This window comes from Ovis canadensis, chromosome 20, assembly GCF_042477335.2.
Source record: "Ovis canadensis isolate MfBH-ARS-UI-01 breed Bighorn chromosome 20, ARS-UI_OviCan_v2, whole genome shotgun sequence".
NCBI classification, from domain to species: domain Eukaryota; kingdom Metazoa; phylum Chordata; class Mammalia; order Artiodactyla; family Bovidae; genus Ovis; species Ovis canadensis.
In genome coordinates, this window is record NC_091264.1 from 40,513,228 (window position 1) to 40,656,801 (window position 143,574).

The window sequence follows — 143,574 nt, forward strand, 5'->3', positions numbered from 1 at the left end:
CTGTCTGCCATGCAGGAGACAAGAGTTTGATTCCTGTGTCAGGAAGATCCCCTGGAGAATAAAATAGCAACCCTCTCCAGTATTCTCACCTGGGAAAACCCATGGACAGAGGACCAATTGCGGGCTACAGTCCATGGGGTCACAAAAGAGTCAGACACGACTTACTGGCTAATCCACATATTGAAATTGTTAAATGTTTTCATTTATTCATCTTAATTGCAGGGTTATTCTTTAAATCTGTTTTGATATTTTCATAGTTCAATTAAACAGAAAGATAAAACAAAATATATACATATATATGATTTAAAGGTATACTTATGCATGTGTGTGTGTTAGTCATTCAGTTGGGTCCAACTCTTTGTGACCCCATGGACTGCAGCCTGCCAGGCTCCTCTGCCCATGGAATTATCCAAGCAGGAATACTGGAGTGGGTAGCTTTTTGCTTCTCCAGGGGATCTTTTCAACCCAGGGGTTGAACCTGTGTCTCCTGTATTGCAGGCAGATTCTTTACTGTCTGAGCCATCAGGGAAATCCTGAATATATCCACACATATATGTATGATATTTAAAATATTGAAATATAGAAGCACATATGATGATAAGAACTGAGAGACATCTAACCTTCTCAGGTCAGATCTTCCAAATGGATTTTTGCACCAATTTTTGAAAAAAATCTGATATTCTGAGTTTTTTGGATTTAGAAAAGCTGTTGTGGGATTGTGGACCTGTATGATGATGTTGCTTTTAATATCCTCAAAACTCTTCAGCAGTTTCCCTTTACATTTATTGTTACTGTAAAGCCAAGATCCTAACACACCCAGCTCCCTGCGATTTCTCATCTTTACTCTCCTTCCTCTCACTCAGTGCTCCAGTGAACTGTTTTCTTGTCATTTCTTGAACTGATGAAGAAATTCATCAATTCTTTCATATTTTGGTCCATTGTATTATTTTATCTAAAATGTGACTCCTTTTCCCCCAAGCTGAGATTCATAGCTGCTTTTCCTCTAGCTCATATCCACTTAACCTTTCATATCACATCATCGCCATCTTCCTTTAGAGATGACTTCTTTGGCACCCTAATGTAATTTAGATCATCCTGTAACTCTCTGTTATAGATTTGCACATTTCTCTTTTGACATTTCTCACTCTCATATAAATCCTTATATGGTTGAATTTTTTCCATCACTTTTACTAAATATTAAGCTTCTTTGGCCCTGGAGAAGGAAATGGCAACCCACTCCAGTATTCTTGCCTGGAGAATCCCATGGACAGAGGAGCCTGGCGGGCTACAGTCCACGGGGTCGCAAAGAGTCGGACACGACTGAGCGACTTCACTTCACAAGCTTCTTTGGATTCCTAGCGGGCAGCACAGGCCTGAAGCTCACCAGTAAAGAAGTGCTCTGGAGGAAGAGCTAAAGAACTTGTAAAGGTGAGAGGATGGAGTCACGAGTGTCTTTCTGGTTGGGGCTTCAGGGAAGAGTGGTGATGGGGAAAATCCTGGGCCAGCTCAGGCTTGAAGGGCTCCAGTCAACCACTGAAGCCACTTGGAGACCAGAGGGGTCTCCTCTGCCCACCTTCGCCTCCCTCCACTGTAGGCAGATGAAAGAAGGGCCCGTGGTGGTTGAGGGGTGCCTGTGGAGCCATGAGAGAGCCCTAGTGGCCCTCCTGCGCTTGGGCAGCCCTCATTCGTGGCCGTCACACCAGTTCCTTCCTGGAAGCCCACCAGGGCGACTGAATCCTGCTGTTCCCACAGCACATTTCATGGTGCAGGGCAAGTCCGAGTGTCATTTCTCCATCCTGACTGAGCAGGTGCGGTTCTTGGCAGATAGTTCTATAACCAGAAGGAATCGGTGCATTTTGACAGCGACGACGTGGGTGAGTTCAGGGCAGTGACTGAGCTGGGTAGGCTCTTAGCTGAGAGTTGGAATCACCAGAAGGACTTCGTGGAGTGGACATGGGCTGTGGTGGACACGTTCTGCAGACACAACTACTGGGTTGGTGAGAGCGTCATGGTGCAGCAGCAAGGTGAGCACGAGGGTGGGCGGCCAGGGGACTGGGGACAGTGTGTGTGTGTGTGTGTGTGTGTGTGTGTGTGAAAGAGAGAGAGCGACAAAGAGACAGAGAGACTGAGTCCCAGTGAATGTGTTGTATTACGAGCAAGTATGCTTAAGGAGGGTTCCTGTGAGAGCATGTTGCCTGGAGAAATGACACTCGGACTTGCCCTGCACCATGAAATGTGCTGTGGGAACAGCAGGATTCGGTCACCCTGGTGGGCTCCCAGGAAGGAACTGATGTGAAGGCCACCAATGAGGGCTGCCCAAGCGCAGGAGGGCCACTAGGGCTCGCTCATGGCTCCACAGGCACCCCTCAACTGCCACGGGCTCTTCTTTCATCTGCCTGTGCGACTTTGTCAGTTATTGCGAAAGGAAAGAGACAGTGTGTGTGGCGGGGGGAGTACCCTGGAATCTGGGAGGAACAGGAGGGAGGGTGTGTGGGGGGGAAGGGGGAGGGATGCAGAAGGGAGACTCCAGGCACCCCTGATAGTCCTTGTGGGAGAAAAGAGGTGGGGGAGGAGAGTCAACACTGGTGGGTGCTTAGAGAGGCGGGAGGGGACTTCAAGGTGTCTGTGGTTGGGGGGAGGGTTTGGGGGAGGAGAGGTGAGGCATGTTCAAGGATTGGGAGCATGTGAGAAGAGTCACAACTTGCTCTAGGTACACACCCTCTTAATACTGACCCCCCAGAAATAAGTGTGCAGGTGTCTGCATGCAGAAACATTTCATTGACAAACAGCTAGCAGACTAATTCTTGAGAGATGAGGAACTTCTGAAGCACTTCTGATTATTCTAAGGCTTTGTTTATGTCTAAATTTCTTGCTTTTTTGGTATTCTTTATATGTACTTTTACATAGTTGAAATGCTTGTGAAACCAGCTTTCTGAATTATATTGATAGCTTTGCCGCTTAACACACCGTTACTATTTTTATAATGAATGTCAATAGTATTTGTGTGGTTACATACTATTTATTTTATAGTTGTAAAATATACATTTTCAGTTCAGTCACTCAGTCCTCTCCGACTCTTTGCAACCCTGTGAATCGCAGCACGCCAGGCCTCCCTGTCCATCACCAACTCCCGGAGTTCACTCAGACTCATGTCCATCGAGTCAGTGATGCCATCCAGCCATCTCATCCTCTGTTGTCCCCTTCTCCTCCTGCCCCCAATCCCCAGCATCAGAGTCTTTTCCAGTGAGTTAACTCTTCGTATGAGGCGGCCAAAGTATTGCAGTTTCAGCGTTAGCATCAGTGCTTCCAATGAACACCCAGGACTGATGTCCTTTAGAATAGGCTGGTTGTATCTCCTTGCAGTCCAAGGGACTCTCAAGAATCTTCTCCAACACCACAGTTCAAAAGCATCAGTTCTTTGGTGCTCAGCTTTCTTCACAGTCCAACTCTACATCCATACATGACCACTGGAAAAACCATAGCCTTGACTAGACAGACCTTTGTTGGCGAAGTAATGTCTCTGCTTTTGAATATGCTCTCTAGGTTGGTCATAACTTTTCTTCCAAGGAATAAGCGTCTTTTAATTTCATGGCTGCAATCACCATCTGCAGTGATTTTGGAGCCCCCCAAAATAAAGTCTGACACTGTTTCCACTGTTTCCCCATTTATTTCCCATGAAGTGATGGGACCAGATGCCATGATCTTCGTTTTCTGAATGTTGAGTTTTAAGCCAACTTTTTCACTCTCCACTTTCACTTTCATCAAGAGGCTTTTTAGTTCCTCTTCACTTTCTGCCATAAGGGTGGTGTCATCTGCATATCTGAGGTTCCTGATATTTCTCCTGGCAATCTTGATTCCAGCTTGTGGTTCCTCCAGCCCAACGTTTCTCATGATGTACTCTGCATATAAGTTAAATAAGCAGGGTGACAATATACAGCCTTGACACACTCCTTTTCCTATTTGGAACCAGTCCGTTGTTCCATGTCCAGTTCTAACTATTGCTTCCTGACCTGCATAGAGGTTTCTCAAGAGGCAGGTCAGGTGGTCTGGTATTCCCATCTCTTTCAGAATTTTCCACAGTTTATTGTGGTCCACACAGTCAAAGGCTTTGGCATAGTCAATAAAGGAGAAATATATTTTTCTGGAAGTCTCTTACTTTTTCGATGATCCAGCAGATGTTGGCAATTTGATCTCTGGTTCCTCTGCCTTTTCTAAAACCAACTTGAACATCTAGAAGTTCATGGTTCATGTATTGCTGAAGCCTGGCTTGGAGAATTTTGAGTACTACGTTATTAGCGTGTGAGATGAGTGCAATTGTGCAGTAGTTTGAGCATTCTTTGGCATTGCCTTTCTCTGGGATTGGAATGAAAACTGACCTTTTCCAGTCCTGTGGCCACTGCTGAGTTCTCCAAATTTACTGGCATAATGAGTGTAGCACTTTCACAGCATCATCTTTCAGGATTTCCCTCCTTTTGTTAGATATTTCTTTCATTATTGCCAAATACTTAGTTTAAAATTTACTTTTTAAAATTTTTAATTAAAATTTTTTTGTTTCCAAAGTTCTTGAACATTTCTCACATATTTATTAGCTAATTGTTATTAGTGCCTCAAGAATTATCTATTCTCTCTTATCTCTATGGTCCTAGTATTTTCCTCTGTGATTTTATGGGTTCTCTATGTGTTAAGATTAACACATTGATTATTTTCACCAGTTTGTGGTTTATATTTTGATTCAGTTATTTTTCCATTTTAGAAATTTAAATATTTTAATTTAATGTAATAGACTGAGAAAATGTTAGTAATGGTTTGCTGCTACTGCTGCTAAGTCTCTTCAGTCATGTCCGACTCTGTGCGACTCCATAGACGGCAGCCCACCAGGCTCCCCCGTCCCTGTGATTCTCCAGGCAAGAACACTGGAGTGGGTTGCCATTTCCTTCTCCAATGCGTGAAAGTGAAAAGTGAAGGTGAAGTCGTTCAGTCGTGCCCAACTCTTAGCGACCCCGTGGACTGCAGCCTACCAGGCTCCTCTGTCCATGGGATTTTTCAGGCAAGAGTACTGGAGTGGGTGCCATTGCCTTCTCTGAGTAATGGTTTACCACTGATCTTAAATCTACTATTTTGTGCAATTGTAAAAATGTTTTTCCCCAGGTTTCTCTTTCTTCTGTTTTTTTTTTGTTTGTTTGTTTGTTTGTTTGTTTTAAACTGTGTTTATTATGGCTGATGGAGTTAAGAATGAGGCATTAAGGGCATGTATCAGTGAATTCCAAACCCTGCCCCAAACTGAGGTGTTCTAAAATGTGAGTGCCTGGACACAGGTTTCCCAGGATTTCATATTCTATCTCTACACTTACCCCGCTACTCTTTCCTAACTTATCCACATTACTTTGAACCATATTTTCTCTCTAATGAAACAAAAATAATATGTAGCTAACACATATTGAAGGCTAAATTCCAGTTGTGGCTTAACATAATTTAGGTGCAATCATCCTCAGATAACCTTCAGAGATCACTTCGTATTATTATCCTCCTTGCTTGGTCATAAAGCTGAGGCACAGAGAACGTGCATATTATACTAGGATCCATCAGTAGGAGAGAGAGCTCGGAACTGAACCCAGGCAGCATGGTTACAGAAGTTGTGCTATTCATGAATACACAATTGCATTGGAAAAATTGTAAACACTTCCATTGAATAATGAATAAATTGTTCATTGGATAAAGAAACCCACAAATTTCCTCCACATCTCTCAAATCTAACATGTTCACGCCGTAAGTATTAAAGACAAGGCTCATGGCACTAACTGCTATTTAGCCACATGGCCGGTTCTAGAGGGGCCTGTCCAAGGCTGCAGTCTGGAACAGCAGACTAAATGAAGAAAGGCAGCCAGTCAGGGAGACTTACTGTCTCCTTCACTTAGTCCCGCTGCTTTTTCCCTCCTAGTGGAGCCTACAGTGACTGTGTATTCTGCAAAGACCCAGCCCCTGCAGCACCACAACCTCCTGGTCTGTTCTGTGAATGGTTTCTACCCAGGACACGTTGAAGTCAGGTGGTTCTGGAATGGCCATGAAGAGGAGGCTGGGGTGATCTCCACAGGCCTGATCCAGAATGGAAACTGGCCCTTCCAGACCGTGGTGATGCTTGAAACAGTTCCTCAGAGTGGAGAGGTCTACACCTGCTAAGTGGATCACCCCAGCCGGACGAGCCCTCTCACAGTGGAATGGAGTGAGAAGCTTTCCGATCTCATAATTTCCTCACCTACCAAGGATGGGGCTTGCTTACCTCTGAGTGTCAGGTTTCTCCTAGCTCCACACCATATTTTTTATTTGCTTCATGCTCTTTCTTTCTTAGCACAAATTGTTGGGGAGTAGCCATGATATCCTGTGATAGAAATCTTCTGATAGTTTACAGATATGCTTTGATAGTTTCTATCAATACCTATACCTGCTGGTGAGACAGTTCTTCCTGGCAGGCAGAGAAGAGGTGTCCCTGCTCTGAGTCTCCATGATATCACAGTTCATCAGTCCCCTTTGTTGGGCTGGACTTGTACATCTAATGCTGTCGCTCTGGGTTCACTGTTATTTGAGAAGGAGCACATCCTCTACAATGTAGGGACCTTCTTAATATGAGAGGAGTCCAGTCTCAGCGCTGCCTTTTATTAGCTCTGTCATACTAGACAAGCTACTTAGCATCTTTGAGTCTCAGGCCCCACAACCATGAGATGGAGAAGTCATAGCTTTATGTCAGGGTTGTGATGTTTAAATAAGTTCGATGCCTTAATCTCGTAGCTACTCGGTATGATTTTTAATCCCTTTTTTTGTAATGACCAGGTATTCTAATTCTTCCAGGCAACCTTCTTCTCCCATCCTCAAAGCTTAGGGAAGTTGGATTGGGATAAAGATCACTGAAACTGACTTCTTTTCTAGGGGCATGATCTGACTCTGCTCAGAGCAAGATGATGAGTGGAGTCAGGGACTTTGTTCTGGGTCTGCTCTTCCTTGGAATCAGGTTGTTCATCTACTTTGGGAATCAGAAAGGTAAGGAACCTGTTGGCAGCTGATACTCACTTTTGAGTGAAGAAATATGGCTTTGCTCAGTTAGTTCTCTGTATATCAATGAACTCATCTAAAGCCTTTCCTTCCCTTGCGTGCATGCCTGATAAATCACTTCAGTCATATTCAACCCTGTGATCCCATGGACTGTAGCCTGCCAGGCTCCTCTGTTCATAGGATTCTCCAGGCAAGAATACTGGAGTGGGTCGCCATGCCCTCATGTAGGGGATTTTCCCCACCCAAGGATCGAACCCACTTCTCTTATGTCTCCTGCATTGGCAGGCAGGTTCTTTACCACTAGACCTACCTGGGAAGCCCCTATTGACCTCAATTTCCTGAAAGTCTAGGATTCAATAGGCCTTGGAAACTTAGAAACTTATGTTTGAAACATAAGAGATTATGGCATTTAGAGATAAGAAAAAGGTTAGCATGCATGGTGATTTAGGGTGGAGACTCTGGGACAAATGGACACCAAGGCTGATGAAATTACATTCCATTTGTGAGAGGAAAGCTTCATGCTCTTGATGCCTGCTCTCCTGTCTGGCCTTGCAGGCTGGCCTCATGTGATGTGGGCTGTGGTATTTGAGAAATCTTAGAAGACTGATCTGGGCCTGGGGATACTGTGTTTTAGAGACTGACTTTCTTCCATTTATTATAAGTATATTTCTTCCCTTCTCTTTCCCCAAACACTCTGGACTTCAGCCAGCAGGTAATGCTCTTTAATTCTCTTTTAAACTAATATTTACTCTCTCCATAACAGATGGTAGGGGTAACAAGACTGGAAAGAGAAATAATGGAAAAGATTTTGAATCAGATTGAATCAAATAATTGAATAATAATAAATTGAATAATTCAAATAATTGAATAATCATATTGAATCAAATAATGGAAAAGATTTTGATCAGGCAGTTGATATTAAAGCTTCTTCTCTCCACTAAACAGGAAGGACTGTGCTCTAAGGTAGCTTTGGCTCAGGAAGACATAAGAATTTGCTCTCCTTCTCAATATAATGCTTTAACATGATGCCCTGAAAGAGCACGCGTGCACACACACACGCAGACAAAGCCTGCTTGCTGAGTTAGATCTGGAAACAACCCTCTCCACTGTCTTTTGCAGGACTCCTAAGCTGAAGTGAAGATGGTAACGCTCAAGCAGAAACTCCCTACCAGCTTCTTTGCATCATGGAAAGGTTTCTAGATTAGCTCTTACTCTTCTTCAGAGAGTGCTTTCTTGGGATCTGGTTTGCTCTTAGTCCAGTGACCCTGTTGAAAATGTTCTCCTTGATGGCTTCTTCAGTCCCCAATCTTAACCTGGAAGTTCTTAAATTGAAGGCAACACCATATCTTCATTTTTCCTAGCTGCTTTTTGTTTTCAGCTTTTACTGCCTTCTGTGTATCTGAACTCTTCTTCTGCCAACATTGCTTTATAATGCCTTTATCAAATAAATATGGAGTGAAAATCTTCTGCTTCACATAGTATCAGGGAGTAAAATGTAAAAGGAAAAATGTAAAGAAAGAGTCCATTGCAATCTAATGATGTTTTTATTTATCTTCCTGTAGTTTGGTTACATTTGAAAGGTTCTTTGCTTTGTGTCCTGTTTTAACTTGAGTTTTCTACATTCTGCCATTAGGTATGTTTTCCTGAGCTAAGAGAAAGTCCTTAATGAACCCATTTCATTGTGGTCTCCTACATCTTTGTGTTCTCAAAGACAAACACAGACATTCATTTATGCTGTGGAATGCAGAAAGTGTCGTGTCTCTTTGCAACCCCATGGACTGTAGCCTGCCAGGCTCCTCTGTCCCTGGAATTCTCCAGGCAAGAATACTGGAGTAGGTTGCCATTTCCTTCTCCAGGGGATCTTCCTGACCTAGGGATAGCCACGCCTCCTGGCTTGCAGGCTGATTCTTAACCACATAAATCATTGTGAAACTATAATTGTAAGTCAGTATATAGTTCTAAATTCCATATATTTTAATAATATTAAGGAGTTGGATAGATTTCAGAGAAAGATAACTTAATTGGTTAAAGTGAAAGTGTTAGTCACTCAGTTGTGGCCAACTCTTTGTGACCCCATGGTCTGTCCCTGGAAGTCTCCAGGCGAGAATACTGGAGTGGGTTGCCTTTCCCTTTTCCAGTGGATCTTCCTGACCTAGGGATCACACCTGGGTCTCCTGTATTGTAGGCAGATTCTTTATTGTCTGAGCTACCAGGGAATTGTTTGAGAAGATGATTCAGTTCAGTTCAGTTCATTTAAGTCGCTCAGTCATGTCCGACACTTTGGGACCCCATGGACTGCAGCACACCAGGCTTCCCTGTCCATCACCAACTTGCGGAGTTTACTCAAACTCTTATTCATTGAGCGGGTGATGCCATCCAGCCTTCTCATCCTCTGTTGTCCCCTTCTCCTCTGGCCTTCAATCTTTCCCAGCATTAGGATCTTTTCCAATGAGTCAGTTCTTCCCATCAGGTGGCCAAAGGATTGGAGTTTCAGCTTCAACATCAATCCTTCCAATGAATATTCAGGACTGATTTCCATTAGCATAGACTGGTTGGATCTCCTTGCAGTCCAAGGAACTCTCAAGAGTCTTCAACACCACAGTTCAAAAGCATCAAACTTCAGTGCTCAGCTTTCGTTGTAGTCCAACTCTCACATCCATACATGACTACTGGAAAAACCATAGCTTTGACTAGACAGACCTTTGTTGGCAAAGCAATGTCTCTGCTTTTTAATATGCTGTCTAGGTTGGTCATAGCTTTTCTTCCAAGGAGCAAGCATCTTTTAATTTCATGGTTGCAGTCACCATCTGCAGTGATTTTGGAGCCCAAGAAAATAAAGTCTGACACTGTTTCCCCATCTATATGCCATAAAGTGATGGGACCGGATGCCATGATGTTAGTTTTCTGAATGTTGAGTTTTAAGTTAACTTTTTCACTGTCCGCTGTCACTTTTATCAAGAGGCTCTTTGGTTCTTCTTTGCTTTCTGCTGTAAGAGTGGTGTCATCTGCATATCTGTGGTTATTGATATTTCTCCTGGCAATCTTGATTCCAGTTTGTGCTTCATCCAGCCCAGTGTTTCTCATGATGTACTCTGCATATAAGTTAAATAATCAGGGTGACAATATACAGCACTGACATACTCCTTTCCCGATTTGGAACCAGCCTGTTGTTCCATGTCCATTTCTAATTGTTGCTTCTTGACCTACATACGGATTTCTGAGAAGGCAGTTCAGGTGATCTGGTATTCCCATCTCTTGAAGAATTTTCCACAGTTTGTTGTGATTCACACAGTCAAAGGCTTTGGCATAGTCAATAAGCAGAAATAGATGTTTTTCTGGAACTCTCTTGCTTTTTCAAGATCCAGTGGATGTTGGCAATTTGATCTCTGGTTCCTCTGCCTTTTCTAAATCCAGCTTGAACATCTGGAAGTTCACGGTTCATGTACTGTTGAAGCCTAGATTGGAGAATTTTGAACATTACTTTACAAGTGCGTGAGATGAGTGCAATTGTGCAGTAGTTTGAACATTTTTGGCATTGCCTTTCTCTGGGATTGGAATGAAAACTGACCTTTTTCCAGTCCTATGGCCACTGTTGAGCTTTCCATATTTGCTGGCATATTGAATGCAACACTTTCACAGCATCATCTTTTAGGATTTGAAATGGCTCCACTGGAATTCCATCACCTCCACTGGCTTTGTTCGTAGTGATGTTCCTAAAGCCTACTTGACTTTGCTTTCAAGGATGTCTGGCTCTAGCTGAGTGATCACACCATCGTGATTATCTGGGTCATGAAGATATTTTTTGTATAGATCATCTGTGTATTCTTGCCACCTCTTCTTAATATTTTCTGCTTCTGTTAGGTCCAGACCATTTCTGTCCTTTATCGAGCCCATCTTTGCATGAAATGTTCCCTTGGTATCTCTAATTTTCCTGAAGAGATCTCTAGCCTTTCCCATTCTATTGTTTTCCTCTATTTCTTTGCACTGATTACTGAGGAAGGCTTTCTTATCTCTCCTTGCTGTTCTTTGAAACTCTGCATTCAGATGCTTATATCTTTTCATTTCTCCTTTGCTTTTCGCTTCTCTTCTTTGCACAGCTATTTGTAAGGCCTCCCCAGGCAGCCATTTTGCTTTTTTGCATTTCTTTTCCATGGGAATGGTCTTGATCCCTGTCTCCTGTACAATGTCACGAACCTCATTCCATAGTTCATCAGGCACTCTATCTATCGGATCTAAGCCCTTAATTCTATTTCTCACTTCTACTGTATAATCATAAGGGATTTGATTGAGGTCATACCTGAATGATCTATTGGTTTTCCCTGCTTTCTTCAATTTAAGTCTGAATTTGTCAATAAGAAGTTCATGATCTGAGCCACAGTCAGCTCCCAATCTTGTTTTTGCTGACTGTATGGAACTTCTCCATCTTTGGCTGCAAAGAATATAATCAATCTGATTTCAGTATTGACTGTCTAGTGATGTCCATGTGTAGAGTCTTCTTTTGTGCTGTCAGAAGAGGGTGTTTGCTATGACCATTGTGTTCTCTCGGTAAAACTCTATTAGCCTTTGCCCTGCTTCATTCTGTGCTCCAAGGCCAAATTTGCCTGTTACTCCTGGTGTTTCTTGACTTCCTACTTTTGCATTCCAGTCCCCTATAATGAAAAGGACATCTTTTTAGGGTGTTAATTCTAGAAGGTTTTGTATGTCTTCATAGGATCATTCAACTTCAGCTTCTTCAGCATTAGTTATCAGGGCATAAACTTGGATTACTCTGATGTTGAATGGTGGGAAATGAACAGAGAAGATGGTTAAGTTCTGCTATTGTATTCCATCTAAGGAGTCATTTCCAAATGTAAATCAAATCTATATACTAGATAATAGATTGAGTAGTTCATTTAAATGTCATTTAAATAGACATTTAAAGCAATTTCTCCACAGTCAGGGATAACTGTTATTTTATTTTCAAGCAAATTCAAAGGTTATTTTATGCACATATTAATTATACAGTTTTTATGTGAAATAGTATATCATTCTGTAAGAGTTTGATAAGCTGATAATAACATCTCCAATATACATTCAGTTAAGATAAACTCTGTTTCATCTTGAGGTTACAACTTTATTCTCACATTGTTCTCTGAGAAGAAATGAGATGTTATTTTATTTAATACCTTTGCTATGAAATTATAAGGTAGAATTAAAGTATATGATATGAACATATCACTTAAGATGATTTTTGCCACTAGCAAAAGAAAATCCAATCGACTTTATTTTTCTTTATTATCTCACATAACAGAGTTGAGGTAAGGAATCTCCAGAGATGGTTAATTTATCACCAACAATCTTAAAGCTGGAAAAGAGAATTGCATCTTCTCCTGTGCTTTTAAAGGGAGCAACTGAGCTTTTCCTAGAGTGTTCCCAGTAGACCCACTTCCTCATGTACTGGGAGGACCCTGGATCACAATGGCAGCTCAGACAAACTGTGCTTTACCATTTGTCATGTGACCCTATCTCCCCTGATACCTATGGGAAGAGCAGGAGCAAAGCCACTTGTGCTAGAAAGAAAAGAATGGTAGATGGGGTAGGGGAAAATTATTTTAGGGTAAGAAAACTCTAGTATCTGGTCTTTTTAGAGTGTATTTTTAATTCTTTCCTCATGAAAGATGATAGATTCTTTTTTCTAATTTTCATTTTAATTTATTTAACATGATAGATTCTTGATAGACCACATCAATTCAAAGTTTTTTTTTTAACACTCAGCATTAAATTCCAGCCATACTCAAACCCCTAACTTCAAAAGCAAAAGGGTTATTATTTGTTTGTTTTAGAACTTAATATACTGACCCTAACCCTAACCCTGCTTATTTAACTTATTTGCAGACTACATCATGAGAAACACTGGGCTGGATAAAGCACAGGCTGGAATCAAGATTGCCGGGAGAAACATCAATTACCTCAGATATGCAGATGACACCACCCTTATAGCAGAAAGTGAAGAAGAACTAAAGAGCCTCTTGATGAAAGTGAAAGAGGAGAGTGAAAAAGTTGGCTTAAAGCTCAACATTCAGAAAATGAAGATCATGACATCCGGTCCCATCACTTCATGGGGAATAGATGGGGAAACAGTGTCAGACTTTATTTTCTTGGGCTCCAAAATCACTGCAGATGGTGACTGCAGCCATGAAATTAAAAGACACTTACTCCTTGGAGGAAAATTATGACCAAACTAGATAGCATATTCAACAGCAGAGACATTGCTTTGCCAACAAAGGTCTGTCTAGTCAAGGCTATGGTTTTTCCAGTGGTCATATATGGATGTGAGAGATGGACTGTGAAGAAAGCTGAATGCCGAAGAATTGATGCTTTTGAACTGTGGTGTTGGAGAAGACTTTTGAGCGTCCCTTGGACTGCAAGGAGATCCAACCAGTCCATTCTAAAGGAGATCAGTCTTGGGTGTTCTTTGGAAGGAATGATGCTAACGCTGAAATTCCAGTACTTTGGCCACCTCATATGAAGAGTTGACTCGTTGGAAAAGAGTCAACTGGGAGGGACTGGGGGCAGGAGGAGAAGGGGACAACAGAGGATGAGATGGCTGGATGGCATCACTGACTTGATGGACGTGAGTCTGAGTGAACTCCAGGAATTGATGATAGACAGGGAGGCCTGGCCTGATGCAGTTCACAGGGTTGCAAAGAGTTGGACACGACTGAGCGACTGAACCGAACTGAACTGAAAATCACTGCAGCCATGAAATTAAAAGGCCCTTGCTCCTTGGAAGGAAAGTTATGACCAACCTAGACAGCATATTAAAAAGCAGAGACAGTACTTTGCCAACAAAGATCCGTCTAGTCCAGTCTATGGTTTTTCCAGTTGTCATGTATGGATGTGAGAGTTGGACTATAAAGAAAGCTGAGTGCCAAAGAATTGATGCTTTTGAGCTGTGGTATTGGAGAAGACTTTTGAGAGTCCCTTGGACTGTGAGGAGATCCAACCAGTCCATCCTAAAGGAGATCAGTCCTGAGTGTTCATTGGGAGGACTGATGTTGAAGCTGAAACTCCAATACTCTGGCTACCTGATTCGAAGAACTGACTCATTTGAAAAGGCGCTGATGCGGAGAAAGATTAAAGGCAGGAGGAGAAGGGGACAACAGAGGATGAGATGGTTGGATGGCATCATTGATTCAATGGACACGAGTTTGGATGAATTCTGTGAGTTGGTGATGAACAGGGAGGCCTGGCGTGCTGCAGTCCATGGGGTCACAAAGTGTCGGACATGACTGAGCAACTGAACTGAACTGAACTAAATCTTTATGAAGAAAGATGTATTTCCCAGAGAAATTTTTGAAAAAAGACACATAATGAGAAGTGACTAGCTTTGTTGTTGTTGTTTAGTTGCTAAGTCGTGTCTGACTGTTTTGCAACCTCATGGGACAGTAGCCTGCCAGGCTCCTCTGTCCATGAGATCTCCCAGGTAAGAATACTCGAGTGGGTTGCCATTTCCTCTTCCAGGGTTCTTCCCTACCCAGGGATCAAGTCCACATCTCTTGCATTGGCAGGTGGATTTTTTTTTACTACAGAGCCACCTGGGAAGCATGATTAGCTTTACGAGATGCTAAAACTTACTATATATCTATAGTAAGATGTATTTTCTTTTGCACTGATTCATTATTCATTATAAACACCAGTAATAGAAAGTCCAGATTATACCGCTGACCAACTGAGGTTTAGTTTAGTACAGAGAGCTTCAAGTTGTTGGTAATATATATTCCAAGCTCATTTCTTTCAACAAAATGGTTCCCTGATAAATAAAAATTGAGAAAGCAAAGAAAAAAAAAGAAAAATGACAAAGAAAAAATTAATAAAATAATGGTTATTATTATTTCCATTACTTTCATTGTCATAATTCCATTTGAAGCAGCAAAGTCTTTATAATTTCTGATGAGTAGCTGCTGAGAATGTATAATATTGCAACTATTTTGAAAGACACTTTGACAGTTTCTTGAAAAGTTAAAAGTTATATTTACCATATGATTGAGCAGTTCTTCTCCTTGGAATATCATCAAGAGATATGAAAATATATGTCCTCACAGATAGATGTATGCAAAAATTCATAGCCATATTACTCATAATCATCGAAACTGAAAACAATCCAAATATCCATCAGTTAGTGAGTGGATAAGCAAAATGTGCCACATTCATTCGATGGAATAAATCAGCAGTGAAGGAGAATAAATTATGTGAAATGACAATATTTGGAACAAATGATGATACATGTTACAAAATGAACGAGCTTAAAGAATACTGTACTAAGTGAAATAAGCCAGACGCAAAAATCTATATGTCACATAATTCCATTTACATGAAGCATCTAGAAAAATGTAAATTTATAGGCAGTGAAGTCGGATGAGGGAGGTATAGGGCTTTAAATACTTACTCTTACAATCTCCAAATGTGTATTCTCATCATTTATATAAGACCCTTGATTTTTCCCAATAATGTGTTCCAGTTTTCAGTATAGAAGCCTTATTTATATTTTTGGTGTATTCAATACTAGATACCCGCTATTCTTGGTTATTATTGTGAATGGTACCATCATCTTGACTTTGATTTTGATTTGTTTCTGGTAAAGCAGAATATAATTGGTTTTATGTATCCAGATATATTGGTAGTTATTAATCTATAAAATTACCTATTATTTTTACAATCAAGGTAATGATAATTTTAATTCCTTTGCCACATCCTTGTATCTTTTTTTTTTTTTTTGCATTTTTTATTGTCAAATGATTCCCTGGTGGCTCACACGGTAAAGCATCTACCTGCAATGCAGGATACTTGGGTTCAATCCCTAGGTCGGGAAGATCCCCTGGAGAAGGAAATGGCAACCCACTCTAGTACTCTTGCCTAGAAAATTCCATGGATGGAGGAGCCTGGTGGGCTACAGTCCATGGGGTAACAAAGAGTCAGACACGACTGAGCGACTTCACTTTCTAACATCTCAAGTACTCTAGATATCATGGGGAAATTTTACGGTATTTCCCCATTGAGTCTGATATGTGCAGTGGGGTAGCTATCCTTCCTTAGACTGAAAAAAAAAATCACTCTTTGTTTTAGTTTTTAATAGAGTTAAAAATTAAATGCAAGTGTTGAATTCTGTCGATTGATATTTTATAATTTAATCAAGATGGTCATATGACTTTTTTCCTTCTTTCAGTTAATATAGTGAATTACATTGTTAAAGCAACCTTCATTCCTGGAATAGGCTCCATATGACATTGATGCATTTTGCTTTTTATAAAGCACCTGATTTAATTTGCTAATATTATCTTAAAGTTTGACATCTATGTTTATAAGAATGACGAGTCTATAAATTTCTTTTTGTTTAGGGTCTTTGCCAGTTTTTGACATAAAGACTATATAGGTTTCATAAAAGTATTTGAAGTGTCTTTTCTTTAGACGTTTGCATTAAATTAGTATGGTTTCTTCCTTAAATATTTAAAAAAGTTTGCTGAAGAACAGGCGATTTAAAAAATTATACACCAGCCCCAAGCATCTTGTATCCTGCATCAAACCTAGACTGGCGATTTGTTTCTTATATGATATTATACATGTTTCAATGCCATTCTCCCAAATCATCCCACCCTCTCCCTCTCCCACAGAGTCTAAAAGACTGTTCTCTACATCTGTGTCTCTTTTGCTGTCTTGCATACAGGGTTATAGTTACCATCTTTCTAAATTCCATATATATGCTTTAGTATACTGTATTGGTGTTTTTCTTTCTGGCTTACTTTACTCTGTATAATCAGCTCCAGTTTCATCCACCTCATTAGAACTGGATGACCCAGAGGGATGGTATGGGGAGGGAGGTGGGTGGGGGGCTCAGGATTGGGAACATGTGTGTACCCATGGTGGATTCATATTGATGTGTGGCAAAACCAATACAATATTGTAAAGTAATTAGCCTCCAATTAAAAGAAATAAATTAAATTTAAAAAATATACAAACAGACACCCAAGAGCACTATAAATAAATATTCTACAAAACATTCTAGTAACTCATAGGAGGCAGAGAAAAGAAAAAATACATATAAAATATAGAAAGAATAAGTAGAAAACAATGATAAAATGGCAGATTTAAACCTCAACTAACAACTACAATAAATGTAAATGTTTACCACAGTAGAGATAGTCCCTACCATTTAATGATGGTTCAGATTATGATTTTTTGACTTTTACAATGGTGCAAAATTGATATACATTCATAGAAATTGTGTATTGAATTTTGATCTTTTTCTGGGTCATCAATATGCAGTATGATACTCTCTCAAAATGCTGGGCAGTGGCAGTGAGCTCCAGCTCCCAGTCAGCCACACTATCTTAAGGATAAACAGTCAATACATTTACAACCATTCTGCACCCATAAAACCATTCTGTTTCCACATTCAGTACAGGGCTCAATATATTACAAGAGATATTAAACAATTGGTATAAAACTGGTTGTATGTTAGATGATTTTACACAACTGTGGGCTAATATAACTGTCACATTTAAGTTCAGCTCAGTCGTTCAGTCATGTCCAACTCTTTGCTACCCAATGGACTATAGCACACCAGGCCTCCCTGTCCATCACCAACTCCCAGAGCTTGCTGAAACTCATGTCCGTTGAGCTGGTGATGCCATCCAACCATCTCATCCTCTGTCGTCCCCTTCTCCTGCCTTCAATCTTTCCCAGCATCAGGGTCTTTTCCAATGAGTCGGTTCTTCACATCAGGTGGCCAAACTATTAGAGTTTCTGCTTCAGCTTAACATTTAACATTTAAGTTAGTTTAGGGTAAGCTATGATGTTCAGTCGGTTAGGTGTATTAAACACGTTTTTGACGTTTTCAACTTTTTTAAAATTGTTTTTGGTGTTTCGATATTTTCAACTAATCAGTAAATAACCCTATCATAAGTAGAGGAAGATCTGTAATCAAACTGCTAGATGGATAAGATAATGACCCACTAATTAATGTTTATGAGAAGTTCACTTCAATTACAGCAATGTAAGTGGGTTGAATGCAAAAAAAAGAAAAAAGAAAAATGAAAAGGGGACAATGTGCAAATATTATCAAAACAGAGCAGAAGAGTCTGTATTAACATAAGATAAAGTAGATTTTAGAACAAATAAAATTACCAGGAACAGAGGAGGAACATTACATAAAGATAAAAATATTCTCCACCAAGTAAACAAGGCAATTCTGAATGTGTTGTACCCAACAATGGAGCTGAAAAATAGGAGAAGAAAAAACTGATTGAACTAAAATGAGAAAAAAACATATTCACAATTATAGCTGGAGATTTCAGTATTCCTCTAAAAACAACTAAACAGAAACTCAAGAAGGATGGAAAAGAACTCGATGCTATGAACAAACAGGATCTAATCAGTATTTAGAGAACAATATTTACGGACCAATGTTTATAAATAATCCAAAGATCCAAGTGGAGGTTTTATACTCCCAATAAAAATGAAAAGACAACATGTCAAAATTTGTGAGATACAGCTAAAACAGTGTTTAGCAAGACATTAACAGCACTAAATGTTGACTGCAGAGAAGCTGAGAAATCTCGTATTAATAAAGTAAGTTCCCACCTAAAGGAACTGAAAAAAGAAAAGCAAAAATTTCAAGGCAGGCAGAAGGAAGGATTGAGATTCAGACATGAGCAGAAATTAGCAATATTGAAAACAGAACAATATAAAATATCAATAAAATGAAAACTGACTTTTTAAAAAGATCAGTAAAAATGACAAGCTTTTAGCAAGACTGGTAATGAAAATAGTATTTACAAATGTCAGGAAGACAAGAGATACCCACAGACCCTACAGATACCAAAAAATAATAAAGTGATACTGCAAACAACTTTATACACACAAATTTGATAACTTCTGCAAAATGAGCCAACTCCTCAAGAAGTATAAATATAAAAATTCTCACAAGATGAACTGGATAATCTGAATACCTCTATAACTATTTTAAAATTTTAATTCTTTATATTTAAACTCAAGAAAAAGAAATCTCCAGAGCCAGGTGGTTTCATAAAATGGATAGTTCTATAAAATGTTTAAAGACTTAAAGTTATTTCTAAAATAACAACTGAGTTTAGCAGGGTCTCAGGATGCAAAATAAACCTACGCACATCAACTCTATTTCTATATACTTGCAGTGAATACATGGAGTCAAATTTAATAGTAAAATATTATGACCAATCATTCAAAAATGAGATAAATGCATACAAACCTAACAAACATGTATAGAACTTGTATGCTGAAAGTGTTTTAAACACTTGCTTAAATAATCAAAAGTTGTAAATATTTGAAGAGACATACTATGTTCTTGTATTGGTAGGTTCAACATAGTAAACACACTAATTCTCCCCCTTCCCCAATGATCTTTAGGTTTAATGCAATTCCTATGGGTTTGCTTGACAACATTAGAAAGAGATGTCAAGACAAGGGGAGTAGCTCCTTTTCCTACCTGGTGAGAATGACTAGTAAATTTGTGTTTTGAAGGTAGAAACTTGTTTGTCTACCTATGATAATGAACTAATGGCAAAAGAACTGCCAAAACAATCCATTATTTATTTTGAAATAGACAACATTTCAGATGCACACCTGGGATCACTGGACAGTTGCTAGTGGAAAACCAAGGTGGAGTTTTGAAAAATAATGTGGCAGTAATTATAATAGATAAAGAGGTGTATATTTTGCTCTAGCACAATGAACACAAGATCTAGATCAAAGGGGAAAAAAAAATCTCTTTGTACATACGATATTAATGGGCAAGTCTATGAGAATTCTAGCTGATCTCTCTGTGACTACTTAACAGAAAATGTTTTGGTTCTACGGCTTCCCTGGTGGCTCAGACAGTAAAGAATCCACTTGCAATGTGGGAGGCCTGGGTTTGATCCCTGGGTTGGGAAGATCCCCTGGAGAAGGGAATGGCTACCCACTCCAGCATTCTGGCCTGGAGAATTCTGTGGACAGAGGAGCCTAGCAGCTTATATATAGTTCATGGGGTCATAAAGAGTCAGACACAACTGAGCAACTTTCACTTCACTTCACTCATGATCCAATATTTGAGCTTGTGTTATTTGGAGTCACATATATCTTGGTTCAGTCTGAAATGTACCATTTTCTACTCCTGTATCCTTGCAAAGCTTATTTAACCTCCAAGCATAATTTTCCTCTTTTGCAAGATTAGAAGGAATACTAAAATCCCTGAAACGATGTGAGAATTATATTTCAAAAAGATGTATAAAAAGGTCCTTGCTAATTCCGGGTACAAGGTAAAGAGAGCAAAAATTGCTCAATTAATTATAGTCATTTTATTGCCAAATGGTGAGTACTATCGCTAGAACTATTAATGTGCATAAAGGATAAATGCTTATTAGAACTGGGGTGGAGTGTAAATTAATGCTGAACTTTAGATAGTTGGCCTCTAAAGTCCATTCTAAATCTGAAATATTACATTTATTCTAAAATAATGTGCAATAATTATCTAATATAGATTTATATGCTTAAAATTATGTGATTATGTCAAAAGATATAATTCATAGTTTTCCCATAGTTTTCCCATAGTGTTCTCTTTTCTAAACACTCTGTAATGTATTCATTAGCAGTCTTCTTTTCTTAGGATAAAGTAAGAGAAGTTGATAAATAAGGGACATATCCCCAGTAAAATGAGGAAATCCTAATGGGAAACAGGAATAAGGAACTCAACACTTTTTTAAGGTAAGATCACCTTTTAAAGCTGAGTTATCATGCCAACAGCTGACTTGAAGTCCTTTGTCCATCTCTCAGTCTCCTGCATACTATGATGTGGGCAGTTGGTTTTATTACCTTGTTAGATAACATGCTATAAAAAATACCTTTAAGACCCTCCATTCCACATAGGTCACATGATATAAGTCCCCCTTTATCTCTGTGTTTTCTGGAGGTGCCATTAAAGTCAATCATAATATCAGGGACAAACCTGAAGACATTTTCATTTGCATTGAATTATTGACTAATATTTAATTTCCTGCAGTTTATTGGAGACAATCTTATCTGTAAGGAGGTACAGTCTATACTCTCCATGCAACAGTTATAATTCTGTTACCAGGGACACTGTTCTTTCAGTTGTCCACAGAATCACAGCATTTTTCAGAATTGAAATACTTGAAAAGTCAAAGTGCTTTATTTTCAACAAGTTCAGTAATTTCCCCAAATCTACAACACTAAATTATGACGCAAAAAGGATGAGATCATAGGACTCTTAAAATGCAACAATTTTTTCTCCACTTCCTCAGTTCCTCATACACTCACACCTACATTTGTCAAAGTATTTCGAGTAAGAGGAAAGATTTCCTAAAAGGCTCAAACGAGTGACACACCAGTGGCCAGCACAGAACTGGCACACGAGAGGGCCCCAATTGAGATATCTCAGATACAACAGATCAAACCTTTAAAGTACTAAGTTAAAATAATCTTTTTAATGGAGAAAATTCTAAGCTTCAGAAGAGGACCTTCCTCCTGAATCTCTGACCAGCAAATGATGATGCTTTCCATCTCTGATGCTGATTGGTTTTTCTAACACTGAGATCATCCAGCCCAGGAAGAAAGAGTTCATTGGCTAGCATTGTTTGGCCACGTGGGTTGAAGAGGGTCCTAGTCCTCCCTGAGTGACTCTCAGCTGCTCCCTCACACTCTGTTCTCCTGTATGATGGTCTGTGGTTCACTGGATGGCAGCTTTGGCAGTGCTACTGATGGTGCTCAGCCCTCCCTTCTCTTGGGCCAGGGAAACCCAATGTAAGTGCACACCTTTGAGGGGAGGGTGAGCTATTATGGGTGGGAGAAGAAAGGGAGTTACAATTGTCTATGTGTCCAGACTACATCTCTTAAAAACTGTGACATTCTCTTCAGTCATCACCAGTCCTTAGCACATGGAGCCTTCATTCCTTCCACAAGAAAAGGGCCTTGGATGCCTGCCTTCTGAGTGCTGCTTAAGGTAACTCCATATACATGGGATAAGTCTTCTCAATTCTCCTCCAATAAAACCTCTCTAGTCTTACAACCCATTCCTCTAAGGATCTTAAGAGGATTTACAAGTAAGAAAGTCAGAATAACTGCCTTTATTATGTTGAGTTGCAAAGATCCCCTGGAGGAGGAAATGGCAATCCACTCCAGTATTTTTGCCTGGAGAATTCCATGGACAGAGGACCCTGGTGAACTACAGTCCATGGTATCACAAAGAGTTGGACACAAAAGAGCACACACTCAACACACATATCAGAAAAAAGAAAAGTTTCTCTGAAAATTTACAGGGACTCTCATGGAATTAGAACGGTCCCTGGTGGCTCAGATGGTAAAGCATCTGCCTGTAATGCGGGAGACCCGGGTTCGATCCCTGGGTTGGGAAGATCTCCTGGAGAAGGAAATGGCAACCCACTCCAGTACTCTTGCCTGGAGAATCCCACAGATGGAGGAGCCTGGTAGGCTACAGTCCATGGGGTCCCAAAGAGTCAGACAGGACTGAGTGACTTCACTTTCACTTTCTTTCTCCGAGGAAGATACTATGTATGTCCTTAACAGAGTCTATGATGTTGCTGTCTCTTCCTAATATGTGAGAATGTAGCAAAGGACATCCCTCACTATATCTTTTCCTATCTTCCTGAACCACAATGTTTAAAATGCCTATATCCCTGCCCTGGAGCTTCTCTGACAGAAGTTGGCATTAATTTTCTCTCTTTCTCCTGGGTAAAGCATCTTGGAGCTAAACCAGGGATCTTTAGCTACTTGGAATTACTCTGTAGATAAGGAGCACCCATAGGATGTTCTGAAGTGCCTTAAAGAATTTATGGCATCTTCTGAAAACCTGATACAGGTTAGTGCTCTTTATAAATCTCTTTTGAATCTTTCTACATGATTAGTTTATCCTCTCTCTCCCCATTCTCTGGACTGAGAACATGCAAAGGGATTCAGCTAGTAGAGGATAAATTATAGGAAATTCTGTTTTTGTAAGTTACAAGTAGTCAAATATCAGCATTTTCATATGGCAAGCCATAAACCCTGAGAAGGGTCCTGAGAATGTGAGGTTGTTTCCATCCTACTGGGTTGAAAGTCAAGAAGCAAGTCAAGGGAACTCATTGGCTTATCAGATATTGGCCCCAAACCTCGTAGGTTCACTAATAATGCCATTTAATTTCCTTAATTAGTCATGTTTGGTGTCCTCTTCTTTCTGGTTCTTCCCTATTCTTTCCTCAAACTATGCCATGACCATTAGAAAAAAATCCCCATTAGAGAAAAAAATTTGCACAAACCGTCAGCACTATAACAGATCAATTGGATGAGTTGAAACTTAATGAATGTTTCCCTGAATCTTAAAATTACCTTTTCCTCTCTTTTGAATGTTTCTTCCAACTAGTAGAAGGAGCAAAAGGAAATTTGCCTGAATTCCCCACAGGAAACGGAAAGGATATCATATGCCTACAGAAAAAAAAAAAAAAAAGGAGTTTTGGAGCTGAGCTCTTTCTTGCCTTCCAGGAGTCACACAAAGACCCATTTCCAGAACACTGGGTTTGTTCATTTTGAACTCAAATGTCTTTTTCTGAGCAACTATTATATACTGGGTTCTGTTCTTGGCTCAGAGAATTCTATTTCAGTAACTTAGGAAAGTCCCCTGCAGTCATGAGCTTACCTAATGGCGGGAGAGGAAGACAACAACTCAATAAACACTTAGCAGGGAAAATCATTTCAGAGAGCAATAAATGTGCTGAAAGAACACTTCAGGGTTGTAGAGCAGAGAGACCTGCATTCACCTGACTTCAGTTCAAGCGTCTAGGAAGCTCTCCCTGAGACAGCGACAGTCAACTGAGATGTAAACGATGAGAAGCCAGACTCGTGAAGGATCTTAGGGACAAGTGTCCCAGGGAGATGGAGCAGAGGAGAGGCCGAAATGTGAGAAGATGTTTGCTGTGTTTAAGGGGCAGAATGAAGATTAGAGTGGCTGAAGCAGAGCAAGCTGGTTGGACAGTGAAATAAGATGAGATTGGAGAGGAAAGTAGGAGCCAAATCATATTAGGCTCTGGTGGCTGTGATGAGAACTTTTAAAATCTTTGGCTCTGCTGGGTCTTTGTTGCTGAGCACGCTTTTCTCTGGCTGTGGTGCACAGGCTGCTCATTGTGGTGGGTTTTCCTGTTGCCGAGTGCAGGCTCTAGGGCACACAGGTTTCAGTAGATGCGGCTCCTGGGCTGTGGAGCACAGGCTCAATAGTTGTGGCTCACGGGCTTCATTGTTCCACAACACGTGGGATCCTCCCTGATCAGGGATTGAACCCATGTCTCCTGATTTGGTAGGCAAATTCTTCACCACTGAGCCACTAGGAAAGCCCGCATGACCCAAACTTGACTTTTATTTATAGAGATATGTGAAATTACTGAGAGATTATAAGGAGAGTCAGTGTGTTTATTTTAAAAAATAATCTAGCTACCACGTGGAGACTGGACTCCAGAGGTTCACAAGTGGAGTGGAGACACCATTTAAGAACATGGCAGAATTCTACAGGGCAGGTATCCTGTGGCTTCACTTACAGTGGTGATGACAGAGACAGCAGTAAAGATAAGTGAACAGATTTGGGGAGATTGTTGTGTGACTGGCTCTTTTCAAACTTTGTCATGTGACAAGAAGGTGTTAGAGAATTCCTAAATAGTTAGTGGACCTAGTCTCACCCAGAAAACACTCCTCTCTGCTGTCATCTAAGTGAAGGCCTGTATTCAAAGTCTGAGGTCCTGTTCTTTTTCTATAAGCTGTCTGTATAAGAATGTTATTTTTTCTAACCTTCTCATTTTCTAAGGGTTCAGTTCAGTTCAGTCGCTCAACTGTGTCCGACTCTTTGCAACCTCATGAACCGCAGCATGCCAGGCCTCCCTGTCCATAACCAACTCCCAGAGTCTACCCAAACCCATGTCCATCAGTTGGTGATACCATCCAACCATCTCATCCTCTGTCGTCTGTTTCTCCTCCTGCCCTCAATCTTTTCCCAGCATTAGGATCTTTTCCAATGAGTCAGCTCTTCGAATCAGGTGGCCAAAGTATTGGAGTTTCAGCTTCAACATCAGTCCTTCCAATGAACACCCAGGACTGATCTCCTTTAGGATGGACTGGTTGTATCTCCTTGCAGTCCATGGGACTCTCAAGAGTCTTCTCCAACACCACAGTTCAAAAGCATCAATTCTCGGACTCTCAGCTTTCTTTATAGTCCAACTCTCACATCCATACATGACCACTGGAAAAACCATAGCCTTGACTAGACAGACCTTTGTTGACAAAGTAATGTCTCTGCTTTTGAATATACTATCTAGGTTGGTCATAACTTTCCTTCCAAGGAGTAAGCATCTTTTAATTTCATGGCTGCAATATCCATCTGCAGTGATTTTGGAGCCCAGAAAAATAAAGTCAGCCATTGTTTCCACTGTTTCCCCATCTATTTCCCATGAAGTGATGGGACCGGATGCCATGATCTTCGTTTTCTGAATGTTGAGCTTTAAGCCAACTTCTTCACTTTCCTCTTTCACTTTCATCAAGAGGTTTTTTACTTCCTCTTCACTTTCTGCCATAAGAGTGGTGTCATCTGCATACCTGAGGTTCTTGATATTTCTCTCAGCAATCTTGATTCCAGCTTGTGCTTCCTCCAGCCCAGCATTTCTCATGATGTATTCTGCATATAAGTTCAATAAGTAGGGTGACAATATACAGCCTTGACATACTCCTTTCCTGATTTGGAACCAGTCTGTTGTTCCATGTCTAGTTCTAACTGTTGCTTCCTGACCTGCATACAGGTTTCTCAGAGGCAGGTCAGGTGGTTTGGTATTCCCATCTCTTTCAGAATTTTCCACAGTTTATTGTGATCCACACAGTCAGAGGCTTTGACATAGTCAACAAAGCAGAAATAGATGTTTTTCTGGAACTCTCTTGCTTTTTCCATGATCCAGTGGTTGTTGACAATTTGATTTCTGGTTCCTCTGCCTTTTCTAAAACCAACTTGAACATCTGGAATTTCACAGTTCATGTATTACTGAAGCCTGGCTTGGAGAATTTTAAGCATTACCTTGCTAGCATGTGAGATGAGTACTTTCTAAGGTTATTTGACTGCAGAAATGAGAGTCTTACATCTGGCCAAGGCTAGTAATTCAGTATTATTAATACCAATAACACTGGTATTATTGGGTGTAGGAGGCAAAGTTAGAAATGAGTTAACTGGCGCTTTGAATAGGACTGAAATATCTATAGTTGTAGCTTACTAATATAGATAAGTAGTGGACAAGTGGCAGGGAAATTAAGAAGGAAGATGATGTGAAAAATACATTGTATGTCTTTTTAATTGTCTGGTGAGGCAAAGAAATAAGTAAGTCATACTCAAATTTATTTTGCTGGGAAAATAGCTCTTCATTGGGAGTGGATTCTTGAAAAATAGAAATTTCATATAGGAACGACATTTTCGACAGATAAAATATTGGCAAAACTTTTAATGTAATTCTCAGTATACTATAATTAGCAGTGGCTTTTGACCACATATTTTCAGATGATTTATACTAGTTGAACTCATCCAGTGACAGATCACCAACACTTCCCCCAACTCCTTGACCCTGAATATTTGGCAATATCTAGAGCCAGAAGCAGAAGCAGAAGATATTAAGAAGAGGTGGCGAGAATACACAAAATATACAAAAAAGATCTTCATGACCCAGATAACCATGATGGTATGATCACTACCTAGAGCCCAACATCCTGGAATGCGAAGTCAAGTAGGCCTTAGGAAGCATCACTACGAACAAAGCTAGTGGAGGTGATGGAATTCCAGTTGAGCTATTTCAAATCCTAAAAGATAATGCTATGAAAGTGCTGCACTCAATATGCCAGCATATTAGGAAAACTCAGCAGTGGCTATAGGACTGGAAAAGGTCAGTTTTCATTCCAATCCCAAAGAAAGGTAATACCAAAGAATGTTCAAACTACTGCACAATTGCACTCATCTCACACGCCAGCAAAGTAATGCTCACAATTCTCCAAGCCAGGCTTCAACAGTACATGAATTGTGTAGTTCCAGATGTTTAAGCTGGGTTTAGAAAAGGCAGAGGAACCAGAGATCAAATTTCCAACATTCATTGGATCATTGAAAAAACAAGAGAGTTCCAGAAAAACACCTGCTTTATTGACTATGCCAAAGCCTTTGACTGTGTGGATTGCAATAAACTGTGGAAAATTCTGAAAGAGATGGGAATACCAGACCACCTGACCTGCATCCTGAGAAATCTGTATACAGGTCAAGAAGCCACAGTTAGAAGTGGACATGGAACAACAGACTGGTTCCAAATCAGGAAAGGAGTATGTCAAGGCTGTATATTGTCACTCTACTTACTTAACTTATATGCAGCATACATCATGCGAAATGCTGGGCTGGATGAAGCACAAGCTGAAATCAAGATTGCCGGGAGGAATATCAATAACCTCAGTTATGCAGATGACACCACCCTTATGGCAGAAAGCGAAGAAAAACTAAAGAACCTCTTGATGAAAGTGAAAGAGGAGAGTGAAAAAGTTAGCTTAAAACTCAACATTCAGAGAAGGAAATGGCAATTCACTCCAGTATTCTTGCCTGGAGAATCCCAGGGATGGGGGAGCCTCGTGGGCTGCCATCTATGGGGTCCCGCAGAGTCGAACATGACTGAAGCGACTTAGCAGCAGCAGCAACAGTCAGAAAATGAAGATCATGGTATCTGATCCCATCACTTCATGGCAAATAGATGGGGAAACAGTGGCAGACTTTATTTTTTGGGGCTCCAAAATCACTGCAGATGTTAACTGCAGCCATGAAATTACAAGATGCTTGCTCCTTGGAAGAAAAGCTCTGACCAACATAGACAACATATTAAATTACAGAGGCATTACTCTGACGACAAAGGTCTGTTTAGTCAAAGCTATGGTTTTTCCATTAGTTGTGTATGGATGTGAGAGTTGGACTATAAAGAAAGCTGAGTGCCTGAGAATTAATGCTTTTGAACTGTGTTGTTGGAGAAGACTCTTGAGAGTCCCTTGGACTGCAGGGAGATCCAACCAGTCCATCCTAATGGAAATCAGTCCTGAATATTCATTGGAAGGACTGATGCTGAAGCTGAAACTCCAATCCTTTGGCCACCTAATTGGAAGAACTGACTCATTTGAAAAGATCCTAATGCTGGGAAAGATTGAAGGCAGAAGAAGGGGATGACAAAGGATGAGAGAGTTGGATGGCATCACCGACTTGATGGACATGAGTTTGAGCAAGCTCTGGAAGATGGTGATGGACAGGGAGGCCTGGCATGGGGCAGTCCATGGGATCACAAAGAGTCAGACCTGACTGAGTGACTGAATTGAACTGAGAGCCATTTTTGGTTGTTACACTGAGGGTTTCTTCTGACATCAAGTGAGTAGAGGCCAGAGATGCTGGTAGACAGCCTACAATGTGCAGAATAGCCACCCTCACCTAAGAGACATATTTGATCTCTTACCTAATCAGGTCAGATTTGAAAAGAGAGTTCTGTCACCAAATTTAAAAAATAAATTGGTTTTTTGAGCTGTCTGGATTTGGAAATGCCAAAAAGGAAAGGTAGAAGTATACTGGGATCATGGTTTTAATTTCCTTAAAATTCTTCAAAAGTTTCCCATTTACCATAAATTCAAAACTCCAACATCAACTATAAGACTTTTAAGAACCTGGCTTCTGTGATTTTTCCAGTGAAAACTTTCACCGTGCTTCCTCACTCTCTGTGCTTTTAGTGAGAAGTTTTCCTCTGGATTGCTGCAGAAATCATCATCTCTTTCAAGCCTTTACAAATGCTACTACCTTTACCTGAAATATGCCTCCTTTTTCTCCCAGACATACACACACTTCTTGCCTTCAGTCCATCTAAAGCTAACCTTTCATGTCACATCTTTTTAAACAACAAAAACAAAAACTGAAGTGTAGTTGATTATGAACTTCCCTGGTGGTTCAGCTGGTGAAGAATCTGCCTGCAATGTGGGAGATCTGGGTTTGATGCCTAGGTTGGGAAGATCCCCTGGAGAAGGGAACGACTACCCCTTCCAGTATTCTTGCCTAGAGAATTCCATGGACAGAGGAGCCTGGCGAGCTACCGTCCATAGAATCGCAAAGAATAGGATAAGACTGAAATGACTGAGCTCACACACATTGTATCAAATGTTTGTTTTTCTATTCCGAATGAGGTTAGGCTACAGTCCTTGGGGTTGCAAAGAGTTGGACACGACTGAGTGACTTTCACTTTCATTGTTGATTTATAAATTTGTGTCATGTCATGTCTTAAATATCATTTGAGACAAATTCTCTGCCCCCCTAATGTAATTATTCTCTCTTCTAGAACGCCTCACTTTTCTTCTGACAATTCTGACTCTTGTGTAATTAACTCTTATGTGGTTGGGTTTCGCCCATCACTCTCACTAAATGTTATGCTCCTAGATGAGGTAGGGAAGAGGTCTGTTTTTCCTTCTTTGGATTCCCAGGGCAGCAGCACAGGCCTGGCACAAGGTCAGCACCAGGTAAGGAAGTGTTTCAGGAACTGCTGAAGGTCTGTGGGATGAGAGGAAGGAGCAGTGAGTGTTTTTCTGGCGAAAGCATTCAGGAGGCGGAAGTGATGGGGTAAATCCTGGCCCAGTTCAGGCTTGGAGGTCTCCAGCCAAGTGCAGAGCTGACTGCATCCCACATGGCTTAGGATCAGAGGGGCCTTCCCCGACCACCATGGTCTGGCTTGACCCTGCAGATGAAAGATGAACCATGAGTGCTGGTAGTTAGCAGCACCGGTGGAGCCAGTGAAGGAGTTCCTAGCGCTCCCTCCTCGCCTAGCGACCCGCTTCTCCCCCGCCCATTGGTGGGCGTTGCAGTCAGTCATTTCCAGGAGCCCGCCCAGTGATGAGATCTTTCACTTCTTCACAGCCCTTTTCATGCATCAGTTTAAGGGTGAGTGTCGTTTCTCCAACGGGTTGGAGCGGATGCGGTTCTTTGCCAGATACATCTACAACACGAAGGAGGATGTGCACTTCGACAGCGATGTAGGGGAGTTCACGGCCCTGACGGAGCTGGGGAGGCCAGACGCCGAGTACTGGAACCAGCAAAAGGACTTCATGGAGCAGATGCGGGCCAAGGTGGACACGGTGTGCAGATCCAACTATCAGGGCATTGGTAGCTTCCTGAGGCAGCGCCGAGGTGAGCGAGGCCGGTGAGTGGCCTCGGGGAGGTTGTGTGTGTGTGCGTGCGTGTGTGCAGGAGTGTGTGTGTGAGAGAGAGACGGAGAGAAGGACAGAGACAGAGGCTGAGTCCAGGTGAGTGCTGGATTGTGAGCAAGTTCAAGTTAGGAAAGTTGCTGTGAGAGGATGAGACTGGGAGTCTCACATGCTGTCGGGGAGACAGTGTGTGATTTTGTCAGTGTGTGATTGTGAGAGGGGCGAGAGCATGTGGTGGGGGAAGGGGCCGGGGGTCTGAGAGAACCAGAAAGGGTATGAGGGGTGGGGGAGATGCTGGAAGGAAAGATGGTAGCAGGCTGTGGGAGAGGTGAGGTGGCAGAAAGGGGAAGGGGATATGGAGGAATACTGACTGGGATAGGGGGTTAGGCTTTCCTGGTGGCTCAGACATTAAGAATCTGCCTGCAATGCAGGAGACCTGAGTTTGATCCCTGGCTGGGGAAGATCCTCTGGAGAAGAGAATGGCTACCCACTCAAGTATTCTTGCGTGTAGAATTCCATGGACAGAGAAGCCTGGCGGGCTACAGAGGGTCGCAAAAAGTTGGACGCGACTGAGTGACTAACCCTCTAGTTGGTTAGAGAGGAGGAGAGGGCATTGAGGTGTCTGTGATTGTGCTACCCAACAAAGGGCTCTGGAACTTGGACGTTCATGGTCAGCTGTGGTACAGGAGCTTCAGCACCTCATCTTCCTGGATGATGGACCCTTTGCTTCATATCTGAGTCTTTTGCTTCTGTGGTCAGGGAGAAACTTTGCTTCTGGGTCCATATTTTCTCCTTTGCTCATGCTTCAGCTGCACGACTCATGGTTTTGTTCTTTCATCTCTGAAAAGCAACCCAGTATCTTGCTTGAAACAGAATAGGGCGGGTTTGGAGCTGGTTCTGGGGTTATACAATTATAAGAAATTTTAAGTTTTGTACTCTTTTAAGATTAATTAATTTTTGACTGTGCTGGCTTTTCCTTACTGTGTGTAGGCTTTCTCTAGTTGCAGTGAACAAAGACTACTTTCTAGTTGCAGAGCATGGGCTTCTCATTGCAGAGGGCTCTCTTGTTGCAGAGCATGGGCTCTAGGATGTGGGAGCCTCAGTAGTTGCAGCACGTGGGCTCAGTAGTTGTGGGACGGGTTTAGTTTCCTTGAAGCACGTGAGATCTTCCCAGATCAGAAATTGAACTTGTGTCCCCTGCACAATGGGTGGATTGGCGGGTGGATTCTTAACCGCTGGACCACCAGGAAAGTCAAAGAATTTCTTTTTTTTAATTAGTGACTTTCCTTCCTGCTTTACCTCTCCTTCAGGACTCAAGTTTTTCTTGGGATTCAACTCATAGACTTAAAGAATCACCTGTGTCTTTCCTTCTTCCCAGGGTGGAACCATTCTGAGGTCTTCTAAGGTGTGACTGCTGGGAGACAGCTTTCCCAGGGCTTCATGTTCTATATCCACACCTACCCCACTGCTATTCCCTAATTTATCGATACTTTGATTCATATTTTCTCTTCAATTAAACAAGGATAACAATAGCTAACATATATTGAAGACTCAGTTCAGTTCAGTCACTCAGTCGTGTCCGACTCTTTGCGACCCCATGAATCGTAGCACGCCAGGTCTCCCTGTCCTTCACCATCTCCCGGAGTTCACTCAAATTCATGTCCATTGAGTCGGTGATGCCATCCAGCCATCTCATCCTCTGTCGTCCTCTTCTCCTCCTGCCCCCAATCCCTCCCAGCATCAGAGTCTTTTCCAGTGAGTCAACTCTTTGCATGAGGTGTCCAAAGTACTGAAGTTTCAGCTTTAGCATCATTCTTTCTAAAGAACACCCAGGGCTGATCTCCTTTAGAATGGACTGGTTGGATCTCCTTGCAGTCCAAGGGACTCTCAAGAGTCTTCTCCAACACCACAGTTAAAAAGCATCAATTCTTTGGCACTCAGCTTTCTTCACAGTCCAACTCTCACATCCATACATGACCACTGGAAAAACCATAGCCTTGACTAAACAGACCTTTGTTGGCAAAGTAATGTCTCTGCTTTTGAATATGCTATCTAGGTTGGTCATAACTTTTCTTCCAAGGAGTAAGCGTCTTTTAATTTCATGGCCAAGTTCCAGTTATTGTTTTACATATCTTACATGCAATAATCCTCACATAGCACTGAGAGGTAAATTAGGATAATAATCCGCTTTTATAGATAGAAAGCTGAGGCACATGGAAATGTAAAAATTCTCCCAGTCACTAAGAGGAAGAGCCTGGATGTTAATCCAGGCTGTCTGGCTTCAGAAATCATGCTTTTAATCAATACACTATATGCCTTGAAAGATTTGTCAATGCTTCAGTTCAACAATGAATTATTTTTCATACTATGAAACACACACACATATTTTGTCAACATCTTTCAAATCTAATGGGCCAGTGCTGTAAGAATTAAAGTCAAGGCTCACAGTACTAGCTCCTAAAGTTGGGCCGAATGGCCTGTCTAGCCTACCTGAGACTGCAGTTTGCTCTGGTGATTGGTTTAGAAAGGCAACCAATCAAGGAGACTCACTTCATCTTGCTTGCTGATTCCCTCCACCTTTTCCCTCCTAGTGGAGCCTATAGTGACTGTGTATCCTGCAAAGACCCAGCCCCTGCAGCACCACAGCCTCCTGGTCTGCTCTGTGAATGGTTTCTACCCAGGACACGTTGAAGTCAGGTGGTTCCGGAACGGCCACGAAGAGGAGGCTGGGGTGATCTCCACAGGCCTGATCCAGAATGGAGACTGGACCTTCCAGACCGTGGTGATGCTTGAAACAGTTCCTCAGGGTGGAGAGGTCTACACTTGCCAAGTGGAGCACCCCAGCCGGACGAACCCTCTCACAGTGGAATGGAGTGAGAAGCTCTCTGTCTGCTAAGTTCCTCACCCACCGTGGAGGGGGCTTGTTTTCCCCTAAGTGTCAGGTGTCTCCTCTCCCTACACCATGTGTTCATTTGCTCATGTTCTCCTGTCCTTCAGCTGAGGTTACTGGGGGAGCCCTTTATCCCGTGATAGAAATCCTCTGATACTTTACGGATATCTTGGCATAGTTTCTCCAAATACCTACACCCCCCTGGGGAGGCATTTCTTCCTGACAAGGAGAAAAGAGGTGTCCCCAGTCTGAGCCTCCCTGAAATCTCAAGTCCTGGTCACCCTGTGACCCGGGCACTAGTCCCCTGCCTCAGGCTGGGCTTGTACTTCCGACACTGTTGCTCTGAGTTGTTCACTGTAATCTGAGAAAAGGTGAATCCTTTACAGTGTAGAAACCTTCCTGACACGGGTGGAGTTCAACCTCAGCTGTGCCCTTTATTAGTTCTGTCACCACAATTTAACCTCATTCAGTCCCAGGTTCCTCATCTATCCAGTATTGAAGTCCTGTGGCCTTATATCAGGACTGCAATGTTTAATGAGTTCAGTGCCTGAATCTTGAAGCTACTCTGTGTGTTTTTTAAGACAATTTTTTGTAGGAATTGCCAGTTATTCTAGTTCTTCCAGGGCAGCCTTCTTTCCCCCTTCTCGAAACTCTCAGTCTTATGATAGGTCTGCTCAATGTTATGTAGCAGCCTGGATGGGAGGGGAGTTTAGGGGAGAATTGTTATTGTTTAGTCGCTAACTCATGTCCAGCTCTTTGTTACCCCATGGACTGTAGCCCACCAGGCTCCTCTATCCATGGGATTTCCCAGATAAGAATACTGGAATGGGATGTCATTTCCTTTTCCCTTGGGGGAGAATGGATACATGTATATGTCTGGCTTAGTTCCTTTGCTGTCTGCCTGAAACTGTCACAATATTGTTAATTAGCCATACTGCAATACAAAATAAAAAGCTTAATAAAAAATTCTCAATCTTATGCAGCCACTTTGGAAGGTGGTATGGAGATTCCTTAAAAAACTAGGAATAAAATCACCATATGACCCAGCAATCCCACTACTAGGCATATACCCTGAAGAAACCAAAATTAAAAAGACACATGGACCTCAATGTTCATTGCAGCACTATTTACAATAGCTAGAACATGGAAGCAACCTAGATGTCCACCGACAGATGAATGAATAAAAAACCTGTGGTACATATATACAGTGTACGTATATACAAATTGACATTTGGCAGAAACTCAACCATATAAAGGAACGCATTTGAGTCAGTTCTAAAGAGGTGGATGAACCTAGACCCTAGTATACAGAGTGAAGTAGGTCAGAAAGAGAAAGAGAAATATCACGCACTAACATATATGTATGGAATCTAGGCAGATGGTACTGATGAAAGTTTCTGCAGGGCAGCAATAGAGACATATACATAGAGAACAGACTTATATGGACACGGGATGGGGAAAGGAAGGAGAGAGTGAGATGTATGGAGAGTGTAACATGGAAACTTACATCACCATATGTAAAATAGATAGCTGTATGACTCAGGGCACTCAAACAGGGGATCTGTAACCTAGAGGGGTGGGATGGGAGGGAGATGGGCTGGAGGTTCAAGGGGGAGGGGACATATATATACTTATGGCTGATTCATGTTGACATTTGGCAGAAACCATCACAATTCTGTAAAGCAATTATGCTTCAACTAAAACAAAAAAATAAATACATTAAAAAATTCTCAGTCTTAAAGATTGAAGTTGTATTGAAGTTAGAGAAGTTGTATTTGGGATAAAAATGACTAAAATTAGCTTCATTTCTTAGGAGCACAGTCTGACTCTGCTCAGAGGAAGCTGATAAGTGGAGTTGGAGGCTTTGTTCTGGGTCTGCTCTTCCTTGGTGTGGGGCTGTTCATCCATTTCAGGAGTAAGAAAGGTGAGTAACCAGTTGGCAGATGATACTCCTCACAGGCTTTTGGGAGAAGAAACATGACTTTGCTCGCGTAGTTCAGTGACCCTGTACAAAGTCTCTCATTACCTAGTTGACCTCAGATTTCCTGAAAATCCAGAAATTGACAGCCCATGATTAGCCATGCTTGAAACATAAAAGGTGATGGCCTATAAAGATCAGAAAATGGTTAACACTCATGAAATTTGGGGTGGAGATCCTGGGGCAAATGCAGGAAGAGACACTAAGGCTGATGAAATTACACTGGGTTTGTGTGAGAGAAGCTTCATGTTCTTCGTGTCGGTTCTCCTCTCTATCCTGGCATCCTGTGATGTGGGCTGTGCTGTGAGAGAAATCTTAGGAGAGTGCTCTGGGTCTGGGAACATTGTGTTTGGGGATGGATTTACCTCCATATTTTAAGTATATGTCTTTCTTCCTCTTTTCCAGGACAGCCTGCACTTCAGCCTATAGGTAATGCTCTTTAACTCTCTTTTAGAATCATATTTAGCCTCCTAGAGCAGATGATAGAGGTGACAAGACAGGAGACAGAAATAATGAGAAAGACTGTGGATCTGACTTCTCGACTTCAGTTTACACTGAAGCTTCTTCTGTCCACTAAACAGAAGGTTTGAACTGTAAAGTGGCTTTGGCCCAAGAAGACTTAAGAAAATTTCCCCTTCTTACTGCAATGCTTTAACAGAAGGCTCTGAGAGGCAGAGACAAGGGGAAATGCTGCTTGGAAAGTAAGACTGGAAATGACACTGTCCTCTGCTTCCTGAAGGACCCCTGAGCTGAAGTGAAGATGGTAACACTCAAAGAAGAACCTTCTGTCCCAGCTTCTTCACGGCCTGAAAAGGTCTCCTGTTTGGCTCCTATTCCTCCACAACACGAGTGCTTCTCAGGATCTCGTTTGCTCCTGGTTGAGTGACCCTGCAGAAAGTGTCCTTCTTGCTGGTTTCCTTGGCCCCCAAGTTTGACCTGGACGTTCTCAGTATTGATCACCATACCTTATCTTCATTCTTTCCTGGTCCCCTTTGTTTTCAACCTTTAGTGCCTCCTGTGCCTTGGATCTCATCTTCTGTCCATATTATTATATAACTTTTTATCACAAATAAATATGGACTGGCAATCATCTGCTTTATACAGTTTCAAGGAAAGAAGTAGAAAGAAAACAGAAGTGGCGGGTGACATCACAAAACAATGATAGTTATTATTTCTCATATATTCCTAAATTTGGTCATTTGTGGATCTGGAGGTTTCCTTGCTCCCTTCCCTGTTTTTTCCTTGAGTTTTCTGCATTCTGTCCTCAGGTATATTTTCCTGAGCTAGAAGAAAGTCCTTAATTCCCTCTATCGTGGTGGTTTCCTACATCTTTGCAACCTCAAAGATAAACACACTGTATAGTAATCTGCTATTATTTAAAAGTTACAAAATGTATATTGCTGTTTATTTTCTCCTTTGCCATGATTTTTAAACAAAGTATCGAATCCTGGGTTAGTTCACTCCTGAACTCCTCTTTAATTAGACTAATAGTGGGCTTCAATATTTAAATCTTTTTCTCTCTAAGATAAACATCAGTGACGTGCATGCTTTGGCTGGGGTGTATTCCTCCCCGTAAGTAGGTTTCAGAAGGCCACTAAGACAAAGCCACAACTCTAGTGGAAAAGATGCATTTCTGAGTCCCCCTAGAGTGTGTGATAAACTATTGTCTGTTACAAGAAAATCCAGTATGGATCTTATCTTAGAAATCAGAGACAATTCTGAAAAACAAAGGAAAATTTATGAATACAGGGATGTTCATCCAAACAAAAAAAATATCCTACAACTGGAAGAAAAATCAGGCTCTCTACTTTAGAATAATCTCCAAATTGTACTTTCAGTAGGTTTAGAAGATTTGTACAGTATATAACATTTTAAAAACTAAGATAAAAAAATAAAAATAAATAAAAATAAAAACTAAGATAGAGGGAGAGAATATCTACCTATCATCTACTTATATTTGTAAATAGAAACAATGGCAGAACTTTAAAAAATTGTTATCTTTTGGGCAAATGAGAGAATAGATTAAAGGGGGCAAATATGAAAGTCAGACTTTATTGAATTTATTTCATTTAATAGTTTCAACTAGAGGAACGTTCAAATATTCTATGTAATAAAAATAACTTTAAAAGATTAACCAAGTGATGCTTAAAAACTAAAAGCAAACTGGAATGATTCAAACAAATTTGACCAAAAGTATATGATAGATAACAAGCTGGAAAAGTAAATCAAATTTTTTTGACCCTTGCATTAAAGATTGTTGAACTATAATTGTAAGTAAGAATATAGTTTTAAGTTCCAAAGACTTTAATAATAGAAAAGAGTTGGATAGGCTCAGAAACCATGGTGGTTCTTCTAGCTCAAGAAACCACCATGATAGAAGGAATTAAGGCCTTTCTCCTAGCTCAGGCTTAGGCAATTAAATTGCTTACGAAGACGGTGGGTTCTGCTGTTGTATTCCATCTGAAGTCAATGTGCATGGTCACTCGTATCCAACTCTTTGTGACCCCATGGACTGTAGCCTGCCAGGGTCCTCTGTCCATGTTTTCCAGGCAAGAATACTGGAGTGGGTTGCCATTTCCTCCTCCAGCGGATCTTCCCGATCCAGGGATTAAACCCAGTCTCCTGCGTCTCCTGCCTTGCAGGTGGGTTCTTTACCCATTGAGCCATCAGGGAAGCCTACTCCATCTGAAGAGTCAATTTCAAATGCAAATTAAATCAAAACAGTAGGCAATAGATTCAGAAGTTTATTACAAAGTAATTGTTGAATTCTTCACAGTCCTGCACATCTATTATTTTCAAGCAAATTCAAAGTTTGTTTTTGCGTATCATTCAGAAAACAATGATCATGGCATCCGGTCCCATCACTTCATGGGAAATAGATGGGGAAACAGTGGAAACAGTGTCAGACTTTATTTTTGAGGCTCCAAAATCACTGCAGATGGTGACTGCAGCCATGAAATTAAAAGATGCTTACTCCTTGGAAGGAAAGTTATGACCAACCTAGATAGTATATTCAAAAGCAGAGACATTACTTTGCCGACTAAGGTCCGTCTAGTCAAGGCAATGGTTTTTTCAGTAGTCATGTATGGATGTGAGAGTTGGACTGTGAAGAAAGCTGAGTGCTGAAGAATTGATGCTTTTCAACTGTGGTGTTGGAGAAGACTCTTGAGAGTCCCTTGGACTGCAAGGAGACCCAACCAGTCCATTCTGAAGGAGATCATCCCTGAGATTTCTTTGGAAGGAATGATGCTAAAGCTGAAACTCCAGTACTTTGGCCACCTCATGTGAAGAGTTAACTCATTGGAAAAGACTCTGATGCTGGGAGGGATTGGGGGCAGGAGGAGAAGGGGATGACAGAGGATGAGATGGCTGGATGGCATCACAGACTCGATGGACATGAGTCTGAGTGAACTCCGGGAGATGGTTATGGACAGGGAGGCCTGGCGTGCTGCGATTCATGGGGTCGCAAAGAGTCAGACACAACTGAGCGACTGAACTGAACTGAACTGAATTATACTATGTGTTATTTGTGTGAAACAGGTTATCATCCTGTAGAGATTTGATAAATCATGTCTGCCATGTGCATACAGTTGGGATAAGTTTTATTTGATCCCAAGGTTGCAGCTGTACTGTCATAATGTTCTCTGATTGGAATAAATGTTTCATTTTGTTTGAGGCCTGTAGTGTGAAATTACATGGTAGCACTAAAGTCTATTGTATGAATATATCTATGAAGACACTTTCTGCTGCCAGTAGCAGAAGAATCCAATCTAATCAGCTTTACTTTCCTTTAACTTATTATCTCACATAACGGATAGACCAAGGTAGGGAATTTCCAGAGTTGGTCGATTTACCAGGCCAATGGCATCACCAATGATGTGAAAGGCAGGAAAAGAGAACTGTCGCTTCCCATGTGGTTTTGTAAGAAGCAACCAAACTCTTCCCTTAGTGTTCCCGGCAGAGCCACTTCCTCACACATTAGGAGGATCATGGATGACGATGGAGGCTCACATAAATGACGTTTCACCTTTGTGACATGGGCCTGCCTCCTCTGATGCACAAAGGGAAGGAGAGATTTAAAATCATCTTTCTCTTTTAAGAGAAAGAAATGGTCCATGAGGTAAGGAGGATGATTTTACAGTATGGAAATGCAGTGTCTGGTACTATTCGATTGTATTTTTTGTAACTGCCTCATGAAGGATGATAGGTATTTAAATAACAGTGTTATTTCAGGGATTTTTTTTTTTTTTTTTAGCACTGAGACTTAAGTACCAGCCATAAGCCACTTCCTTCCACCCCAAAAGCAAATAAGCAGCAGGATTGCTTTTTGATTTTAGAATATATGCTGGCTCTTAATTTTATGAGGAAAACTATATTTTTCAAGGAATTTTTTAAAAGGACACATAATGAGGAATTATTCACTTTTAAAAATGCTAAAGTCTATTATACATCTATTTTATTAAGCACTTTTTTGCATTGACTTATTATTTGTTATGTGTCTGTGCTCAGTTGCTCAGTCATGTCTGACTCCTTGTGACCCCAGGGACTCTAGCCCACCAGGCTCCTCTGTACATGGAATTTTCCAAGAGAGTACTGGAGTGGGTTGCCATTTCCTACTAGAGGGGATCTTCTTGAGGAGGATTCAGAGATCAAACACCCATCTCTTGCATCTCCTGCATTGGCAGGCAGATTCTTTACCACTGTGCCACCTTGGAAGCCCTATTATTTTCTATATGAGTCCAGAATTAGCTCCCTGGACATTTGAGGTTTAGATTAATACAGAGAGTTTCAAGTTGTTTGTCAAGAATAACCCAAACTCATTCCTTTAAACAAAATGGATACTTCACACACACACACACACACACACACACACACACACATGAAAATGTTCTTAGCAACATTAGTCGTTATAACACAAAACTGGAAACAATCTTAATATCCATCAGTTAGCGAATGGAAAAGCAAAATGCATTGTATCTATGCAATGGAAAACTATTTAGCAATAAAAAAAGAACAAGTGAAAAACACCTAAAAATTTGTGATACATGCTGCAAAATGGATGACCTTCAAAAATATCCTAAGGGAAATAAGTGAACCTTGCTCAGTTGTGTCCAACTCTTTGTGACCCCATGGACTGTATAGTCCATGGAATTCTCCAGGCCAGGATACTAGAGTGGGTCGCCTTTCCTTTCTCCAGGGGAACTTCCTGACCCAGGAATCAAACCAGGGTTTGCTGCACTGCAGGAGAATTCTTTACCAACTGAGCTATTATCAGGGAAATAAGTCAAACACGAAAGACTACTTGTCAGAGGATTCCACGTACAAGAACCATCTATATAAGGCAAATTTACAGACTGAAAGCAAGATCTCTAGAGCTTGGAATGGAGTGAAAACTGACTATAAACAGGAAACCTTTGGGGGTGTTAGAAATGTTCTGAAACTGGATTGTGGTGGCATTTGCACATATTTGTAAAATTACTAGAAATTTTCCAGTTGAGTATGACGTAAACTGGAGGTGCCGTATATACAGCCTCTATCATGCGCATCTCCATTCCTTCTTGATCCATCACAAATCAGCGTTGAGTCTTGTCAAGAGCTTTTCATGCAGTTCTTTAAATGACCATGTAAGTTTTATCCCTCAGTTTTTAATGTGGTGTATAGCGTTGATTGATCTGCAAATGTTGAAACATTCTTGCATCCCTGCAATGAATCCTGCATCACAGTGTATGATCCTTTTAATGTATTGTTGTATTTGGTTTAATATTTTGTGGAGGATTTTTGCTCGTATGCTCATCACAGAAACTGGCATAAATTTTGTTTGTGTGTGTGTGTTTTGTGTGTATCATATCTGGTTTTTCTCTCAGAGTAGTGTTGGGTCATATAATGAGTTGGAAGCATTCCTTCCTCTTCAATGTTTTGGAATAATTTGAGAAGAATAGGTATTAAATCATTGAATGTTTGGTAGAGTTCACCTATGTAGCCATCTGCTCTTAGATATTTGTTTTCTGAGAGGTTTTTAATTACTCTTTCAATCTCTATACTAGTAGTTGGTCTATCAGGTTTTCTACTTCTCTGTGATTCAATCTTGGAATGTCGTATGAGTCTAGGAATTTGTTTATTTTCGAGGTTGTCCAATTTGTTGGCATACAGTGTTCATAGTATTCTGTTATAATCCTTTGTATTTCTGTGGTATCTGATGTCATTTCTCTTCCTTCATTTTGGATTTTACTTATAAAATCCTTTTCTCTTTTTTCTTAGTAAGTCTAGCTAAAGATTTGTCAATTACCAAAAAAAAATTGTCAGTTTTAATTTATCTTTTCAGTGAACCAGATCTCAGTTTCATTAATCCTTTCTACTGCCTTTTTAGTCTCTATTTCATTCATTTCCACTCAGATCTTTAGTATTTGCTTCCTACTGTCTTTGGGATTCATTTACTCTTTTTTCTAGTTCCTTTTTTAAAAAAAATAAAAGAATATATTTATTTGACTGCACAGGGTCTTAGTTGTGGCATGTGGAATCTAGTCCCATGACCGAGAACTGAACCTTGGCCTCCTGGATTGGGAGCACAGAGTCTTAGCCACTGGACCACCAGGGAAGTCCTTTTTCTAGTTCCTTTAAGTGTAATGTTAGATGGTTTAGTTGAGATTTTTCTTGTTTCTTGAGTTAGGCCTGTATTATTATAAGTGTCCCTCAGTATTTCTTTAACTGCATCCAAAGATTTTGGTGTTTCATTTTAAAATTTTCATTTATTTTTAGGTACTTTTAAAATTTCTTCTTTGGTTTCTTCATTGACCTATCTGCTGTTCTTAGGATGTTGTTCAGTCTCTGCATATTGGTGACTTCTCTAGATTTCTTCTGGTAATTGATTTCTATTTTCATACCATCGTTAAGTCACTTCAGTCATGTCTGACTCTGTGCCCCACTATGGACTGTATAGCTCTCCAGGCTCCTCTGTCCATGGGGTTCTCCAGGCAAGAATCCTGGAGTGGGTTGCCATGCTTTCCTCCAGGGAATCTTCCTGACCCAGGGATAGAACCAGTGTCTCTTACCTCTTCTGAATTGGCAGGGGGGTTCTTTACCACTAGTGTCACCTGGAAAGCCCCATATTTGCTATAATTTGAATCTTCTTAAATTTATTGAGACTTTTTTTGGTCTCAACATATGGTCTATTCTTGAAAATTTTCCATGTGCACTTGAGAAGAATGTGTATTCTACTGCATTTGGATGGAATGTCTTTATATCTAGCCTAATATTTTATTTAAAGCCACTCTTTCTTTGTTGACTTTCTGTCTAGATGATCTATCCATTGATATAAGTGGGGTGTTAAAGTCCCCTACCGTTATTGTATTGCTGCCCATCCCTTCCTTTAGATAGCTTAATATTTGGTTTGTGCATTTTGGTACTTCTGTGTTATTGTGTGGCCTTCCCTGGTGGCTCAGTGGTAAAGAATCCAGTTGCCAATGCAGAAGACGTGGGTTCAGTCCCTGGGTCGGGAAGATTCCCTGGAGAAGGAAATGGAGCCAACTTCAGTACTCTTGCCTGGGAAAGCCCGTGGACAGAGGAGCCTGGTGGGCTACAAACCATGGGGTCACAAAAGAGTCAGATGCGACTTAGTGACTAATAACAACAATGATAGGTGCATATGTATCATTAACTGTTGTGTCTTCCTAGTGAACTGTTCCCCTTACCATTCTGAAATGTCCATCTTTGTCTCTTGCCATCTTTCTGACATGAAGTCTATTTTATCTGATATGAATGAGGCTACACCACTCACTGTCTTCTGGCTGACATTGAGCATCACCTTCCGTCCCTGCACTTTGAGCCTATGTTTGTCCTCAGAGCTGAGGTGCATCTCCTAGAGGATCTTGTACCCATCATTGGGTCTTGTTTGTTACTCCATCCAACCATCATGTGTGTTTGGCGAATTCCTATCATTGACATTTAGTGTGATTATTGAGAAATGGAAAATGGTAATGCACTCCAGTATTCTTTCCTGGAGAATCCCTTTGACAGAGGAGCCTGGTGGGCTCCAGTCCGTGGGGCCGCACAGCCGGGCACGGCTGGGCGGCTGAGCACAGGGCCAGCGTTCTCTCTTTTCTGGCTGCACTATCCTTCCTTTCCCTTGTGCTTCTGTCTGCCGTGTTAGCTTGTTGGTTTTGCATAACGCTTTTCTCAGTTTCCTCTTTTTTGTTTCATATCTCTGCCCTAGACTTACATCATATGGTTACCATGAGGTTTGTATAAAATGTCTTACAGATAAAAGAGTCCTTTTTCTGCTGGCATCATCGTGTCTCCATTTGTCCATGCAGGTTCCATCCTTCTCCTCATCCTCTCTTGGGTTTCTGTTATCTCACAATGTCCCTTTCCACGTTGTGAACTTGTTACCAAATTGAGGCAGCGATAGCTATTTTTACTGCTCTTTTTCTCCATTTCCCCTTCATACTATAACTGTTTAAACATCTGCTGTGATAGAGAGTTGCAGTTGTCTGATTCTGTCTGTCAATATATCACTTCCTTAAGGTTTTGTGTACTTTTGCTTTTTTGTCTCAGGTGGAAGGGCACTTTTAACATTTCTTATAAGTATTATGTTGATGGCCCCCTTCAGCTTTTGTTTGTCTGGGAAGGCCTTTATTTCTCCTTCTTACTCGGATGATAATGTTGCTGATTAGACTATTCTTGACTGACAGTTTTTACCTTTCAGAATTTTGAGTTTGTCATTTCACCTTTCTGTGGAGTATCTGCTGAGAACTCTGCTGAGAGCCTAATGAGGGTTCCTTTGGAGAAGGAAACGGCACCCCACTCCAGTACTCTTGCCTGGAGAATCCCATGGAGGGAGGAGCCTGGTTAGGCTACACTCCATGGGGTCGCAAAGAGTCAGACACGACGGAGCGACTTCACTTTCACTTTGGCATATACCATCCTTTTTCCTTGGCCTCCTTTAAAATTCTCTCTTTGTCATTAATTTTTGGGAGGCTTAATATAATGGGACTTGGAGAGGTGATTTTGCATGGAGATAATTAGGTTTGTTCTTAGCTTTGTGGACCTGCATATCCAGTTCCTTTCCCAAGTTTAGGAATTTCTCAGCTACTATTTCTTTGAGCAAACTCTCTACTTTCTTCTCCCTCTTTTCTTTTTCTGTGATACCCATTATCCTAATTTTTCCTTCGCAAAAGAGTCAGTTCTTATAGAATTTCCTCGTTTGTTTTTAGATCTTGATTCTCTTTCCTCTTCTACTTGTATCATTTCTAGATTTCTCTCTTTAAACTCACTAACTCTTCCATGTGCTCCGCTCTACTTCCAATGCTTCTAATGCATTCTTCACCTAATTTATAGATTTCTTCAGCTCTAGAATTTTGGTTTATCTCTTTTTTTTAAGAGTTTCTACCTCTTTTGTAAATATTCCTTCTGCTCATTCATTTTATTCCTGAGCTCACTGAACTGCCTTTCTGGGTTTCTTTGTAGCTTGCTATTTTGAATACTCTTATAAGATCACAATAGTGCACGACTTTACGTTTGGTTCCTAGAGAACTGTCATTTTCTCTTTGTGATTCCATGTAACAGTGGTGCTTCATGGTGGTTGATGGGTTGTTCCTTTACTGGTGCATCTGAAATAACACCTTTCTTCCTTAGGTAAAACTTCGACAAAAATTTAAAACCTTAATTCTAATGATTCTCCCTTTAGAAATTAGAGTTCTTCCTATGTATTCCAGTAGGTGGCGCTATATCGCAGCTGTCTGGTTTCTTTTACCTGCCCTACCTCCAGTTGTATCTGAGATTTGGCAATTTCACTGCCTCTTTCAGAAGTGTTGGCCGTCTGAACCTCCTGGGTCACTGGTGCCTCGCTGCTGCCAGTGTCGCTAGTAATGTCACCTGGGCACTTCTGAATGGAGCGTGGGGATCTCCTGAGTCACGGGACCTGTTGCTATGGGAGAGGGGAGGAAGAGGGTGGGGGATGGAAGGCCAGAGTCGAGGGGTTTTCCGCTCTAAAAGCTGAGGGAGAAGCAGTCGTGTTCAACTTCTGCTGTGTAAAGCTAAAGCGTTAATTTCTCGGTTTTGTCTGACTCTATGCAACCTCATGGATTATTAGATGACTACATCAAAGGATATATAACTGATAGTTTTTTCATAGGATTCTATTTACTAATTAGCAACATATTCTTGTATATTTTCTTGATATAAAGCAAGAGAAGGTGAATAATAAAAGGACGCAGTCCCAATAAAATAAGAAAAATCCTAATGGGAGCCAGGAATAAGTAATTGAACACATTTTTGTTTTTTGTTTTTATATAAAACATTAACAGGCTTCCCTGGTGGCTCAGATGGTAAAGAATCTGCCTGCAATGCAGGAGACATGGGTTTGATCCCTGGGTCAGGAAGATGCCCTGGAGAAGGGAATGGCTACCCACTCCAGTAATCTTGCCTGGGGAATTCCATGAACAGAGGAGCCTGGTGGGCTACAGTCCATGTGGCGGGACTATAGAGTAGGACATGGTTGAGCGACTAACATGGTGTTTCTCTTCTCTATTAATTCTTCTAAAGCAAAAGTGCACCAACAGCTGACTTTGACTTTTATTGATCTTTCAGCCTCTTGCAAGCTTTGATCAGGACAGTTGGCCTTAGCATATTCTTAGATTAAATGCTACAATATACCTTCAAGATCCTCCATTCCACACAGATCACCTATCCTAAACCTCTTTTTCTATGAATATTTTGGGGGTGCCACTAAACTTGGACGGTATCAGGAGACAAACCTGGGAAGTTTTTTCACTCGAGTTAAGTTACTGACTAAATTTCCACTTCCTTTAGTTTACGAGAAACATCGCTTCCGGTCAGGAAGTACAGATTATGCTCTAATCAGTGGCTGTAATTCTGTAACATCACCAGTTACCGGGGGATGGTGTTCCTTAAAGCATCCACAGAATCATAGCGTTTTTCAGTATTGAGAAAGGTACCTTCATGTCAGTTGTACTTTCCCCAAATCGACAAGTGTAAAAAGGATCAGATTAAAGTTCTTCTAAATTGCAACCATCTACTCTCTAGCACTTCCGCTCCTAAACACACTTACACATACTTTTGGCGAAATGTCTGTATCTTCAAGCAAGAGAGATGAATGCTTTTTAGGCTCAAACAAGGAGCACGGCTGGCTCTCCATACAGGCCCAGATAAAATGTGTCAGATACAACCAGATCAAACATTTAAAACACTAAATTAAGAACAACCTTTAAAAAAAAGATGTGTATTTATTTAGCTGCCCTGGGTCTTAGTTGTGGCACGCAGGATCTTTGATCCTTGCCTGTGAGTTCTTTCATTTGTAGTGTGGGAACTCTAAGTTGTAGCACGTGGGATCTAGTTCGCTAACCAGGGATCAAACCTGGGCCCCTTGTATTGGAAGCGTGGAGTCTTAGCCACTGGACCACAAGGGAAGTACCCTCCCCCCTTTTTTATTGGAGTATAATTGCTTTACAATATTTTGTTAGTTTCTGCTGTACAGTGAAGTGAATCAGCTATATTTATACATATATTCCCTCTCTCATGGCCCACCCTCCCACCACCATGCCCCTCATCCTATTCATCTAGGTCATCACAGAGGACTGATGGTGTCTGTTCTTTACATCCGCATCTCTATTCCTGCCCTGCAGACACCAAAACAGGGCAGGTTGAGAAAAGTCTAAGTGTCAGAGAAGGACTTCCATACTGAATTTATGACCAGCAACTGATGATGTCATAGATCACTGATGCTGATTTGGTCCAACACTGAGATCATCCAATCCAGGAACAAAGAAATGAGTTTCTTGATTGGTGTTACTTGGGATACAGGTGGGGAGAGGGTTCTTGTCCTCACTGAATGACACTCACATGCTCTCCTCACCCTTTCATTTCCTGTTCTCCAGCATGGTATGTCTGTATTTCTCCAGAGGCTCCTGGATGGCCGCTCTGTTAGTGATGATGGGGCTGAGCCCTCTCTTGGCTTGGGCCAGGGAGACCCAGTGTATGCACACCTTGGGTGGTGAGCTATTGTGGTGTGGGAGAAGAAAGAGTACTTTAGTCTCTGTGTCCAGACCATGTCCTTTAGAGATTGTGACTCCAACCTACAACAAACAGTCCCTGAATACTTGCCCTCTCTAGGACAGTGACATACGCAAGCCGTCATATCTATATTCTGTTTCTTCTCAACTCCCTTCTGATGAAGGAGTCTTGCATCTCCAGCCTTGCATCCCATCCCTTCAGGTATTTGAGAAAACTTAGAAACAATAGTGTTAAAATAATTTTTCATTCAGTTGTTCTCTTTATTATATGAATTATGCAAGAAAAAGGGAAAGTTTCCCTGAAGATTTTATGGCAAATCTAAAGAATTAGGGAGTGCTGTGCTGTGCTTAGTTGCTCAGTAATGTCTGATTCTTTGTGACCCCATGGACTGTAGCCCAGCAGGCTCCTCCATCCATCGGGATCCTCCAGGCAAGAATATTGGAGTGGGTTACTGTGCCCTCCTCCGGGGGTCTTCCCAACCCAGGCATTGAACCTAGGTCTCCCACATTTCAAGTATATTATTTACCATCTGAGCCACCATGAAGCCCAAGAATACTGGAGTGGGTAGCCTATCCCTTCTCCAGGGCATCTTCCTGATCCAGGAATCAAACCAGGGTCTCCTGTATTGCAGGCAGATTTCTTTACCAGCAGAGCTACCAGGGAGACTTGTTCTAAAAGATCGTGTTATGTCCTCAACAGGATCTGTGATGATGCCATCTCTCCCAGTGGGAGGATGTATCAAGGGACCTCCCCCATTATCCTCTTTCTTTTCCCCCCAAACCCAAATGTTTATAAAAATTTGAATCCTTGTATTAGATGTTCTTTGACAGGGTTAATTTTCTCTTTATTTATCTTGGGTAAAGTACCCTGGAGCTGAAGCAGGGTTTCTTAGTACTTAGAATGACCACGTAGATAAGCAGTATCTATGGGATGTCTTAAAGAACTGAAGGCATCTTCTGAAAACCCAAAACAGGTTAGTAACCATCATGAATCTATTTTGAGCCTTTCTGTGCTATCAGTTTCTCCTACAACTCCCCTTTCTCTGACCTGAGCATATAAGTATCCAATAATTCAATGAGTATAGAATAAATTATGTGAAATTCTGATTGTGTAGGTCATAGATAGTCAAATATCAGCCATTTCACATGGCAAGCCATGTGCCCTGAATGGGTACAGAGAGTGTGACGATTGTTTCCATCCCATTTGGCTGAAAGCCAATAGGCAAGTTGCAGGAACTCATTAGCCTCTTGGAGTCTCAGGCCCACATTTTGTAAGATTGGACGTCATGTCCTCTGTTTCCCTTAATCAATTATGTTTGCTTATATCAACTTTTAACTCCTTCCAATTCTTTTCCCAACCATGCCATCACCAGATTTGAAAATCCCCAAAGCTGGCACAGACCCTGAGCCATAATAGATTCATTGAACTACTTAAAACATAGTGAACTCTCCCTCTTTCTAAGACCATTTCCTCCCTGTGAATGTTTATTCCAACTAGTAGGTGGAGAAAGAAGAAATTCGTCTGAATTTCTCTCAGGGAGTAGAAGGGATGTAATGTGCCATTAGAATAAGAGAGTGCTGGCCCTGAGCCTTTTCCTGCTTTCCAGGGTTCTCGCAAAGATCACTTCCTATAATCCCGGGTTTACTCATTTTGACCAAAAATATTTTTCTAAGCAGCTGCTCTATTCTGGACTCTGTTCTTGGCTCAGACAATTCTATTTGAATAAGATATGAAAATCCTCTATCATCAATAGAACTTACCTAATGACAGGAGAGAAAGACAATAATCAAGTAAGTATTCAACACAAAGCGAATATAAGAACATTTCAGTGAGCAATGGAGCTCTGACAAACAAAATCTGTGCTATGTGGCAGAGAAAATGGGATTCATCCCAATTTAGTTCAGGTGTCTAGGGCACTCTGTCTGATAAAGAGACATTCTGTTGAGATGTGAATGAGAAGAAGCCAGTCCCTTGAAGCAGCTAAGGGACAAGTGCGAACATGAGAAAGGCCATGTGGGAAGATGCTTGTTGTGTTTAAGGGACAGAAAGAAAGTTAGAGTGGCTGAAGCAGAGCAAGCAGGTTGAGGGGTGAAATAAGTTGAGGTCAGAGAGGAAGTCAAATGATGATGAAGATATTATTCACTTCAGGAAGTTAAAAAATAAGAATATCTTCTGAGCCTGCATTCTTAAGGGTTATAAAATTAAAATGTCAGTATATTTATTGAATATTTACTTGATCAGCACTAGGAAGAGTCACTGTTTATTAATAATTTCACACTTAACAATATCCTATGAGGAACATACTATTGTTAAATCCATTAAGCTTCTGGATATTTTAACTTAGCTTAAAAACCCAAGTGGAAGAGCTCGTGTTCCAAATTACTTACTAATTCTATAGCTTGGGCTTCTCGACTCAATGGACATGAGTTTGAATACACTCCGGGAGTTGGTGATGGACAGGGAGGCCTGGCGTGCTGTGGTACATGGGGTTGCAAAGAGTTGGGCACGGCTGAGCAACTGAACTGGACTGAACTGAACTATGATTAGTAAATAGTGGCTTACTTAAGTCTGAATTACTGATAAAATTTCTGAGGTTCACATGTACTAGTGTGTGAGGAGTATGCAAGGAATGCTAGTTCCAATATATGCAATCATTTTGCATTTATTTGAAAAATTCCATCAGGGTTCACACTATGTGCAGACTGTCCTGGGTTTGTGTTGAAGAATACAGAAAAGCATTCAATATGCTCCTTCTGAGATTTTATTGGTAAGTTGGGCTAGGGTTGACAAATAAAATGTTGGATGCCCAGTTAAATCTGAATTCCAGCTAAATAATAATAGTTTATCTGAAATACAAATTTCACTGGACATTCTGTATTTTTATTTGCTAGATCTGGCAACCTTAAGTTGGACACCTGAGCTGGACTAACAGTGCTACAGTGAACAGCAACTTCACCCATTAAAAAGAAAACCTAACTTTCTTATCTGTAAAGAAGGTACTTAGGGAATTTCTGCGTGGTAAAATATACCTGTTCTGATCCAATGTGTCCTTTTCTCTGCCATTGTTTCTAAGTGAGGGTCTTTTTAAAAAAATTATTTATTTTAATTGGAGACTAATTACTTTACAATATTGTATTGGTTTTGCCGTACATCAACATGAATCTGCCATGGGTGTAAATGTGTTCCCCATCCTGAACCCCCCTCCTACCTCCTTCCCCGTACCATCCCTCTGGGTCATCCCAGTGCACCAGCCCCAAGCATCCTGTATCCTGCATTGAACCTGGACTGCCAATTCGTTTCATATACGATATTATACATGTTTCAATGTCATTCTCCCAAATCATCCCACCTTCTCCCTCTCCCACAGAGTCCAAAAGACTGTTCTATACATCTGTAAGTGAGGGTCTTAAAATCTGAGGACTTGACTTTTTTTTTTTTTTGTAAACTGTCTAAATGAGACTGTCATCTTCTTCTTAGTTCCCCACTTTCTGAGAGGACTTGACTACAAAGAGTTCTACATCTGTCCAAGACTGGCAATCTGATGCACTTGCGTTACTGGGAGCAGGAGACCCAGTAATGCAATTAGAAAAATTGCAAATTAGAAAATGAATTAGTTGGAACATGGAACAGGAATAAAATGCCTGTGGCTATAATAATTTGCCACTATGGATAAGTAGTGGACAGTGGCAGAGAAATTAAGAGAGAATATGATGTGAAGGATAAATTATATGACTTGGTAATTGCTTGGCAAGGCAAAGAAAATGGTAAACCTTTGTTCTTAACAAATTTATTTTGTGGAAAAAATAGTTTTCCAGCAGGATAGCACTCTTAAAAAAATAGAAATTTCACATAGGGTCAAGATTTTCAACAGATAAAATATTGTCAGATTTTTAAATGTAATTCTCCGCTGAACCATAATCAACGGTGGCTTTTTTTTTTTGACCACAGATTTTTTTTCTGGTGGGTTCATTTACACCAGTTGTGGTCAGAAGCCTCTCCTCCCTCCCTTTACCCACCTGTTTCCCTCCCCTTCCTACCAGAACCACTGGCAATACCTGGGTCCACTTTAGGCTGTCATACTAGAGCTTTATTCTAACATCTAGTTGGTAGAGCCAGGGATGACGGTAGACATCCTACAATGTACAGAGCAGCCCTCACCCCCACAGTCACAAACAATTATCGGGCCAAATGTCAATAGTGTAGAGACTGAAAACACACTTTACTTATGCTGTGCTGCTTCTAAAAATTCTAAACTCATACTCATCTTTTAATACAGTTATTTATGGTTTGGTTTGGTTTCATTACCCAAACAAAACAAGACAGTTGCATAAATTCACCACCTTCTTGTTGAATCCACTCAATGAGCTCAAGTTCAAGATCTTCATTTTCATCTCTTGCCTTATGCAGTGTTTTTCAAAATTTCATGAGTCTTAGATCATCACAACTTCTTAACTTTCATCAACTTGACTTTACAAGTCGCAAATAGTGGTGACTGCCATAAATGTTTTTCAAGAAAATGCCTCGAATTTCTGCAGTAATTCTACTTTTCATTCCTTTGATGCTATCAAAGGGCTTCATTTAGTTATCACACTTTTAGCAAGAGTTGTTTAACTCTTCCTGACATTTTCACAATTCAGTTAAAGACAAAACATAAAATATGCATATGTATTTATACATGTATGTATATTTAACAAATGTATATTAAAACTACAGAAGCACATGTAACCTCTAAGGGCTCTGAGACATATTTGACTTCTCCCAGGTGGTGCAAGTGGTGAAGAACCCACCTGCCAATTCAGGAGACACAAGAGATGAAGGTTCCATCCCTGAGGTGGGAAGATCTTCTGGAGGAGGGCATGGCAACCCACTCAAGTACTCTTGCCTGGAGAATCCCATGGACAGAGGAGCCTGGTGGGTTATGGTCCATAGGGCCACAAAGAATTGGACACGACTGAAGTGACATAGTATGCACCCCAGCAGCTCAGATTTGCTAAACAAGCTCTGGCACAAAGTACTTTTGTTTTGTTGTTTTAAGAAAAATATGGTTTTCTCGATTTGGAAATGCAGAAAAGGTAGAAGTGCATTGGGATCATGGTTTTAATCTCCTTGAAACTCTTCAAAAGTTTCCCATTACATCTAGCATAAATTCAAATTTCTGACATCACCTACAATCTTTTAAGCACTTGGTTCCTATGATTTTTTCTAGTGGAATCTTTTAGTCTCCACCCTCAATCTCTGTGCTTCAGTGAACTGCTTTTATTTTTATTTTTCTGGTTTCATAGAGAAGTACATCTCTTTTAAGCTTCTACACATGCTATTGCCTTTACCTAAAATATGCCTCCCTTTGTCCCCAGAAATACACACACCTCCTCTTCCTCTAGCTCATATCAACATAACCTTTTAGTGTACATCTTAAATGTCATCCTTCAGGAACTTTTGACACTCTAACGTAATTATTATTTGTTTTAGAACTCCGCACTTTTCTTCTGACATTTCTGACTCCTGTGTAAAATTAATCCTCTTGTGGTTGGGTGTTTTCCATCACTTTCATTAAATTTTATGATCTTAAAAGGTAGGAGCTTCCTTGGTTGCTCAGGGGTAAAGAATTGCCTGCCAATCTTTCTGAGATGTCTTTTAGGTCTAACTTTCTTCCTTTCTTGGTTTTCTTAGGATGTATTATTTTTATATGGTTGACATGATTTTGAAATCACCTTCCTAAATTATTATTTTTTTTTACTTATGGCAGAAAGTGAAGACGTAAAGAGCCTGTTGATAAAAGTAAAAGAGGAGAGTGAAAAAGTTGGCTTAAAACTCAACATTCAGAAAACTAAGATCATGGCATCCAGTCCCATCACTTCATGGTGAATAGTTGGGGAAACAATGGAAACAGTGAGAGATGTTATTTTGGGGGGGCTCCAAAATCACTGCAGGTGGTGACTGCAACCATGAAATTAAAAGATGCTTGCTCCTTGGAAGAAAAGCCCCGACCAACCTAGACAGTATATTGAAAATCAGAGACATTACTTTGCAGAAAAAGGGCTGTCTAGTCAAAGCTATGATTTTTCCAGTAGTCATGTATGGATGTGAGAGTTGGACTGTAAAGAAAACTGAGCTCCAAAGAATTGATGCTTTTGAACTGTGGTGTTGGAGAAGACTCTTGAGCATCCCTTGGACAGCAAGGAGATCCAATCAGCCTATCCTAAAGAAAATCAGTCCTGAATATTCATTGGAAGAACTGATGTTGAAGCTGAAACTCCAATACTTTGGCCACCTGATGCGAAGAGCTGACTCATTTGAAAAGACCCTGATGTTGGGAAAGATTGAAGACAGGAGAATAAAGGAACAACAGAGAAAGAGATGGTTGGATGGCATCACCAACTGTATGGACAGGAGTTTGAGCAAGCTCTGGGAGTGCTTCCCTGGTGGCTCAGAGGATAAAGCCTCTGTCTGCAATGCAGGAGACCTGGGTATTCCTGGGTCAGGAAGATCCCCTGGAGAAAGAAATGGCAACCCACTCCAATATTCTTGCCTGGAGAATCCCATGGACAGAGGAGCCTGGCGGGCTACAGTCCACGGGGTCACAAAGCATTGGACACGACTGAGCGACTTCACTTTCTTTTCTTAGGGAAGCCTGGCGTGCTGCAGCCCATGGAGTCGCAAAGAGTCAGACACGACTGAGTGACTGAACTGACGGACTTAACATACTGATGTTACTATTTTTATAATGCTAGTTGTATTTAAGCAGTTTAATGTTACTTCTTTTATAGTGGAAACACTTTACCTCACATTTCCCTTTGTTAGATCTTTTTCAGTATTACCAAATAGTTGACATTTTATATCATTTTGTTTTTATTTTATATGTCTTTAATTTCTAAGGTTCCTGAACATTTTCACATATTTATTGGCAAACATTTATTACAACTTTAAGAATTATCTAAAGTTTATTATCTCTTAGATCTTTGTGTTTTTCTCGGTGGTTTTATGGATTCTCTATGCATTATAATAAACACTTTGCTGGTATTCAATTCAGTATTTTATCTTCTTTGTAGTTTATATTTTGATTCTGTTTGTTATTTTCCATGTTAGAAATTTAAACATTTATATTTAATAAAATACTGCAAAGTTGTTAATGAAAATTTGCTGTCAGCCTTAAATTTGCCATTTTGTGTTATTATAAAGATGCTTTTCCAAAAGTTTTCACCTTTAAAAAAAATAATTGTATTTACTGTGGCTGGTGGTGTGGGGATCGTCTTGGGCACTAAGAACACATATTAATGAGTCTCAGACTCTGCCCTGAGCTCAAACGTCAGCTTAAAAAATGAGAGACTGTTATAAAATGATCAGTTCAGTAAAAAGACTGCTTATTTTGCAAAGGGGGCCTCCTTGGTGGCTGATACAGCAAAGAATGTGCCTGCAATGTGGGGGACCCAGGTTCAAACTCTAGGTTGGGAAGTTCCCCTGGAGAATGGAATGGCTACCCTCTCCAGTATTCTTGTCTGGAGAATTCCATGGACAGAGCTGCTGTCCAGTGGGTAGCAAAGTTGGACACAACTGAATGACTAACACTTTCACTTTCACTTCATTTTGCAAAGGAGAGAAATTGATCAGCTGAGTGTAACTGCACGTGTTCTTTTTTTAAAAATAAATGACCATTTGCTCCTTTCCTTCTCCTTCAGAGCTCAGGCTTTTCTTGGGACTCAACTCATAAAGCTTCAGAATTACCTTTGTCTCTTCCTGTTTCCCAGAGTTAGATCACTTTCTTGGGTGTTCTAAGGTATGAGCGTAGCATTCTCAGGAATTTTTGTCTCCATCTCCCCATCTACCTCAAGCTGTTCCCCAATTATCACGTTTTCCCCCCAAGTAAAAGAAGATAGCAAATATCTAAAGGATTTTGAAAACGAAGTTCCAGCCATTGTTTTAGGTGTATTAATCCTCACACAACCCTAATACACATATTAGTATTATCCCATTTATATTTGGGCAAAGCAGTGCAAGTATTTGAACTCAGGCACTCTGGCTCCAGAAATCATGCATTAAGTAATATGTTATTGTCAAATGAAATATTTCCTGCCATATGAATGGGCAAGAAATGTCACAGCTATCTGCAATTCCAGCCCTTCAAATGTGAATTTCTGAGCCACGCTAACAAGCAGTGCCACTCTCTACACAAGGAACTTAAGGATGTCACAGTCATCAGCGATTTCAGCCGTCTAGTGTGAGTGGGAAGGCTCAAAGGGAATTTAAGAAACAAAACTATCTCTGTAAATCTGCAGGATGCTGGCCCCAGATAGTGGAGATGCATCTGAAAGGAATGACTTCAATCATCCCAGATTCCTGCATCTTCCCATACACAGAAGAACACTAAATTTTTGATGTTTAGACTGCCTGTCCTCTTCGTTGCAAAGTTGTATATAGCCTGACTCCCTCTCCCACCACCTTGGAACGGTTTTCTCAGGGCCACTGAGATTCTGTCTCCCAGGCTCAGATACCTTAGCATTCCCACCAAATAAAATAGCTCTCTACTTACAGGTTGTGACTAATTTTTTAGTCAACCCTAAATACCTTGCAAAGATTGGTAAACACATCAGGTCATAATGAATAATTCTTTTGGGCTATGAAAAAACAAAACAAAATTAATTTCCTCCACATCTCTGAAATCTAACAGTCCCGTATTGTAAGAATTAAAGTCTAGGCTCATGGTTCTAACTCCTGTTGGGTCACATGGCCAGTTTTCAGAGAGGTCTGCCAAGACTGGAGCATGGGACTAGAGACTAGGGGCAGAAAGGCAGCCAGGGAGATTTGCTCTGCCTTCCTCACTGATTTCCTCCACCTTTTCTCTCCCAGTGGAGCCTATAGTGACTGTGTATCCTGCAAAGACCCAGCCCCTGCAGCACCACGACCTCCTGGTCTGCTCTGTGGATGGTTTCTATCTGGGCCATGCTGAAGTCAGGTGGTTCTGGAAAGGCCAGGAAGAGGAGGCTGGGGTGATCTCCACAGGCCTGATCCAGAACGGAGACTAGACCCTCCAGACCATGGTGATGCTTGAAATGGTTCCTCAGAGTGGAGAGGTCTACACCTGCCAAGTGGAGCACCCCAGTCAGACGAGCCCTCTCACAGTGGAACGGAGTGAGAAGCATTCTGATCTTGTGAGTTCCTCACCCACCGTGGAGGGGGCTTGTTTTCCCCTGAGTGTCAGGTGCCTCCTCTCCCTACACCATGTGTTCATTTGCTTATGTTCTCCTGCCCTTCAGCTGAGGTTATTGGGGGAGCTGTGTGATATCCTGTGATAAAAATCGTCTAATAGTTTATCCTGCCATAGTTTCTCCAGATACCTGTGCCCCAAGGGGAGGCAGTTCTGCCTGACAAGGAGAAAAGAGGTGTCCCCAATCTGAAGCTCCATGAAATCTCAAGTCATGGTCACTGCGTGGCCCGGGGCACCTGTCCCTGCCTTAGACTGGGCTTGCACTTCTGATACTGTTGCCCTGAGTTCATTGTTGTTTGAAGGGCGCATCCTCTCTAATGTAGGCACTTTTCCTGACTTGAGAGGAGTCCAGCCTTACTCTGCCATCTGAGAGAAGATACTTAACTTCATTCAATCCCTGACTTCTCATCCATCCTGGCACTGAAGTCACGTGGCCTTGTGTCAGGGCTGTGCTATTGAAGCCAGTCAGTTCCTGAGCCTTGTAGCTACTCAGCGTGATTTTTACATTCTTTCTCTAGCAGCGGTCAGTTATTTTAGTTCTTCCGGCTGCCCTCCCTCATTCCTGAAGCTCTCAGTCTCAGAGTCTCAATTAGCAAAGTTGTATTTCAGATAAAAATCACAAAACTAGCTTCTTTTCTCAGGGGCACAGTCTGGCTCTGCTCAGAGTAAGATGATGAGTGGAATAGGGGGCTTTGTTCTGGGTCTGCTCTTCCTTGTGGTGGGGCTGTTCACCCACTTCAGGAATCAGAAACGTGAGGAGCCTGTTTACAGCTGAGACCCCACCCACAGGCTTTTTTTTTTTTTTTTTGCAAAAAGAACGATGGCTTTGCTCAGTTCTCTGTCTCAGTGACACTGTATAAAGCCGTTATTTCCCTGGAAATCCAGAAATCAATAGTCCTTGATTACTTATAGTTGAAACATAAGCGGTTATGACCTGTAGAGATAAGGGAAAGGTTAACATGCTTGGTGATTCGGGGTGGAGATCCTGGGACAAATGCAGGAAGAGCCCCAGGGTGATGAAATTATACTGGGTTTGTGTGACAGAAGCTTCATGGGTCACGAGTTCTCAGGGTCGCTCTCCTTTCTGCCCTGGCATCATCTGGTGTGGTTGCAGTGTCGAGAAATTTCAGATGGGGCTCTGGGTCTGAGGACATTGAATCTGGTAAGAGAATTGCCTCCATATCTTGTAAATCTGTATATCTTCCCTTCAGTTTCCCAGGACACTCTGGACTTCAGCCAACAGGTCATGCCCTTTAATCCTCTTTTAGAGATAGATTTGGTCTCTGGCTCAGTGGTAAAGAATCTACCTGCCAATGCAGGAGACACAAGAGACATGGGTTTCATCCCTGAGTCGGGAATATCTCTTGGAATAGGAAATAGCAACACACTCCAGTATTCTTGGCTGGAAAATTTCATGGACAGAGGAGCCTGGGGACTATAGTCCCTAAGGTTGGAAAGAGTCAGACACGACTGAGTGAGTGCATAGGCATAAGCGCACCTGTGTACACACACACACACACACACACACACACACACACACACACACACACACACACACACGGTCTCCTAGAATTGATCGTAGAGATGACAAGACAGGAGACAGACATAATGAGAAAGGTTTTGAATTCTAAACTTCTTGACAGTTAGTAAAAGGCCAGCTCTCTCAAGCAGCTTTAGCTCAGGGATTTTTAGGAATTTTTTCTCACTTCTTACAGTACTGCTTTAACAGGAGACCCTTTGGAAGAGAGGAAAAGAAGCTGCTTGTAGAATTAGTAAAACAATGCTCACCTTTGTCTCCTGCAGGTCTCCTAAACTGAAGTGAATACAATGACACTCACAAGAAGAAAAACCATTGGTTTCAGCTGTTCTCCAGCATGGAAGTGTTACCTGCACTTTTAATCCACAAAGAGATTCTGCAGGTTTGCTCCTGCAGAAAATAGCCTTTCTTGATAGCTTCCTCAGCCCCTGACCCTTGGCCTGGAAATCCCCAGTACTGAAGGCAGTCAATCCTGGGTGTTAATTGGAAGGACTGATGCTAAAGCTGAAACTCCAATACTTTGGCCACCTCATGAGAAGAGTTGATTCATTGGAAAAGACCCTGATGCTGGGAGGGACTGGCGGCAGGAGGAGAAGGGGACGACAGAGGATGAGATGGGGGGATGGCATCACCAACTCAATGGACATGAGTTTGAGTAAACTCCGGGAGTTGGTGATGGACAGGGAGGCCTGGTGTGCTGCGATTCATAGGGTCGCAAAGAGTCAGACACGACTGAGCAACTGAACTGAACTGAACTGGAGGCAGTACTTTATCTTCATTCTTTCCTGCCCTTTTGTATTCAACCCTAAGAGCTTCCCTTGCATCTGAATACCTTTTACTGACATTTCTTTACAAAGCTTTTCTCAAATAAACATGGAATGAGAAGCATCTGCTTTCAAGGAAAAAAAGGTAGAAAAAAATGGGGGTGGGAATTTCCCTCTCTATCTGTCTTTAGCTCTTTTTGGCAGAGCTAATAATAAAATTGACCCAAGACAGATTAGCAGAAGAAAAAGAAACTAATTTTAACTCATGTGCATGGAAGTCTCATAGAAACAGAATCTAAGAAGTGGCCAGAGCAGGTGGCTTTTATGCTTTTTAGACAAAGAAACACATTTGTGAGTAATTGATAGGACCAAGAAACTTCGGTTTAGAGCACTGCAATAGTGAAGAATCTGAACAGAGTTTGGGCTTGAGGTAGTAAATTATAGAAGCAACAAAATTTGTTTACACAGACTTCTTGGTTGAATTCCTGTCTCTGGTGCTGAGTGTGTCTTACTTCCAGAAGCAGGGTGTTCATCTAAACCAATTGTTGTCATTTCAGAGGGCTCCAAAGAGCTTTGGTACCATAGTCCTTGATGCCTCTGCAGAGAAGAATTCAGTGAGAGAGCGAAGCGGAAGATAAGAAGTGATTTACTAGAATGGGACACCTGTGAGGTTTACAGGTGGGTGAGCCAGACATGCCCAGACCGACCCAAGAACTTCCTGAGCTACAATTTCATAAGCAAAGGAAAAGTGGGGAGGGGGAGAAGCCCTTCTTTCTTGAGTAGACTTGTTGTTTTCATCATTAGCTCCTCCTCCAGGTTGCATTCTGGATATTAATAATTTGTAATTTAGATTTTTCCCCTATTTTTAGCTATTTTTTCCCTATTTTTAGTTTTCTTGTCCCTAAGTAGTCAAGCTGGTTAACAATTGAATGTTTTATATGTGTGCAGAGAGCGTGTCCTAGGGATCATTAACTTCCTGAGCTCACTGGGCAGGATGTGGGTCTTAGGACACCACCGTTTTATTGTTTGGGGGCATGTCTTAGGCTACTGCTGTGTGGTTTTGCTGCTCAGCAAGCCTGCTTGGTTTTGTGGTTAAGTGAACCTGCTTTCTCAAGTCATCATTAACTAACAGGGGTTTCTCAAAGTTTTTACTTACAACCCCCTACTGGGATTAACTATTTAATCATCTATTTTGTCCCCATCACATCTTTTGCATGAGAGATTATTTCCTGCTATTAGGGAGACAGAAAGGAGGGTAAGAGTGTCCTTGTGTTAGCCACTTTGTAACATACCATTGTGCCATATTTGGGGACAGACTTCCCTGAGCCCCAACAAGAGAATTTCATCAAGATTCAATCACAGTTTTAATTTTTATTCCTGAATTTCAGTCATGTGTGGGTCCGGTAGATTTCTTTACTTCATTTCTTTGTTTTATCTTGAGTTTTTTGTACTCTGTAATTAGGGATATTTAGTTGAGATAATAGCCAAGTTTTTGGAAGTAAAGTAATACACTTCTAAATAATCCATAGCTTATCAAAGAATAAATTCGATGAGAAATTAGAAAACTATTGGAATGTTAAAATAGACTTTCAAAATTTATGATATACAACCAAAGCAATTTCCAGAGGGAAATCTCCAGAGGGAAGTTTATAGATTTAAAATATAAATGTATATTTATATTTATATGAAAATAAAAACATAAAATTCAGAGATCTAAGCTTTTAAATGAAGAATCTAGGAAAAGTAAATTTAACCGAAAAAATAGAAGAAATGAAATAATAAAGAGAAAATTAAGGCAATTGAAACTAAATGCATGATAAACAGAACTAGGTCTCCTTTCTTTCTTTCATTTTTATTTATTTTTTTTCTTTCTTTCATTTTTAAAATAAATCACCTATAAGGCGGCTAAAAATAGGGAAAAAATCTAAATTACAAATTATTAATATCCAGAATGCAAAAATATTCCTAAAGAGTCTTCAGACATTAAAAAGATACCCAGTTCAGTTCAGTTCAGTTGCTCAGTTGTGTCCGACTCTGTGCAACCCCAGGAACTGCAGCACACCAGGCCTCCCTGTCCATCACCAACTCCTGGAGTCCACCCAAACCCATGTCCATTGAGTTGGTGATGCCATCCAACCATCTCATCCTCTGTTGTCCCCTTCTCCTGCCCTCAATCTTTCCCAGCATCAGGGTCTTTTCCAATGAGTCAGCTTTTCGCATCAGGTGGCCAAAGGATTGGAGTTTCAGCTTCAACATCAATCCTACCAATGAATACCCAGGACTGACCTCTTTTAGAATGGGCTGGTTGGATATCCTTGCAGTCCAAGGGACTCTCAAGAGTCTTCTCCAACACCACAGTTCAAAAGCATCAATTCTTCAGCACTCAGCTTTCTTTATAGTCCAACTCTCACATCCATATGTGACCACTGGAAAAACCATAGCCTTGACTAGACGAACCTTTGTTGACAAAGTAATGTCTCTGCTTTTTAATATGCTATCTAGGTTGGTCATAACTTTTCTTCCAAGCAGTAAGCCTCTTTTAATTTCATGGCTGCAATCACCATCTGCAGTAATCTTGGAGCCAAATAAATAAATAAATAAATAAAGTCAGCCACTGTTTCCACTGTTTCTCCATCTATTTGCCATGAAGTGATGGGACCAGATGCCATGATCTTAGTTTTCTGAATGTTGAGCTTTAAGCCAACTCTTCCACTCTCTTTCACTTTTATCAAGAAGCTCTTTAGTTCTTCAGTTTCTGCCATAAGGGTGGTATCATCTGCATATCTGAGGTTATTGATAGTTCTCCCAGCAATCTTGATTCCAGCTTGTGCTTCATCCAGCCCAGCGTTTCTCAAGATGTACTCTGCATATAAATTAAATAAGCATGGTGACAATATATAGCCTTGATGTACTCCTTTTCCTATTTGGAACTAGTCTGTTGTTCCATGTATGGGACAATATAAAGAACTTTGTGCCAGTGGATTTGATATTTTAGGTGAAATTCACTGAAAAAACATTACATTTTATGATCTATTTCTGTGTAACAAATCATCCCAAACTTAGTGACTTAAAACTACAGCTGTTTGAGGATTAGTCTTTGTTCAGGGAGCCGACTGGGCTTAGTGTGTGGTTTTCACGGAAGGTCTCTCGCGTGGCTACAGTCAGACAGTGACTGGGGCTGGGGTCCTCTGGAGGCTCTTCTGGGACACTGGACACACTCTCCCTCTGCATGAAGTCCCATGCGGCCCCATCAGCAATGAAGACAAACGTCTTACCTGATGGCTCAGGACTCCCAAGAGAGGGAAGTCAAACTTAGCCTCAAAATGTGTGTGGAGTCATTTCCATCACATTCTAATGATCTAAGGGAGTAGAGGTCAGTCCAGATTTATGGGGAAGGGATATATAATCTATGTCTTCATGAGATAAATGCCAAAGAATTTGTAGTCTTCTTTAATCTACCACATGAAAGTGTGTTAGTCACTTAGTTGTGTCCGACTCTTTGTGATCCCATGGACTATAACCTACCAGGCTCCTTGGTCCATGGGATTCTCCAGGCAAGAATAGTAGAGTGGGTTGCCATTTCCTTCTGCAGGGGATCTTCCCAATCCTGGAATCAAACCCAGATCTCCCACATTGCAGGCAGATTCTTTATCTTCTGAGCCACCAGGAAAGCCCATATGATTTACCTTATATGATTTACCAAAACTGACTCAAAATAGACAATCTGTGTAGCCGTACATCTGATAAAGCAGTTTAGATTATCCAGCAATTGAAATCCAAGGCCTGGTTTGCTTAAATGTTAAATTTTACTAAATTTGTTCAATCCATCTGAAATTGTTTTTTATTAACATTTGAGTATGTGTCACAGTAACTTTTCTTAAATAGACATTCAAATGACCTAGTGGCATTGATTGAAAAGACACTCTTTCCCCCATTGCTCTGCAGTCTCACTATAGACCAGAGCATTGTGTTTGTGGGCGGCTGTTTCTAGAATTTCTTTTTTGTTCTGTTGTGCAGTTTGCTTATACTTGAGCCAACACCACCCTAGATTAATATATAACATTAACTCATATAGCTTTCATTATCTTGTATTTATTTCTTCCAGCTTTTTTCCTAATTTTTCAAAATTTTATTGGCTAATCTAAGACTATAGTATTTACATGTGAACTTTTAATATCAGGTTGGCAGTCCTCCCATACCATCACTACAACCACCAAAACCCCAAAACACTGAAGAAATAAAACTAGCAAGGAATCAAGCAAGCAAAATCCCTTCCCATGATGTTAATGAGATTTTTCATTTCAGTTCAGTCATGTCCGACTCTTTGCAACCCCATGGACTGCAGCACACCAGGCTTCCCTGTCCATCACCAACTCCCAGAGCTTGTTCAAACCCATGTCCATCAAGTTGGTGATGCCATCCAACCATCTCATCCTCTGTCATCCCCTTTTCCTCCTGTCTTCAATCTTTCCCAGCATCAGGGTCTTTTTAAATGAGTCCGTTCTTCACATCAGGTGACCAAAGGATTAGAGTTTCAGCTTCAGCATCAGTCCTTCCAATGAATATTCAGGACTGATTTCCTTTAGGATGGGCTGGTTGGATCTCCTTGCAGTCCAAGGGACTCTCAAGAGTCTTCTACAATACCACAGTTCAATAGCATCAATTCTTCAGCACTCAGCTTTCTTTATAGTCCAACTCTCACATCCATACATGACTACTGGAAAAACCATAGCTTTGACTAGACAGACCTTTGTTGGCAAAGTACTGTCTCTGCTTTTTAATATGCTGTCTAGGTTGGTCATAGCTTTTCTTCCAAGGAGCAAGCATCTTGTAATTTCATGGTTGCAATCACCATCTGCAGTGATTTTTGAGCCCCCCAAAACAAAGTTTCTCACTGTTTCCATTGTTTCCCCATCTATTTTTTTTTTTTACTGAATATAGATTTACAGACAATTGATTATCTTTCAAATATTTACTCCTACTGTCTCCAAACTTTATATTCTAATCATTTATGTAGATCCATTAATTTCTCCTAATGATGATTTGTAGTTTTAACTATAGAAATCTTACTCATTTTAATCATATTATTCCTTGCTAACTGTCATCTTTTGGATGCTATTATGAATGGTATCATTTTCTTGATTCCAAGGTAGGCTCCCCACCCCCCAAAAAACCCTGCTACAAATAGCAAGAAAGTTCATCAAGGCTGAAGAATTAAAAACCAACCAAAAAATATCTACTTGGCAATGAAGCCATTAAACAAAAATTAAATATACAACATCATTTATAATCAGATAAGCTGGGGCCCACCAAAGTGTTTTCAAGAGTTTGAGGAAACATGAACTCAAATCCAGCAGTGCCAAATTAAAAGTGGTTAGGAGCACTCGACAAACACAAGTTGGGGAAAGGACTTTTATAGAACTGAGGCAGAAGGAAAGAAAGAAAATTATTTGACTAGCTATAACTTAAGTGGCTGCCTGAGTTGAAAAAGTGTTAAGTGGGTGTTTGTGATTGGTTGTTCTTAAATTCGTTTTCTGGGATATGAGTGCGTTAACAGGTATTAGAACTGACTTGGGTTTAGGCTTGCTTATGTCGGTTACCAAGGCATTTGAGCCACCTCAGTCTAATGGCCTCCTTGTGTAATCACTTTAACAGTTTCCCCCCTTTTTGGGCATCCTCTCACATTTCGATATTTGTTACTAGCTCACTCTCAGTCATCATTAGGGTAACTCATTTCACTGTGAAATTAAGAGGTTACGAAATAACGTTTGAAGAAGTTTTTTCTGCTGCTCATCGTATTGTTCATTTTCCTGTTTCTAAAGGTACGATGAGATCATCTGATGTATTACCATATTAGAGTTCCCGTGAATACCTGTAAGACCCTTGAGAGAACACGGCTCATCAGGGGGACAGCTGATAACTACCAGAAGGAAAATACCCGGAGACTGAAATTTGGTACCAAATAAAATACTTTATGGGAAGAGGGATTAATCTCTTTTAGCCAAATGGCTTAATTTTTTGTATTTGAGTTTCTACTAAACCGGAAGTATTTACTATAGTAGACTCCTGTGGGCAACAAATAATTTAAGTTCTATTATTTAAAATCACCTATTGGCTCAAAATAATCTTTATGCCAAAGAGGCATATTTTGTGATGGCATATTCTGCTGTCCTTTCGAGGTCATGCTGCCTTGATTTGGCTTGCTTTTGTTTTGCTTCTCTTAAAACTTTGAAGAAAATAGTGGAATTTATAATATATGGAATATTACTATCACTAAGCATGATATCTAAATTTGCTTGCATTTTCATTTATTTATTTATTTTCATAATAATTCAATGTGATGCAAATTAGCTTCAGTCTATGTTAAGAAAAGATAAAGTTTATGTAAAAAAAAGGTTAAGAGTCTGCCTGCAATGCAGGAGACCTGGGTTTGATCCCTGGTTTGGGAAGATCCCCTGGTGAAGGAAATGGCAACCCACTCCAGTAATGTTGCCTGGAGAATCCCATGGACACAGGAGCCTGGCAGGCTACTGTCCATGGGGTTGCAAGAGTTGGACACAACTTAGCAACAAAACCACCACCACCAGATGTTAAGGAAAGGGCTTCCCAGGTGGTGCTTGTGATAAAGAATCCACCTGCCAATGCAGGAGACATAAAAGACGAAAGACATAGGTTTGATCCCTGGGTCAGGAAGATCTTCTGAAGGAGGGCATGGCAACCCACTTCAGTGTTCTTGCCTGGAGAATCCCCATGGACAGAAGAACCTGGGGGGCTATAGTCCACAGAGTTGCACAGAGTTGGACATGATTGAAGCGACTTAGCACACACACATGCATGTTGAGAAGATAGACAATGCTAACCCTTAGTGTCCAATCTCATCCTTCCTTAAGCCTAAAATGCATGGTGCTGCTGTGCCAACCCTCTTACGTATATGCATGTGCTTCTGTCGTGCCCACCACTCCACCACCATCTGTTCCCCACCACCTGTGTCCTCCACTATCAGAATCTGCCTTAAGGTTTGAGATTCACTTTATTCATGATCCAAATATCACATTGATTCAGAGGCATAAGAATCCAAACCAGACTATGAATTTGTTGTTAAGTCATCTCTCAACAAATAAACCTTACTCTAGTGTTTTGCAGATGAGGACCAGACCGTGACAACTGGATTGCTGGCAGATCCTCCAAATGAGAGTAGAGTTCTAATGAACTAGGATATCTCTGATTAACGACAAAGCCTATAGATACATTCACCATTTAGACATTACAGGATGAAAGGATCATCTATATTCCCCAGCCTCCATGAAGAACTGACTCAGACACCAAAAACTTCAACCTGAGACCCACTTGAAGTTTACTGTATTCAGAAAAATGACAATCACAGTTTGAAGAAACTCCAAGTAATAAGTATACAAGAGATGCCCCCATAGAACTTTCCAAAGGTTCCATAGCAGGAAAAATAAGGATCCTATGGGGTCTATTCCAAAGGCATTACATGGTGATAATAAGAAGACAGTGGAGAATGGAGGGAAAACCAATACAAGAAGGAGCAGTAGACAGGGAATAACTCGACATTAGAACCTGGAGATTGTGGAAGGCATCTTACTCTTAGCATAAGTAAAGGACTGGGAAATGCTGAAGCATGGTTGTCTTCAGGTGAACAGTTGGAGCATTGCCAGGTTTGTAAAGCTATTAAGGCAGAAATATCTTCATTGATCTTCTCTCTAACAAAGTCCATTACCTGTAGCAGAACACACGTAGTTACTATAGCGTTTAAGATGAATATTTTGAGCTCTTATCTTCAGATTCCTTACTCTTACTCCTTAACCCCTGACTTTGGAAAAGCCTCTTAATATTTGTGCGACCTCTCATAAATGCAACCTTTCCAACATGAACTGCTATTTCCTACCTTCCCTGAAAGAATGAGGGATCAGGCCATGTTTCACTTTCTCTTAGATCTTCTGACACCCTTTTTTTTTTCTCTCAGAATGGAGGGGCAAAAGCAGGCATGGGTCTCCAAGAGATTTCCACTTCATACAGTTACCCTACACCCCCAAAAAGTGACATTCTGGAAATGCTTCAAAGCTGATGTCTTATCTCAGGAAATATAAAGCCAGGAAGTGTTGTAATTTTGAGGCTGGCTTTCCCAGATCATTGGACTCACTATTTTAATGTGAAACAACTATTTTGGGTACTGGAGATAGTTTCCAAGACTGAAGGCATGATCTCTGGTGACATGTATGGAATGGGGTGTTTGGGGATATCAGATGATGACAATGTCTGATTCTGTCCAGTGTGATAAATCAGGAGCCATGACTTCTGGGATGGTTTTCCTTTAAAGGCATTGCATGTCCTTTTCCTCACTCTTTTCCTCCACTTGAATCATTCCAGAGATGTCATCCTCTGACCACAGCAGACTCACCTGCAGGTGCCTCACAGAGGCCCTCGGCCTTCAACAGTGTTGGCTTTGCGCACGCCCTTGATGATGAAGATGGTCCCTGCAATGATGCCCACCAGAGCCACAATCAGGCCCAGGGCACACACCGCATTCTCTGTCGTCTCTGGGAGGGGGGCTGGAGCTTCATACTCTGGGGAAAAATAAGTCAGAGTACATAAGAAATGCATGTGGTAGGCAGCAGCACTTAGCACAAAATATATGATGCTTAGTCAAAAGAATATTTTTTTTTTTCACCAATTAAATGAGAGGAAGACAGGATGATGTCAGGGAATTACAGACGAGAAGAGGGGAAAGCAGAGCAATGGGAGAAGACCAGAAACCAGAACTGGAGCAGTTGTGAAGCAGATCCTCGGGGTCCCTAAGGACCAGACACATGCATCACAGGAGGAGCAATGAAGTAAAGGAGACTGAAGGGCGGTTCTCACCCCAGTGCTTGAGAAGAGGCTCGTTCAGACCCCAGTGCTCCACCTTGCAGTCATAGACATCCTCTGTTGTGGGCAGGAAGGGGAGGTAGTGGAACTTGCGGAAAAGGTGGTCATCCCTGGGCAGGAAGACCGTCTGTGACACTCCGTCAGTGACAGGTATGCCATTTCGAAGCCACGTGACACTGATCACGGGTGGCGAGAACTTGTCAATGAAGCAGATGAGTGTGTTGGGCTCTCCCAGTTCCACAGGCTTGTTTGGGAGCAGAGTCACTTCTGGAGGAACTGGGAGACAAGCGACAGAAATTAGCCTTCCCTGCTTAGCCCTGCCCCTCTTCCTCCCCTCAAGGCTGACATAGTAGCTGAAACTGTCTTGGGAATCTATGCTGTGGTCTCAGATACCCAGCTCTTATTCCCTCCCCCATGAAAGGGGAACCAGTACTGGGCATAACATATTCAATGACCTCATTCCTGGCTCCCCCAGCATGGACTCAGGGCAAAGGCTTTATGAGAGACCATGATTGCCAAAGGCAAGATGTGAGCACATCAAGAAAGGAGAAAATTCATGAAGTTTTTGGGCCGGTGGCATAAGAATGTGGGGTTTGCATACGACAAGAATAGGCCCTGAGGGGAAAGTCTCAGTAACAAAAACCAAAGAGCTCAAGCATCTGTTTAAAGCTACAATTCCCAAGTCTAGGAGGACTGGAGCAGAGGTACCATTGGTGTTCGGGGTGTTGTTGGAGCGCTTTATCATGATGTCCAGGTTGGCTTTCATCACAGCCATATTGGCCAGGGCACCCTGAGCCTCAAAGCTGGCAAAACGTCCAAATTCTGGAAGCCGCCACACTGTCTCCTTCTTCTGCATATCCACGTGGAAAATCTCATCACCATCAAAGTCAAACATAAACTCGGCTGATTCCTCAGGGTTCAGATAGAACTCAGCCTGGATGATCACATGGTCCTCTGAAACGACAAGAAAGGGGGTCAGGGTGGGAACCAGGAGAGGAAGATGGAGAAGAACCCAGGATGTGAGATGCACATATGTGGGCAGGGGTGGTAGAAAGAGAGGGCCACGTGGGAAGGAGGAGTGGTGGAGAGGAGGGATGGGTTGAAGGACAAGGCCTGCGTGGAGGACATTCATGTTGAGCAGAGCTAGGGGTGGAGAAGCAAAGGGACAATGTGTGGGCTGAAGGAAATGAGGGCTGAAAACCCGGAGTCCCATGAAACTTTTGTTTGATTCCTTGTTACTGACTGAGAAATGATTCCCTCTTTGGAAATCCAGTAGCAGCTCTTATAAGACAAATGTTCCCTCACACTCTTGACCTAGAAATTAAATCTCCTTAAGCCAGAATCCCAGGGCATGTCTCAGAGCACTGCAGCTCTAAGAAGAGAGAAACACTGTTTAAAAAGTTGTGTATGAACTTGAAATCAAATTAAATCTCAAACTCTCATTCAGCTACCTAGTGATCTTGAGTAGATCACTTTATCTACTTGTATGTAGGTTTTTCATTATATTGTACTGTGGCTTTGTTTCTATGCTGCGTTTGTTTTTAAGATGAAATGAGACTAGTTTTGAGTAATTTCTTAGTATATCATCAGGACTACAGCAAGTACTTTAGCATCAGAAATAGCTTTGTGTTTAAGGACCAGAGCCATGAAATGTATGAATGGAGATGATGGTACCCAAATAATTCAGTGTGAGACCTTGTAGCATTGTAGAGCACTGACTTTCCTATATCCATACCCACATCCTGCATCCCTCTGAGGGGATGATTATATTTGGATTGACCTCATCACCATTCCCTTGTATCTTAAAGATATTTAAATTAGACTGTCATTAAGGGACACATTCTGTTATGGTTGACAGGGAGAATAATCTGTACTAAAGGAATAACTGATTTCAAACAAGAAAGCTACAATTGAATAGTATGTTGCCTTTGTGGTGTATGCAAATGAGAGGTGGGTTTTAAACTCTGACTGTACATTGATAGGTAGGGATTTATTTCGCATCTGCAGCTATTAACACACACACACGCGCACACACACACACACACACACACACGCACACATTCTAACTTCCTTTTTTCACTCCAGGGGAAGTTATCCTTTATGGTAGGCATCCTCATATATGGCTCTTTCTGGGCAATAGAAACCTACAGCTGTCATCATGAGTCTTTACTTATTTCCAGCCTATCTACCACCTTGCCACCCTCTTTGGGGGTCACTCCAGGTGAGGAATATTTTTTCATAATAAACGCACACAATATTTGCTCTGAAGATGGGAGAGAATAACATCAGACTCTCCATTTCTTTCTCGTTTTTCCACTCTCTGGAAATATTACTAAGCCATAGTGACCAAAAGGCCCTGTAAGTTCCATTCTAATTGGGGCTGTTACTGTCCCAAGAGGCTGTCTATTAAATGCGACTCATATCAGCATACCTGTCCTTCCCCCTCCCTTGGGTGGATGGTTGCTTTTTGATGGCTTTCCTTTCTAATGGTCTTCAATATAATGTCTGTGCTCCAAATAGGCTGCTGGGATTCATAGGCCAAAAAATAGCTACCAAGGTAAAAATAGCTTAGAACAGGTGCCAAGAAATTCTGATATTTTTTTTTTCTGATTTAATCCTCACAAAATTACTGGAGGTTTTAACTTTTACTAATTTTCCAGGAATGAAAAATGAAAGTACAGAAAGTTAACTTGTTAATGCCTGTCAGAAAATATCTCCCTGCAAGTTTGGTTTATATCAAAGTCAATAGCATGAATCAGAACACAGCTCAATTTTGCTCCTCTAATTTTAGTTATATTTCTTGGTTTTACTTACTTCAATTTGTGGTGAGGAGAGAACTCTTCCAATTACAATTTATTATAATTCTAGAGTTAGACCCACATAATACCTGTCACATTTCTCTTTCATTATAAAGACTGTCTTGCAAACGTCCACAGTTCATTTCTCCAAAGCTCTCAGAACTTATTTATTCCTAGTTTTGAACTCTCTCAGCACTTACCTTTAATAGCCCACGATTCCTGTAGGCTGATCAGGACAGTGATGAAAAGTCCTAATATTGGGACCCTAGTTATGGCCATTTTCTTCTTTGGTGTCTTGATGAGGGTCCGTGTCTTGATGAGAGCTCAAGGTGGATTAGAACAGACAGGAATATGAGATAAGAGAATGTAGGGTGTCATAGAGTCTGACTGATTAAAAATTTAAACTCAGTTGAGCTGCAGCCAATCAGAAAAATCTTTTGAGATGACACTGCTGTTGCTAAGGGAAAGACTCTTGCAAAGGGTCCAGGAAAGGAGAAGCTTTGTGCATTTGATGAAAAGGAACTTCTTAATTAACCAAACTCACAACCAAACCAAAAGAATGAAAAACTGAGCTTTCAAGAATAGTGGACAATCATCCACAGACTCTTCCAACTCAAGCCAAGTTCTAGAAAGGGATCTACCTGAAGCACATTAGTGAGAATAGAATCAATGGGAATATCCTAAGGTGAGAGTTAATGGCAAATCATGGTTCTGTGCTGTGACAGCTGGGGAATTTATTTAAGGGACAACAGGTCATATAAAGACAAGGTACAGTGTCAGGCTATGAGGAATGCCTGAATCTTGGCAGTGCCGAGTGACAAAGCTTCACTTAAGATGCCACTTTTTACTTGAGGATTCTCCTCAAGTGTCTTAAACTCCAAGATGGCCAGTTCTGTCCAAGAGCTTGGGATCCCTGGCTCTTTCGTATATAGAGAACATTGGAGGAGAAACTGAGCTCCAACACACCCAAAGCTGGAGAGAGATGGAAAGCTGTACCTTGGAACATAGGTTGTGGTTACTGGAGACAGTAGATTGGAAAGAGAGAGCCTATTCCTAATTCTTATTACTCACATATCACTCGAGATTGGAGAAGACTGTTGGGCACACACTTATTTTTGAAGACTCAGATAGATGAATATCTATCTATCTATCTATCTATCTATCTATCTATCTATATATATATATATATACAGGGCAGAACTTATTTTAACTGGAAGATTAAAGATAATAACCTGCAGGAATGCTTTACCATTCTTTCCTCGCGATGAAAGTTCTGATTCAAAGAAGTTATTTTGATGCTCACCATTGAGAATACAGAAAGTTATGTCATGTTGATGGACCTTCATGTTTTTGAAAATATAGCAAAGTAGAAAAATTGTTAAGCCACCCAGAAAAGGCTTGGATCCAGATACTTCCAAGGAGGAGAGATCTGGCAGTGCCACGGCTCATGAGATGGTGAGTTCACCACTTAAGATCTCAATGGATACTTAGGGTGGATAGTTCACACTCTTTTCTACACTGCTGAGGCCTTACCCTGCCCTACAACTCTCCTCACAATTCATGAGTCAACACTCTATACATGGTTGATTGTAATTAAGAGTTTTGAACATCCTCTGATAGGGACTTCTATATCCCTGGGAGGATGCACGAACAGTTTTGCCTTAACATTGTTGAGGACTGTGCTTCCTGAAGATAGTGGAATGAGCCAGATGAGAGTTCTACAGAGTAAGTTGCTGCTTATCATGTGGTCTTATACTGCAGGCTCATCATCAACTCTATCCCAACCTCCTGTAATGACACTTAACCAAGAATGACCTTTCCATGCCTGCCCTTTGCTGGCTGCCATAATGGCTTGTTCTTACAAGATGCTCAATAAATGCATAGTAAACTCAGAGACTACACATCTTTGCATTTTTCGTCTTATAATAGCACCTTCAACCCAAGTGTTGTCCAGCAACGTATGATGTCATTCAGTCCTAAGGCACTGATTGGTTCTCTTCCTGAGATTACTAAATTGGAGAGTCTTTAGAACAGACTTTCAGTTCCCTTTCTATGTGATGAGAAAGAAGTTTCTATTTGGACATTAATCACGGTTCCCTGTTTTTTCCTGACCTCTAACTTCCTGTGCGTTTGAGGGAATTTTTGAGGGTACCTGATTGAGGTCGTCTCTGACATTAAAAGGTAAGGAGCTTCTGTACTAGTCAGAACTCATTCAGGAAATAGAAATCCCTGAGGACACCCTACACAGAGTTATTTATTACAATTCTACTCTATTAAGGGAATTATATCTTCAAACTGTTAGGAAGCCTGGGGGTGCACAGGTCAGTGCAGACCCGTAACTCTGAGAGGGAGGGACCTGTAGGGGCCACTGCTGACATCACGGCTCCTCTAGAACCCAAGAGGAAGGAAGGTCTTGGGAAACCAAGGATGCTGCCAAGATTTTCGTCTGTGAACCCTTGTGTCCACTACCTGAGAAACTCTCAGCCTGTCTGTGCTTCCCGAATCTCACGATACTAAGTTTCACTGGCAGAATGTAGGCCACATTCAGAAGCCGGGGGCCAGGGAGATCCTGGGAGATGCAATATTCTTAATTTTATTCCTTACCATATAGACAAGGGGCTTCCCAGGTGGCTCAGTGGGAAATGAATCTGCCTGCCAATGCAAGAGATGCTAGTTCAGTCCCTGGGTTGGGAAGATCCCCTAGAAAAGGAAATGGCAACCCACTCCAGTATTCTTGCCAGGATAATTCCATGGACAGAGGAGCCTGGTGGACTCCATCCATGGGGTTGAAAAGAGGCGGACACGACTGAAGTGCTGAGCCATATGCCCTGTGCCACTCTGGGAAGATGAGAGTCTGAGAATTTGATCCATTTTCTCTTTACCCCATTTGATATCTGATGTTTCAAAGACCTGAGCTTGTACAGGCTCTCAGGAGTTCGAAGTCACTTTTCTTTGTGTAGTTTTTGTAAATAAGAAGTTACACACACACACACACACTCATGTCAGGGGAGGAGTTGGAAACTTCAAATCCACCTCTCAGAATATTTCCACAGGCTCCACTGCTATGATTTGAGCATCGAGGGCCAGTTGGTTCTTCTCAATTTCTTTGTCTGTTCTAACAGGTGTGGACTGAACTTGGTAATTAAAAGACTGTGAAGAAAAGATTAGTTTGGAAAAAACCCCAGTGAAGCCTGAGAGCTGCTGCCTTCAACAGCTGCCTCCTTGTGTCCAATCAATGACTGATTCACTCCTTTGGCACCGTTTCCTGTTCCCTCCATATTTTGGCAAATTATTTTCAGCACCATTTCTAATTCCATATGTCGTATTTGCCAATCTGTGGCAAAGTGAAGTGTGAGGAATGGCTACTTAGGCCTGCTGACTGACTGGCTTAGAATGAGGAAGGTGGTAAAGAAAATGATTTTTTAAAAAAGTATTTTATAGTTAGTTTTCAAGTCTGAATGTTAGGATAAATAAAAGACATTTTCCAAAAAAATGGAGGTCATGACAAGAAGGTGGCTCTTCTTTGCATTAACATAGCATGGGTAAAGCACAGACTGAAAGCGAGAGGTTTGTTAGGTGATCACAGTAGATCCAGGGAGACCATGAGTGGGTGAATGGCATCTAAGACACAGGTCATTTCAAGACTTGGATAGGATGATACATGAGAAATGGCCAGTGCTGGAAAATGTTTTATAATGTCAACACCAATGTTTTTATCAAACCATGAGAGTCTTTTCTGGTACACTCTTTCTCCCTTACCAATCAAAATACTTTAATTTTAATGGTGATGGTGGTGTAATCTCTAAAGCTTCTCTGACTCTCGTGACCCTATGGACTGTAGCCTACCAGGCTCCTCTGTGCGTGGGATTCTCCAGGCAAAAATACTGGAGTGGGTTGCCAGTTCCTTTCCCAGGGGATCTTCCCAACCCAGGGATAGAACCCGGGTCTCCTGCATTGCAGGTGGAGCCTTACTACTGAGCCACTAGGGAAGCCCAATAAGATACTTAATATCATATTAAATGTCACCATTGTGTTTTCCACCATTATATTTCCAGTTTATTCTGAGGAAACCGAGATTTACAGAAGTCTGGTCTTTTGGTCCATGTTCTCACTTAGAAAGTGGGAAGGTAGTTTTGTAAATCACATCTCTAACTGTAGCCCATAATACATGGAGTCAAACAGCAAGTCCATTCGAAACACCAAAACCACACCAACCACAAATGCAAGCCTCAGGTGGGGATGACAGTTGCTTTGTCTTATACACTGTGTTTATTGGTGAATATTTTAAAGGTTCTCAGGAAGCATCACTTTCCTTCCCCCCTGCCCCTCTCAAAGCATAGTAAAAATGGGCCTAGGCTTCCCTCTTGTGGTCAATAGTATTTAATTCTTCACATCAGGTTTTTTTTTTTTTTTTTTTTTAATTGAGCATCTAGAAGGTTCGTGAACGATCCGAAGTTTTTAAAATCAGGATGTTTTAACTAATTTTTTCCCCTCATGTACATACTCAGAAATTCCAGGTGTGTTTGATCTAATTAGGTTGCTTAAATGATCTGCAATTTAAAAACCTTGAAAGTCTTTCTATACTTAGCATCACAATGCATTTTTTGGATAACAAAATACAGAATGTGCTTCTTTTAAATATTTTGAAAAAGAAAGTGATGCTTAGTATAGTAAAGGAAGAAATAACGGTAAATCATTTTCATTCTTGTGGGTAAAAGTTTAATAACCTTTCTACTTCTCCAGGACAAGTTTAATCTTAGGCTAATTTCCCAGCTCTTTTCCAGAAACCAAAGAAAGGAAGAATGTCAGCTACATTTCTAGACAAAATTGACTATGGTAAAAATGACCTCTGCTTGACAAGTTGTATCTTGGCTAGGAGGGATTTCTGATGAACTATAACAATGTGGAAACCCGTAGCATGGGCATCTCTGAATGCAGTGATCCTTGCAATTGGCCATGTGCTTACTAGGGGTCTGGAAGCGAGGCTCATGAACTTTATACAAGAGGCACTGATTCCAAATGGAAGAAGACTCTAGGGGAGATAACACTTTCACGGGTATAAATTCATCTCACACCTAAGCTGCCCCCTGCAGGGGGCAGGTGGGCAGAGACTAGGGCCTGGTCTGCATCACGGGTTGTTCCAAGAACTTCTCCCATTGAACAGAATTATCAGATGCTGCCTGCTTGAAATGCTTTGATCCTGTTACCCTTCTGAGTGACTCTGAGAGCTAAATGAGCCTGCATATTTGATCAAAGCTAAGAAGATCCCCTGGTCCCTCATTTTATTCATTTTTTACACATATATGCATATATGAGACATTATCAGTGTTATTAGAGTGTTATTATCTAATAAGTGTCTGCTGCTACATTTACACAGATAAAGGAGTTATTAATGTCCCATCTGGTTTTGATCACTCTCCCCCACTTTTATATAGTAAGACCACAGCCCTAAAAGAGTCTCCTTATCAACACCACTCTGGGATTTATCAAAGTGGCAGAAAGTTTGGGGCAGATAGCTCCCCTACATGTTCATGGTTAAGTTTAATAACCAGTGGGCTTAACTTTCATGTGACATTTAATATTTGTATTTCTTTGTGATTTCTCTTAACCTACATCACGTGATAACACTATGAAATTAAAAAAAAATTTTTTTGGAATCTTTGAATATCCTAAAGATGCTATTTCTATTCTTTAGGCATATATATCTTTTCTTTTTTGGCATAAAGTCACTCTTGCTGTCTATCAATACTGCTTTTGAAGTCAAGAAATTCTACCACTTCTCTTCGTGAATTGCTTTTCTCCTACCTAATGGATGCCTTATGTTTTTAACATATTGCAGCCAACACATTTCTATCTACTCAGAAAACACTCACAGCAGAGGAAAGCACCTCTTCTTCTGGAGTTACCCTGTCTGGCATTGTCCTGATGCTCAGTGTCCAGGAAATGTAACATCACCACAGCCTCCTCCCTAGTACAGAGCTGAGACTTTCCTTAGCTCGCTTTCTAGAACCCGCATAGGAAGAATAGGCAAAGGGCCCTCCATCCCTCACATGGATTGATGCTCACCTGGACTCTGCAGTATCCCTGGGATTCTGGGAAGTGTTGGGGAATACAGTGAACTGGAAGTCTCCTATGAAAAAGTGAGATAACGGTCAGCATCATCAAAGCTTTAGGTGCGTAAAGTCCATGATCTGGAAAACCTAGTCTTGGGTAGGAGCTTTGATCACCCTTGGGGTGGGTCCCCACAGTGACCCTGCATGACCGGTGGAAGCATGTTCCACCCATATCTACTTGCACTGGGCCATGCATGGTCATGCACTGGTGCACTCACTCCGCATCATTAAACCACCAGGCACTGGATGACGTTGTCCCCACGTGTCCCCTCATCCCGCTGGTTTCAGCGGCACCCTCGCTGCACCTGGGTAGAACTTCTGTCGAGCTTCTGTGACACTGATGTCACATGTGGGGAAATAACACAGCATATTCAGCTGCAGCGTGGGCTGTTTAGCCCTGGGGGAAGCAGCAACGGAACTGCTGACAGTGGTCAGCAGCCAGAGACCCGTGCTTGCGTGTGCTTAGCCTTGTAGCCTTGTCTGGAGGCCAAGAGGAAGAGCCAAGAGCGATGATCTGACCCTTAATCACACTGCACAAGGAACCGGAGCTTCTGCTTTGTACTGGTTCCCACTCAGAGAAGGTGGAAGGATACCGTTTCAAGCAGGAAAGGCTGTGCAGTGCCGGGCAGGGAGATAAGGGTGGAGGGGAGAAGTATGGCTGCCAATGACCCCCATACCCACTCAGCCTGTACAGACCCCATATCTGAAATCACAAGAATGGTCTCACCAGAGGTCCAGTACACAGCACAAAAGATCCTGGAGAAAAGGTGGGGGCCCTAGAGATACGCTTTTCTTTTTTTCTTTTATGAAAGGTATGTTTCGTGAAACATACATTGTTGTAAGTTGCTCTGAGAGAGAGGCCTGGTTCTTTGGATCATATTCAAGCTCTGGAGGCATCTCTCACCCTTAATAATCTGCCTATGCGCTCAGTAGGCCTCAAGGTGATGGCTTTGGAAAGTTGGAGCAAGTTTGGTGCAGAAGTCAGGGTCCATAAACCTATAAAACTTGCCTCTCAGACTGGCTCTGATGCCCTAAGGTACAGGCCAGGGCTGCAGGGGGGCTTTGGTACTTTCCTGACAACATTCTTTTTTTTTTTTTTTTTTGCCATTCTTCTTCTCTATTTAGATTTATTGCTCCTCCGTCCTACCAGTTTTATTCTTCCCTAGGGAAAACTGCCCAAGGGACACATGAGTCTATTTATTTCAAATTACATGCAATAGGAAAGACACAGTCCAGGAAACAGTCCAGGTGTCCATTACAAGTGACAGGTGGAAAAAATAAAGTACAGCCACACCACGCAGTGCAGTGAAGCTGCTGAAAGTAATCATGAGGCGGCGGGGGCTGGTGGGGATGGCAGGGGGACAAGCAGAGGGGCCCAAGAATAAGGGACTTTTGGCCTGGGATTTGCAGGCACCAGTAACTGGAGCAACAGAAGCTACAGCTGAAAGGCAGAAGCTGAAATTAGTTCCCAGAAGAAATAATGTCCCTGGACCCTGGAGCCAAACACACAGCTTTCCATGGAGAGCTGCCTAATTGCACCAACCATTCCTGGATTTCCCCTCCCTCTTCTCTGCTGAGGTAGCTGTTTCTTCATGATAAAAGGATCAGAATGGTTTCTCATACTTTATTTATCTGGGGGAAAAAAAAAATCTAGCCATCTGAGCAGCTGTAGACAGTGTTCTCCCCACATGGACATGCTCCTCCTTGGTGATGTTTCCTGCTTTTATATCTTCTGACTATGTCAGCTACACACCAGTCATCATGGACCAGAAATTAATTTCAAGCTGATTTTATTTAGGCAAGAAGTGAGGACTGTGGGACTGCTGGGTTCTTCCGAGAGCTGGTCACCTCCACCAGGGGATGATGGTTATCGTGCTGCTCACAGGGCCTGGTCAGCACAGAACACTGTCAGGAAGTGACTGGTTACAACACGAGAGTGACTGTAACGTCCTACATGGCAGCCAGCAAGAGAAAGACAGCGCTGAATACGCCTCACTCTGAAAATCTAGGTGAGGGCCAAAAAGGTCACCTATGTTTGTGAATTTAGCTATAATGTATATGAAGATATATAAAGGTATTTATCCATTCAATGGTTAGCGAATGTTTTGCTCTTATGAATAATGTTGGTATGAACTTGCAGCAGTTTCTTTAGGTGTGTGTTTAAGAGTAGAATGCAGAGTTGTAATGCATGTACATATTTTCAATGTTACTATGTAATTTTGACTCTGAAATGACTGTATCAATTGTCCTATCAATTGTATATTGGCAGAAACGTTGTTCCACACCCTTGCTTATGACTGCTATGTTTTGACATTTTTATTATTTTTTCAGGCTGTTTTTGTTTGCATTCCTCTGATTAGTACTGAGGAGGTTGAATGACTTCTCATATTTACATATAATTTAGATGTGTCTGTAGAATGTTTCTTCTTGCCTTTGCCACTTTGGTTTTCTTGCACATTATAAATTTTACAGTTGTCTATTTCTGCAAAGCAAACCCGCTGGGAACATTGATGAGGATTGTGTTGAAGAGAACTGGAGTTTCAACCACACCCCGTTTATCTGAAACCAAGCATCTTCTATCTCTCCATGTATTTGAGATTTCACTAGTCTCTGGTATCAGATGGGCTTCAAAATCACTGCAGATGGTGACTGCAGCCATGAAATTAGAAGACGCTTACTCCTTGGAAGGAAAGTTATGACCAACCTAGACAGCATATTGAAAAGCAGAGACATTGCTTTGTCAACAAAGGTCCGTCTAGTCTAGGCTATGTTTTCTCCAGTGGTCGTGTATGGATGTGAGAGTTGGACTATAAAGAAAGCTGAGTGCCGAAGAATTGATGCTTTTGAATTGTGGTGTTGGAGAAGACTCTTGAGAGTCCCTTGGACTGCAAAGAGATCCAACCAGTCCATCCTAAAGGAGATCAGTCCTGGGTGTTCATTGGAAGGACTGATGTTGAAGCTGAAACTCCAATCCTTTGGGCACCTGATGCGAAGAGCTGACTCATTGGAAAAGACCCTGATGCTGGGAAAGATTGAGGGCAAGAGGAGAAACGGACGACAGAGGATGAGATGGTTGGATGACATCACCGACTCAATGGACATGGGTTCAGGTGGACTCTGGGAGTTGGTGATGGACAGGGAGGCCTGGCGTGCTGCGGTTCATGGGATCGCAAAGAGTCAGACATGACTGAGCGACTGAACTGAACTGAACTGGTATCAGAACTTTGTAGTTTTCCCTGGTGAGACATCATATATATTATGGTTAAACACATAACTATTCTAGGCTTTTATTGCTATCAGAAATGGCACCCCACTCCAGTACTCTTGCCTGGAAAATCCCATGGATGGAGGAGCCTTGTAGGCTGCAGACCATGGGGTCGCTAAGAGTCGGACACGACTAAAGCGACTTAGCAGCAGCAGCAGCAGCAGCATGCAGTGTTCATCTGCTAGCATAGCAAATCACAATTGTTTTTTCTTTTTATATTGCGATCACTAAACTCACACATTCTAGACATTTTAATAACTTTCTTAGGGTTTTCTATGAAGGTGTATAAAATGCTTCCCAGGTTGCAATGTTCATTATTTGTCAAAAAGAGTCTGAAATTAGGACTTCCCTAGCGGTCCAGTGGTTAAGACTCCATACTTATACTTCAGCATCAAACCAGGTTTGATCCCTGGTTGGGGAACTAAGATCCTGCATGCCATGTGGCATGGCCAAAAATAAGTAAAAATAAAAACTGATGCAAATAAATCCATGCTGAACATAAAATCAAAATAAAAAGTCTGAAATGATGTGAATCTGCTTTGCTCATATTAATTTGTAAAGTAATATTATTTTAAAAAATAAAGCCCGATTGATTTTTAAAATTGAAGAACACTTGAAAGATAGCTTTGCATATCCAAACTTTATGTTAAATTACAGTCAGATATAGTCAATTAAATATCTTGGACATGATCGTGGAACTAGTCACCAGTTGTGTCCCTATTCCACTTTAAATCATTTTCATGGCCTTAAGGGTGTAGGTTTCCTTCTCTGCCAATATCTAGAATACTCTTTATTCTCATATGTGCCCACAAGTAGATATTTCCCTGATATTGAAAGCTCCATGTGCCTATTAGATGCTCCGCCTCCACCAACTCCAGCACTGATGGCTCACAGCACTCAGTGAAGTATGAATCATTCCATCAGTTTTATTTCATGAAGCATTTTCTCCATAAAGATTTTCCTAGTTCCCCCATACACTGGACTATCACAATTTAGTGCCTATGTTCTCTTCTTTTAAAGCTGCAAATGGCCTTGAGAACTGGATTTATAATTTTTTCAGCATTGCTTCTTCAATAGTTCAGTTCAGTTGCTCATTCGTGTCCGACTCTTTGCGACCCCATGGACTGCAGCATGCCAGACCTCCCTGTCCATCACCAACTCCTGGAATTTACCCAAACTCACGTCCATTGCTTTAACAGTGCTTGGTAATGAAACATGGTAAAAATGAATGTGAGAAAGGAAGCAGCCTCTCTCTCAAGGAATCTTTCCTTTTTTCTCTCCCTTCGCCTTCAGTCTCTCGCTCCTCTTCCGTTCCCATCCCACCCACACCTCCAGGGTGGTCCAGTTAAGGAATTCTAGAGCCCCAGAAGACTGAAGCAGGTTCTGCAGCCGCAATTTTCCTGGCTCTGCTCCCATGTGGTGCAATTTATGAAAGGAAGAGATTGGAAGGTAAGATCTGGGACATTTTAGGACCAGCTGTTAGCCTTTCCCACCTCACGCCGAAGGCTTCACGCATGCTCAGTCCTTTCAGTCCTGTACGGCTCTTTGCAACGCTACGGACTGGAGCCCACCAGGGGGCTCCATGGTATTCTTCAGGCAAAAATACTGGGGTAGGTTGCCATTTCCTGCCCCCACAGGATCTTCCCGACCCAGGGATGCAACCCGCGTTTGTCACCGTCTCCTGCATTGCAGGCGATTTTTACCTACTGATCAGCCACCTGGGAAAGCCCCTGAAAACACGGTGCATGTTCTTGGACAAACATGCCATCTACTGGTCACTTGCGGAACTGCAGTAGCCTGGGTGAAGGCTAGGAGAACCCAGTGTTTCAAGGACTGATGCTCAAGATGAAGCTCTAATACTTCGGCCACTTGATGCGTAGATTCGACTCATCAGGAAACCCTGATGCTGGGAAAGACTGAAGGCAAAAGGAGAAGGCGGTGGCAGAGGATGAGATGGTTAGGTAGCATCATCGACTCAGTGGATACGAATTTCAGCAAACTCCGGGAGATAGTGAAGGACAGGGGAAACCTGGTGTGCTGCAGTCCATGGGGGTCACAAAAAGTCAGACGCAACTTAATGACTGAACAACAGCAACATGTGAAAGAAAGAAGTGTGGCAGTACAAGGGTGCAGAGGCAGGAAGCTCGCTCGGTTAGCGTGCTTTTCTTTAACCTCCCCCCCCACCCCGCCCCCCCGGAAAACATTCAGAAGATTCTCCTGTTTTCAGTTTGAGATGCCTGGCTACCTCTGTGAGTGCATTCTCTGGGATCCTGGGAAGAGTCTACAAGTATTAACATGCATCCTGTGGTCCTTTTAATTCCCGGACTGCGTCATCCACGCTCGTTTGCTAGTCAGTTTGTATAAGCTTCAGTAACTCTTCCCATGAGTTTTAGCACTACAAGCTAAAACCCGCAGCAGAATCAACTGCATATGACTTTATCACTTTCAAAAACCACGGATGGCAATTTGTGATTGCTTTTACACTTCTGTGACTTTTTCACAGAGGTAAATTTTGAAGTAAAAATTTAAATATAAAGGTACATTTTAAAATGTAAACACTTTTGAGGAGTTGGTTTGTCAGACACTCTTTGGATTCTAAGACAGGGATGGCTCTAACAACACAAGAAGCCCTTCAGCTTGGACTGTGGGACCCTCAGAACTAGGATTTATCTCAGCTCCCATTCCTAAATGTTTGGGTATTTTAAGCACCATGATGCAGAAGTTCCGCTGCTTTTTAATTTTTATACTGACTTCTGGAGGAAAATCTGTAAGAAGGGGAGATTTTTTTGTTAAGAAAGCTGAATCTGAACGAGAGTCTTTGGGACCAACTGCAGTGTTACAGTTACTCTATTTTTGTGGCATGGACTATGGAAATCACCATATTCTTCCTCCCCTTTAAATGATGCCTCTGTAGGATCTCACTTTGTCACTGATTCTTTTTCTTCCCGGGTTTTGGCCGTGTGGTAATGCTATGCTTCCCTTTGATTTGAAGGAGCACAGTCATGGCCCTAAGCCCTGGAGGTCTTGGGAAGGGAAGTCCAATGCCATGTCCATTGTGTCTCCTGCTGAGGCCAAGGTGACATGGATCGGGTGGAGGAGGAGGAGGAGGATTCATACCAAGGAGCTTTTAGAGCTGTTTCCCAAGCATTTATAACCACATCACCTCCATCTCTATGGACCTGAGATATCACAGAGGGGCCTCCAATACAGTCACAGATACAGAATAACTTGCCTCTGTCCCCTCAGGATTTGGACTAATCTTCAGACTGTTTATCCCTGGGAACACAACACCCTTTTTGGGGGGCACAACCTTCCCCGAGGTCAGGGTTGCTGACTTGCTTCTGTTTGGTCAGCTTCCTCCTGCACACGAAGCCCCTTAGTGGGTTCACTTCCACTCCCTACTGTCCCTGTAAGAGGCAGATGGGACCCCTTATTTTAGGCTCAAATAGTACCTTAAAGGGAAGGAATCGTTCCCCTCTCTCAAACCTAATGATCTTTTAAATTGTGTCCAAAAAAGGGGCACATTTGCAAGTGGAATAAATCCAAGAAATACTATTTCAAATAATATTTCAGAGCTTCAAGTTCCTTCCAAATAGCAGCGAGTCAGACATTCTTGTCTGCAGTTTGTTCCAGAGCATCAAGGCTGATGGAGGAAGAAGGAATAGGAGTAGGTTAGCCTTCTTTAGGTGCCATCTGCACTGTGGTCACACTTATGAAGAAAGGTCATCATCCAGCTCTGAGCGTCACCCGCCCACCCCATGCTTTGGGGAACATTGGACCCATGACTCAGCGTTTGGGTGGGCATCTCAGAACTGTCAGTGCTTTAAGTCAGAAAACGAGCCAAGCAGACAGTAGGATGACAGACGGACAGCTCGGCCACCAGGATATGAGAGTTGACTTTTTTTTCCTTTTGCTGGAGAGAACTCTACATTTAAGACCCATTGCTAAGGGACTCCATGAAATAATTATTATCTTTCTGGCGAGTTCACCTGACAACTCGCGAAATAGATTTCTTACCAGGTCCCCCAAATAGAAACTGACAGTGATCATCTGAATGTCTGTGAATTCATAGCAAGGCTCCTGATGTCCTGTCACAATAATCCTTTTCCTTTTTTCTGATTTTCATTTATCTCCTTTATTGCTTTAGTCTCCCTTCTTCCCAAGACTCCATACTCCCAATAATGAAGCCTAAGACCTAAATAGGAATTTTGTTTCACAGTTATATTCTCATCCTACCCTTTTAGGATTATTTTAATGTGAGTAGTGCATATCTAAAGAAGCTTGCCCTAATTTATAGCAAACCTAGAATTTAAATCTCAGGCATTCTAAGCTCAGGGTTCCTTTTGTCATCTACTATCTGAGAGAGTCATGAACGTGTATCATACAGGACAGCAGCATCTGGGGGAGAAAGGGTCTGGAGTGATAGATTTTGAGCAAAAGCCCTTGGGGGCAGACCGTGAACAGGTTTCTGCTGCCCTCTCGTGGTCATATTGATGAATTACACCCTTTCCTTCTATTCTTCCTGCCTTCTCTGAATCCTCACTTTTCCTGCTTTCCTCAGTGTTATGAGCGGCTTGTCTTGTTTTCATGCCCTTCTCTTTCAAATACCAGCATGTCCCGACACAAAACGAACAACCATAATACACAGCATAATGGACGGCACAGTTCTTATTTCAAAACTGGTGTCGCCTTGCGAAAGCACACGTAAGGGGTTTTTGTGAAGAGATGCATACAATTCTAAGCAGAGCTTATTTTAAGTGGTCTGCTGCTGCTGCTAAGTCGCTTCAGTCGTGTCCGACTCTGTGGGATCCCATTGACGGCAGCCCGCCAGGCTCCGCCGTTGCTGGGATTCTCCAGGCAAGAACACTGGAGTGGGTTGCCATTTCCTTCTCCAGTGCATTAAAGTGAAAAGTGAAAGTGAGGTCGCTCAGTCGTGTCCGACTCTTCGCGACCCCATGGACTGGAGCCTACCAGGCTCCTCCGTCCATGGGGTTTTGCAAGCAAGAGTGCTGGAGTGGGGTGCCATCACCTTCTCTAATTTAAGTGGTCAGTGGATACTAATGTGTCTGATCACTAACACAATGCAGACAAGTCCTAAAGTCCTGGGAAAATCCCAGCACTCTATATACCATCAAGATGATACAGAATGTGTGTTTCAAATAGCTTTTGATACTGCAAAATTGAGTATGGAAAAATAAAGTTCTGTTTTCCTATTACCGATCCGAATTTTTATGTCAAGCCCTATCATGTCTTAGAGCAAAGGGGTCAATCTAGTAATTTCCAGAATACTCCATGACTTTCTTGACCATTAATAATTTAAAAGCAGCCCTCTGCCCAGGCTTATTTCTAAGTCCCCAGGCAGGAGGTGGTGCAGGACTGCTGGAGAAGGCACTCCTCATATTGTTGACTCCAGCTGTATGTCACGGTCACACGGCCCCGGTTGTCCCTGTCCTTCCATATGGGTGATGATGACTGTTTTATCCGTGCCGTCACTCTCCTCTTGCTGTGTCATCCATGCCAGCATTTGAGGCAATAATCTTCCATTCTAAGAGTTGAATCTTTAGGGCCCACCTCTCCTTGTTTCGAGTAGCTTTCCCTTTGCTGCTGCTCTTTGGGGCTGTTGTTGGAGAGACATGCCTGTGGCATCACTGCTATTCTGGGAACCAGAGGAGAAGTGGGGCAGCATCCCCTCCACCCTCATTGAGAGAGAGAAATGGGGTAAAGGAGTTTTCACCAAGGTTTAATTACTTTTTTTCTCCTCTTCAAACTCCTTATTCTCACCATGAGAAAGGTCTTTGCCTGGACTAAAGATTGCAGGGAAAAAATTCCTCATTAAGAATAGGAATCTCAAGTTAGGTAGCCCAAATATGGGCAGGCCTTATCAGGGGAGAGGAAGAAACTTCAGGAAAAAAAAATTCCCTTAAATGCTTTCACATAGTAATGTTGCATATGCTTACATTTCATATTGAAATGAATATTTACAGTTGAATTGTCTTGGAGAACTTTTTAATTCTTGAGAAGCCATACCTCGGAGATATCGTGGGTGTGATTCCAGACCACCACGATAAAGCAAAAATGGCAATAAAGTGAGTCACACAAAGCTTTTGGCTTCCCAGGACTTATAAAAGTTAACATTTATATTCTGCTGTAGTGTATTCAGTGTGCAGTAGCATTATGTCTAAAAAGCTATGTATCTTAATTAAAAATACTTTATTACTAAAAGATGCTAACTATCACCTGTGCCTTCTGTGAGTGGCAGGAGTAACATCAAGGCTCACTGACCACAGATCACCACCCAAATATAATAATAATGAAAAAGAAATACGGAAGAATTGCCAAGCTGTGACATGGAGACATGAAGTGGGCAAACGCTGTTGGGAAAATGGCGCCAGTAGACTTGCTTGGCTTACGGTTGCCACAAACCTTCAATTTGTTTAAAAAATTCAGCACCTGGGAGGCACGATTAAAGGAAGTATGCTTGTATCTGCAGATCCCAGCGATACTTGCTCTCTGATTTAAGGAATGGACTTACGGGGAACTTAAAGGAAAATCTAAATTAAACCAATGCGCGCGCGCGCGCGCACACACACACACACACACACACACACACAATGAATGTGCCTATAACTTCCCTCATTATAATTTTTGTGCCTAACCATAGTATTGAAAAGCTTTTTAAATTTCTTTGTTTCAGTGTCTGTAATAATTAAGCTCTTTATTACCCATCAAAGGGAGATAAAGACTAAAGTTAAAAGAGCAATAAACGAGCATGGAGAGACCTTGGCTTGACGCTCTGTTCCTGGAGAAGGTAGCTCCTGCCTCTGGGCCTCGGGCTTCTCATCATTAGAAGAGGGGAAGGATACTTGATACTCAGTCTTGGGTCCAAATTTAAGCCCTGTGGAGACCTGACACTATGTGGGGGTCCTTGACTTGTGGGGAGGTAGAGGGGCTGTCCAGACAGGCGGCCAGCCTGAGGTGCTGTGAGGATCTGCCAGGGCGGCCCAGGCCGGATGTGAGGTGGGGCCTGGCTTTCTGGGAAGCGGTGAGAGTGTAAACGTTACAGTTTGGTCTGCAGATCTGAAGAGCTCATAACTAAACCCAGTCAAAGTTCACTTGCCACCCACGTTTCACTTTTCAAAGGATTACAGCCAGGAGGTGAAGATGTGATTCTGACTGGGGTTTCCTCTTCAGGGATTTGGCTTTTCCTTCAGTTTAGGGGAGGAAGCTTAACACCTCCTTCACCCACAGCCCAGGGGACCGGGGTGCCCCCCTTTGACTATGCCTCCATTCTTGCTCCAAGCAGCATTTCAGGCTCTGACCTGTCTGTGGAACCTGCTCTGTGGACGAAGGGTGCACCTGGGACCAGGTGAGGAGAAACCCCAGCAGCCCCCTGCCTTCACCCCGAAGGAAAAAGGGAGACGTGAGTGGACAGGAGAGTCCCTGGCGGGGAGGACGAGGATGGGGAGTTGACTAAGACGAGGAAGCGGGGCACAGAGACGCCTGGCAGGGGCGCTCTGCCGCTTGCTGTAACACCCCCTACTGGTATTTCGTACTCACCCCACCCTATGGTTTTCAAAGCGCTGCCGTGTTCGAGCCTCACAATATTGCAGTGAAGCAGGCTGGGTGAAGAAGGGGCTCTGGATTAAGCCTCAGAAAACCAGGATCTTGTTACTCGTTTGTCTTGTCTGAAGCTGTGCTTGTGCCCCTGAGCCTTGCTTCCTCGTCTCTCATGTGGTGATGGTACAGCTGGAAACATCTTAGGAACGATTGTCCCCTTCAGAGAGCAGAGAAAGGAGAGGTTCAAGAAATAAAGTGAGATTCTCAAGGTCATGGAGGTGAACACAAAGTCGCCGTGTTTCCAAGAAATCTCATGTTACTTTACTTTATAAAAATGTCAGTGTATTTAAGTTTGTGTAGATAAATAGGCTTCAAAGTTCATGAACTGATTTAATTCATTATTACCAGTTGATTACTATTGTTACATGGCATTTTGAGAATTTAACTTTTGAGGCTTTTTACTGAAAAAAGAAAATCTTCTAACAACCCCTACTGTGTGGAAATTTGTAATTTTGTTTGGCATGGATTTGAACAGTGCATATGTAGATCTTGAAATTTGGCACTGTTATTTACCCATCGCCTAAGTACAAACTACCACTTATCATCTCATCTTAATAGTTGCACTTTATCCAGAAAATGAAATGAAATATGAAATTTTAAGAATTTGATGAAACACATGCATACCCGATCATATCACTTGACAATATCCAAGTTTACCACATTTAATATCAATGTAGTTTCAGAAGAGTCTTGGCTTACATTCAAATGGTAATACAGAGATGTCAAAAGCTTACGATTAAAATGCTTTGATTTAACGCTTAAGACCACTTATTCATTTACAAAAAAAAACACAAAAAAAATGTGTCAAAGATTTTCAGCACGCTGGCAGCAGATGGTCTGTGGCGGCTCTTTTCCTTGCCACTAGGATTCTCTGGTAGCTCAGCTGATAGAGAATCCACTTGCAATGCAGGAGACCCCGGTTGGATTCCTGGGTCAGGAAGATCCCCTGGAGAAGGGATAGGCTACCCACTCCAGTATTCTTAGGCTTCCCTTGTGGCTCAGCTGGTAAAGAATCTGCCTGCAATGTGGAGACCTTGGCTTGATATCTGGGTTGGGAAGATCCCCTGGAGAAGAGAAAGGCCACCCACTCCAGTATTCTTGCCTGGAGAATCCCACCGACTGTAAAGACTCAGACACGACTGAGCAGCTTTCACTTTCACTTTTTTTTGGTTGACATTTGGGGCTGGGTGATTTTTTGCTGTAGGGGTTTTCCTGCGCATTGTAGGATGTTTAGCAGCAACGGTGGCTGGTACTCATTATATGTCCCCCTCCCCTTAGGCGTGACAACCAAAAGTATCTGCAGACATTGTCGAATGCCTCCCAAGGGCAAACCCTCCTCCCGCCCCACCGAGAACCCTGGTTAAGGCACTTATTCTCCCTGTTTATACTCTCACCAGTCTCTTTCGGAGCCTCACTGAAGGTCAGCATGCATTCTCACAGCTTTCTTCAGAAGCTTCCCTGGTTTGGACAGCTTTTTTCCTAGAGTACTTTTGTCAGTTTTCTTTCTTTTTTCCATAAAGAGTCTAAAGGAGCATAAACTTACAAACTGGTTTGTAGCAAGTGTGGGGCCTTCTGTCTGCCTCAGTGAGTGATGGTACTCTGGCATGGACTTTGCAGGTTTTCTTAGCTTTTACTTGCTGGAACAACATGTTTCTTCCTTTCCCAGGAGGAGTTAAGAAGTCAAGATGGTAATTTCCTTCCATCTGAGGGGACGTGAATGATCCTTTCCAAGGGCCAAACTACTACTGTTCCATGCTGTCTTCTAACCCTCAGGCTCATTTTCCGAAAATATCTGACCACTCTTTCAGGTATTGTGGTTTTCTGGCTGGGCTTGTATCACATTTCCTAGAGATATTTTAGATGAAAGGGGATTCCCTGGTGGTTCAGGGATAAAGGATCCACCTGCAATGGAGGAGATGCAGAAGACACAGGTTCCAGTTCCTGGGTCGGGAAGATCCCCTGGAGAAGGAAATGGCAGCCCACTCCAGGATTCTTGCCTGGAAAATCCCATGGACAGAGGAGCCCGGCAGGCTACCGTCCATGGGGGTCACAAAAGAGGTGGACACAACTTAGCGACTAAACAACAGGCAACAACAGTGCATCACTTTAGAAAGTAAACAGTCATAATACAGAAAACACCATCTCCTGGACCATTGGGTTCATCGTCTCCATTTCAGATGAGTGTTGATTTTCCGTCCTGCTCTATAAAATCGTATTGGTGTTAGTCTTGGTGGGGAGAGAAGCAGTAACTTATTGCCCTCGTGCAACTTCTTATATCTGGTGTGAAGTTTTTCTTTCCATAAGATTCTTAGCACAGCTGATAGACTAAAATCTTAGATACCTCTCACCCTGAGTGTTTCATTTTCCAAAACTAAGTCTAGCATTTTAATCTTGGTAGTTTCAAAATATTTTAACTGTGTGGAAGTATTTTTATGGTGTTGGTTACAATGGGCATGTTGAATTTGCCCATCTCTACCAATTAGGCTTTTTCTTTTATTCATTTCTATGTGTCTTCAAGATGATACAGAAAGATGATACTGAAAGGTTATTCAAGGTCATTTCCTTGGTCATCTTCTTCTGTATAACCATTTTCACGATTATTTTATTTACTTTCTAAGGCATCTCCTTGACCCTGTGTTCTCCTGGTGATAGATTCCTGGTTATGATGCCTTCTTGCTCTTTCCTTTACATCCAGAAGACTGTAGAGATGAAGGACTTTGCAGGACAGACTGAAAGGGGAGGGGTGAGAAGAAGTAATTGAATGCTGTCTAATTCTGCATGCTCAGAATAGATGGACCTAAGGAGACTTTTTATAATCAAAGCATCATTGTCCCTTTAGCCCCAAAGATCTTTTCATTTCAATCAGAAATCTACCTTCAGTGCCCCAAATAGCATAAAGTACAACAGTGTAAGTAAGAGGTTGGAAATGATGGATAAAAGCAGAGAAAGGGAGCCAAGCCCATTTCATCACTTGATTGTGGAAGATGTTAATGTTGCTTCCCTGTTGCATCTCCATAACCACTGAAAACCACAGAAGCACTTGTGTATTACAGCCACATTTAGGTACTGTTGTATTTTCTCTTGTGTTTACCCCAGGGAGGATGGTGGAGCTTCCTGGATACAGACTGTCTGGTGGGCTTGCCTCCTTCTTCTTTATACTTCTCAGCATGAAGCAGTCAGGTAGGATGCTCTTCTTCCCTTTGCCATGTATTCCCGTGTCTCAGAAGTCCAGTCTGGATGCTGACTTCCAAATTCAAAAGAGCTAGTATAATATTAAGAGTGGGGATCCAGGGGTCAAAGCCCTTGTGTTCCACAAAGACCTCCTTCGCCTCCAGCTGTGTTGTGTTTGGAAAGTTACTTGAATACCTTCTGCCTTAGTTTTTGCATCCTTAAGATAAGAATAACAACCTAACTGTATCTCATAGGCTCACATGGGCTTTAAGATTAAATGAGGCTGTACATGAAAAACACTTGAATCAGCACCTGGAACATGGTGAGTCATTCATCCTCCTGCTTCTATTCAGGATAACTCTTGCAGGGCAAGAAAAGGGGTTGCTTCTTACCATAAATTAAACAGTGTAAAAATATTGGAAATAAACTTGAAGGAGACTTTCAAGAAATGGGCTTGGAAATCTCAGTAGCTGAATTTTCTTGGTTGAAATATTGTAACTTGAAAACAGATTGTGAAAATTCAAAGTCAGTGGGTAGCATCAGAACCCCCAGTAAAATGCAGGATGACACGGTGGGAGAAAAGCATGGCACAGGACATCGGAAATCACAGAGTCCAGACAGAGGCTGCCAGGAGCTGTATGATGTGGTGAGGCTGCCCTCCCCTCTAGTGATGCACTTTCCTAAGCTGTAAAATTCACCCAGACGGCACAACTTCAGTTCTAGTGTTATGTTCAGATTTCATCAACACAGAACACCAGCAGATATCCACCTATGTTCCATAGTGAGCACCAGCAACTCAACAGGATGAAGTTCCTTCTTAGGAGTTTTGGATCTGCACAGAGAAAGTGCAACTGGCCCTGGAATATTTTAGGATGAGGAAAAAAAAAAACATAATATACACGACATGAAATTAGGAAGTATAGGAACATACAGAATTATGAAACATCTCTCCAATTTGTAGATAACAAAGAAGTCAAACATGACTTAAAATTTTATTGAAAGGCTTGAACTCTTTATACTAATCACTGCCTTTAATCTGCCAAAAATATCCTTGTAAAAACTGCATTTTTACATAGCCCTAGTAATTGGAATCTTGCCTGTTTCAGAGGAAAACAAAAAAAATCCAGTTCATTACTTAGGACAAGACAAGAACAATTCTGAAAAGCTGAAAAATCTTTTGAATAAATCTATTACCTAAAATTTAGGAAAAGTGATTACAATGTCAGCCACTAAAGTGAAATTGTTATTGCTCAGTCGCTAAGTTGTGTCTGACTCTTTTCATCCTCCTGAGCTGCAACATGCCAGGCATCCCTGTCCTCCACTGTCTCCCTGAGTTTGCTCAAACTCATGTCCATTGAGTCAGTGATACCATCCAAATGTCTCATCCTCTGTGAAATTACTAACTATAAAATAAATCACTGTAAAATATAAAATAAGCCACTAACTAAGTTTTCAGTTAGAAAATCAGTTTACACTTTAGCTTATTTGAGAATAAAAGCAGTGTAGAGATGGTCGTTGTTAATCTTAAAGATGAAGAAATTGAGATTGCAAATAAATTTCTCGAGAATAATGGGTTTCTCTCTAAATCACACAGCTGGTAAGTGATAGAGTCAGCACTCATACTCAGGTTTTTGAACTACATGCTATTTTCAGTACACAAGATCTCTGTAACCACCAAACATACCATAATGGCTGGATTTCTTTAAAACATTGCAAATAAACCTTTCCTCCTCCAGGTGCCTCCGTTTTGATAGAGTAGACATCCCAAAGCAATCGTGTTGTTCCTCCAGGTGGCATCTCCCGATTCCTCTGTGTCACTCTTTTGTAGATGACTTTAGAGTGACGGGTTCTGCCCATCCTATCCTGGCCATGGTGGGGGAAGATGCCCTCCTCACCTGTCAGCTCCTTCCCAAGAGGACCGCAAAGCACATGGAGGTGAGGTGGTACCGCTCGGAGCCCAGCACTCCTGTGTTTTTGTATCGGGATGGAGATGAGGTAACGGAGATACAGATGGAGGAGTACAGAGGCCGGGTAGAGTGGATAGAAGACGGCGTCACCGAGGGAAGCATGGCTCTGAAGATTCACAGCCTCCGGCCATCCGATCACGGGCAGTACTGGTGCCATTTCAAAGACGGCAACTATCTTGCAGAAACCAGCCTGCTACTCCAAGTAGCCAGTGAGTATCTGGGAAAAGACAGAGACTCTCAGAAGGGGAAGTATATTAACTTGCATTAAGCTCATTTTCAGTTGAACAATTCTCTTTTAATCATGGAGGCAATTGCTGGTGTCCAGTCTTCTGATTCACTTGGAGGCAAGTGGTTCTGTAGGCTTTAAAGTGAGCTCACTTATAAACAATTTCCCCGAGTTTAATTTACACAGTTTTGGCTATTCTTGAGGATTATTTAAAATTGATGACACATAGTCATTAGCAATTTTGCTGAAGCAAGAATTCATACCATACGGGTTAGTGTGCAAAGGCAAGTCAGCTGCTGTGTGAGCGAGTCTAGTTGACAAGCCCCACATCTCTGTTCTCTGCTGCTGCTGCTGCTAAGTCGCTTCAGTCGTGTCCAACTCTGTGCTCAGCCTCAAATACACAGTCACTGAGATGTGAACTCACTGTTTGAGTAACGCTGCCTTCAGTTAAAAAGCTAATGATGAGACTGCAGAGGTTAAGGACATTGTGCTTTTATGGAGATTATGGACACTAGTGTTCAGTGAAATTGGGGCTCACAGACAATCTGGGGACATACCCACTGTGAGTGGCAAGGACCTGCACGATGCTTTTGTGTTAGCAAAGCAGGAAGGGGTTGGAAGAAATAAATTACACTGAAGAAAGGATCGCTCTGTGGAAAAACAAATATTTGAAAGTAATCAAGCATATGGTTCCCTGGCAAGAGTAACTACTTCATGTGCTAAAGAGAAAATTGCTGTTGTTATCTAGTCACTAAGTTGTATGTGACTCTTTTGTGACCTTGTGGACTGTAGGTTTCCGGGTTCCTCTGTCCATGGGATTTCCCAGACAAGAATACTGGAGTGGGTTGCCATTTCCTTCTCCAGGGGATCTTCCCAGCCTAGGGATTGAACTCACATCTCCTGCATTGGCAGGCAGATTTACCTTTACCACTGAGCCGCCAGGGAAGCCCAGAAGAAAAAATTAGGCAAATCCATTTACCTTATCAGGAAAATTGTTCTAAGGAGAATTTAACCTCTGTAGCTGATGCTGCTCTCTTCTTTGCTCCCCTACGAGGTTGATCTCCAACACCTTCTTTTTCTCAACACCTGTGTGTGATTATTACTGTTATTAAGTTCAAGTTGACTCAAGATGGATGAAAAGAATCCACAAACTTCTGAGATAAGGAGCGGGTAGGGCCTGTACTAAGGCATTTCACTTTCAGGGGCATCTGAAAAGAAACCATGCATTTTCCAAGGCTCTGGGTGAAGAAAATCGGTCTCTGTTCTCAACAAGTGGTAGAGACAAAATTGTCATTTATGAAAAATAGAATCCCCTTTGTTTGGGTTTGAGAGTTTTGTTGAATAGAGTTGTTCCATGGAATGGAATACTTAGATACAGAAAGTCCTCATGAGACTTCCCATTTTGTATACCCCAGGTTATCTGTTTTCTCCCCCAGGTCACAACCACCAACGAAAGGAATGGGAAGAATATTCTTTCCGGAGAAGAGATCTCACTTTACAGTAAATATTCTATTTAAATTGGAGTCAAGATATCCTCCAACATGTCCAAGTGCCTGACCCAATAAATATTAAGATGAAAAAGGCAAAGTCTGTGGCACAAGGGAGTTCATGAGTAAATTGAAACAAATCTTAGGTTGCAGTGCTAACGACAGAAGCAAAGTGTCATTATATAACTCTTATTTTCCTGTCTGAGTCTGAATGAAAATACTGCTCATATGCTAGAATTTAGCACCCCACTCCAGTACTCTTGCCTGGAAAATCCCATGGATGGAGGAGCCTGGTAGGCTGCAGTCCATGGGGTCGCTAAGAGTCGGACGTGACTGAGCGACTTCACTTTCACTTTTCACTTTCATGCATTGGAGGAGGAAATGGCAACCCACTCCAGTGTTCTTGCCTGGCGAATCCCAGGGATGGGGGAGCGTGGTGGGCTGCCGTCTCTGGGGTTGCACAGAGTTGGACACAACTGAAGCGACTTAGCAGCAGCAGCAGCAGCAAAGATCCAGACTAAGGTATAAAATGTATATGAGTTCGTTTGAATGGGAGGAGGACTTTGGGCCACCTTTTGCTCCCCAGAGCCTTGAACTCATGCTCTCTCCCTATGAGCAAGGTCACTGGACTCCCAGCTCTGTGATTTGTGCCTCCACGGGCTCCGGAACTCAGGGCTCTGTCTTTCTACCTCAGGTCTGGGGTCTGACCCTTACATCCACATGGACGGATCTGTGGAAAGTGGACTCCAGCTTGTGTGCACTGCAAAGGGCTGGTTCCCGGAACCGCAGGTTTCCTGGAAAGACATCAAGGGAGAAAATTTGCTGGCTTTCTCTAATTATAACTTCCAAGATGAAGATGGCTCGTTTTATGTAGAAAGCACTCTTGTGGTCAGGGATGCCTCTACAGAGGCTGTGTCCTGCTTCATCCACAACCCCTCACTCGCCGAGGAGAAGGGCTCAGACATCTCCATCCCAGGTCAGTGCTCTACCTCTAGGATCACGATGCTCCCATTAGTAGGAAAGGTTGAAGGGACTGTTCTGTAGCACCTAACTTTTTTAATCAAGAAGGATATCTAATATTTAGTAATATGCATTATGTGTGTGTAGGTTAGTTGCTCAGTCATGTCTGAATCTTTGCAACCCCATGGACTGTAGCCCGCCAAGCTCCTCTGTCCATGGAATTCTCCAGATAAGAATACTGGAGTGGGTTGCCATTTTCTGTCTCCAGGAGATCTTCCTGACCCCGAGTCTCCTGCATTGCAGGTGGACTCTTTACCATCTGAGCCACCAGGGAAGCACCAATATGCATTAAAAACTATAAAACATTTATGGCTGGAGATATACACACTATATATATACACTATATATAGTATTATATATATATGTATATACTAAATATATATAGTTTAAGTTATTTAAAGCCAATAATCTTTAAATGATTGGAAATGTCTATTTATAGATAGATATAATTTTTATCATTTAAATGGTCCATGGGGGTTATTTTCAACCATTAAAATTATTCTCATTCTTTTTCCAGAAAAACTCCAAGCAGAGCTGGGTAAGCAGAGATGGTTGGTGTGCATGAGTGTGCACGAGCCTCTGCCCTCCCTCCACCCCTGAGGAAGGCAATGCTCCCTGGACAAAGCACACACAGCGAAAGCGACACCTCGTGACCCAGATGAGAAACTGGGGCATGATCTTCCCAGGTCCCACCTTAGTACTGGAGGGACCAGCAAAGTGCAGTCTCACGCAGGCACCTTTACACTGCATAACCTGCCACTTTCCGTGTCCGTGGGGACCCCCGTGAGCCCCAGACAGATGCCTAAAATGGGTGCAGACGGAAGCTCTGCCCTGCTGGGCGGGAGGAGAGGGAGTGTGTAGGGGACAGCACGGGACAGCTGGTGTGAGTTTCTGGCGTGAGTAAGCAGTACTGTCGTGATAACTGGAGGTCCTCACCCACCCACGCCTGCACCCTCTCGCCCTGCTATGGTTTCTGCACCTGCTTTTCACCTCAGTGGGCCTGACCTTATCACTGTTGGGAGGAAGCTGTGACTTTCCTAGGTGCAGCCTGGGACCCTGTGCTCCAGGTGGTCATTTTCCTCTTTTTCTTTACTTACTAGTCAGACTGCAGATATTATTTTATGGTACCTAAGATAAGTGGTTTAAACGATAACCAACGGATTTTTAAGCCTCTTTCAGTTTCTCCTTTGATGCCTTGTATTTTGCCCCCTTTCCTCCTTTCTGTGACCTCTTCTCTGAGCCCATAAAGACGTCTGCTACCTACCTGCTACCTACCATTTTCTCTTTCCATCGATACCCTGCTCCCCTTTAAGTCACCTGCTACAGGAATATGTGTGAATGTGTGTGTGAGTGCCTGTGTGCACGTTAGGTTAGTTTAAGCACACTTTTCAGCCCATACAGGAGTTTTCAAGGAAAAATAAGGTGGAGAGCACACCCAGTCTCTGCCAGAATCTAGTGTGATACTTTGGACACCTTTGGGCCATAAAGATAAAGAGAAGGGCCTTGAGACAGTCAAAGGTAACTCCACAGACTGAGGAGATAAGATAACTCTTAGACTGTGCCCTGATAAGCCTTACCTTCCAACTCAAATACCTTCCCTCCTGGGGCAGGCAGAAAGCTTGATGGGCAGAGCTTGTCAGTTACAGCTCAGAAAACCGAGCCAGTGTTGGGCAGGCTGACCCACATCTCCGTCCCTTAGGGAGATCCTCTCATTTCTCTGAGTTATTTGAATCAAAATGACATGCTCCTTTGAGACCCAGCACACAAAGTACAGTCTGATGTCCTGTTGTTTCTAAGTGGTGCGCGCCTTCTGGGACCAAAGGTAAATAAGATGAAAAGACCAGAACTTCCCTTGGCTCTGCTCTCAGGAGCCTTGAGGATGAGCTGGAAATAGAGAGGAGATCAGGGAGTTCAAAGCCGCCACTGTGTTGTTAGAGCTTGTGACTTAGAGCTCAGAGGCTGCTGGCAAACCAAGATTTCTATAAGAAGTCCTGAAACTGAAATCCTAGTTCCTACTCTGGCAAATGTTATTGGTTATAAAAATAATAACTAATTTTTTGAAATGATAATCACATGCCCAGCATGATGCTAAATGATTTTTGGGAATTATTTTTCTTTTCTTCCAATAATTTAAAAGGTGGATAGATTTATCATCATTTTACAGTTGGGAAATAATCAATTTTAGCTCTTAATTATCAATCTCTGGTAGGGCAATATAGTTTGAGACTTGATATGTACCACAGCTCATGGATTGGAGAAAAAAAAACAACCCATATATATAACAGAGATGAGGAAATAGTCTGCTTTATTACTCTAAGACACACAGATGGAGAAATAGCAGCAAACTAGCTTTTTTTCCCCCTGACTTCTACTTTTGTATTTAGAGTTTGACAGGTACATATAAAGTAGAAATAATATGTTTTAGGTAAAATTGCAAAACAAAGCAAACAACATGCTGGAACTAATTGGGAGACAAATTTTATCAAGAACAGAACAGAATAATCTGAAAATTAGAATTATGTTTCTAGAGAAGTACTTAGAAGATTACCTAAGAAATACATAATGAGGACATTTTGCCTTTGATCATTGATTCCTCACCCAAACAAGCAACACATTTATGCCTGGATTTCTATTATAAATTATCATTTTGTTGTTTAGTTGCTAAGTAGTGTCCAACTCTTTGCAGCCCCATGGACTGTGGCCAACCAGGCTCCTCTGTCCATGGGATTTTCCAGGCAAGAATACTGGGCAAGATTCTAGGCAAAAATAACATTATAACATTATAACATCATTATAACATTTTTCAAGATCACCCGAGAACACTGACTAGTGTGTGTTTAGAGCCTCACATATGTGGGACCTTGGGGGCACTGAAATATGATGACTGGATCTGACTTACAAGGTATTATAAAACAAGCTAGGGGGATTTCTTCATATTTCATTACTAAAAAGCCATCTTGTTTTAATTTTGTTGCCATTATCAAGGTCTATAATGAGATTGGCTCCAATAACTTCAGATCTTGAATCTCTTGCCCCACTCATACTTCATTGCTATCACTGTAATCCTTTTTATATGAATTTTTTTTTGAAAGTGAAAGTGGAGGTTGCTCAGTCATGTCTGACTCTTTGTAACCTCGTGAACTATAAAGTCCATGGAATTCTCTAGGCTAGAATAGTGGAGTGGGTAGCCATTCCCTTCTCCAGCGGATCTTCCCAACCCAGGGATCAAACCCAGGTCTCGTAAATTGCAGGTGAATTCTTTACCAGCTGAGCCACAAGGGATGTCCAAGAATACTGGAGTGGGTAACCTATTCCTTCTCCAGGGGGTCTTCCTAAGCCAGGAATTGAACTGGGGTCTCCAGCACTGCAGGAGGATTCTTTACCAACTGAGCTATCAGGGAAGGTTTAACTCAGGCAAACCTTTTTATTTTGATAGTGGCATATATGTCTTGTAGTATAAGAAACTGAGAACTACACAGATTAAGAAGTAGTTCACAATGGAGTATTACTCAGCCGTTAAAAAGAATTCATTTGAATCAGTTCTGATGAGATGGATGAAACTGGAGCCGATTATACAGAGTGAAGTAAGCCAGAAAGAAAAACACCAATACAGTATACTAACACATATATATGGAATTTAGGAAGATGGCAATGACGACCCTGTATGCAAGACAGGGAAAGAGACACAGATGTGTACAATGGACTTTTGGACTCAGAGGGAGAGGGAGAGGGTGGGATGATTTGGGAGAATGACATTCTAACATGTATACTATCATGTGAATTGAATCGCCAGTCTATGTCTGACGCAGGATGCAGCATGCTTGGGGCTGGTGCATGGGGATGACCCAGAAAGATGTTATGGGGAGGGAGGTGGGAGGGGGGTTCATGTTTGGGAATGCATGTAAGAATTAAAGATTTTAAAATTTAAAAAATAAAAAACAAAACAAAAATAAATAAATAAATATTTAAGGGAAAAAAATAAATAAATAAAAATAAATAAATAAATAAATAAAAATAAATAAATAAAATAAATTAACTCTAAAAAAAAAAAGAAGTAGTTAAAGGTCATGCAAATTTGAAATGATAAAATGTTAATTTGAATTTAATTGCAAAATTATTTTCTTATGGGTTTATAAACTGAATGAGATTATAGGAAAGGGCTGCAGGTGTGGATTTAATTAGTGATAATCTTCAGATGGAACCATGGGATGGTTCTGCCTTGCACAGTGGCAATCTCTATCCTGATTCCACCAAATCTCCACCTCTGTAAAGGATAACTTTGAACCTTAGGTACCCCCTGGGATGCCCCGGGTCCTAAACACTACTTGAGATGTTCTTGCGGATGACACTGTTTGCTCCAGTTTGAATCTTCCATTGTGTTTTGTCTGCTCTATTTAACAGCTTCCTTAAAAGTGATTGGACCTTCCCAGCCCATCCTTGTTAGAGTGGGAGAAGACATACAGTTAACCTGCTCCCTGGCCCCAAGGACTGATGCACGGAGCATGGAGGTGCGGTGGGTCCGATCCCACCGTCATCCTGCTGTTTACGTCTATACGGATGGGGCCCATGTGGCTGGAGAGCAGATGGCAGAGTATCGGGGGAGGACTGCACTGCTGAGTGATGCTATCAGTGAGGGGAGGCTGACCCTGCAGATAAATGATGCCAGGACTTCAGATGATGGGAAGTACTGGTGCCTTTTTGAAAAAGATGGGGTCTACCAGGAGGCTGATTTGGATCTGAAGATCATAGGTAAGGATTCTAGACAGATGTTCTGAATTCAATGTCTGTTCCTACTGCTTTTAACTTGCTGGGTCCTGGATAATTTCTCTGGCACCTGAAATTTTCTTAATGTCCATTCACTCATCAAATGTACAGTAAATTCTCCCACGTGCTGGAGCTATCATAGATATATAACGTCCACAAACTCAAGTGGACCAGACCTAATTCTTTGTGTGTAGAATTTGTATCCTTCCCAGGATCTCCATACCTCTAGTGAAATGTGAGATTCTTACTCCATAATGACACAGGACTCATTATTTCAGTGTGTTACTAAAATATTGGGAAAGATGTAGTTATTAGGATATATGGTAATTTGAAGGTTAAACTGTTGGGTTGGCCAAAAGTTCGCTCAAGTTTTTCCATCATGTCTTAACAGAAAAACAGAAAAAATAAACTTTTTGGCCAACCCAACAGATCCACCACATAAGAAAAAAAATTAAAATGTTGACAGTATTGGCAGGCATGGAGGAGGGACAAGATCACTTCCTGCATCATTATCTCCCTTTGTCTATGTTTGTGGGTGAAAACTGATTTTTCTAAGGTTGGCAACTGCCATTGAGGACATCGCCTGACTCACAGATAATCTGTTTCTCCCAAGGGTGATGTATCCAAATTAATAAATATGTTTAGAAAACATCCATGGGAGCACAAGTTAACAAGTTTAATGAGCTTCATCATTTTCTGCCATTGGAAACATGTACTTGTAAGATTTTGTTCTTTGAGAATATTCTCTTATCCATTTTTCTGGCCATGTTGATTCATGACCTCATCAGAGTTAATTTTTGGGGTATAGAAGAATAAAAATTGGATTTGAAATTTATTGCATCCCTTAATCTGTCCCAGAGTGATTTTAGGAATACAAAACATAAAAATATGCAAACAAAAGGAAACAAAGTCTCCAGCTAGTCTCATTCCTAAGTGGCGTATAAACTTTGCTTACCCCTATAAGCTTTGCTTTCTGCTCCAAGCCTCTGAACCCCTCTCTCCCCTCACAGTGAAATCACTGACTGTGTAACCACTTGCAGAGGCTCTCAGTTGCCTTCCTTGATCTTTGTTCCCAGGTCTGGGTTCTTCCCCTCAGATCTCCTTGGAGGGACAGAAGGATGGAGAAGTAAAGCTAAAGTGCACTTCAGAAGGCTGGTTCCCACGGCCCCACGTGCAATGGAGGGACATGGAAGGAAACCCAATACCATCCTTTTCCCAGGACCTGACTCAAGGCAGCCAGGGGCTATTCCACGTGGAGGCATTTCTACTGGTCACAAACAGCTCTGTTGTGAATGTGACCTGCTCCATCAGCAGCCCCTTTCTCGGCGAGGAGAAAAAGACAACTTTTTCTATTTCAGGTTAGTGATTCCATGTGCTCCTCTCAGCTTTGTGAATTAAATAAGAAGACCAACCGAGACTTACTCATTTTACTGCTTTTCTATTTTTTTTTTTTCCTTTTCTGATGAAGTCTACTGCTATCTCTTGCAAAGCTGGTCTTCAAGACATCCATAGATTCTACTCTTTTGAGCTTCTCCCTGAAATCCCCCTCTAAAGCCATAAGGTTATACGGTTATATCATCAGCTACTAAATTCCAAGAATTGACTCTATCATCACTGTATCTACAATCTCTTTTTCAAGCAAAAACACTGACATCCCTTCCCCCTGCCCCTCATGACAGGTTTTCTTCCAGATTAGAAATTAATTTTCCATAGCACCATTTTCATGGCTGCAGATTCGGTGAATTTATCTTTTTGCCGTTCTTGCTGTTCCAGTGATTGTGGTGATGATAGAGTTGGAAAAGAGAAGGGGGAGAAATGTGTGTGTTTCTGAGAGGAGCTAATGGGAAAGCTAGCATGAACCTCTAGTCTCTCCTCGGCTTCTGCAGAGCAGGAAGCAACAGACCAAATTTCTTCTGGACAGGGCCAATTCTCATCCTCCTCTCCAGCCTAGGAGCCGCTCAGATGAGAAGAACAATCCTGAAATTCTCCCAGTTTCAGGATTTAATGTGATTCTGGGGCTTCCATTTCAGAGTCCAGGATGATTTATTTACGGAACATACTGCGGATTTGGGGATTGCTGCTTCTTCTTCTTCTTGTTGGAGTTGTAGGCTTGATCTGGAGGAAAAGCTGCAGAAAAGGTGAGTTAGAACAGAAACAGCATGGAACAGGCTTTGCAGTGGGAACCTTTTCAGCAGACACTGAAGCACAAAGGCATCCAGTGGATATTCAGTAATTAATGAAACATGAGAGTCCATGGCTTACATGCATGTAATTGAGGATCAGTGTTGAATGAGATCAATTTACAGTAATAATAGAAGCGAAAAGTATAAAAGATAATTTAATCTCCCAGTGCACATTCCCAGGTGATCTAGTGGAGGGAGAGGAAGAAAAGAAAATGGCATAGACATCCTTGCTCTGAAGCTGAGACGTAACTGGATTCTGTCAGCATGAATTGATTTCACTGAGATCATTAAAATACGGTGATTTACTTATCGGTTTTCCTTGCTCTGAAGGAAGAGTTCTCATATACTGGTGATTTTGTGAGCCCCAGAAAGTTCTTCCACTTTAAATTTCTTAAGTCATTATACCTTTTTTCCCCTGTTTGGATGTTAATATCATGAAATTAATATTTTAAAATATTCCTATGTTGGTTATTATCAGAATGGATTTTCTTTCTCTGCAGTGAATGAGACATTGGATTCAAAAACAGCTCACCCAGAACGAATCCTTTCTGAGGGAAACAAGCTTGTGGCCTACAGACAGTCAAGCAGCCAGATGTCCTGCAACAATGTGAAGGCCTCCTTCGCAAGCTGGGATGGGAGGGGCTTGTCTCAGGAGCGTGGTACTGAGAGGCGGAGGTTAGGGATAGGACGGGATAGGCCTTGAGTGTTGCCAAGGACAGCATGTCTGTATTATCTGAGAATGAGCTGGGGCGATGGGTTGCTATGGATATGAGTACTGGGCCATTTCCTCTCCTCTTGGCCTCCACTGCCTGAAGATGTCTCTAGGGCAAGTTAGAATCTCCCTTGACTACACCTCTGGAGGCCTCTCCTTTTATAACTTGAACAAGTGCCCTATTTATGGTGCATGAGTGCTCGGCTGTAAATTTTAGCACTGTGCCACCTGGGAAGCCTTATCTATACTTTCCCAGTTTTTTTTATCTGAAATTCTGCACCCCCTTCTTTCTTTGATCTCCAAGTGTAGGTTCTTCTGAATCTTTCCTGCACCCAAGGATTCTCAGCCACACCTCCAAGGAGAACAATTACCGCATTCTGGAAGCCAGGGTTATATTCTAAGTCCCAGTTCTTTTCTCTTTTCACCAACTACTAGAAGGGGACTGAACACAGAGGATTTAACCTTACTCTGGTGTCATATCTGACCTGGAGGCTTATCCTTTCTGTGAGCTGTCATATCCCAAGCTTTCTAATATCCTGCCTGCCGATCACAATCTGATATCTGATAACAAAAGACCTTTAGAAAATCCAATGGAAAATGCAGCTTAGCCTAGAGGAGGAAGTGCAGGGAACAATCAAGTATTTGATTTGTGTCTCTAGAAGGGTAACAATTATCCCAATGGGACTGAGAAAACAAAAAATACAGTTAAAATAAGGAAGAGAAAATATAGCTAAATATAAGGAAGAAAATCTGATCACTAAGATATAATCTTGAAAATCCCATAAAGTGTGTACTTTCTGCATCAAGCTTTTTCAGAAAGTTAATTGAGAGTGTGGAGTGAGGAAATTTTTCGGAAATACTAGTCCAAGAGGAAAATGTGTTATGTGTCATGTATATGAAAATGTCAATTTTAGTTTTCGAGTGCAAAACACACAATTTAAAATGAATACTTATAAAATAAACAGAAGCAATATGTACAACACAAGTAATAAAATGCAATGGGAATAAAAAATGTTTTAAGTCACAGTGAATTAAAACAGGGAAGCCACACATAGGAGAAGAAGGAATGTGAAAAAATAAAGATTTGGGAAAAGTCTTAAAATCTTCTGAAGTGAGACTGAGGGACACCTGCAAATGACAGCCTGCACTTTCTAAGAAGGCAGACATCATGGCTTTCACTGTCCTTTGAAGATTACTCATCTGTGACATTCTGGAATTTTCTCTTTTGGATCATGGGTTTCCCACCCCCCCATATTTAAACTCAAATTTATATTTGAAGTTATATACTGTAATATTTTAGTATGTAATATTATTCTTTCACAAGTATATTCACACTTATTTTATTTAGCTTAAAAATTTTTCCAATTGTGGTAAAATACACATTAAATTCATCATTTTAGTCATTTTGGAGTGTCTAATTCTTATTGTTGTTTTAACTAAAAGGGAACCAAAAACCATAAGCAGTTTTCAGGGCTTTATTCAGACTCTGATTTTACAGTTTTTTAAAGAGAGAACTCTCAAGGGCAGAATGCAAAATGGGAAAGATGCTATCACTAAGATGAGAAAGATATGTAATTGCTGAAATGATGCCTCAAATCTGAACTCAATTAAAATTAGGAAGGAATGTAATCAAAGTGTATTTAATTTTCCTATCCATTAAAGTTTTGTTTAAGGAAAATAATAAAGTGTCTAAGATATTGGTATTTTTTCCATTCACAATATGTGCAACCATCATTAGTATTCAGTTCCAGAATATTTTGATCCAAAAGGAAACTCCATCACCATTAAGCAGTCATACCCATTTGCCCCTCCCTGCAGCCTCTAGTCCACCTTGTTTCTAAAAATTTGCCTATACGGGGTATTTCATATAATTGGAGTCATAAAATACTGTGCATAGACTTTTGGTATGTCTGTATTTTTTTTTTTTTTTACTTAGTATGATGTTTTCAAAGTTCATCCATGTTGTCAAATATTCCAGTACTTCATTCCCCCTTTTTTTCATTAAAATATTTTATTTTTTAAGAGTTTTTTTCCCAGGTTTAGAGCAAAATTGAGTGGAAAATCCAGAGTATTCCCATATCCCTCCCCTCTCACACTTTGGTTTCCTCTATTATCAACAATTTGCATTGGTGTGGTGCATATGTTTCAATGTATGAACCGAAATTGATACAGTACTTTCAGCTAAAGTCTAGGGTTTGCTTATATGTCATGCACACACACACACACACATGCACACATAGGCTTTCCCAGTAGCTCAGAGGTAAAAGAATCTGCCTACAATGTAGGAGCCACAGAGGATGGGGGTTCAGTCCCTGGGTGGGGAAGATCCCCTGGAGGAGGGCATGGCAACCTACTCCAGTATTCTTGCCTGGAGAATCCCATGGACACAGGAGCCTGGTGGGCTAAAGTCCATGGGGTCTCAGAGTCAGACACAACTGAAGTGACTTAGCGCACAGGCACACACACACACACACACACACGTCATTAAAATAGGGTACTGTGTGTTTGTGTGTATGACAACAGTGAAATATCCCAAATTGAACCATTGTCCTTCCTGCTCCATGCCGCTCTTTCAATATCATTGTACTCACTCTGTTGCTACCCCCACAGGTCTTCATCCAGCACATCCATTTGATTATGCCTATTAATATATTCCCCACCTTTCCTTTGCCTCTGTCTTGCTTGTTATTCAAGTCCTTCTTTTTTTGTAAGTAAAATCAATATTCTGGGCTCTGGATTTATTCTTCTTAGATTCAAATACTGACTGCCGCTTAGTGGCTGTGTGTTAGGGAAATTTTGCTATGGAGGTGTACCTTCCAAGAGAGACTGTTAAAGGGACTTGCCACTTAAAGATCTGCTGTAAGGGCAGAAAAATTTAAGGGGTCTAAGTTGATCTCTTCTACTGTCAGAAAGAGAAGGTTCATTTGATAGGAGAAGCTCGTATTTTATATTCTTAAAGAAGGAGACTTTGTAATAAATAGCAGGAAAAGGCTTAGGTTCATTAAAGGCAAAGGGAAAACCCCCAAAAGTAGGAAGAACTGTGTCAGAAAGAAACAAAAAAGCCAGTATTAACAATAACTTTTTCTTCATGAAGGCTGAGGATGTTTCTTCATTCCTTTGACCATTTTTTTCCTCTGAAAATATAAATTGAAACATTCATTTCTTTTTTATTCACATACAGTTTTGAACTTGCTGATCAGTAAGAACTTGTTTAAAAGAGGGGAGAGGGGCTCTTCCTTTCCAGAAGGCTTGGTCTCCTGCTGAAATCGTTTTACAGCTATTTATCAGTCTTCTCCACACCTTGGCAAAGTCCAACTTTAGGAGCTGAAGGACACTAAAGCCTGAAGAAAGGACAAGCTGAGCCAATACCTATAAAAGACTTGAGGAGATTTCTGTGTGTATCTCCAACAGTAATATTCAGCTGGTACCCTCCCCTTGAAACATCACTCCCAACTCCGTGGCTTCCCAGGCGGCTCAGCGGTCAAGAATCTGCCTGCCAAAGCAGAAGATGCAGGAGATGGCCGTTTGATCCCTGGGTCATAAAGATCCCCTAGAGAAGGCAACTCACTCCAGTATTCTCGCCTGGGAAATCCCACGGCAAAGGAGTCTGGTGGGCTGCAGTCCTGTGGTCACAAAAGAACTGGACACGACTTAACAGCTAAAGAGCAACAACAACCCTTCTCCATATTTGATAAGAAAAATAGTGACAACAGAGATTTTCACTTTAAATGTAGCTTTAAACATCTTTACTTCAAAACACAGTAAGTACTAGAACTTAAGAAAGGCCCATATGTTTACTTGGAGTTTCCTTGTGACAAATCATTGCTGCCCACATCAAGCACTTCCCCAAAGGTAACACTAGAGGAAACCCCCCAGACATTTTAGCTGTCCATTTCTCTTTCTCCCTCTATCGCTCTTTGAAAGGGGTAGGGGAGAATTTATACCTAATGAGAACGACCTACTCTTCAAGAAGGACAGCTTTCTTGAACAACATACCTGTGAGAAGCCTGAGCAGAGGCAGCGGAGGTGCTGACATTCACTTCTTATAACAGAGAGTTAGCTTCTTGGGGGACACTTGTATCACAACTACTTAAATGAGTTAGAGAGGTCTTTAGAGGAGAATCAGGACAATTCTCAGGGTGATCTGAAGTTGAGCAGATGGTCAAAGATGCGCCAGTACCCCGAAGGCTAAAATAAGGAAAAAGGGTCCCACAGAAGGTGATGCCAGTAAAAGAATAGATGTGGGACCCGTCGGCCATGTTATAAAAGGACAGGTTCCCAGCTTCCCAGTCCAGGAAAACTCCTATCCTGTGGGGCTGCTGCCTAAGTGATGGAGAGTTTTTCTGGGAGTTGGGAATTATGACTTTTCCTTCCTCGTGTACCAAAACCCAAAAATTCTTCTCTGGAGCTTCTACAAACCAGCCCTCTCTCTTCGCTGTCTCTGAGCAAATGCCCAGAACGCATCGAGTTGCAGATCCAGCTTCTGTCCTCGTTTTTACTTCTACCTCCCAGTATTGTCTGTTCGTGTCTCTCTGGGTGAAGGACTTCTCACCCAGAACACTGAAGATGCCTTCAGAATCCCTTTGCTCTTCATGTGTTGAGGCATCACCGTTCTGGGAAACATTATTTTTTAAAGAAACGTGTTGCTTGTTCTCAGATAAGACGAGGTTGGGGTGAGCTGTTTTCGGATCCAGAGTGAAAGCCGCTGCAGGTATGGAGAGGAAAATAAAGGTCATTCCACAGTGGAGACTGGTTGGCTTTAGGAAAGATGCAAATTATGGGAAAAGGAGGATGGGTAAAAACGAGAAAAATGGAAGGTTAGGTAAAACAACATATGTTCTATCCTATGTTCATCCACAGGAGACATGTGATGTGTAGATCATAGAAGGCCAGAATGAATAGGACCTTGGGTAGCCGTGTGTTCTAAACAGGGTGAGAACACTTAACCAAGAAGTCTGTCTCATCTGAGAATCCCCAGGGTCATGTATTTCAAGTTGGGGCTTCTCTAACCTCCCACTAATGCCAGTTGCTTTACTGCTTGCTCTTAATAATTAAGACATGTCTCATTTCCAATCACTATGTACTCACTTTCATTTAAGTTTCCTTGGGGTCATTTTTCTGTGAGATTAGGTGATAACCAAGCCATCTATAGTACTTCTCTTACACTCTTATTATACTTTTAATGGTTGAAATCTCAGGCTCTGTGGTCAGAAAGATCTGAATTTGATAATTACTCTGCCTTTAGTACTGGCGATCTTGAAGTTACTTTGCTTCTCTCGGTCCCACTTTAATCTCATGAAGGTGTACATAATTATGATGCCTCAGCACAGAATTACTGTGAGAAGACAATGAGATAATATGCAGAGAACTTAGTACTATATTTTGTCCATGATGAACACTTGGTAAATTTTAGCTTCTGATGATTATAGTAACACTATAGTAATAGTAGCAATAGTATAAATACTAGTAGTAATGAATCTGCTTCTGGTCAAATCAAACATCTTCAATAATTAAAAATTTTCTCATAAGAATGTGTATGGGAATGATTAGAATATATTTTAATTTTTGGAGGATTAAATTAACTAGGCAATGTTTGTGGATACAGGGATATTCAGAGTGAATAGCAAGCAGTAGAAATAGAAAGTTGTGATTCTGGGAAGATTCTAAGATGGTCAGGGCCCATTTTCCACTTGCACTGAGAGGCAACAAGCCCTTCTCTGTCTCAGACGGAGTATTCAGCAGGCTTCCTTCTGATTGAACTGCTCTCTCTGACATGAATAGATCAATAGCAGCACTTAAGTCTCAGAATAAATATAAATTCCTCAAGGGAATTCCTTGAATCCACCATTTTTTCTTCATGGCAATCTCTTATTCCTCATAATGCATCACAGTTTGCACATGCACTTTCCATAAAGTCAGAGATCAAATCCACTTTAGTTACTAGGCACTAAATAAATAGTTGTATAATTTAATGCTGAATGAGTGAATGATGTCAGAAAGGTAAGAAATCTAGTAACATTTCTGCGTTAGATTGAGGTGAAAGCCGTGAAATGAATAACCAGTGAAGTATTGTTGGGAGTTTATACAAATAGTTTCTCAACTGTATAGAAGAGATTAAGTGAGACAAATAATAGTAAAGTAACTCACCTGCTTTGAATTGTTCCTTCCTCCAGTCTAAAAAGGAAAAAAAAAAAATCAGACGGAAGAATATGCCAAGTGCATGTCCTCTGAGCTAGTGAGAAGCTTCTCCCTTTATCCCCTTGCGTTTTTTTTTTTTTTGACTCCTAGATTCAAAGTAAAATCTCCGGAGGATAGCTTCTGTCTGAAAAATGCTCTGAAAATGTCTCACTAAATCCCAAAGTACCTGAAGCCCCAAGACAATATCAGTTACTCACCAGCATATAATTCAGCTTTTCTCCAGTCTGAAATAAAACAAAGGCATTAGATTCTCCCATTTACAGGATCATCACTTCAGGAAGCGAAAATCTGAGGGTTTACCATAGTACAGTATATTTGTGTTTACAATCTCAATGACAATTCTGACGTACCTATCTTCTTTTACAGCTCCAGTTTTATTTCTCACATTTTTCACATTCTACATCTATGATAAAATATGCAAGTTCATTTTTTTTTTTTTGGTTGGGGAGAAAGAAAAGGTAGGCTTAAGTTTTGAGAATATATTGGAAAGCCTAAAATTTTGTGTGCTGCCTTGATACCCTTGAGCTTCACAGGGTTCCAAATGCCTAACAGTTCTGCTCCAGCTCAGATGGTAAAGAATCTGCCTATAGTGCAGGAGACCCAGGTTCGATCTCTGGATCAGAAAGATCCTCTGGAGAAGGAAATGGCAACCAGCTCCAGCATTCTTGCCTGGGAAATCCCGTGGACAGAAGAGTCAGACACAACTTAGTGACTAAACGACAAAGGACAACCTGCTCTGACTACATAGGTCCTCTGCTGCTGCTGCTGCTGCTGCTGCTGCTGCTGCTGCTGCTGCTGCTGCTGCTGCGTCACTTCAGTCATGTCCGACTCTGTGCGACCCCAGAGACGGCAGCCCACCAGGCTCCCCCGTCCCTGGGATTCTCCAGGCAAGAACACTGGAGTGGGTTGCCATTTCCTTCTCCAATGTATGAAAGTGAAAAGTGAAAGTGAAGTCACTCAGTCGTGCCCAACTTCTTGACCCCATGGACTGCAGCCTACCAGGCTCCTCCATCCATGGGATTTTCCAGGCAAGAGTACTAGAGTGGGGTGCCACTGCCTTTTTCAGGTAGGTCCTCTAGCCATCAGGAAAGTCTCCCCTCTCAGCTAATTTCCCTGTTGGCCAAAACAGTTGAACCCCATCTGATTTTCAATCTAATGAATTTTACCTCCCTGTCAGCCTGCACAATTAATTAAACAAGCCAATTACATACTTCCACAGAAACAGGGTCACCTCATCCTCTTGTTACTACAAAACCTGCCTCCCACAGACCTTGCTCTATTCGTTCTGCTCTCAACTGCGACCTCCACGTGCTCCAGCATGGCACATGGTGTCTTTCTCTCCCAGGATGAGAATATATATGTGAGGATATACGTGTTTAAAAAATTGCTGTTATTTTTCTAGTGTTGGATATCATGTGGTTGACCATTTTATACCGTTTAGGATAGCGGGTCCCTCTCTCACTAACAAGGTATATAGAAGGCAACCGGAAGAAAAGGGCCAATGAGAGGGTTTCCCCAACTATAACAACAGTATAACTCACCTTGCTGATATAATTCTTTCCTTCTGGCTGAAAAGGAATAATAGTCTGTGAGATGCCAGACATAGAGTGTACAGTAAGGACTCTATCTCCTACTTTAGAGCAATGAAGATGGAAAACTTACCAAGCTCTCTCTCCAACGATTCTAAAAAGGAAAAAAAAAATGGGTTTAACAGAAAATATTTTTTAGACTATGTTACTAGGCCCAGATTCTAAATGCTACTTCCATGTATCCAGAACAAAAAAAATCCTTTGAGAATTATCATTATGACTATTAAAAAAAATAAGCTCTATCTATGCCTATACCAGTGATCTTTCCCTCTCCAATGGACTCAATTATAATATATTTTTTCTCAGGAAGTTCTTGAGCTCCGTGTTTTGTTGGAGGTCTTAGGGCTCTGACTCATTCTTACACATATCTCTGCATTCCCCAAAGATGCCATCCGCATGCACAGCCATGTTAACAAATCTGTAAAGTCACATATCCCCACCAAGTCTGATGCCCAGTTTTACCTTTAGATTTACTTTCTTTCTCCTTTTCTTCCTTGACTTTTGATAGTTTCTTCTTTCCCTGTCGTTCTTTCCGGGCCAAATACACAATAGCACCAGCTGAAATCCCAAGTATCACCAAAGTCACAGCAAATGCTGCCTTCCAAGGAGAGGGCCTGGGGAAGAAGGATTCTGACACAGGATCCCCAAAGTCTGGTTAAAAACATACACCAAGCAAGCCTATCCCATCCCATATGCTAACTGTCACTTCCTTGTATGTGTGAGTGTGTTTAGACACTCAGTCATGTCTGACTCTTTGCAACACTATGGTCTGGAGCCCCGAGGCTCCCCTGTCCATGGGATTTCTCAGGCAAGAATACTAGAGTGGGTTGCCATTTCCTCCCTCCAGTGAATCTTCCCAATCCAGGGATCAAACACACATCTCCTGTGTCTCTGATTTGCAGGTGATTTTTTACCTACTGAACCATCAGGGAAGCCCGTATCCCTTCCTTACTCCTCTCCTATCTCCCAAATGAGCAGCACTGACCTGGGATAAAAATGGTTTCCACTTGCTCTTGTCCAAAGAAGGGGTTCTTCATGAAACAGGACACTTGTGTCTTTGAGCTGTCTCTCACAATGAGGGATGCCTCAATCTGAAACAAGCCATCATCATCTTGTGTCTCGTCCTCAGAGACAGATGGGATCTTCTCTCCCTTCACATCTTCCCATTGCACTTCAGGCTGGGGAAACCATCCCTTGCCTGTGCACTTCAACCTTATTCCTCCATCTTCTGGACCCACCAAGAAAACGCGAGGACCAGAACCTAGACCTGGAGAGGAAAGTCATTCATCTGAGACTTGGAGAGATTTTTTCCAGATGCCCCTCACACTTCACAGCTACGCCAGTGGAGAAAGATGGACAAAGCACCATAGTTCTTAGCAGATGGAAGGGGGTTCTTTTCTTTTCCCATGAGATCAATGGTTATCTGAAGTTTAAAAGGTAAGAGAGCATTGAAGCTGATTCTGGGACTTATACCAATGTCTGTCCTATCTCCTCTACACAAGCATATCTGCAATTGGCCATAGAAGGATAATAGGGAAGGAGCAGAGTAAAATCTGTCGATGTGAAATTCTTTCAGAAAAAAAAAATTACTGTATCTATATCACATGTCTATTTCATCTGCTGCTTAAATTGAGGCTTCTCATAGTCACTTCCTTAAATAATTTCCTTTTCCAAATTTTCTTTCTTCCTCTGTGTAAAGCTTACCTAAAAGATGAAGGTAACAAGGTAAAGTGAGTCCATGAAAGAGTCAAGATGCTTTAACTTTTCCACTCTCACTCCTTTCTTGCCCTTCCACTCCTCCTCCTCTTCTTCAGCTCTGCATGGGCTGGGTCTACTCGCAGATTCACATAACCGACACCCGTGTTAAAATATAACACTACCAGAATACTAGATGAATCCACCATGTCTTTGAGAGTGATGACTGTTCTGACTTCTAAGACTATATATTATTTGTCTTTATAAAACTTGATATCATAAATATGGCTCCACCATGTCTGGCTCAGTCCTATTCAACAAACTTCTTCTAAAAGATTGGACTTGTCTTCATACCCAAAAGTCAATAAACTAACAGGAAAGGTACTGAAAAATGATGTCGTTTGCATGAGGTTATTTCCATAACTATGAAAGCTTTGGCCTCTTACTGGGAGGATATTAAAGCGAGATCACAGTAACACGGCTCAGGAGAGTTTGTCGCTCTTTCCTTCAAGACCTAATGGATTAGACTTTTCCACTAAAGTTATACACAAAGAAGAGGAGAAAATGAGTGTATAGATAGTTTGACAAGTAGTATTAAATGACAGTATTAATTTAAGGTAAATCTAACATATTCAAAGAATAAGGAAAACTTTACAACTAGAAAAACAATACGTTTGTCTTGGCAGAGAGTATAAAGCTTTAGAAATGGAAATACCAAAGAAATAGACAGATAAATCATTATAACCAGATAGAAAATTTAGACTTATGCTAGTTACCCATAAGAAGTTTATGGGAAGCAATGTACTGTACATCTGGTGGAGATTCTTACACTGTTCACTACTGGTATGGAGATAAGTGAATAGATACATTACAAAAAAGTATTTTGAACTTATCATGAAATTTTATACCAAAAATATGTTTCTATAGATGTGAGATCTAAATGTAAAAAGCAAAACAGACAAACAAAAAAGAGATAGAAATGAACTACTACAACTACATTCAATGAACTACATAGGAAGATCTCAAACATAATGGTGAACAAAAAACAAAAAACCACAATAAAGCAGACATAAAAGAGTCCATGCATATGAAATTAAAAAACAAGCACAACGAAGCAGCAACTCAGTCTACTCTGTTAAACCCTCATTTCCTCCAAACAGTGCATTCGGGACTGGACCGCTAACACTTCCAGTTAAGCCTCTGTCCATGACAGTAGCCAACTGGGATTCTCATCTATGGGAGGAACGGTACATTTTGCTAATCACGGTGCTTTACCTCAAAATATGTGAGGAGAGACATAGAGGGAAATAAATGATCTATTTTTATGATAGATATTTATGGAAATCATTTGTTTTTTAAAGTACATCACAATAAATGCATAAATAGATTAAGAGGATTTGAGGTTAAATTCAGTGCCTAGGATGTTGACACCTCCAAGGATACCTACTTGTTGCCTCTTGTTCACCATCCTCCTCCCCTAATCACATACAGAACACTTACAGTGATCTGTATTTTCTGATAATTACTCACCTATCACCTTTAGCTCCAAAATGGCTTCTTCGAAATCAGTTCCTTTTTTAAAAAAGCACTTGTACATTCCATTGTCTGAGACCCGGAGGCTGTGGATTCTCACAGCTACTCTTCCCTCAGTGATGTAGTCTTTCACCAGCTCGGCTCTCCCTTTGAAATCGACTAGTTGTTCTCCCACCTGCTCCATTCCATTCTGATACACAAACACGGCCTCTGAGAACTGGTTGCGAAACCACCGGATCTCCATATTCTCCACGTTCATGGCTGGGTGCACACGGCAGGGCAGCACCGTGTCTGCACCCAACATGGCCACGATGGGTTCCGAGGGGCCAATCACCAAAAAGGAATCTGTGGAATGGAGTCACAAGTGAGAAGAATAATGCAATACCCTGCCTGTGCCTTTTAGAGCACAGCATCATCACAGGTCCCAGAGACCCATGGGCATTCTCTCTCTCATTAACACAGCAATAATTTGTCACACATATTCAGGCTGAAGATGGCAGTGAACAAGACAAGGAAGATTTCCACCCTTGTGGAGCTCAGTCAACAGAGCGATTGCATATTAAACAGATGATTTTTAAATTGCAATGGTAGTAAATTAAATGAAGGAAGATGGAGTGCAGGAAAATCATGAAGCTAGAGTTTTGGCAAATTTTGGGCATCAGAAATGCATTCCTCCAGAAATTGAGATCCAAATGAATTAGAAGGCAACAGAAAAGAAATTCTACCTGGTCCTCACCTCTAAAATAATAGTGATTTATCTGCCCTTGTGTATGGGCAAATGCATTATTGTATCAAAGTAAAAGATTTGGAATTAACCTAGGTCTATAGGAGACACAGCAGAGTGATTTAATGATGCTACTCAGAGGGTAAGAGAATCCAGGTATATAAAATATAAAGTATTCTTACCTGAGCCCCTCATGGACATCTGGAAAAGCAGGACCAGAAAGAGGTCTCTAAGTAGAGAGAAGTCCGGGGAACACACCATCTTTTTCAGAGTAGAGAACAGTATGACATTGAGAGTGTCCTGAAAATAGCTGGAGTAAAGATAAAAATGGGACCCACAAGGTAAAAAAGATTACAGCTAAGTGGTTCACAGGACTTCTAAGAAATGGCCTCCTAAAACCCTAGTGTCTCTCTCAGGGACCGTCAGGGAAGCCTTTGATGTTCACAAAAGAGGGCCTTTTGTTTCCCCTTTTCCCAGAAAACAGTGTTTATTTCCACCGCCATGCTCTGATGTGATAAATCTGACCACAGTCTCTCTAAACTCCTCTGAAGAAGAACACTTTATCCAAGGGATGGAAAGACAGAGAAAAGGCAGTGAGCAGCCACTGAGAGAGATGGCTTGAGCATAAACATTGCTCTGGCCTCGACAGATTTTCTCACCATACATTCCTATATGATGAAAGAGCAGATACAAATTGGCTTGTCCTCTGTCTACCCCCAGGGTCTTTGACCAGATTCTCTCACGTCCCTCCCTCTCGCCCATCACCAAGAAAATGTACTACTCACACAGACTTTTCACATCTTCTAAGTTCTTCTTAGAGGAATGAAGGCGTCCCGGAAGTTCTCACTGACGCTGCCGCAGGCATCAGGAATACATGCTCTTTGTCGTTCCTCCAGGTTCCCCTCTGTGGGCTGCCTGCCGGTGTCTCCCGTGATGCTTGCTCCAAGACGCCAAGGGAAGACCAGACTTTAGAAACCTTGGGGTCCTGAAGGAAGCCTTAGGTTTTTTTTAAGGGTTTCAGAAAACTAGAAGAAAGATGGCCTCTGCTCAGGAAACTCAGCAGTGCAATTCTCCTCTATCTTGCCAACGTATTCAAAACTGAAAGCCAAATAAGATAAGAAAAGAGAACTTTGACTTGGTATGGATAATAAATCCACCTAATAACTATGCACTTCCAAGGAAAGGATCAAAACCCAGAGATTTCTTTTTCTCTGAGAGTGTATTTATCCAGGTTAAGAAAACATAAATATTACAACTTGACTGGCTGAGTTAAAATCTTGGTAACGTCACTTACAAGCTCATGGTTTTGATCAAGTTACATAAGCTCTCTGTGTGCCTCAGTTTTCTCATCTGAAAATGGGTTTATCATGAGGATTACATGAATTAATATACGTAAACCACTTAGAAGAGGGTCAGTAACTTTTATGTTCTGCTGTGTGGCTATATAATTGATTTGTGTTTTGAAGATCCTTCATATCCTACAAGTTCTAGAATAACTGCCTTTCTTGCCTAGAATGACAGACATTCTGAGTTAGAGTCTGAAAAAATTTTAAAAACTCTAAATTACATTTTTGATATTCTGGATCTAAGGTTGAACATCTCTATATGGATTGTAAGAGACATAGTGACAAGAATTAAACAAGTATAAACCAGACATGGGGCTTCCCTGATAGCTCAGCTGGCAAAGAATCTGCCTGCAATGCAGGGGACCTAGGTTCGACCCCTGGGTTGGGAAGATCCCCTGGAGAAGGGAAAGGCTACCCACTCCAGTATTCTGGTCTGAAGAATTCCGTGGACTCTATAGTCCACAGGTTCGCAAAGAGTCAGACACAACTGAGCAAACTTCACTTTCCCTTTCACAAACCAGACATAGTCTAACAAAGTTTTAAATATGGTAATATTAATTTTAAAATAAAAATAATGTTCAGAGAGAAATCATTCGAAGAAATGAGATGACCCCTTCAAATAGTGACATTCATCATGAGCACATAACTTCCAAGGACTGTTTTGGAACTTAAAATAGTTTATAACCATAATTAATCAGAAACAAGCAGAACCATTCCAGAACATATAAATGAAGTTAGAGAGGTTTTAAATAATATAACAACTATGCCACGTCAAATCTTTTACTTTTTGACTTGGTGAGATTTAACAATTTCTTTCAGTTTTTAATTAATAGAAATCCACTTCAGACAATATGGATTAGTAGAATGACCCAGTATGACACCTAACTCCTTCCTCCACTGTGCTTAGAGTGCCAAGCCTCCCCCAGATCTGCCTATAAAATTAATACCAAAATACCTGCTTCTTCCAAGTATTCTCTTTGAAACTTGCTTAAATATCTAATCTCACTAGAGATTTGGATGTGCATTTCCTAAATAGGCAGGGGTCTGACATGAGTATAAATAATGCTATCATACATTTGGAATACGATTAAAATTTATGAAGTCACCGCTGCAGGAATACCATGCAGTCACCATGGAGGCAAATACTCTGCTGGAAGAAGGTATCAGAAAAAGGAGGTTAAGTCAGCCCATGATTCCTCCATTTCTAGGTAACTAATGCCAGGACAGGCATGCGTGCTCAGTCTTGAAGTCGTGTCCAACTTTTGTGACCCCATGGACTGTAGCCCCCAGGCCATGGACTGTAGCCCCCAGGCCTTTCTGTCCATGAGATTTCCCAGGCAAGGATGTTGGAGTGGGTTGCCATTCCTCCTCCAGGGGACTTTCCCCACCCAGGGATCAAATCCAAGTCTCCTGAGTCTCCTGCATCGGCAGGAGGATACTTTACCACTGAGCCACCTAGGCAGCCCATACTGCCAGAACACATCTGCCAAATCTGCTATCTTTCACTTTACTCCAAGTCAGATAAAGAGTGGGAGTAAATAACTATGAGATGTAGCCCAGAAGTATTTGTACCTTTTCCCTGCTCCAAGCCCTTGTGTTCAACCTGCAACCTTCACTTTTCATATAAGAGAAGTTTTATGAGGAAAAAACCCCTCCACAAATTCTGATTCCTTGCTTGTCCAGAATTTTCTTTTACACTTAATGCTAGTTTTGTTGCTTAGAAAATTCTAGTTTCTACTCAGGAAAGTGATGAAACACAATTTATATTTTAAAGTAGGACAGGGAAATTTAAGCACAAAATTCTCTCTGTCTGTCTATTTGGGTCTCTTTCTTCCCCCTGTAATATGTAATATGCTTCTGCATTGTACATTAACAAGACCTCCTCAAAGGTGAGAATGCTGGCTTGACTATAAAGATAGTTATTTTTTTTTTCCTTGTTCTAATACTAGCAATGTAACTTCCTAAAAGAACAGCATTCTTTCCTGACTCTGTAAGGAATCATGGAGACTTGCTACTTGCTTTGCACATGCTTACCTGGACTATCTCTGGTGAACTCTCATGTAAGATGCCAGTGTCGTTTTGACGACAATCTTTTGTCTTAAAAATATGTACGGTTGTACCTTCAACTTCTAACACGTGGGAGAGTTCTCAGAGCTTCTGAATCTGTCTCCTGAATTATAATCTTCAGTTGACTTGAATGAAATTCTCCCTTTGTTTTCTTCACTTGATTGTTAATTGAATTTCTGTTGAAAAAATATGAAGACTCTATTCAACTGTTTTCTAGCAATTAATATTGAATGACATGTATGATGGAATCTGATTTTTTTTTTTGTACATAACAAATTTTTCTGGACCCTGGAAGCTTTGAGGTTTTGTGTCTGTTTAGCTGTTTGTTTGTAACTCTAAAATGTTATAAGAATTTATGTATAAATGACTCTTCTTCTGCAGTAGTCAGCTTTTGGTGAAGTACCCTTCCTTTTGATTCTTGCCCCTTATCTTTTCATCTTGGGAAACATTCTAGATGAATGTTGAATTATATTTCCTAATTTTTAAATCTTTTTGATTTAAAGTACCACATAATAACTTCCTTTTTCTAACCCAATATTTTGATCTTCAGCAGTGTCTACCCTGAGAGCTGACATCTCCATTTGTTTTCTATTTTAAGACAATTTTTCATTCCCAAGAATGCTGATTGTTTCTCTAATCCGTCATCTCCTGTGAATGAATCCTTCCTAATATGCTTCATATTTGCATTAAAAGTTTTTATATACACGTATTATTCTTTAGCTTTTTAAGTTAGAGAAACCTGAAAATTAGAAAAAAATTAAAATTATAGACAGAAACACCTTTATTTGCCCCACTCAGAAATACATATCCTATCATTATTTTGCTGTGGTTTTTCTATTTTTTGCAAACAAGCAAGATCATACTGTTCTCACTGTTTTAAAAACTGCTCTTTAAAATTAATAATGCCTTGTAGCTGTTTCCCTCTTTCTCCCTTTTCACCTTTCTCTCTTAAACACACAAATGCTGGTATGTATTCAATGTAATTCCCTCTAAACGGTCTTCACAGATTAATTGGCTCAAACAATTCTCTATTATTGGGAAAAATGCCTAAGTACATATGTGAATTTTTTAAATTTATTTTTTTCTAACTGTTGGAAACGTATATTAGTCTAGCTATATTTTGAGATAGAATATATACACAAAGACATATCATACATTTCAAAGTAAAAAAAGAGGCAAATAATATTTTCAGATAGTTCCTTTTCTCCTTCAGTTTTCCCTTCCTGTTCTTTAGTGTTTCAGACCTAAACCATAAGGTAGGTGTCAGAGCCCAAATAAGACAGGATAGTTTTATGGAGGAGCGCTGCCTAGAGTGGTGTGAAAGAATTTGAGTGGAAGGAGATGGGCCTGTATGAGGAAGGGAGACAGCCTCGAAAAAAATCACAGAATATATGGTCCTATATTCGAACAGTGTAATATTATGTGGCAAGAAAAAATTTAAATGCACTGATACACACAATGCAGTTGAGCCTCAAAAAAACATTTTGTTTAGCCAAAAAACCAAGCACAAAAGGGTGTATACTGTATGACTCCATTTTTGGTGAAGTTTCTAAGAGTAGGCAAGATTAAGCTATCATGATTTATATCAGAATACTGTTTTTTTTCCCCCATTTGGAAAGGATTGATGGATAGTGGACATGAGGAGAATTTCAAGAGACAAAAATGTTCCATTGTTCAATGAGGTGGTAGTTACATGAGTGTAATCATTTGTGAAACCTCATTGAAATGCATGTTCTAAAGCCATGCATTCCATTGTACGCAAATTATATCTCAGCACATTTGATTTCTTAAAAAAGGCAAATGTACCTCACTATCAGAGGAACCAGAGATCAAATTGCCAACATCTGCTGGATCATGGAAAAAGCAAGAGAGTTCCAGAAAAACATCTATTTCTGTTTTATTGACTATGCCAAAGCCTTTTACTCTGTGGATCACAATAAACTATGGAAAATTCTGAAAGAGATGGGAATACCAGACCACCTGACCTGCCTCTTGAGAAACTGGTATGCAGGTCAGGAAGCAACAGTTAGAACTGGACATGGAACAACAGGCTGGTTCCAAATAGGAAAAGGAGTACGTCAAGGCTGTACACTGTTACCCTGTTTATTTAATTTCTATGCAGAGTACATTATGAGAAACGCTGGGCTGGAAGAAGCACAAGGTGGAATCAAGATTGCTGGGAGAAATATCAATAACCTGAGATATGCAGATGACACCACCCTTATGGCAGAAAGCAAAGAGGAACTAAAAAGCCTCTTGATGAAAGTGAAAGAGGAGAGTGAAAAGGTTGGCTTAAAGCTCAACATTCAGAAAATGAAGATCATGGCATCTGGCCCCATCACTTCATGGGAAACAGATGGTGAAACAGTGGAAACAGTGTCAGACTTTTATTTCTTTGGGCTCCAAAATCACTGCAGATGGTGACTGCAGCCATGAAATTAAAAGACGCTTACTCCTTGGGAGGAAAGTTATGACCAAATTCGATAGCATATTGAAAAGCAGAGACATTACTTTGTCAACAAAGGTCCGTCTAGTCAAGGCTATGGTTTTTCCAGTGGTCATGTTCGGATGTGAGAGTTGGACTCTGAGGAAAGCTGAGTGCCAAAGAATTGATGCTTTTTGTGCTGGAAAAGACTCTTGAGAGTCCCTTGGACTGCAAGGAGATCCAACCAGTCCATTTTAAAGGAGATCAGTCCTGGGTGTTCTTTGGAAGGAATGATGCTAAAGCTGAAACTCCAGTACTTTGGCCACCTCATGAGAAGAGTTGACTCATTGGAAAGACTCTGATGCTGGGAGGGATTGGGGGCAGGAGGAAAAGGGGGTGACCGAGGATGAGATGGCTGGATGGCATCACTCACTCAATGGATGTGAGTTTGAGTGAACTCTGGGAGTTGGTGATGGACAGGGAAGCCTGGTGTGCTGCGATTCATGGGTTTGCAAAGAGTCGGACATGACTGAGTGACTGAACTGAACTGATCTCCAGAGAATATTTATTTAGGATTTTGGTATTCATTTGTTCAGACTTACATATTAATATTTATGCAATTGCCTCTGTTGTCCCTGATTATCTGTAAATCTGTGTGACATGAAAAAAAATGAATTAAGCTTGGAAATACTGTGAAATGGGAAGAAAACTCTGTGTGAGTATTTTGTATCTGGCACTCTATTGCTGTGTTTTTACATCTATTCTATGTTGGGGAACTCTAAGGTTTTTTGGAAACGGAGCCCTAATATTCTCAGAGCACAGAGTCCTCCATTCCTGATGTCTTATTGTCCCCCATGCAGTTCTGCACATGGCTTCCAATGTCAGCTATGGTGTGGTAGGAGGAAGTGTGCTACTATTGGGTTTATTCTCTGAATCATCTAAATTTGTGAATCAAGCATTTGGATGACCCACTGACTTAGATATTGTACAGGAAGATGATTCTTTCTCCCCAGCTAATGCAATTTCTGTTCTTTGCAGGTGGGAGCAGGGAGCCATAATGAACACTGTCGATCAAAGCAACTTTAGTTTCTATCATTCTGTGGCTCAGCCCAGTCCAAAGTCCTCTGGGATGAACTATTACTTCCTCTTTCAAAGTTAGTAGTAGTGCTGGAAGCAGGCTGAGACTTTCTCTTTAAACCCATTCCAGAAGAGGCATTCAAATGCCCATTCTTCTTGGCAGCCTTATTTGTCCTCCTTACTAAGAATAGTCTCTTAATCGAGGAATGGGTTATAAACCTGCCGTTTTCATCACCTGCACCCACACCCTTGGATGCTGACCACGAGAACAACCAGGTGCAAATTGTGTCTGGAGCCAGATCGTGTAGGTGCACTAAGGAGACCAGGAGCTTGGTCCAGAAACCCCCCTTGGCTCAACCTGGATGGTGAGAAAAACGCATGTGGGGATGTGCAGGTGTGTCTGTGGGACATGTGGGTCCTGAAGAAAGAAGGGCTTGAGCTCTGAGCTCCTGTGGTGAGAAAACTCCCTTCCCTTTCAGGAATTAAGCTACAAGAGTGTTTGTGGTCAAAATAAATTAATATATGAATGACTGAACAAGTGAAGGGAGAGGAGAAAGAGTCTGATTGAGGAAAGTGGATGAATTTTGTGTCTGACTTCATTTCTCCACGTTGAACTCAAGGTTTTCAATTTCAAGAGAGCCCTGGCGAGGTGGTGAATCCATAGATAAGCAAGCAAGCCCACAGGACACGAGAGAACGGTTTACCGTTTCCTACACCTGCTGGGGAAACGGTTTTCAGAAAAACAAAAGAGGGAAGGAGAAAAAAAAAAAAAAAACCCATGGGAGCGGTTGGGAGTTGGTGGTGTTTGTCTCAAGGTCTGTAAGGGAAAACAGCCAAAATCCCGTGTATAAAAGTAAGTCTTTGCACATGGGATTTTTTTTTTTTTTCTGAGAACTTTCGCTCGGCTGGCTTCTCACCACCTTCTCAACATCCTCAGAGTGAAAGTTTTGTGCTTCCAGGGTGCTCCATGTTCTGCTCTGAAGGAGATGGCAGGTTTTCCTGGCCTCTTTCCTGCTGGTGTTCTCCCTGCTCTCCTCTGGGTGTCCATGTGGGGCTCCCCAGGTCAGTGTTTTCCCTCATACCTTTCATTTGTTGGTTTGTTTTCAGTGGCTCTTCTTATACAGTAGGTCCACCAGTCCCATTCTGCACCCTCTCAAAGGCAGTTATGCCTGGGAAAATTATGGCCCTGTCTGCTGCCAACAGAAGGCTTGACAAGTCAGGTGAAGGGTGGGAGCAATCTCCTTCACATCAACATCATTTGAGCAGACCTCATAAAAATCACAGCTATAATATTTTTCTAAATCTTTACTGAGTATAAGTGATCTTAGTGATGTTTAAATTTGATGTAACTGTTTGTTAAAATATACTTTGTAAAGTTTATACTGCCAAGAAAACCCAAATTTGAAAACAAAGAATTTGGACTCAGGATCCCTGAGCTGGTTATAATCTTAGACAAACCGTTTATTCTTTCTGGGACATGAATCCGTCTTTCATAAAGTAAAAGGCACCCCTCAAGTTGAAATTTTCAGACTCCAGGTTTGAAGATAACCAGCCATGTCTCAATAATGACATTTTCTGATACTGTCTCTTTAATTGGATATCAAAAAACACAAACAAGAAAAATACATTCGGGTCTCACATTAAGAAGTGCAGGTGGGTCTACCATCTCATCTCCTCCCCTACTGCTTCCCCTAATCTGTCTCTGATTTTCATGCAGTGTCTGGGTTTTCTGTGATGGGACCAGCTCAGCCCATCAAGGTCTCACTAGGAGCAGATGCCACTCTGCCCTGCCAGTTGTCCCCCGAGCAGAGTGCAGCCCACATGCAGATCCGGTGGTACCGAACCCAGCTCTCCCCAGTGGTGCTCATGTACCAGAATGGGCAGGAACAAGACGGGGAGCAAATGCTGGAATACCGTGGTAGGACAGAGTTGGTGGAGGACTCCATCGGCAGAGGGGCTGTGGCCCTGCTGATCCAACACGTCCGTGCCTCTGATGATGGCCAATATTGGTGTCATTTTAGTGATGGTCACATCTCCCGGGAAGCTGTTGTGGAGCTGTATGTGATAGGTATGTTAACTTAGCATATCTATGTTGAGAACATCTGGATCCCTAGACTGGTGTTTCTTAGGATCGTCCATATGTTGCCTTGCAGAATGTCAGCCTCCTAAACTGTACAATGAGGACAAAACCACATTCTCGGCTTTTAAACAGCAAAGGAGGCAATCTTTCTGTAGATATTTTGGTATCCAAAAAGATCTCAAAAGTTTATTAATTTGTATTAATTCAGATAGATACTGGTACCTGCAAATATTTTTTTACCCAGTCAGAAGAGAAAGAAAACTTGTGGAATTAAACTCACTTTTTCTTTGATTGTCCCCGAGTTTTTTTCTGCTTGGAATGACCCAAAAGCTCTCTCAGTCCTAGTACAGTGCAAACGCATTAAGTTGATTTCAGAATCAACTTAATATTGATTTCAGAATCAGAGGTAAGCCTAATGCTGACTGTGAGCAGTTTTGAACTCTAGCTTCAGTTTACTTATCAGCCTAGTGATGGGCAATTAGACCTTTAGCCTCAGGGACTCCTGAGCCCCAAGGGACCACAGGCCTCAGGGACATGTCTTTTTTCCTCAGGCTTGGGCTCTGCCCCTCACGTTCGCATGATGGGGCCTGAGGATCATGGGATCCAAGTTCTGTGCTCCTCCGGTGGCTGGTTCCCCAAACCCTGGGTGCAGTGGAGAGACACAGCGGGAGAGAAGCTACTATCCCTCTCTGAATCTCAGACTCAAGATGGAGATGGGCTCTTCCATGTGGAGGCATCTCTTGTGGTCACAGACAGCTCTCTGGGCAATGTGACCTGCTCCATCCAGAACCCCGTCTCTGGCCAGGAGAAAGCGTCAGCCATCTTCCTTCCAGGTCAGTCAGGCACAAACCCCGAGGCAGTGCTGGGTGTCTTCCAGGCAGGGAGGAGTGAAGGAGGGCTGAAGGGAGCCTTGGAGAGAGGGCGGGGCTTCCTCCAGGTCGGTCTCTCACTGTGTCTCCACATGCCTGTGTCAGAGCCCTTCTTCCCCAGAACGTCTCCATGGAAGACAGCCCTGGCTGGGACCCTCCCTGTGCTGCTGCTTCTCCTCATCGGGATCAGCTACACTGGCTGGAGAGAACATAGAGCCAAAACCAGAGAAGCAGAGAAAAAGAAGGAAGCATCTCATGAAAGAGACAAGGTGGCGAAGGAAAAGGAAGAGGCACATTCAGTCAAAAGTAAATCGGCAGCAAGTCAAATCAGAGGTTCCTGGAAAAGCTGCAGATGCTGTGTGTGCAGGGTAGATGGGGAAAGAAAAAATTGTTCAAGAATCCTGAGGAAAACACAGGGTGCCAAGAATTCCACGGACCTGGGAGTCCTATGCAAAGGAGAAAACCACGTGGGAAGTTAGGAGATCTGTGGGCAGTGGTCATAAACCTCCAATCCATACCATGCCCTTTCAAGCCTCTGTACCCCAACCTGTTTCTCTTTGCAGAAATGCCTTCCTTTATCTTCTCTTCCTTTTTTATCCTTCAAAAATAAGCTCCAGAAACACCTAAGAAATCAAACTCCCAGGAAGCATGCACTTCCCTTCCTGTGTGACTCCAGGATTCTTCCCACATAACTTTTCTTAGAGCTTGCCCTTTTACATTTGACAAAGATATTCGTTAATCTTTCTCACCTGCTTAATTAACTAAGGGATCCTTAAGAGAAGGTCAAATTGAGTTCACTTAGCTACTCACTGGGCTCAGGAGCAACTAAAACTCAATTTGATGGATTTTCTATCTCTTTCTCTTTCAGGGAAGCTTGAAGAAGATCTCGGTGAGTCTTACTTCTTCTCATGCCCTGTGTGGAATTTGTACCCCTTTCACACCTGTTCTGGGTCTCTCACTGAATATTGTTTCTTTCAGAACAACGAAAAGCATTATACAACAAAGGTAAGCAACTCAGTCATGTCAATTGATGTCCTGATGTCCAACAAGTTCTCAGTTCCCTATTCTCAGAGAAAAGGCTAAAGGATTCATGATGATTAGTGGAAGAGAAATTATGGAAAGGAAGACAAATTTGAGGTTGCAGATTAATGTCTCATCTTGTCTTTCCTGTATTTGTTCTGTTTTAGACTGGAAGAAGGCCCTGATATATCCTGGTACGTAAACCTCTGGCCCTCGTCTTGCCAAATGCCTCTGGTATTCTGAGCATAATAAGCAGAGTCATAAATATAAATACACGTACACACACTTGAAAGTTGTGAAATTTTTATTTGGTATCACTCTGTAGTATTTTGTATTTGGAGACTCAAATAACCAGTTGTCTTCCAGAGCTGATAATGAAGGAGAAATAACTGCTGACTAGTCAGTTCCACTACATGACTGGGGTAGGATACAGCATGAATGTGAATTGTTAGCCCTTCCCCCATGGAGAAGAGAATGATGGAACTCAGGGTGACTTTGAGGAGATTTGGGAAGAATAAAGAACATATTATGTCAGCATTTTTGCTCTGCAAAAAAAGTTTAAAATATCAGAAAATATATTTTATATTCAGAAAAGTATCTTAACTATGATTTTACTTATTTTACCTATTTGAAATACAGAAAGTAAAATTCAATATAGGGGCAGAAGATTTATGTATGAAAAAGTTGAAAAACAGTTTTTCAAAATATTTTAATATCTTCTGCATAAATATGTTTATCTGGAGGTAGGGGGAATTGGCTATTTTTATACCTTCTGAAATCTGTGTCTATGTATTCTGTAGGTTTATAACTTATTTGTTTCTGTTTGTGTGTATGTGGAATATGGTATTGGATCTCAAAAACACACTAGGGCATTCCTTGAATATATATCTATGCAATTTTTATATGCCAGGCATGCTAGATGTTGGTGGCACAAGTTATTATCTCTGACCTTGTGGAACTTAAAGTCCACTGGGGGAAGGAAATTAGGGACCAGGCAACTACACACAGCCTGATGAGCGCTCTGATAAGAGAAGGTCAGAGGAACTCCTCCCAAGGATTAAAGCTGATTAAGCAGTTTTGTTAAGGGTTTTCTTTTATGAGATACTGAAAAATGCTCCTGTGTTTCTAAAGGAGTGAACAAAGTACTAAGGATAACTTTTGACACTTTTAATTCCAAATTTGTCAATTACAACTGGGAAGTTGGGTTGTTTTATATTTCTTGTTTTTATATTTCTTATATTTCTCAGTGTATTTATCTCTTTAGATAAAGAGACTGGAATACATGATCTCTGATGTCCTCCTTGACTCATATATTTATAGATTCCATGCATCCGAGTGCTACACTTCTGACAGGAGGCCAGTTTAGTGAGAGACCACAGAGCTGCTCCAGCCAAGAATTATGGATGGGTCCTTATCTGCCTATTGTCTCAAGACTCAATGAGAATACCCGATCTTCAAATAAAATCACAAGGCCTGTTATAAGAGAAGTGGCCACAGGCAGAAGCAGATGCAATTATTTTTCCCATTAGGAATCTGTCTCTGGAGAAAAATAGAAGCTATCTGATTACAATCTGGGTCAGAGTAATAAGGGCTCATTTAAATGCTTTGGTCATAAACTTAAACTCTAAGGAGATCATAGGCCAGAAAAACTGTAAATAGATAGAGGGGTTTAGAGGAGGCATAGAATAGAATTAAATTAAAAATATATTTTATAGCTCTCATCATCAATGAGGAGGCCCACAGAGGTCTGGAGAGCACAGTAGAGCGGCATGTAGAGTGTCAGACCCTACTCCTGGGGTCTCCAAACCTGGCTTAGGTTGGAGAACAGCCCCAGCTTCAGGCTGAATTATGTGATAGCTTCTAATCTGAGAGCACAGAATGCATACTACTTGTCCTGTAGTTTTTGGACACTACCAGAATTTGAGGAGTTTAGAGGAGGAAGGGAAAGTCACATGAGAAGGTGATGAGTCAGGAAAGTCATCTTATCTCCTTTTCATCCCCTGGGTATACTTTTGTCTGGTTTCAATTCATGTTGCTCTTTTTCAGACTGGAGGAAGGAACAGTTTGAACCTGGTAAGTGGTTCTTTATTTATCTTTTTGACCCCCTTCTAACCTGCCCTCTGAGATTTCCTCTGAGACCCTGCTTATGCTTCCTAACATCCTTTCCTAGTTGAAAAGACAGGCACTACTGTTCTGGTAAAGGGAAGGAGGACATGGAAAGCGTTCAATGTTAGCCTGAACTGACAACTGCTGCTAGGATTAGCTACTCTGGTCGTGCTTCCCCTTTCAAATACTGACAAAGCTTCCCTGTCTGTGGGGTCCACTTGGTTCTGAAACAAATTAACATAGCCCCTCAGCTGAGGAGACCCCACACTAAGTAAAAAGGGCTCAAAATAACAATTCAGCTGTTCTTTGTAGAGAGGTCAGCTTACATGGACCCTATGACTAACTGAGGAAAATAGGACTAATTTGCAAAGAACATGGCAGGAACATCGTTCTTCAGTAAACATTTCAAGATCCATGCACACACTGGCACTCTGTCAAAACACTGACCATGGCAAAGATAAGACAAGTAGCATAGAGTGGGTAGCAAGAACAAGTACCAAGAGAACACATCAAACCCCTCCCACCCAGCTCCACCTCCCCCAACGCACACACCTTCAGAGGAGAGGTGTTCTTTTCACCACTCCTTACACATTCTCTGTTTTGTTAAAGTTTCCCTTGTACAACAGTTTTCTGAAATATGCAATCTTGGCTTTATCCTTTCCTTTTTATTTCTTCCAGTTCTTGTGATTGAAAATCATGAAAATGTTCATCAGAACAATTCTGACTTCAGAAGGGAACCTCAGGCAATATTATGTAAAAAGCAAGGAGGTGGCAATATTCTCACACTTGATCAAGGATTCACTAAGGGGAGATATTACTGGGAGGTGGACATTGAGGACATTGATGAATGGACTCTAGGCATTTTTGAGGAGCCCACAGAAAGGAGTGGGTTACTCAGTGATCTAGAGAAGATGAAGTTCAATGTCTTAGAGAAGAGAGGATGTGAATACAGGGCTCTCACTTGTTCTCGCCAAGACATTTTCCAGAAAGAGCCTCTCCAAATTGAAAAGTGTCCACTAAAGATTGTGATTTTCTTGGATTATGAGGATAGTGACATTTCTTTCTATGACATGACTGATGAAACCCACATCTTCTCCTTCAGCCATGCCAACTTCTCTGGGTCAGTCTATCCTTACTTCAAACTGAAATCCATGGAGTTCTCCCCAGCTGCAAGATATTGAGTGACTTAGAATAAGAACCTATAAATTGTGCAGATGGTAGCCCATTTTTTGTAAACCCAAGGATTCCAGTCTTGATGGGTGTCCTCAGGACCACCGATTATGAGGCCTCTTGGTTTAAGTCTCCATGAATCTGCATGACCAAAGTTTCCAGCCACATCAAGCAGTGTTTCTCAAACAATTTGCAGAGAAGAATCTTTTCCCCATCTTATGGTTGTTGTAAATGTTTTTTGCATTATATATTATATATCACAGGCATACTTTTCTGAATAAACTACTAGAAATGATGAAGTGAATGCAAAGACATATGAGTGGTAATTTTATTATTAAATATCATACACCTAACATTTTCTATCAATTCACTCTAAATGTTGTAATACTTTCTTTCTATATTTGTTTCATGAAGAATTAGTAAGAAACAGTTTACAAATATGCACTGATCTATGGATCACACTTTTGGGGCTTCCCAGGTGGCACTAGTGGGAAAGAACCCACCTGTAATACAGGAGACTCAGGAGATGTGGGTTTGACCCCTAAGTCAGGAGGATCCCTGGAGGAAGGCATGGCAACCCTCTCCAGTATTCTTACCTGGAGAATCCCATGGACAGAGGAGTCGGGCAGGCTACCATCCATGGGGCCAAAAAGAGCTGGACATGACTGAAGTGACTTAGCATACATGCACACATGGATCACACTTTAGTAGCACTGTTCAAACAAAAATTAGATGCACAAAAGCACTGAACAAAAATGACTGAAGAGTTTTATTTTCAAATGTTGAAGGAGAAAAGTTAAACTATAATTTGAAGAGCAACTAAACTATATCTTAAATGCAAGGATAATTTGATAAAGAAAAAATAAATATCAATCACAATCCAGTTCTAACAAATGTGATGATCTCAAGATGATGGACGTCTGGGGAAACCAGAGTCAAATAAGAGCACACTGAGGTATAAATAGTGAAGGGAAAGTAACATCTACAGGCAAAAGAATGAAGCTGCCTTCTATCTCACATCATATGTGGAACATCAACTCAAAATGAATTAAAGATCTAAATGTAAGCATAGGTGTAAATCTTGGTTTAGGTACTTGGTTTAGGTTTCTTAGTTATGACACCAAAAGTGCAACCAAACAAAGAAAAACATAAATTTGACTTTGCTAAAAGTTTTGTGCACCCAAAGACACGATCAAAAAAGTGAAGAGGCAACTCATAGAAGGAGAGAAAATATTTACAAATTATTCATCATAGTATGAAGACTATATAATTTGTAATACTAAATAATAAAAAGAAAAGCAATTCAAGTTTTTAAATGAACAAATGATTTGAACAGATATTTCTCTGAAGAAGATGTGCAAATGGTCAATAAACACCTGGAAAAATGTGAAACACAATTAGTTATTTGGGAAATGTAAACCACAATGTGGGCTTCTCCAGTGGCTCAGCCAGTAAAGAATTTGCCTGCAATGCAGGATACCTGGGCTGGATCCCTGGGTTGGGAAGATCCCCTGGAGAAGGGAAGAGCTACCCACTCCAGCATTCTGGCCTGGAGAACTGCATGGACTATAGAATCCATGGGGTTGCAAAGAGTCAGACACATCATCCCCTCTAAGACAGATGCTCTATGTCCTCCCTACATTCCCCCCTCACCAAGTGGAAAATAACAAGTGTTGGAAAGAATGTGGAGAAATGTAAAATAATACAGTCACTGTGGAAAATAGTTTAGAAGTTTCTCAATAAGTTAATGTAGAATTACCATTGTTGTTGTTCAGTTGCCCAGTGTATTTTGGACTCTTTGCCACTCCATGGACTACAGCACGCCAGCCCTCCCTATCCTTCACTGTCTCCTGGAGTTTGCCCAAGTTCATGTTCATTGCATCAGTGATGCTCTCCAGCCATCTCATCCTCTGATGCCCTCTTCTCCTTCTGCCCTTGATTTTCCCCAGCACCAGGGACTTTTCCAGTGAGTCATCTTTTCCCATCAGATGACCAAAATACTAGCGCTTCAGCTTCAGCATCAGTCCTTCCAGTGAATATTCAGTGTTGATCTCCCTTAAGAAGGACTGGTTTGATCTCCTTGCTGTCCAAGGGACTTTCAGGAGTCTTCTCCAGCACCGCAGTTCAAAGGCATCAATTCTTTGGCATTCTGCATTCTTTACGGCCCAGCTCTCATAATCGTACATGACCACTGGGAAGACCGTAGCCTTAACTATACACACCTTGGTCAGCAGAGTAGTATCTCTGCTTTTCAATACATTGTCTAGGTTCATCATCGCTTTCCTGCCAAGAAGCAATTGTCTTCTGATTTCATGACTGCAGTCACCATTCACAGTGATTTTGGAGCCCAAGAAGAGGAAATCTGTTACTACTTCTGCTTTTTCCCCTACTATTTGCCATTCAGTAATGGGGCTAGATGCCATGATCTTAGTTTTTTTTTAATGTTTAATTCTTAAGCCAGCTCTTTCACTCTCCTCTTCACCATCATCAAGAGGCTCTTTAGTTCCTCTTCACTTTCTGCCATTAGAGTGATATTGTCTGCATATCTGAGGTTGTTGATGTTTCTCCCATCTATCTTGAATCCAGCTTGTAACTCATCCAACCTAGCATTTCTCATGATGTCCTCAGCATATTGGTTTAACAAGCAAGGTAACAGCTGAAGGCCCTGTTGTACTCCTTCCTCGATCTTGAACCAATCAGTTGTTCCATACATACAGGGTTCTAACTATTGCTTCTTGACCTGCATACAGGTTTCTCAGGAGACAAATAAGATGGTCTGATATTCCTGTCTCTTTAAGAGCTTTCCACAGTTTGTGATGATCCACATAGTTAAAGGTTTAGCATAGTTGATGAAACAGAGATAGATGTTTTTCTGAAATTCCCTTTCTTTCTCTAGAATACAGTGAATGTTGGCAATTTGATCTGTAGTTCCTCTTCCTTTTCTGAACCCACCTTGGACATCTGGAACTTCTTGGTTCCCATAATGCTAAAGCCTAGCATGCAAGATTTTAAGCATGACCTTACTAGTATGGGAGATGAATGCAATTGTCCGGTGGTTAGCACATTCTTTGATACTACCCTTCTTGGGAATTGGGATGAGGATTGATCTTTTCCAGTCCTGTGACCACTCCTGATCTCCCAGATTTGCTGACGTAATGAATGCAAAACCTTGATGGCATCCTCCTTTAGGGATGTGAATAGTTCTGCTGGAATTTCATCGCATCCACTAGCTTTATTAGCAGCAGTGCTGCTTAACACCTACTGGACTTCACAGTCTAGAATGTCTGGCTCCGGTTGACTAACTACACCATCATAGTAATCCAGTTCATTAAGATTTTTTTTAATACAGTTCTTCCTGGTAATCTTTCCATCTCTTCTTGATCTCTTCAGCATCTAGTAGGACTTTACCATTTTTATCCTTTATTGTGCCCTTCTTTGGGCAGAATGCTCCCTTGATGTTTCCAATTTTCCTGAAGAGATCTCCAGTCTTTCCCTTTTTGTTGTTTTCTTATTATTAAGTACTGTTCATTGAAGAAGGACTCATTATCTCTCCTAGCTATTCTCTGAAACTCTGTGTTTAATTGGATGCACCTTTCCCTCTCTCCCTTGCTTTTCACTTCTTTTCATTTTTCTGCTTTCTGTAAAGTTTCCTCAGATAATCACTTTGGCTTCTTGCTTTTCTTTTCTTGGGAGGATGATTTTGTTCACTGCCTCCTGTACAGTGTTACGAACCTCTGTCCATAGTTCTGGCACACTGTTAACTAGATCTAGTTCCTTGAATCTGTTCATTACCTCTACTGAAAATTCATATGGGAGTTAAGTCATACCTGGCTGGCCTAGTGTTTTTCCCAGTTTTCTTTAGTTTAACCCTGAATTTTGCTATGAGAAGCTGATGATCTGAGCCACTGTCAGCTCCCGGTCTTGTTTTTGCTGACTGTATACAGCTTCTCCATTCTTTGGCTACAAAGAATGTAATCAATTTGATTTTGGTATTGACCATTTCATGCAAAGATGGGCTTGATAAAGGACAGAAATGTTATGGACCTAACAGAAGCAGAAGATATTAAGAAGAGGTGGCAAGAATACACAGAAGAACTGTACAAAAAAAGATCTTCATGAGCCAGATAATCACGATGGTGTGGTCACTCACCTAGAGCCAGACATCCTGGAATGTGAAGTCAAGTGGGCCTTAGAAACCATCACTATGAACAAGGCTAGTGGAGGTGATGGAATTCCAGTTGAGCTATTTCAAATCCTGAAAGATGATGCTGTGAAAGTGCTGCACTCAATATGCCAGCTAATTTGGAAAACTCAGCAGTGGCCACAGGACTGGAAAAGGTCAATTTTCATTCCAATCTCAAGGAAAGGCAATGCCAAAGAATGCTCAAACTACCACACAATTGCACTCATCTCACATGCTAGTTTTTTTTTGGAGAAGGGAATGGCAACCCATTCCAGTGTTCTTGCCTGGAGAATCCCAGGGACAGGGGAGCCTGGTGGGCTGCCATCTATGGGGTCACACAGAGTAAGACACCACTGAAGTGACTTAACTGTAGCAGCACATGCTAGTAAAGTAATGCTCAAAATTCTCCAAGCCAAGATTCAGCAATACATCAACCGTGAACTTCCAGATGTTCAAGCTGGTTTTAGAAAAGGCAGAGGAGCCAGAAATCAAATTGCCAACATCTTCCAGATCATCGAAAAAGCAAGGGAGTTCCAGAAAAACATCTATTTCTGCTTTATTGACTATGCCAAAGCTTTTGAATGTGTGGATCACAATAAACTGGGGAAAATTCTTCAAGAGATGGGAATACCAGACCACCGGACCTGCCTCTTGAGAAACCTGTATGCAGGTCAGGAAGCAACAGTTAGAACTGTATATGGAAAAACAGACTGGTTCCAAATAGGAAAAGGAGTACGTCAAGGCTGCAAATTGTCACCCTGCTTATTTAACTTATATGCAGAGTACATCATGAGAAATGCTGGGCTGGAAGAAGCACATGCTGGAATCAAGATTGCCAGAAGAAATATCAATAAACTCAGATATGCAGATGACACCACCCTTATGGCAGAAAGTGAAGAGGAACTAAAAAGCCTTTTGATGAAAGTGAAAGAGGAGAGTGAAAAGGTTGGCTTAAAGCTCAACATTCAGAAAATGATCATGGCATCTGGTCCCATCACTTCATGGGAAATAGATGAGGAAACAGTGTCAGACTTTATTTTTTGGGGGGCTTCCAAATCACTGCAGATGGTGATTGCAGCCATGAAATTAAAAGACGCTTACTCCTTGGAAGGAAAGTTATGACCAACCTACACAGCATGTTAAAAAGTAGAGACATTACTTTGCCAACAAACGTCTGTCTAGTCAAGGCTATGGTTTTTCCAGTGGTCATGTATGGATGTGAGAGTTGGACTGTGAAGAAAGCTCAGTGCCGAAGAATTGATGCTTTTGAACTGTGGTGTTGGAGAAGACTCTTGAGAGTCCCTTGGACTGCAAGGAGATCCAACCAGTCCATCCTAAAGGAGATCACTCCTGGGTGTTCATTGGAAGGCCTGATGCTGAAGCTGAAACTCCAGTACTTTGGCTACCTCATGTGAAGAGTTGACTCACTGGAAAAGACCCTGATGCTGGGAGGGATTGGGAGCAGGAGGAGAAGGGGACGACAGAGGATGAGATGGCGGGATGGCATCACCGACTTGATGGACGTGAGTTTGAGTGAACTCCGGGAGTTGATGATGGACAGGGAGGCCTGGTGTGCTGCAATTCATGTGGTCACAAAGAGTTGGACATGACTGAGCGACTGAGCTGATTGACTGATTGACCATTTGGTAATGTCCATGAGTAAAGGTGTCTCTTGTGTTGTTGAAAAGGGTATTTGCTATGACTAGTGTATTCTCTTGGCAGAATTCAATTAGTCTTTGCCTTGCTTCATTTTGTTCTCCAACACCAAATTTGTCTGTTACTCTTAGTATATCTGACTTCCTACTTTTGCATGCTAATCCCTGATGATGAATAGAATATCTTTTCTAGGTGTTAGTTCGAGGAGGTCTTCTAGATCTTCACGGAACTGATCAGCTTCTTTGGTATTAGTGGTAGAGGCATAGACTTGGATGACTGTGATGTTGAATTGCTTGCCTTGGAAACAAACCGAGATCATTCTGTCGTTTTTGAGGTTGCACCCAGGTACTGCATTTTGGACTCTCTTGTTGATTATGAGGGCTACTCCATTTCTTCTACGGGATTCTTGCCACAGTAGTAGATATAATGGTCATCTGAATTAAATTCACGCATTCTCATCCACTTTACTTTGCTGATTCCTAGGATGTTGATGTTTATTCTTACTATCTCCTACTTGAACATGTCTAATTTTCTTTGATTCATGGACCTAACATTCCAGGTCCTTATGACTGTATAATTCCACCCCAAGAGAAATTCAAGTATATATTCACACACACACACACACACAAATGTGTACATAAGTGTTTGCAGCAGCATTTTTCATAATGGCCAAAAAAGTGAACCCAACCCAAATGTCTATCAATGGATGAATGGATAAACAAAATGTGGTACAGCCACACAATGTAATATTTTTTCACCATAAAAGGAATGTGGACCCATGTAAGGATTAGAAAGATACAAAGAAGACTCCATAGCAGACTCTAGGTTTACACTAGTAGGCAAAGTTCAGAAGTTCACTGAATTTGAGAAGAATAAAGGCTAATACTAAATTTGGACTGCAGAAGGGAAAATGGACAGGGACATGGAATCATTGCCCTCTCTGTAACAACCCTGGCTTAAGTTTAATTGGTTTTCATAAATTGTTAAGTGAACATAAAATATCTTCCTTTTCTAGTACTAGGCAGTCTCACTGGGCTTTATCTGCACAAAGGAAATAAAAAAGCCACTTAATAATTGAACTTTCTGTATATATGTGATCATTTGTGTGTGTATTCAAGTGAGGAAATGGAAACCTGCAACTAGAATATTGCTTTATCATCCTACAAAGACAAAAGTCCAGAGTCTCCTTCCCTGCTTCTGAGACAACTCCATTCTCTACAGCACTTGGGAGCAAAAGACCTGGTCACATGACTGAAGCACTCCATCCCAAGAATAAGCCCTGCATAGTACAGTCCCTTTCTTCTGTACTGTTACAGGGATAACAGAGACATTTCAAGCTCTGGCAATCCAGATCAGAAGAAAGCTGGGCAATTACTGTGGACCAACAGATGTGAATCAAACTCCCTTCTGAGTTGGTGACTCAGACAATGAGTTGGTTTGTAAAACTCTTTATGAGTAAAGAAGGTGAGTTTGATTTTTGTCCCTGTTATTGTTGGTGTTTATATGTGCTTGTGTTCATGAATTTAAATGCCTAGTGTCTCTATAAAAGTATTTGAGGCACAAAGACAGAGTAGAACACAGGGTACAAGTCTTGGGGGTTGGAGCTATTACTCTTAGGTCTGGATAAACTGTTTTCTCATTCCCTAATTAGCCATCTCTAAGTAGTTCTTACCTCACTCATCTATCTCATTATATATTGATTATTCTTCTACCTCACTTCTTTCAGCACACTTTAATTTGTGGATACTATCACTCTTCCCATATTTCTCTGCATCATGTCTGTGATACTTCTGGTAATATGCTTCCCAAATATTCTGAAACTTCTCTCACAATTCAAACTCCTTGAGTAATTTCACTTTAATCTATCCATCATGACATCCGGTCCCATCACTTCATGGGAAATAGATGGGGAAACAGGGGAAACAGTGTCAGACTTTATTTTTTGGGGCTCCAAAATCACTGCAGATGGTGACTGTAGCCATGAAATTAAAAGACACTTACTCCTTGGAAGAAAAGTTATGACCAACCTAGATAGCATATTCAAAAGCAGAGACATTACTTTGCCGACTAAGGTCTGTCTAGTCAAGGCTATGGTTTTTCCTGTGGTCATGTATGGATGTGAAAGTTGGACTGTGAAGAAAGCTCAGTGCCGAAGAATTGATGCTTTTCAACTGTGGTGTTGGAGAAGACTCTTGAGAGTCCCTTGGACTGCAAGGAGATCCAACCAGTCCATTCTGAAGGAGATCAGGGATTTCATTCAGATCAAGGAGTCCATTCTGAAGGGATTTCTTTGGAAGGAATAATGCTAAAGCTGAAACTCCAGTACTTTGGCCACCTCATGCGAAGAGTTGACTCATTGAAAAAGACCCTGATGCTGGGAGGGATTGGGGGCAGGCGGAGAAGGGGACGACAGAGGATGAGATGGCTGGATGGCATCACGGACTCGATGGCCATGAGTCTGAGTGAACTCCGGGAGATGGTGATGGACAGGGAGGCCTGGCATGCTGCGATTCATGGGGTCGCAAAGAGTTGGATGTGACTGAGCGACTGAACTGAACTGACTGAAAGTAGTGAAAAATCACCTTGCAAAATTGAAAACCAGTACTCTCATGCTGAGCACATTGCATAATAATGAAATCAAACCTTTAAGATAATAGATTGATGTGGAATTGTAAGTGAGTATTAACATGCATGATCAAAACATTTTAATGTGCACTATTTAGAGGTTTTAAGAGTGGAGCAGTGATTTTCCTAGTCGTTTTTATTATTGATTTCCACCTTCATTCCATTGTAATCAGCAAAGATACTTTGTATTGACTTCATTATTTTAAAATTCATTAAGGCTTTGTGTGTGTGTGTGTGTGGCTCAGCACATGGTCCATCTAGAGAATATGATGTGTTCATTAGAAAAAATGCATATTATGCTGTTTTTCAGTAGAATTTAATGTATACATCTGTTAAATCAGATTAGTTTAATGCTGTTCAACCCTCTGTTTCTTCATCAATCTTCTACTTAGTTATTCTATCCATTATTGAAAATGGAGTACTGAAGTCTCCAGTTAATACCACAAATTCCTCCAATTTCGTCAGTTTGCTTCATATATTCTAGGCATCTGCTATTTGGTGCACACATGCTTATATTTGTTATATCTTCTTGGTGATTTACACTTTTATCAATATATAATGTCCTACTTTGACTATTTTGACAAGTTTTGCTTTAAAGTCTGTTCTTGATGATAGTAGTTTAATTCTGTCTTGGTTAGTATTTGAATGGAACATTTTCTTCCATCATTTCAATTTCAACCTGTGTGTATTTGTATCTAAAATTAGTCACTCTTAGACAGCATATGACTGTATATTTTTTAAGTCTATGCATCCAATCTATGTCCTTTGATTGAGTTTAGTCTATTTACATTTGAAATAATTAGTGATTGAGAAAGACTTTTACCTTCTTGCTCCTTGATTTCTGTCTTTAGGATTTTTGTCTTTCATCACTATCTTTTTCTGAATTAGTTGTCCTTTTATTGTGACACATTGAAATTACTTAATCACTTCCTTTTTGGTATATTCCACGGATGTTTTATTTGTGCAGAGCATGGAGTAGCATCTAATATCCAAAAGTTTGAACAACGTATTTTGAGTTGACAGCAACTTAATTTCAATTGGGTCAAAAGTACTCTACATATATGCAGCTTTATCTCCTCTCTCTTGTGATTGATGTCAAAAATGATATCTTTCTATATTGTGTACTCATTGACATGGATTTATAATTATTTTTTAAACATTTACCTTGTGTAACTATTATAATCTTGTATAACTATTATAAAATGGAGTTATAAACAAAAATTAGAAATAATGCTAGATGGTATAGTTTCCCTTATGCTAAGTTTTACTGAATATATATATATTCATATGGCTATGAAATACTTCTAGCATCTTTTCATTGTTACATATATTAATAATTTTCCCTACCTTAGATAAAATAACCAATCATAACACTTATAATTTATTCGTTTGTATTTTATTGACACAGTTATCAAATTGGCAAATTTTAACCCTTTTAAATATTTGTAGATGGACTAAGTCTTAATGGAAGTTCAAGTATAACATAGCTCTAGATTTCTTGAAAATTTTATATGATGAACACATGTAACTATTGTCCTGAGGTATTTCCGAAAGGAAACCGAATATCATCATAAATTTAAACATTCTGTTTTTCTGAAGACATTTTAAAATTATATTTTCATAGAGAATATAACTTAATAATACATTTTTGCAAGGTACATTAGAGGTTTTCTATAACTGCTGCTACATGTACAGTGCTAGACAGATGGGTACCTTTACTGTGCACCTCCTTATCACTTTTTGTGTCATACCTGTCTCATGTGTGTGTACATTTTAGTCTGAAAAACTCAATTAAAGATGAACGATGGACATCATTTAATTCAGTGGAAGTCCTATCATTCCTTTTCTTATTTTTCATTGCCTATCTTAACTCTTCTTGTGCCAACCAACATGTGGGGTAATGCAAAAAACAAACAAAACATAAAACACTTTGAGGTGTTGAAATGCCCTTTAGAACTTTAATGAGCCAATTCTCACAAATATGAGTCAATATGTTGTCGTTCTTTAGTCAATAAGTTGTTCAGCTCTTTTGGGACCCCACAGACTGTAGACCAACAGGCTTCTCTGTCCTTGAGAGTTCCCAGGCAAGAAATGGAGTTGGTTGTCATTTTCATTTCCAGGGAATCTTTCCAACCCAGAGATCAAACCTGGGTCTCCTGCTTGGCAGGCAGATTCTTTCTCTTCCTCATGAGGGAAGCTCTAAGTCAATATATATCAAAGAGTAAATTATAAAAGGGTTTTGAATTTTGTTCTTCTCTGTTCCTGACAAAACACATTCATTTGGAATGAACTGTTTCTTCCTTCCTTCTACTTTTTAGAGAACAGTGAATACGAAAAAGGTAAGTACCAAAAATGTATTCCACTGGGGACCTTGTCATTATTTCATCTGTTTCTTGTACCCTTGCCTCAACAAGCAAGGATCATCTTCCTCAACTCACATAAGCACATATTTTTATCTGATGTTTGTCTTATTAGCTTATCTTTCCAACTGAGTTTACTCATTTCATTTGCCATTTAGTTTTCCCAATCATTACTTCTTTGATTGGTCTTCTTGTTGCAGTCAAGAGAACAGGTAGAATTTTCATAAATATTATCAAGATGTCTTTGAAATATCAACATATTCAAGGTATATGTAAGATTGCTCCAAGTAAAATTTTGTTCATTTGATTTAAACTTCCTTTACCGTCACTTAGTGCTTTCCCTCCCTTTGCCCCACATGATGTAGTGAAAATCAGCTTTTTTCAGGCTGGCTAAAAATAGAAACTCAAACTCAATAAAATTACATAGTAACTAGTGGACAAAATCTTTGAGCATAGATACACCCATAAACCTAATTCTATACTAGGCATTTATAGAGCAGTGATTCTGTTTTCTCTAATACAGTGTTTGAGATGACTCTACATAATGTAGCTATGACAATATGAGAAATGACTGTGTTTAACAGCAGCCTAGGACCAAATAAAAGAAAACAAACCAAATAATAAGTGAGTACTGCTTCCCTGTGTGCTTCTTTGTGTGTGTGAACATGAGTAGTCTTCTGCATCCAAATAGTGTAAATTTTAAAAACAAATATTTCATTAGGTTTGAATTTCATATCTTGGGCCTGTCTTATGAAATTGACATTGATCTTTGCATTTATGTTTTTCAAAAGATCTTCAGAAAAAAGTTGGTAAATTCTCTGATATCCTTTACTTCTGAAGCCCTTTAATACAACAGGTTTCTGTATGTCTCTATGATTCCCTGTCTTTTAAAATATCTATAAGCCATTTATTGGCCCCCTCTGCTCCTGGATATCCATTTTTCACATCAAAAATTCTGATGTTGTACTTCTCCATATTTAAGTTCTGCTCATTTCTGTCTCCCTACTTTCCATAAATTCCCATTCTTCTTTTTTCATTTTATGTCTTTTGTTCTGTGTAGACATTGGCTCCTCCTATCTTGTGGTGGCACTATTCTGGTAAAACAAGCCTCTGCATTTGTTTGTTTTAAAAAATAGTTTATACCTCCTTAATTTTGAAGGATATATCACTAACTTTAGAATTCTAGTTTTTCTTTTTTTCCTTTTTCCTTTTCAGACTTTCAAGTTGTGATTTGATAGTCTTCTGGTTTGCATATTTAATGACAAAGAATTATAAGAAATTTATTCTTATTTATTTTATGGTAAAATGTCTTTTTCTCAGACTGTTTTCCAGATTTTAGAAAATGTGCCTTGGTGAGGAGCTCTTTTTGTTTACCCAGCTTGGGGCCAGCTGTAACTTTCTAGTTTTTTAAAATTTGGGGACATTTAGACAATTATTTCTTCTTCACTCTCCCTGCTCATTACAATGCTTCGAGGATCTAAAACACATGTGTGTCAATTCAGTTGATGCCATTTACCTCTGTGCTTTCGTTTGGTTATATTTCATTTCTGTCTTAATTTTTAGTTATTTACTTCTGCAGTGTCTAACATATGCAGTATTGAGTAAAGTTTCTAACATTATATTTTTTATTCTAAAGCATTCTACTTGTTTCCTTTTTGTACTTTTTGCTTTCTCTCATAATGTTTCATGTTTTTTAAATTAGTGAACATATTAATAATTCAGACAAAAATATTTAAACTATTATTTAATTCCCTCATCTGTTATTCCAGGTCTTTTTCTTTTGTGTTCTTCTCTCCTAATTATTGATTGTATTTTCCTCCTCCATCTAGCTAGTAATTTTCTGTAGGATGTTGGACATTTAAACTTAATTCATTGACTTCTGGGGCCTCTGTTTTGTTTTGTGAGTACTAAATTTCTCTGGCACAGAGTTAAGTTACTCAAGAATTGGCTTGAATATTTAAAGGTTTGTTTTAAGTTCAGTTCAGTTGCTCACTCATGTCTGACTCTTTGCAACCCCATGGACTGTAGCCCTCCAGGCTCCTCTGTCCATGGAATTATCCTCGCATGATATTGGAGTGGGCATGTCCTTCTCCAGGGTGTCTTCCCAACCCAGTGATCGAACCAACATCTCCTGCATGGACATGGAAGCAACCTAGATGTCCATCGGCAGAAGAATGGGTAAGAAAGCTGCGGTACATATACACAATGGAATATTATTCAGCTATTAAAAAGAACACATTTGAACCAGTTCCAATGAGGTGGATGAAACTGGAGCCTATTATACAGAGTGAAATAAGTCAGAAATAGAAACACCAATACAGTATATTAACGCATATAATGGAATTCAGAAAGATGGTAATGATGACCCTATATGTGAGACAGCAAAAGAGACACAGATATAAAGAACGGACTTTTGGACCCTGTGGGAGAAGGTGAGGATGGGATGATTTGAGAGAATAGCATTGAAACATGTATATTACCATATGTTCACCAGTCCAAGTTCAATGTATGAAACAGGGCACTTGAAGCCAGTGCACTGGGACAACCCTGAGGAAGGGAGGCGGGATGGGGGTTCAGGATGGGGGACACATGTACACCCATGGCTGTTTCATGTCAATGTATGGCAAAAAACAACACAATATTGTAAAGTAATTAGCCTCCAATTAAAATAAATAAATAAATTTAAAAAACATAACTCTCAACTTTTACATTGCAAATACATTTTTTAGTTAACAGGGCTTTGAGGTCCAAACTGCAAGTTTTACCAATGGATTCAAAATATAACTTGTCCTGTGTGGGTTTAGGACTAAGTACTAAGCCCTACCTTTACTCAAAGATTAATTATACATTAACTACCTTCATGATTTTTAGTGACATACAACACATTTTTGAGTGAGGTATCGGTGTCTTTATACTCATGAAGACAGTGATAAGATTCAGGAAAACTCAATTGTGATTGAAACTCTTGAGAAGAACGAAGTTCAAAATATTTGTTTGGATAAGGAGTGGCTGGTTTGATAACAGGATCCTTGAACAATACACTCCCTTCCGCCTCACTTGGATTTGAGGGCTTAACAGGAGCTGACAAATAAGGGGTAGGAGGCATGGAGAAGTCAGCCAGCCTAAGACTGCATTTCTTAATTCTGGGTTGTACAGTATAATGAGCTTCTCTAATGGTTCAGAGGTAAAGAATCTGCCTACAATGCTAGAGATCAGGATTTAATCCCTGGGTTGGGAAGATCTCCAGAGGAGGAAGTAGCAACCCACACCAGTATTCTTGTCTGGAAAATCCCAAGGCCAGAGGAGCCTGGTGGGCTGCAATCCATGGGGGCATACAAGAGTGGGACACAACTGAGATGGGAGCACTAGGACACAGTATAGTCACTTGAGAATATATTTTAAATTACTGATTCATATCTCTGCCTTCTCTTCCTTCCTTCCACCCCTGAGAAATTTCTATTTGATTAGTCTGAGATAGGACCTGGGCAGGATTGTCAAGCAGTAACAACTCTGGCTTAGTTTAATTGGCATGTAATTGGTCTACATAAATGATTAAGTGAACATAAAAGTTCTTCCTGTTTCAGCACTAGACACTCTATGGTTGAGTTGCATGAAGAGAAAAATTAAAAAAGAAATCTAATCTGAGATTTATCAATTGAGTTTCTGTGCATATGCAGTTATTTGTAGATTTATTCAAAGGAATAACTGCTTCTGAAGTATTGTTTTATGATCATACAAGGTTCAGAGTACAGGGTCTCCTTTCCTGCTTCTGGTTAATTCCATGCTGCACCTGCAGCACTCAAGAACCAGAAACCTGATTCATATGACTGAAACTTCTCTCTGATCCAGGGATATTGCCTTGGGTCATATAATCTCCTCCCTCTCTGTGTTTTTAGAAGGGACACAAAGATATTTCAAAA

At 41.1% G+C, this 143,574-nt stretch overlaps 5 protein-coding genes, 1 non-coding gene and 1 pseudogene across 8 annotated transcripts; 5 read left to right on the plus strand and 2 right to left on the minus strand.

Moving 5' to 3' along the window:
* The first annotated feature begins 1,484 nt into the window (after positions 1–1,484).
* On the plus strand, positions 1,485–7,866 carry LOC138425878 (H-2 class II histocompatibility antigen, E-S beta chain-like; annotated as a pseudogene).
* A 13,827-nt stretch (positions 7,867–21,693) lies between these two features.
* Positions 21,694–36,279, plus strand: LOC138425241 (HLA class II histocompatibility antigen, DRB1 beta chain-like). Of its 3 annotated transcripts, XM_069562866.1 has the most exons (7): positions 21,745–21,858; positions 21,973–22,057; positions 30,035–30,304; positions 32,913–33,194; positions 35,025–35,135; positions 35,595–35,618; positions 35,929–36,279. In XM_069562866.1, exons 3-7 carry the CDS (start codon positions 30,043–30,045, stop codon positions 35,940–35,942), a joined length of 693 nt encoding a protein of 230 aa, XP_069418967.1. In that variant the 5' UTR covers positions 21,745–21,858; positions 21,973–22,057; positions 30,035–30,042; the 3' UTR covers positions 35,943–36,279. The 3 variants fall into 3 exon arrangements, with proteins under 3 accessions (XP_069418965.1, XP_069418966.1, XP_069418967.1); XM_069562864.1 differs by lacking the exon at positions 21,973–22,057 and having other exon boundaries at positions 21,694–21,858; XM_069562865.1 differs by lacking the exon at positions 35,929–36,279 and having other exon boundaries at positions 21,695–21,858; positions 35,595–35,714.
* TRNAY-GUA (transfer RNA tyrosine (anticodon GUA)) lies at positions 22,397–22,468 on the plus strand. The gene has a single exon. It is a non-coding gene; the product is annotated as a tRNA-Tyr (tRNA).
* Positions 36,280–66,049: 29,770 nt separating the features above from the next.
* On the minus strand, positions 66,050–70,925 carry LOC138425242 (mamu class II histocompatibility antigen, DR alpha chain). Its single transcript, XM_069562867.1, has 5 exons — positions 70,607–70,925; positions 68,317–68,562; positions 67,603–67,884; positions 67,142–67,307; positions 66,050–66,460 (listed from the first exon to the last, which is right to left on the minus strand). Exons 1-4 carry the CDS (start codon positions 70,683–70,685, stop codon positions 67,153–67,155), a joined length of 762 nt encoding a protein of 253 aa, XP_069418968.1. The 5' UTR covers positions 70,686–70,925; the 3' UTR covers positions 66,050–66,460; positions 67,142–67,152.
* Positions 70,926–78,451: 7,526 nt separating this feature from the next.
* Positions 78,452–104,616, plus strand: BTNL2 (butyrophilin like 2). The gene is made up of 10 exons (XM_069562860.1): positions 78,452–78,528; positions 89,068–89,209; positions 90,498–90,581; positions 92,401–92,748; positions 94,947–95,228; positions 95,790–95,810; positions 99,674–100,021; positions 101,113–101,394; positions 102,067–102,174; positions 102,720–104,616. Exons 2-10 carry the CDS (start codon positions 89,119–89,121, stop codon positions 102,920–102,922), a joined length of 1,767 nt encoding a protein of 588 aa, XP_069418961.1. The 5' UTR covers positions 78,452–78,528; positions 89,068–89,118; the 3' UTR covers positions 102,923–104,616.
* Positions 104,617–106,647: 2,031 nt separating this feature from the next.
* On the minus strand, positions 106,648–115,734 carry LOC138425746 (butyrophilin subfamily 3 member A2-like). Its single transcript, XM_069564019.1, has 10 exons — positions 115,456–115,734; positions 114,853–114,980; positions 113,944–114,291; positions 111,704–111,985; positions 111,181–111,348; positions 110,792–110,812; positions 110,671–110,697; positions 109,327–109,353; positions 109,079–109,105; positions 106,648–107,636 (listed from the first exon to the last, which is right to left on the minus strand). Exons 2-10 carry the CDS (start codon positions 114,929–114,931, stop codon positions 106,975–106,977), a joined length of 1,641 nt encoding a protein of 546 aa, XP_069420120.1. The 5' UTR covers positions 114,932–114,980; positions 115,456–115,734; the 3' UTR covers positions 106,648–106,974.
* Positions 115,735–122,506: 6,772 nt separating this feature from the next.
* Positions 122,507–129,140, plus strand: LOC138425202 (butyrophilin-like protein 1). The gene is made up of 9 exons (XM_069562786.1): positions 122,507–122,647; positions 123,303–123,653; positions 124,217–124,498; positions 124,640–124,840; positions 125,403–125,423; positions 125,513–125,539; positions 125,722–125,748; positions 127,601–127,627; positions 128,339–129,140. The coding sequence occupies exons 1-9, from the start codon at positions 122,572–122,574 to the stop codon at positions 128,839–128,841; spliced, it is 1,515 nt and encodes a 504-aa protein (XP_069418887.1). The 5' UTR covers positions 122,507–122,571; the 3' UTR covers positions 128,842–129,140.
* The last annotated feature ends 14,434 nt before the right edge of the window (positions 129,141–143,574 follow it).

Bases quoted from the DNA above. Each gene is read 5' to 3' on its own strand.
- LOC138425202 (XM_069562786.1), top strand. From the start codon at position 122,572: ATGGCAGGTTTTCCTGGCCTCTTTCCTGCTGGTGTTCTCCCTGCTCTC. The intron at 125,540-125,721 runs GTAAGCAACTCA...GTTCTGTTTTAG, and splicing joins AAAAGCATTATACAACAAAG to ACTGGAAGAAGGCCCTGATA. The intron at 125,749-127,600 runs GTACGTAAACCT...GCTCTTTTTCAG, and splicing joins GAAGGCCCTGATATATCCTG to ACTGGAGGAAGGAACAGTTT.
- LOC138425746 (XM_069564019.1), bottom strand. From the start codon at position 114,931: ATGGTGTGTTCCCCGGACTTCTCTCTACTTAGAGACCTCTTTCTGGTC. The intron at 111,349-111,703 runs GTCAGTGCTGCT...ATCCTGTGTCAG, and splicing joins GGAAACCATTTTTATCCCAG to AATCCTTCTTCCCCAGGCCC. The intron at 109,106-109,326 runs GTGAGTAACTGA...TTTCCTTTTTAG, and splicing joins AAAAGCTGAATTATATGCTG to ACTGGAGGAAGGAACAATTC.
- LOC138425241 (XM_069562864.1), top strand. From the start codon at position 21,792: ATGGCAGCTTTGGCAGTGCTACTGATGGTGCTCAGCCCTCCCTTCTCT. The intron at 33,195-35,024 runs GTGAGAAGCTCT...TTCATTTCTTAG, and splicing joins CCCTCTCACAGTGGAATGGA to GAGCACAGTCTGACTCTGCT. The intron at 35,136-35,594 runs GTGAGTAACCAG...CCTCTTTTCCAG, and splicing joins CCATTTCAGGAGTAAGAAAG to GACAGCCTGCACTTCAGCCT.
- BTNL2 (XM_069562860.1), top strand. From the start codon at position 89,119: ATGATCCTTTCCAAGGGCCAAACTACTACTGTTCCATGCTGTCTTCTA. The intron at 92,749-94,946 runs GTGAGTATCTGG...TTTCTACCTCAG, and splicing joins CCTGCTACTCCAAGTAGCCA to GTCTGGGGTCTGACCCTTAC. The intron at 102,175-102,719 runs GTGAGTTAGAAC...CTTTCTCTGCAG, and splicing joins GAGGAAAAGCTGCAGAAAAG to TGAATGAGACATTGGATTCA.
- LOC138425242 (XM_069562867.1), bottom strand. From the start codon at position 70,685: ATGGCCATAACTAGGGTCCCAATATTAGGACTTTTCATCACTGTCCTG. The intron at 68,563-70,606 runs GTAAGTGCTGAG...TTGTCGTTTCAG, and splicing joins GGAATCGTGGGCTATTAAAG to AGGACCATGTGATCATCCAG. The intron at 67,308-67,602 runs GTGAGAACCGCC...ATTTTTCCCCAG, and splicing joins GCCTCTTCTCAAGCACTGGG to AGTATGAAGCTCCAGCCCCC.